Source organism: Schistocerca piceifrons, chromosome 4, assembly GCF_021461385.2.
Source record: "Schistocerca piceifrons isolate TAMUIC-IGC-003096 chromosome 4, iqSchPice1.1, whole genome shotgun sequence".
Classification (NCBI taxonomy): domain Eukaryota; kingdom Metazoa; phylum Arthropoda; class Insecta; order Orthoptera; family Acrididae; genus Schistocerca; species Schistocerca piceifrons.
The window spans coordinates 428,987,323-429,131,501 of record NC_060141.1 but is presented as its reverse complement, the minus strand read 5'-3'; the positions used below and the strand labels follow the sequence as shown (position 1 = coordinate 429,131,501).

The 144,179-nt window shown below is 41.5% G+C and overlaps 1 protein-coding gene across 4 annotated transcripts; it reads left to right on the top strand.

Moving 5' to 3' along the window:
• Positions 1–25,868: 25,868 nt before the first annotated feature.
• Positions 25,869–127,970, top strand: LOC124795078 (alpha-tubulin N-acetyltransferase 1-like). Of its 4 annotated transcripts, XM_047258894.1 has the most exons (9): positions 25,877–26,156; positions 26,240–26,524; positions 26,874–27,023; positions 49,078–49,249; positions 56,712–56,859; positions 71,854–71,917; positions 79,360–79,450; positions 94,624–94,661; positions 125,732–127,970. In XM_047258894.1, the coding sequence occupies exons 2-9, from the start codon at positions 26,421–26,423 to the stop codon at positions 125,856–125,858; spliced, it is 894 nt and encodes a 297-aa protein (XP_047114850.1). In that variant the 5' UTR covers positions 25,877–26,156; positions 26,240–26,420; the 3' UTR covers positions 125,859–127,970. The 4 variants fall into 4 exon arrangements, with proteins under 4 accessions (XP_047114851.1, XP_047114852.1, XP_047114850.1 ...); XM_047258895.1 differs by having other exon boundaries at positions 25,869–26,524; positions 127,236–127,970; XM_047258896.1 differs by lacking the exon at positions 125,732–127,970 and adding an exon at positions 95,221–95,527 and having other exon boundaries at positions 25,876–26,524.
• Positions 127,971–144,179: the final 16,209 nt, after the last annotated feature.

Here is a 144,179-nt window from a genome sequence, read left to right as displayed (position 1 = left end):
TGGTTCTTATGCAGATTCTATGGTGCACGATCCAGTTATCCGTTTAGCTCCAGGCAAAGAAGTGCGCCAGAAGACTTCACTCTGTGAAAACCCCCAATCAGCAGGAGTTTTGCAAATAGCACAATCTTTTGAAGTTTCTCGGGCGCTGGGTGACCGAAGCGTGGGGCAATGTGGCAGCAGTGCCACGAGATTTGCCACTAGGAGACAGGTATCTTGCACGAGATGGCGGCAGTTGTGGCAGTAACCATCCGAGTCCAGTGCCCAGCAGACCAAGGCCAACCCAAACAGCCGCGAACACCACTGTGCCAGCATCAGTGCTCTTTGTTTACATCTTATACTTTCTGTTTTTTTCCAGCACAAACGTTTGGCATTCCCTAAGTGCTGGGCTACTTTCAATGCTCTCCAGAAGAAAGGCCATATCGCCTCACGTATTCGCCATTGTGTCGTTCGCCGAAGGTTGATCAGCATATGGGTATGAACACAAACTGTCTTACTCGAATGCTTGTGACTTCTCCCAAGTTGTTTACCGAGTTAAGTGTTTCTCGCCAAATGCACTGGCTACAAGTTGACACAGGCGCTGCAGTGAGGTTATTGAATTCTCAAACTTATGTGAGTTTAGGCTCGCCGCCTCCGATGCCAGCACACGGAAGCTAGTCAGTTATAAGAATATGCACAGTGCTGTTGGGACGATTTAGGGCACCTGCCTCTTACAAGTCAGTGGTTTGTTCCACTACATTTTTGGTGGTTGCTGATGCAGGTGTTGAGAACTTGTTAAGGATGGGCGCATTTCAGGCATTTAGATTTTCTATCACCGACACAGTTCGCCTTGTGTCTGACAAGGTACTGTATTCTCAACTGGAAACACCGTGTGAGGAGTTTTTGGGCGCGTTTTCGGAAACTACAAGGTATAGTTCGAATTTTTCTGCTCATATTTCTTTTAAATCCACAGTTCAGCCTTGTTTCTGTCGTGCACGTCCAATTCCTTTCCCCCCAAAAGATCAAGTGAAAGCAGAATTAGACAGACTTCAATCTCTATGGGTGCTACAACCGATTATGGCTTTCTGCTAGTAATTCAGAAGGCGTCAGGGAAACTTTGCCTCTGTCGTGGCTTCTGTACTACTGTCAACGTGCAGTCAATCGTGGATGTGCATCCTCTCTCACGCCAAGAGTAGCTGTTGGTGAAAATCTCGGGTGGCCAGTACGTTTCTAAAATTGATTAGTCTGAAGCGTATCTGCAGGTTCCTGCGGACAAAGAGTCTCTGTGAGTTGTGGTTTTGAATACTCCTTTTGGTCTCTGTCAATATTTGCGCCTTCCTTTGAGTGTGGCTACCGCCCCTGTTATTTTCCAACGATTTTTAGAGCGATTGACTATGCTCATCCTGGGTTGCATTAATTATCTGGATGATATTGTTGTCACGAGCTCCTCCATGGCCGATAACTTGAAAAAATTGCACACTTTGTTTTATGTCTTACAGTCCACAGGCTTACAGTCAACAGGCTTACCTCGTGAAATCTTAGATTTTTTTTTTCAAACCTCTATCGTTTATTTGGGGTTTGATGTCTAGCAGGACGGTGTTCACCCTCTGCCAGCCCATATCTCTGCTGTTACATTTATGCCTCGCCCCTTGTCCACAAAGGAGCTTCAAGCCTTCCTAGGGAAGATAGCCTTCTACCACAAATTTCCGCCAAGGGTGGCCACATTGGCCCACATGTTGCATGTCTTGTTATGCAAGAATATAGTTTTTTGCTGGAACCCTGATTGCAAATGTGCTTTTCAAATGTTGAAATCCAAGCTACTTTCAGCCCCTTGCTTAGCTACATTCTCTCTGGACCAGCACATACACTCCTGGAAATGGAAAAAAGAACACATTGACACCGGTGTGTCAGACCCACCATACTTGCTCCGGACACTGCGAGAGGGCTGTACAAGCAATGATCACACGCACGGCACAGCGGACACACCAGGAACCGCGGTGTTGGCCGTCGAATGGCGCTAGCTGCGCAGCATTTGTGCACCGCCGCCGCCAGTGTCAGCCAGTTTGCCGTGGCATACGGAGCTCCATCGCAGTCTTTAACACTGGTAGCATGCCGCGACAGCGTGGACGTGAACCGTATGTGCAGTTGACGGACTTTGAGCGAGGGCGTATAGTGGGCATGCGGGAGGCCGGGTGGACGTACCGCCGAATTGCTCAACACGTGGGGCGTGAGGTCTCCACAGTACATCGATGTTGTCGCCAGTGGTCTGCGGAAGGTGCACGTGCCCGTCGACCTGGGACCGGACCGCAGCGACGCACGGATGCACGCCAAGACCGTAGGATCCTACGCAGTGCCGTAGGGGACCGCACCGCCACTTCCCAGCAAATTAGGGACACTGTTGCTCTTGGGGTATCGGCGAGGACCATTCGCAACCGTCTCCTTGAAGCTGGGCTACGGTCCCGCACACCGTTAGGCCGTCTTCCGCTCACGCCCCAACATCGTGCAGCCCGCCTCCAGTGGTGTTGCGACAGGCGTGAATGGAGGGACGAATGGAGACGTGTCGTCTTCAGCGATGAGAGTCGCTTCTGCCTTGGTGCCAATGATGGTCGTATGCGTGTTTGGCGCCGTGCAGGTGAGCGCCACATTCAGGACTGCATACGACCGAGGCACACAGGGCCAACACCCGGCATCATGGTGTGGGGAGCGATCTCCTACACTGACCGTACACCACTGGTGATCGTCGAGGGGACACTGAATAGTGCACGGTACATCCAAACCGTCATCGAACCCATCGTTCTACCATTCCTAGACCGGCAAGGGAACTTGCTGTTCCAACAGGACAATGCACGTCCGCATGTATCCCGTGCCACCCAACGTGCTCTAGAAGGTGTAAGTCAACTACCCTGGCCAGCAAGATCTCCGGATCTGTCCCCCATTGAGCATGTTTGGGACTGGATGAAGCGTCGTCTCACGCGGTCTGCACGTCCAGCACGAACGCTGGTCCAACTGAGGCGCCAGGTGGAAATGGCATGGCAAGCCGTCCCACAGGACTACATCCAGCATCTCTACGATCGTCTCCATGGGTGAATAGCAGCCTGCATTACTGCGAAAGGTGGATATACACTGTACTAGTGCCGACATTGTGCATGCTCTGTTGCCTGTGTCTATGTGCCTGTGGTTCTGTCAGTGTGATCATGTGATGTATCTGACCCCAGGAATGTGTCAATAAAGTTTCCCCTTCCTGGGACAATGAATTCACGGTGTTCTTATTTCAATTTCCAGGAGTGTAGTTTAGGCAAATGACGTCTCACAGTACAGCCTCATCGCGGTCCTAGTGCATTGATATGCTGACAGCTCTGAACGGACCTGTTGGTTTTGCTACGAAATCTCTCACTCTGGCCCAGCAGCGTTACCCACAGTTAAAAAGTGCTCTTGCCATAGTCTATACTCTCCAGAAATTTCATGTCTTTTTGCATGGCTCCAAGTTTCCTCTTATTACCAACCACAGACACTTGATTTCCTTGATTACGAAATCCATTCATGACCTACATCTAAACATGCCAATACGGACACCTTGTCCCGCCTTCCTGTGGCTTCTGATCCCGACTTTGATAATGAAAAATTGCTTTGCTTCCATCTTGATACTGAAATGCAGGCAGCAGTTGAGGGTTTCCCAGTTGTGAGCTCGTGCACAGCAACTGCCACTTGCGCTGACCCAGTTCTCCACCAGTGGGTTGGGTTTGATCAACAGGTCTAGCTAAATTACAGCCTGGTCAGGCTTTGAACTCCCTGCACAGCTATTTTTCATTACAGTATTGCCTCTTTGGTTTTGATGGTGTCTTGGTGTTGCTCATGGGAGATATCCCTCCCAGTGTAGTTATTCTGGCCACATTATGACGCAAGGTTCTATGCCTTCTCCACCACTGGGGAGTTTCGTGTACCGAACAATTACCTGGGAGACATGTTTATTTGGCCAGGGACTGGAGGTGAATTTGTCCATTTTGACCAGGTTGTGAGCAGTGTGCCCAACAACAGGTAGTTCCCAAGGTATCTCTGTCCCCGTGGCCTGTTCCATGTCAACCATGGGAATGCATGCATGTAAACTTTGCAGGTACCTTCTTGAATTCCTACTGACTCTTGGTTGTGGATGCATTTTCCGTTTTCTTATATTCTTCAGTGTGCATTGACATGGACTGAGGTCACAATCCAAATGCTTTTCAGGTTTCTTTTCTACTGAGTGGTTTCCGTGGCCATGTACCATAAGTTTCTGATAATGGAGCCATTTTGTTTCTCACACCTTTCAATTTTTTGTTCCCGTCGTGGCATTCATCATGTTATGGCTCTGCCATTCCATCCTCAATCAAACGTCGAGGTGGAATGACAAAGTTTGTTGCGGGTTCTTCACTGGATGATGCTCTTCTCCATTTTCTGAGTACTTATCGCTTCACGGCTATGGGGTAGCAGAACCCAGCTGAGTTGCTTCACAGCTGGGAGCCACACACACTCCTCCAACTTCTGTGATCTGTGCTCTGCTTTCTATGGTTGAATTCATCTGGCTGCATTGTGCTGGGATCCCTGGGGTGGGCGCATTGATCTGGCCACTGGCCCAAGTGGATATCGACCACTATTGTCTGCTGCTGGGGATATTGCCTTTGTGATATCCATGTGGCTGTTGGTGTGGTGGTGTGCCACTTCAATCAGTTATGCCCCACTCACCACCAGTAGCTATTGGTTCACAGGTGTGGCTCCTGTTGCCACAGTCCTCCCCACTGCCTTCTGCCTTGAGCCCACCTTTGCTGCTGTGAAATGCCTCCTTCCCATTGGCTGCCTTCTCCATGTATGGCACCCTGGGATTTCAGCTTCCCATCGCCAGGCACTGATCCTTCTCTGACCTTGGCTCCTTTTCTGCACCCTGCTGTTCTGGTTGGTCTGCCTCAGGAAGCCCCCTTGCCATTATCGTCTTAGCCTTCATCGCCAGTGGGTCCAGCCCCGTCTCCTTCACACTGGGATCTGCTTGCTTATGACGATGCACAAATGGCAATGACACTTTCCTCCATGGTGCTGTCTTTGGGCGCTGCATGGGTCCGCTGCACTCAGTTGTGCCCACGTTTCCATGTCTTCTGGTCCTATGCTCTAACGTCTGCCTGGCACATCGTCCCACCCCACCACCAGCCCTGGCTGCCACTGCTCCAGATCTGATGGATGTGTCTCACGTCAGGATACCAGCATCTCCTTCTGTCTGTGTGTCTCCTCAGTGTCGCTTCGCATGAGGGAGAGGTGTACTGTATACCAATACTAGAGTGTTTGGGTGCGAGTGTACTGAGAGTAGTGTCACTGTGCATATGTAGTTAAATCGACTGCCAACTGTATCAGCATTGGGTGGCCACAAGAGTCTGCCTGTAGGAAGTGTGCATACAGCATGGTCTCCACCACATGGAGTACTGGCGACTCGTGTCTATATATGCACAGGTGGTTACGTGGTTACATCCCACTTTGATCAGTTAGGCCCCATTCACCATCATAAGCTAGTGTGGCCCCTGTCACTGCAGCCTGCCCCACCCCTGCTCGCTCGCACTATGTTCTTTTACTTTGTACCAGTAATTTCAGTTGTTCTATGTATCGCTTATGTTGCACCTTCTGTATGATTCATTTGTCTTGTTACATGTGGAGTCACAAGAGGCTTATTTCCATTGTTCAGTGGTTTATGAATAAAACCATATTTGTGTTACTTGGATCAGTTTCATATATTAGTTGGTTTCTTGTTTATCTTAATTTCATAGAGTTTATGTTTACAATATCTCCCCTTAGCTTTACATAGAAACAAAAACATGGCTTTGCCTTGGCTTAGAAGTAACAAGGCCAAACAAAGTGAAGAGAAGGTGTGGGCAAAGAAGTGGCTAATACAAGGAAATAAATTCACCCACATTCTGTTATTTAAGCAGTAGGGAGCTGATGATTATGTAATTATTTTAGAATGGTTGAATCATGCATTTTAGGACTGCTGAACATCATCAAACCATTTTTAACTGAAAGGAATGCAGTCGTGTGGGAGACTGTAAGCTGCGAGGAGAGACTGTTGCCTACATTATGACTTTAAGCCACTGGCAGAAGTTAAGAGGACCTCAAATTCAGTGGTATCGTATCCTCACAATTATTAACTAAAATATTACATGAAACCTGCATGGGATTTATAGTTGATAGAGGAAATACAGCATGGTAAAGCAAAATAGATAAAACAAAAGATGTTCACGTTTTATTTATGTATGCCTACATACTGGTGGCATAAAAGATGACTTGCAGGTTTAAGAAATTCATTTCATATTCAAAGAAGAAAGACTACACATAGTGGTGATGGTGAGCATCATATAATAAATAAAACAACCGATACATAAGAAATGAAGCATTTAGCAACTGCTTGAACTGTAAAATAATCCTACACTTTGATCTTCATATCAGAGGCCTCGTATATGGACTGGACTTCTTTAACACTTATAACAATGATGCAAGTGTATTGTATGAATGTCGATATTTTGGTTTTTAGATTACATTTACTATAAGTATCGGTAATAAAACAAAAAAGCAGAACTACAGAAGGTTGATGGACTTTTGTTCTCTCTACTTGCCACACAAAATCATTATGGATTTGTTAAAAAACGTTTCTTGCATTTATATTGCTATATTCCTCGCATGACATGTCACACAAATACTTACAGTCTTTAAATTTCTCCAGAAACTCTGTCCTTAAAATTTGGTCCACCTCACATCCTTTCATGTACGAGTAATTAAAAGAGTATTCAATCCTGTGTGCGGTGACAAAAGACAACCTTTTGGTGGTCAGTTGGCATCTTTTATGCTAACAGTAAATACATAAATAAATTAATAACGTTTACAAGAATGCCTTTTGTTTTATTTATTTTGCTTTACTGTGATGTATTTCCTCAGTCAACTATAAATCATGATGCGAGTTTCAGGTACCATTGTAGTTAATGATTGTGAGGATACAACAGCACTAAATTTGAGGTCCTCTTAATTTCTGCCAGTACCTAGAAATAGTAATGTAGCTAACAGTCTCTCCTCACAGCTTACAGTCTCTCTCATAACTATGAAAATCATCAACTCCGAGCTGCTTAAGTAATAGAACAAGGATAAGTTTCTGTCCTTGCATTAGCCACTTCTTTCCCCACAGCTTTCTCTCGGCTTCGTTACTTCTAAAAAAGCCAAGGAAAACCTCTGTCAACAATAGAGTGGTGCTGGAAATGCTGAGTGATGTCAGTCGATAAACTGCTTCGTGTGTAGGGCCCTTTAACGTATGCAACTCAGGTGTAGATGGCCTGCCACCTAGTAGTTGCACAGATGAAACTACGATTGTAGCAGATGGTTTATCAGGCATGGAGGAACGGAAGCCATTCTGTTCTGCCATGGATCTGTGCATGCGCATTAGGGGAGGTGTCGCATATCCCCATGCTTACGATGTCATTAACCATAACATAATAGCAGAGGAAGAATTCTTTGTGAACGAAGACTCATGGTATTAAATGTGATTTCAGTGGAGGAGCATGGACGTGTGAAATACGTTTGGGTACTCGATCAACTAGAGCCAGGAGCTCATCCTCATTTGAGAAGTGGGAGTATTCGATGAACTTGGCAGGAAGTATGAGCAGTTCACCATAGATGATGTCGGCATGGGATGCTTGTAGGCCCTCATTGTGTAGGGTGCATATTCCCAGCAGGATCCATAGTACTGCTTCTGACCAGGAACCATCATGACACATTAATGCCACCTTAAGGGTGTGGTGCTAGCACTACATGAAGCCTTTGCTCTGTGGATGGTGGGCAGTAGTGTGGAACTTGTTAACACCACACAGTTTGCATACTTTTTTGAATACAAAGAATTCAAACTGGCAGCCCCGACTGGTGGTTATGGATGAGGGGCAACAAAAGTGAGAAATCCAGAAGTTTATGAAGGCATAGGCGACTGAATCAGCCATAATTTTAATTAGAGGGACAGCTTCGGCCTACCTCATGACTCAGTCAGTGATTGGGAGTATATATCGAAAGCCCTCAGAGGGCAGGAGTGGGCTGACAGTGTCAATATGTATGTGATGTAGATGTCCTTTGGAGATACTAAATTTCCCTAGAGGGGACTATGTGTGTCATCTGGCTTTATACTCTTCTGGCAAGGGATACAGGAATGCATCCAATCATGACAATCATTCTTAATTCCCAGCCAGATGAATCATTTGGTAACCAGTTTCATAGTGGTCTTGATGCCTGGGTGAGTTAGATCATGCAAGGATGCAAACACTGCTTGTTGGAGAGAAGGAGACACAAGTGATTGGAGAGTACCTGTCAAGGTACCACACACAATGGCATGGATGAACCCGGTAGTTGCGCGCATTGTCTGAGAATCTACACAGCAGCAGCCAGGCGGAAGGATCTGCAGGGCTGGGCAGCGACGACGAGGGAGAAATTGTAAAGAAAGCTCAATAAATAATTGTAAAACTCCACGCCGTCTCAGTCTTTGACGCACTCACTGTGTCTGCTGCTAACAAGTACTGCAGGAGTCGTAACAAGTAGCAAACAGCCATAACAAGTACTGCAGAAGTCGTAACAAGTGGCCATCTGACATAACAGAAGACTCATGGTGCTAAATGTGATTTCAGTGGAGGAGCATGGATGTGTGAAATACATTTAGGTACTCGATCAACTAGAGCCAGGAGCTTGTCCTCATTCAGGAAGTGGGAGTATTCTATGAACTTGGCAGGAAGTATGAGCAGTTCACCATAGATGATGTTGGTATGTGATGCTTGCAGGCCCTCACAGTGTGTGGTGCATATTCCCAGCAGGATCCATGGTACTGCCTCTGACCAGAAACCATCATGACACATACATGCCACCTTAAGGGTGTGGTGCCAACACTACATGAAGCCTTTGCTCTGCGGATGGTGAGCAGTAGTGTGGAACTTGCCAACACTGCACAGCTTGCATACTTTTTCGAATAGAGAGGATTCAAATTGGCAGCCCCGACTGGTGGTTATGGATGAGGGGCAACAAAAGCAAGAAATCCAGAATTTGATGAAGGAACGGGCAACTGAATCAGCTATAATATTGCATAGAGGGATAGCTTCGACCTACCTCATGACTCAGTTGATGATTGGGAGTATATATCAAAAGCCCTCAGAGGGCAGGAGTGGGCTGATAATGTCAATATGTATGTGATGTAGGTGCCCTTTGGAGATGCTAAATTGCCCTAGAGGGGACTATGTGTGTCATCTGGCTTTACTCTTCTGGCAAGAGATACAGGAATGCATACAGTCATGACAATCATTCTTAATTCCCAGCAAGATGAATCATTTGGTAACCAGTTTCATAGTGACCTTGATGCCTGGGTGAGTGAGATCATGCAGGGATGCAAACACTGCTTGTTGGAGAGGGAGAGACACAACTGATTGGGAGTACCTGTCAAGATGTCACACACAGTGGCATGGATGAGCTCGGTACTAGGAGTGGATCAAGAGTCAGTGCACATTTTGTGTGCTGTAGCATGTCTTCAAGTGCAGTGTTGACAGTTTGCAGATGGGGCAATTTGTCCCTGTCAATGTGGGACATGATAGTGTGCACCCAGGACAGGTAGTCAGCAATAATGTTGACAGAACTGCATTTCTAGTGTACATCTGTAGAATACTGGCTGATTAGGTCCATGTGCCACAGGCATCAGGAAGAAATGTGTATGTCAGGACTGTGTAAGGCATTTGCAAGCAGGCAGTGGTCAGCAAAGATAGTAAACTCATTACCTTCAGTATCATCATGGAAGTCTCTTCTGACTGCCTCATGGACCATGAGGAGTTCATAACCGAACACTGATGACTTGAGGTGGGCAGAGGAAAATTTTTTTGGAGAAAAATCTGAGAGGCTCAGTGGTACTGCTGATGTGCTGTTGCAAACCACATCTATTGCTGTATCACTTACATCAATGGTGATGGAGATGTGGGCATCATGTACCGGGCGTGCCACTGTGATGGCATGGGTGACGCCAGACTGGAGAGCCTCGAACCCTGTTATCATGTCATCTGTCTATGGAACTTTCTTCATGCCAGAGGAGATTTTTCTGATCAGAGCATCACTAACCATTGTCTGGATGGAGGCAGCATATGGTAGAAGTATATAATGCCCAGAAATTTCCACAATTCGTGGTCGCCCATGTGTAGTGAAAGGTTATTAATAAACATGATGTGGTCAACTGTCAGTTGGACACCCTTAGCCAACACAGTGTAGCCTAGGAGAGTTACACCATCATGAGTTATTTGTGATTTATAGTGTTGATTTTGACAATGTTGATATGGAGTGTAGCGAGGACTTCAGCCAGATGCAGTTTGTATTCCTCAATGGTGGAGGAGAAGATAAGGATGTCACCAGATAGGCATACACTGCCAGGATTGGGCATGAATTTTGACGCCATATGATATGAAACAGTACTCAAAAAGTCAAAAAGGGGTCATTAGAGCAGTCTTGGGGATAAAATCCTTGAACATGGGAATTTGATGGTAAGCTTTGCAACAGTCAAGTACACTGACAACTCGTGCACTATTGAGCAGTTGGTCAATGTCCTGAATATGTAGGATCAGATGTCTATAATAGTGTTAGAGTTCAGAGCACTATAGAACCCACAAAGACAAAATGAACCATCTTTCTTCTGAACGAGGTACATGGGCGAAGACCACTTGCTATCTGATGCATATATAGTGCCCATATCAAATAGTTCACAGGCAGCTGTTTTAGTGTGGTGCTATTTTTTGGGAAGGAGGTAGTGAGCCTTGGGTCATACGGGTGGTCCCTCCATGGTATTAATTTTGTTAGAAGTACCATTAGTAATCACAGCTAAGAGCACATTGTTCAAACCCACAAGAGAAGCTTCACTGTCAATTCATGAGGGGTGGGTGCACCAGGAGGAAGCACTGGGGAACAAAGTGTCACTGAGAGTAGAGTCCTGTGGACAAGGCAGCACCAAGAGAGCATGGACATAGCTGCTGGAGTGTCATCAGAGGGTGATGAGTGCGCATCAGTGTGCTGAGATAGCATCTGATAAGTTCATACCAGTTGCATGGGTGCTGCATCAATCACTTGGTGAAGTACAACACTGTGAGCTCATAGAGAATTGGAAGCACAGTGCTCAAGTGTAAGATCGAACAATGATGTGGTGAGTTGAGCCACTAAAGTGGAGCACTTAGAGAGAGAGTTAAGGAGGGGGTCCTTTGTCGTTAATGAAGGGGAAGAGCTGAATGAACCCAGGATTGGGGAGTCATAGGTGTGGTGGAGCAAGGAGGCTGATTGGATATTTGGTGGTGAACATTAATATTAAAAGTCTATACCAAGCGTGTGGTGCATCTGAAGATCTGTTGCACAAAGGACATTGATACTTGAGTTGCTAGCAGGACAAAAACCTAGCTTGGTCAGAAACGTGTGAGTGGGTGCTAATGCAATAGGTATGGTGCTAGCCTCTGTTGCCTGTATCAATCAGATATCTTAAGTCAAATGTGTGGTCCACTACATGGAGATGACCCCCTGAAGTGGAAGAGGCATTTGCTAACTGTTGGTTCGTAAAGCTCGATTCGAGAGCTGCACAGACTGGGGTGCCTAAACTGATCCATGAGCAGAGTTTGGAAATGCACAGGGAAGTTGACAGTTCCATGCTGCACCGCTGAATGTAGTATGGAACCAGCAGAGGGTGTCCTCTGTTGGGTTCTGAGTGGAGTCAGTTGTGTGTTCAGATGTGCCTCCTGTGGTGATTGGAAATGGTTGTGGGCTTGGTACAGCTAGTGCATGGAGGTTGCTGCCAGGTGTCTTCCTGAAGTACTGTACATGCTCTTACGTGGCCTCCAGTAGTTGAGTGAGTAGGAGGGGGTGGTAGAGTCATTGGTAATACCAATCCTGTATTCCGGGTGACCACCAGGATTGGTGAGAAGATGTCTATGCTGTAGAGTGCTGTAGACCTGATTCATGAGGCAGAGCTTAGTCTCCAAGAAATCTCAGGAATATGAAAGTAGTTGTAGTTGCAGTTCATATGGACACTTAGCAAGCCACAAAGTCCATAATGCAATGTCAGGCATTAATTCCACATCAACTAGTGCCTGTCGACAGTGCCAGATTTGGAATTGAGATCATGAACCCAGGCTTTCATCATGTACAATGTGGTGAATAGCTTTGGATGGGGGGCACAACATATGCTCAATTATCATAGCTTACGCAACAGAGTACTTGTGGTGAGTAGGTGGGCAGAGAACTAGATCAGTGGTAAGGTCCGTGTGGTCACGCAGATGGCTGATGAGGCAGATAAAATGTGAGTCATTATCTGTGATGCCGTGGAGTTGAAGAGGTCATCAACTAAGGAGAATGAGGTCTAGGGGTTTTGTTTCATCACAATGAGGGGTTTTGTTTCAGCAAGGGGCAGGGACCGTTTAGGAAACCTGTCAGTCAAGACATACAGCATATTGCTGAGTTGGGAACCAGAGGTTTTGAAAGTGACAAGGTGCTGATAGTGACAAAATCTTTACTGAGCGACGGATGTGTCACCTGTGGGCCCCATGGGCTGGGAAGTGAGATTTCACAATGCGGAAGGCATGGAAGCATGGTTGGCCAGCATGGATGATACAGCCATGGCTGTGAAAGGTAATAGCAGAATATGCGAAATATACAGAATCAGAGAACAAATGGTACCTTGAGGGGTTTGCTGAGAGCAGTAGTTCATAGTCTGGTGGCCGCTGAGTGTCAAGGGCAATGTATGTAGCACCTTGGTGCTGCATTGGATGGTAATATCAGATCTAATACGCTTGTGTTCCTCAGTCTGTGGAACTTGTGGAATGCTAAGATTAACATGACCTTGTGGAAGCACTTAAGACAATGCACTTGGTTCACACTATTGTGAACTCAGATAGGTTAGTGCTAATAATCTGAAGGCAAGGAAAAGAAACACATGATGGGAGAACATGTGGCTTGGTGTGTCATATGGTGTTTGGATCATAGTTTGTAACATGTACACACTACACAGTAAACAGTCACTGGAAGAATCACGAAGAAATGAAAATGAGTCCAGGGTCACCTATGTGGTAGATTCCATTCACTTGTTGTTTGATGAAGGAATAGAAACTGCCAACATGAGATATTCTATATAACCAATAAACAAACATGAAAAAAAACAAGCAATGTGAAATTGGCAAACAACGTAGAGCTAAGAATCTGCAAGTCAGAACTCTAAGGTGCTGTTTTTGTGGTTGACAGTCACCACACTCACAATCAAAGCCTTTAACAAGATCAAAAAATATACCAACAGAATAATTTTTCATTTTTTGTTCTGTTGGGAGTCCTTTTGTGAGATCATGTATTACTCGGACAGTGGAAAATCCTTTTTGAAAGCCAAACGGTTAACAATTAACAAAGTCTGCTCAGACATATGTGTCATTATTATATCAAAAGTCACTTTGTCATTAACTTTCAAAAACACTGGAACTATATCTCCAATTTGAGGGATGGTAGTTTGTACAGCATATTAACACCTTTCAAGAAATATCTCCAAGTCATTGATTACTTACAAAGATAGCTCAAGGATAATCCTATCCGATCAGCACAATATTTTAATATTCTGCTTAAAAAGCTATTATATCCAGCAGAATTACTACTTTTTAGTAATAAAAAGAATTTTGTAATCTCCTTGGCAGTTGTATTTTTGTATCTAATACCTGCACATTGTATGTGCAGTGCCTGCACAAGTAAATCTAATGCATTTATATTCTTTTTTTTTTTATTAGTGGTTGCAACATTTGCTATCACTGTGTGTTTACAGCAGCCTCAGTCAAGCTTAAGTGCTTCTCAATCATAGAATCTGGGATCAACATGACCATCTGACATGCTGATAACATGCAAGCCGGAACTTCATGTAAATATTATCATTTAGAAATAAGTCACTCTACATTTGACATATAAACACATTTACATGTTGTTTTCTAGGGCAGGCGAACACAGCCAAACTTCGACATTTTTCCAAAGAAAATTCCGCATTGGCTGTATCAATGATTTTTATTAAATCTACGACCTGTTTCGCACCATTTGCCGGTGCATCCTCAGGCAATCTGTACAAAAAGTAGTATAATAAGAGCTCATATAAACTATTCCATCCCCTAATTCTGAGGTATAAACTGAACTTTTAAACAACTAGTTTTTTGAATGAGGCAAGAAAGTATTCACATACGCTATTTATAACATGGTAATGTAGAGTCCGAGGGCAGTAGACATTGAGTAACCACCTTGCCTATAGTGTAGGTTGTTGGCCTATCCATATTTGATTCCTACAAAGCATTCTATCAAGACTAAAAGTAATATTACCAATTATTGCCAAAACTAAAAGTCTTATCCCAGCATACTGCTGATGCAACTTCTTTTTAAGAGGAAACGATACTAGAGTAATTTTACCTCATCCACTGTGGAAACTACAGTTGTGTTACAAATATTTTATTTGCCCTGGCCATGACACATTTAGCATTTCAAAAAAAAAAAAAAGTTCAAAATGTTCACTACTGCTACAACCACACTTGTTGCACCAACTGGTAAGTCTATAGCATACGTCCGATTGTACATGCAGCAACTGTTATTTCATCATACGTCCGATTGTACATGCAGCAGCTGTTATTTCATTCCACATATGCTATCTTGAATTACACATGTAGCTCCACAAACATAAATCACCTGGGATCTTGAAAGCCATGGATCAATGCTATTAGATGATGTAGCAGTTCTTCACTTCGTAAAAGTGAATCAGAACCACACCAATTAACAAAAGTACCAGCATATTGCTATCAAACAATATTTGTGATCATACTGAGGATATCTTGGTAGAGAGCATCCAGAATGTTATCTCCATCCACATCCATACTTTGCAAACTACTATGTAGTGTTTGCATTTTGTCATGTATTATGGTTTCTCTTCATTCCATTCACATTTAGACGGTGGGAAGAATGACTGCTTAAGTGCCTCTGTGTGTGTTGTAATTAGTTTAATCTTGCAACATTTATGGGTGTGTTAGTAGCAAGCTCTAATATATTATTAGATTCCTCACTTAATATTGATTCTTGAAACTCTGAAAGCAAGCTTTTGTGGGATTATTGGGACCTCTCTTTGTGTCTGCCAGATTTATCAGTACTTATGTGTTGCTCTACTAGGATGTGAAGGCCAAAAACAGTAGCTTAAATAAAGAATATGCCAGCAGGCTTTCATTAATTGAGTATACAGCTGCAGAACAGCATCACTCCCTAAATATGGCAAAATGGATAATCAAACAAATCTGCTACTATTCATGCTGCCTTCTTTGTATAAATTCAATATCACCTGTTAGTCCTATTTAGTATGAATCCCATACACTTAAACTACTGTACTAGGATAGGTCACTTTAGGGTTTTGTACATAATGTCTTATATAGACTAATTGCATTTTCCAATTATGATACTAATCTAATCAAGATCTGGCTGCATATTTGTGCACCTTTCTTCAGGTGTACTTCATTACAGATAAAGGCCTTGTCTGCAAAAGTCCAAGGCTTCTATGAATATTATCCAACACATCAATAATATACAGCAGGTCCCAATAAGCTCCCCTTGGACATGTCTGAAGTTATTTCTGTATCTTTCAATGACTTGCCATACAAGATAACATGCTGTGTCCACCCTACCAACAAAATATCAATCCCATCACAAGTTTTATTTGATACCACTCATGTTTGTACATTTTTTATAAGCATTGATTTGGTACTGAGTCACATGCTTTCCAGAAACAAGAAATACAGTATCCATCTGATTGCCTTGATCAATGACTTTCAGAATGTTGTGTAAGAAAAGCACAAGTTGAGCTTTGTATAACCAATATTTTCCTAATCTATGCTGGTTGAGAAGGTGGAAGTTACCTTGTTTAAGCTATCTCATTTGAGTTTGGAATACACTGTAAGATTCCGCAACAGATGGATGTCGGCGACAAAGGTTAGTAGTTTTATGGACCACTTTTATTAGCCCTGTGGGAACCCCATGCCACATAACTGCACTAACATGCAGCTTTACTTTACAGTGGGTGATCTTTCACTCAGCTGTGTACTTAGACAATGCACATGATGATTTTGAGTAGAACTGTTGTGATTATCTTAATGTGTAATAAAGAGTTACTATTGTACTGTATCTTAGTTATAACACTCCTACACCATATCAGACCACATAGGTAACCTGCAATGACCATGAATCATGGCAAATATGTACCAAACTGGATATTATGCAATGATAATGCAATGCAACCAACAGGTAGACATTGTGTGACATTCGCGTGCTTTATTTTTGGTGGTGGGTGGGGGTTGGAAGTTCAACATTGACTATTTTAAATGATGTAGCTGACACGTGCACATTTGCATTTCACAGTTCTTTACTTTCACTGTTCACAACCCCCCAATAATACACAATTATATGGCCAGTGCACTATTGTTTAACTTTCAATAAGCCTCATTAATAGTTTGCAGGCAAACATCAACATACTGCTACAATAGTTTACTGTTGAACATTTATGAGCAGTAAAAACCTAACCACACATTTCAAAGTTCTTGTAGTATAATATGGTACATAATGAACAGACCCTGTCATTGTTTCAACACATGACCTATTTCAGTTACGTTTCTTTCACAGTTAAGTTGATGCATTGTTGTTGATCTAACCAATACGGGTTCCTTCTTTGAAACTTGGCTGTGGACTGACTCTCTTGAGCCCATAAACCAGGGACTTGTAAATCATCACAATAATAGGTGCTGAAACTACACATTGTTCAATGTTTAATTTACTGAAATTAGCACTGAAACTTAACTCATTCAAGTAACTGCACATATAAAAAAAATTTGTCGTTTTAATAGTTTCTTCTACTACAGAAGTTAAGCTGTATTATTTGTTTAAATGATGAAATTAACAGATGCAGTTATGCAAACAGTACTTTTGGGTAATTACTCTGGAATTAATTAAGGGCTAGCTTTGCTAACATGTTTTTGAATAGAGCCATTAGCTAGGAATAGTCCAAATCAATTTCATAAATAAAACTAAGCACAAAATTAGATCTGGTGTTACATTCCTTAAAACTGAGGGCCAACCTTTCTCTTTTATGAAAATGCACATTATACTCACATATGTTAATGGTAATTAGTCGGAAATGAGAAAAATGATTTTTAAGGAGGCAGATAGCAAAACAAGAGGGGAAGTAAAAGTATCCCAGCTTGCTTTGTCACAATTGTGTGTCGAAATTCATAATGTTGCCGACACTGACTTCATGGCAAAGCTAGACACAAATGATTTCCAGCCACACAACCTTAGCATCAAACTGATAGGCAACTTGTTTGTCATCAAAGGCAGACACTCTGAACGTGACACTGTGAACAGATTCGTTAGGCGCCACTTCAGCTGCTCTTATGTTCTGCTTAATGACGTTGACACGGCAGCTGTCTCCTTGTGGCTATCTTTGACGGTTTTCTCACCATTACCACCAATTGAATGTCACTATCAACAATGGCATCAACGATGGAAAATATTGCAACATAACATCATCACAATGCTGCTGCTGCCGCATGCCCCACAACAGTCCCGTTATGGTCAAGCACTTCTCCCACCTGCATATCTGCAGGATTACAGTCTCCATCTGTGCCACAAGCAACTTATCACCTTTGCCCCACTGCTCCTCACTATTGGGGGGCTCAGTTATGTGTTCAGACAGTGTGTTCTATGCTTTTGTGTAGAACAGTCATGTCTGTCTTACTATGTAATATTCATGCAATAAAGAGTTATCATCATACCGTACCATTTCGTATCTTACTTATGCCACTTCAACACCATACCAGACTGGAACCTTCTTGGAGGTGTGTTTGACCTGTGTTTTCTTTGTTAATTTTTATTTGAGGAATCTGTGAATATGTAACAGATAACACTTAAAAGAGGAGCGAAGTCAGTCACCACTTATGTATAGAATCTGACAGGGATTCCTTTGAGCACTGAAGCTTTGTTTAGTTTTAATGATTACATCTGTTTCTGAACACCACTGACAATAATATCTGTTTCCTTTCATCTTTTCAGTGGTGAGACAATTAAATTGGGCAATACTCCTGGACTGTCCTTTGTGAACAAACATTCGACAATGGAGCTCAACATTTCTGCTTTTGCTTTGCTACCCTCAATTTCAGTATATGTGTCACACATGAGTGCCACTGATAGTCTTTATGTAGCACTCCGTCTTCAGGCCATGAGTGGCCTACCGGGACCATCCGACCGCCATGTCATCCTCCATGGAGGATGCGGATAGGAGGGGCGTGGGGTCAGCACACCGCTCTCCCCGTCGTTATGATGGTGTTCTTGACCAAAGCTGCTACTATTCGGTCGAGTAGCTCCTCAATTGGCATCACGAGGCTGAGTGCACCCCGAAAAATGGCAACAGCGCATGGCGGCCTCGATGGTCACCCATCCAAGTGCCGAACACACCCGACAGCCCTTAACTTTGGTGATCTCACGGGAACCGGTGTAACCACTGCGGCAGGGCTGTTGCCCTTTTTAAAGACATATGCCATTGCACAACATTATTCACAGTTGTTCCTCGTGGGACGTAAAGTTGAGCGTTGGTTTGTATAACAAGAATTTCTTAGGGTTATTTAAGATCTTTGGATAAGATTCTGCCACGGTATTCATTGAATATTTCTTGCATTGCCCTCGTGCCAGCCAAATGCATTTCATTCAGCATCTCTCTGTCTACATCTACATGGATACTTTGCAAATCACATTTAAATGCCTGACAGAAGGTTCATCGGACCACCTTCACAATTTTCTATTATTCCAATCTTATATAGCACGTGGAAAGAACAAACACCTATATCTTTCCATACGAGCTCTGGTTTCCCTTATTTTATCATGGTGATTGTTGCTCCCTATGTAGGTCGGGGTCAACAAAATATTTTTGCGTTCGGAGGAGAAAGTTGGTGACTGGAATTTCGTGAGAATATTCCGTCGCAAACGAAAAACACCTTTCTTTTAATGATGTCCATCTGGGGACCACTATATGTAGGTGGACCAGAGCCACGCTTAGTGGAAGGAAGGTAGAGGCTACCATGATGAATGAAAAGACAGTAATTAAGACCACTAGAGGCTGCCCACGAGGAGTTTTGTCTCCTCTATTGTGGAATCTAGTGGTGAACAAACTCATTGAGGAACTAAATTCCAGAAAATGCTTCTGCCAAAGATACGCAGATGACCTTGTCATAGTAATACTTGGCAAATTCACTGACAGTCAGGAACATGGCACAAGGAGGGTTGGAAATTGTGCAAAACTGGTGCATTAAACATGATCTGAGTGTTAATCCTAAGAAGACTGTTGTGGTGCCATTTACAAAGAGGCATATTCAGCATGCAAGCTGGAATCTAAAGCTCTTCGATGAAACTCTACCTGTGAAGGGGACAGTGAAATATCTAGGGGTAACCTTGGATGAGAAGCTTACTTGGACCCCTCATATTAAGAGTATCTGCTCCAAGGCAAAAAGCACTTTAGTGAGTTCTAGGAGGGCTTGTGGCAAAAACTGGGGCCTAAGCCCCAGGGTTATGCACTGGATATACACTACAGTGGTTAGACCTAGGATTTCCTATGGGGCCTTAGTGTGGTGGAAGGAGGTAGAACAGTGGGTTGCTGCTAAAGAGCTTGCTAAGGTGCAGAGATTGGCCTGCTTAGTCATAACGGGCAGAATTAGCAGCACACCAACCGCTGGAATGGAAGCCATGCTGGACATGCCTCCATTTCACCTTTGGGTTAAGATGGAGGCAGCAGCTGGGGCATACAGACTTAAAACTGGCCAAAACTGGGTCTCATTTGGATATCCAGAATCACACATTAACGTAGTAAGTGAGGTAAATATAGGTATGGCTGGGTAAATGCCCGCTGACTACATAATAACTCCTAACTGCTTCGACAATTGGAAATAGGGAGCAGTGGGAGAAAACAGTTCGACACCGTACGGGGGACATCATTTGGTTCACCAATGGGTCGAAAACAGATCAAGGCATTGGGGCAGGGTTGTACGGGGTTCAGCCAAAACTGGACAGCAGCATCTCTCTAGGGAAACTGGCCTCTGTATTCCAAGCCAAAATTACTGCAATCAGGGCAAGTGTGGAGGAGAATGTGAGTAGGTGATACAATGATCATAGCATCTACATCTATTCAGACAGCCAGGCAGCCCTGAAATCATTGGCAGCTCCTGCAACAAGATCTAAGATTGTTGCAGATTGCCACAGGGCTCTGGTGGAGTTAGGGGGAGCAATAGGGTGTACCTAGCGTGGGTCCCTGGCCACTCAGGGATCTGTGGCAATGAACAAGCTGATGGATTGGCTAGGATGGGGGCAACAACTCCATTTATTGGACCAGAACCTGTCTTTACAATCACCAAGGCTATGATCAAATTAGAACTATGGAACTGGCTTAGGAAACAGCATGTAGGATATTGGACCACAGTCCATAAACAAAAACATGGCAAGGTAATGATGCCCAAGCCATGTTTTAAAAGAAGCTCTGTAATCCTGGGATTGAACAGGAAAGAGATCAAACTCATGACTGGACTGATGACTGGCAATGGGAACTTCAAAAAACACCTACACACAATGGGTATAATGGAAGAGGACCCTAAATGTAGGATCTGTGATGAGGGTGAAGAAACTGCATCACACCTAATCTTTGAATGCATGGCATTGGAGAGTAAAAGATACAGAATCTTCGGGACAACTAGACCTGAAGAAATTGTGTCTAACAAAAAAACTGGTAGAGAGACTCCTTGCACTAATCAATGGCACTGGTTGGCTTTACTAGATATACAGGGAGAGATACTTCACAATAAACCTAGTTTCGGTGCGGGCAGCGGCGTGCTAGACCTAAGCTGTTTTAGCTCTCCTGTTAAAATCAAATCAAATCAAATCAATGGTGTCCAGCCGAAATCCTGTATCATTTCAGTGACATTCTCTCCCACATTTCCTGATAATATAAAACATGCTGCGCTATGCTTTGTGTAACACTTTTTGAGCATTAGTCAAGATTTCTTTAAAGTTTCTTTACAGAGACTATGTATCACAGAGGATCCCTCCCACCATGAACAGTTCTACGAAGTAAATATCTATTCATTGTATTGCCAATAGTAATTTTAAACTCATCAATAGTTCCATTGTATGCTCCTGCTTACAGCTGTTTCCAGTATGTTGATATGACATGACTGTCTCTTTATATGGCTTACTAAACATGTATAACTTTCTACTTGTTTTAATTGCCCTTTGTATTTTGATAAAAATTGTTGCTACAGTTGCCTCACATCCTCAAAAAGTTGAGATCTATCTGTTACCATTACATAACGGCCAACACTAGAGAGCAAGTCAAAGTGCTATAATCAAGCACTCTAATCTAATGCAGCCAGAGGCATGAAGTATATGGAGATCAGGCCAGAGCCATTCCAGGCCACCTGCAAACACTTAGCTGCCATGAAAACCTGACATCGTTACAAGGGACAGAAGAGGGTATACAGGCTGACCTAACCCATGTTGCCATGCCCTTCTGTGGCACAGAAGGCCAGTAGCTGTGGTGCCACCTCTCTAGGTTTCTCTTACATTAGTTGTTCCATGTGCAGTGAATATGGAGAATTAAATGGCCCACAAACCAAAGTCCAGGAAATTGCCCCCACCCAATGCTCTTTTTACTCACTGTTTGGCACAAATCGTTTAAATTTAGTTTTGCAGCACAACTGTTCTCGTATAATACCGGTACCAGTAAGGATTTTTTTCCCCATGCTTCATATTATTCCTCTTTTCTTCCACTGGTCTTCAAAATGTACAATTCTCGACAGTGAAATGAGGTGGAACTGTAACACTGGAATATCTGCTAATCATGAAAGCCATCCAGGGCTAATTGAGATTTTAAATGAAATAATTGACGGTCCAGTCTCTAGTGCAATAGCTACGAGAGAAGTCTGTAGTTTCCAAAATTGTGCCCTAGACTTAGACTTTGTTTTTCTTCTCTATGTTTTTCAAAGTATTTATTTGAAGACTAAATTGCTTTTCAACATTCTTCAGAAAGAAACCTAATGATGCAGAGTTTTGCAACAATGCTGTCTCAGAACACATAGCTTACACAAAAAAAAACTTTATAAATGAAGATAAATCAACTGACTTTTTAAATTCAATAAGATGCTCAACTAATATCCAGCCTGAATCTTCCTTCAATAGAATTGAAATGAGGGATGAATGCACTGGCAATCCACTGATGTCAAAATACAAACAGGTGTAGTTCAAGGTACTGGATAATACTGTAACACAGTTAGAAACAGATTTTCGCATTATGATAAACTCCTCTTCCTTAAATTAGGTGATGCAACTCAGTTTGCCAATTATGCTCACTATTTGCCTGCAGGCGGTTTGGATTCCTTATATTGCATTCTTCAATCGGTCACAGTTATATGTTCTACTGGAGGCTGAATTTCTTTTGAGAATAAAGAAACGTTTCATTCTGTCAGTTTGGGAGATGTTATGAAACGAATGATTGAGAATGAAATGGACCAAATTTTTCCAGGAGCTTTTAAACTACACTCCTGGAAATGAAAAAAAGAACACATTGACACCGGTGTGTCAGACCCACCATACTTGCTCCGGACACTGCGAGAGGGCTGTACAAGCAATGATCACACGCACGGCACAGCGGACACACCAGGAACTGCGGTGTTGGCCGTCGAATGGCGCTAGCTGCGCAGCATTTGTGCACCGCCGCCGTCAGTGTCAGCCAGTTTGCCATGGCATACGGAGCTCCATCGCAGTCTTTAACACTGGTAGCATGCCGCGACAGCGTGGACTTGAACCGTATGTGCAGTTGACGGACTTTGAGCGAGGGTGTATAGTGGGCATGCGGGAGGCCGGGTGGACGTACCGCCGAATTGCTCAACACGTGGGGCGTGAGGTCTCCACAGTACATCGATGTTGTTGCCAGTGGTCGGCGGAAGGTGCACGTGCCTGTCGACCTGGGACCGGACCGCAGCGACGCACGGATGCATGCCAAGACCGTAGGATCCTACGCAGTGCCGTAGGGGACCGCACCGCCACTTCCCAGCACATTAGGGACACTGTTGCTCCTGGGGTATCGGCGAGGACCATTCGCAACCGTCTCCATGAAGCTGGGCTACGGTCCCGCACACCGTTAGGCCGTCTTCCGCTCACGCCCCAACATCGTGCAGCCCGCCTCCAGTGGTGTCGCGACAGGCGTGAATGGAGGGACGAATGGAGACGTGTCGTCTTCAGCGATGAGCGTCGCTTCTGCCTTGGTGCCAATGATGGTCGTATGTGTGTTTGGCGCCGTGCAGGTGGGCGCCACAATCAGGACTGCATACTACCGAGGCACACAGGGCCAACACCCGGCATCATGGTGTGGGCAGCGATCTCCTACACTGGCCGTACACCACTGGTGATCGTCGAGGGGACACTGAATAGTGCACGGCACATCCAAACCGTCATCGAACCCATCGTTCTACCATTCCTAGACCGGCAAGGGAACTTGCTGTTCCAACAGGACAATGCATGTCAGCATGTATCCCGTGCCACCCAACGTGCTCTAGAAGGTGTAAGTCAACTACCCTGGCCAGCAAGATCTCCGGATCTGTCCCCCATTGAGCATGTTTGGTACTGGATGAAGCGTCGTCTCACGCTGTCTGCACGTCCAGCACGAACGCTGGTCCAACTGAGGCGCCAGGTGGAAATAGCATGGCAAGTCGTGCCACAGGACTACATCCAGCATCTCTATGATCGTCTCTATGGGAGAATAGCAGCCTGCATTGCTGCGAAAGGTGGATATACACTGTACTAGTGCCGACATTGTGCATGCTCTGTTGCCTGTGTCTATGTGCCTGTGGTTCTGCCAGTGTGATCATGTGATGTATCTGACCCCAGGAATGTGTCAATAAAGTTTCCCCTTCCTGGGACAACGAAATCACGGTGTTCTTATTTCAATTTCCAGGAGTGTATTTTGTCTAGTTGCTACCGTTTCTGCAACAAGTGTTTCAGTTAAGTAGTTCTCCTTGTCTTAAATGAGTAAAAACATAATTCATAACAGTATGGCCCAGGATCACCTGTCAACTCTTCCTTGTACCTCAGTTGAAGAACAAGTACTGCAAATACTGGAGAGCAGAGACACATCATATGACAGTATTACTGACAGATTCAGAAAGAAGAAGAATCATCGGGTTAGCCTGCTTTACAAGTAAAGTGCTCAAATTCCATATCTACCAGTTCATTAGTTAATAAAAGTGAGTTTCATTATTATTATTATTATTATTATTATTAGTGGTAGTAGTGGTTGTACTGCTAATTAGGAATGCTAGCTATGTGTACCTTAAAAGGGAAGGGCATTTTCCAATATGCTTCTCGACCCCCCCCCCCCCCCCCCAACCGGAATTTAGGCCTGTGAGCTACCATTACACCCCTGTTTGCATTTGCCTGTCCTTTTCGTGTACACTTAGATTTACACCAAAAATCTTTCTGTTGCCATTTTCAAGTTTTAGTCATCTTTCTGTACCTAATATCGCTGGCCGCGGTGGCCGAGCGGTTCTAGGTGCTTCAGTCTGGAACCGCGCGACTACTACGGTCGCAGGTTCGAATCCTGCCTCGGGCATGGATGTGTGTGATGTCCTTAGGTTAGTTAGGTTTAAGTAGTTCTAAGTTCTAGGGGACTGATGACCTCAGATGTTAAGTCCCATAGTGCTCAGAGCCATTTGAACCATTTTTTGTACCTAATATCTTGTGAGCTCCAGTGCTTTTTGGGAGTGCTTCAAAATCTGGGATTCTCTTGTGAATGCTTTGACAGTTGATCACCAGGCGATTAATGGTCTCACCTCTAGAGGCATTTCTTTGGATCTTACAACTAATGCTTTGGGACCTCCTACAGGTATCTGGACAGGATGGAGAGCTGAATAATCTAAAAAAATCTCTTGTGTGCACTCTATACATAATCAGGCCTAGGTAGCAGCCTATGCTGTGTAGTGCAGCTCTGATCCATTTAGGGGGGAAGGAATCACAACTGCTCCTACCCAGTCAGTGACGGAGGTCCTCCAAGGCGGAACAAAGGTTTTGCTTTGCAACTGAAAACGCCATTTTCCAAAGTTGCCTCTTCCAGTGTTAGTGTGCTGAGAATTTGTAGCTGTGTGCTGTTTTGGCTCAACAGCCTATAATAGAAACGTTCTGTGGTGTTGCATATCAAAATGATGGTTCAATTCCAGCTGTACGTCCGAATGATATGGCACAGTGTTAAGACGTGGGTCGCTGGTCCAGTGTGCTAACCACTGCGTCACCTCGCGCGCTCATGAAGTATGGTACTGCAAGAAAATACTTAATAGACCTACAAGGCACCAGTAAAAGTCTGTTGCAGCTTGCCGCAAATGAAAACCATATCGGTCAATTCATCACAGTAACTGTTTAGAGACTGTACTTTTTTTAGGTATGTGGAATGAAACAAGTGCAGTCATGCGTGATAACAACGATGTTCCCGTATCCCGAAAACAAAAGAGTCCTGTTATGAGTAAAAAAGGAATTCGTATGTGAGCAGATCCAATCATACTGCTTCGTTCTCTAAACGGTTACGGTTCACCCATAATATATACGGTAGCTTACTGATCGCGTTTAGTTTTCTTCTTTGATTTGATCTCTACTGGAAGAATTGTAGTCAAAGATTTTTCCTCTTCTGAGTGTCCGCCAAAAAAAACATTGCATTTCATCCACCCAAGCACTTGTTTCCGCTTGCTATGTTTTATGTTTGTTGAAGTTCATCACATGCCGGTGCAACCTTTATTGCTCTTTTCTGTGCCGTGAGTCTTAATGATAATGGCAATCTTGTATCCTCGCTTTTCACTATTCAACGAATTTTAAAAGGAATATAGCAAGGCTCTATATAGACATCTTGTGGCATCTGTTGCGAAATGTCTGCTCTTCCGCATAGGTACGCCCTTACGTAATCGCTGCTTTCCTTTTCTGCAATGTTGGCGCCGGAATATACTTTCAGTTTCGACGAAATCAGGTTCATGAGAAAGCCGTTGTAATGTTGCATGCCACTGCAATCGTCGTACGGCTGTGAGGTAGCATGATTATTTTAGTTTTCATGACAATTTCTGCTGAATATTCGCACATTCCTGTTCTACATAAACGTTTTCCACCACAGACATCACGTGGGTATTGCTGTCAGAGATTTCTTTAAATACAGCACAATCAAGTTGTATTCCGTTGGTACTCCTTGGACTAGTAACGACTTGTGACATTTGTTGTTGTTGTTGCTGTGATACGAAACTTTGGTGCATACGAAACTTTGGTGCATGCAAATCAGGTAGTGTCTTCGAATAAGAATGGAGTTCCCTTTCAGCGTAAATGAGATACTTCCAAATCAAATAACGAAAATCAGGAGCAGTCTGCTACCCGAAGGATTTGTCGGAGATCGTCGCGGTTCGCAGTAAGTACTGAATATCTTGTTAAAAGTTTTTGAATGTAGTGAGATATGCGACTATGGCATGCTCTACACATGTTATTTACGTTGCCAGAATGAATAGCTTGTAAATTATAATCATTTTTTTTCTCGTTTGTGTCATGTTTTCCCCTAATTATGTTGTCCAGTAGCTGGAGATTTCGTGTAGTGTGCTTAATTTAGTTGAACGAATTGGATTTCTTTTAGCATAATGAATTGTATGTAAGGTTGCGCCTTAATGAAATACATTTTGTACTTTAAATAATGCATTTTGTGTTACTGTGAATGATACGAAGCAATTTAAGAGTGCGTTACTACATATGTGAATTTGTTATAGGAATTGTGTTGATAAAGTGTCAGAAATACTCGATGAAATGGGCAAGGCATCTGCAAAAGCTCAAGGTCTACAGAGAGCTATAACAAGTGGAGAGAAAATGAGGAATGTTGATTACACAGTTTATATTTTTGTTGATCCTGAAGGAAATAAGTAAGTTCTGTTACTTATTTGATACATGTCACTAATTATTTATATTTTTCATCTGTTAACTGCAAATCATCAAACCTGTGCACAAATCTATGCTAGACAAACCACTGTTTTGAATAATAGGCACACCACTGAACGCACATGGTCCCTTCCTTTCTTCTGTCATATCAACCATGTATCACTGAGATCAGTCTTAGCTATTTCTGTCAATCCTTATCAGGGTGCCCTATCGTACGTAATCAAAGAGGTTCCCATTGGGCATTTTATTTATGTTTACATCTCATACCATTTTGACACTCAACAGTACTACCTGCTGCCTTAGCTGTGTTACAATTTTATGTTTGGTTCTTTATGTTTTCTAATCTTGGCCTTTCTTGTAAACTTATTTCATTATGAGCTGGAATATAAATCATTTACTGTATATAACCCCATTTCAGAATTCTTAATCATTTGTGCTTAGAGTTGTGGTATACATTTAACAGTACGATAAACCTCAAAAATATGGGATACATTAAATTTACTTTGGAACTCATTGTGTGACTTCAGATTAAAACCCATTTGCTTTCTCAATTAAAAAATTTTTTTTAACCCATCTCTCTTATTTCTAGTGTCCAAGTATCATTCTACCCCTTCTCTTTATATGCATGCTTTGCCATTGAAGATTTGTTCCGCAACTACTTGCTGTAGCAAAGCCCCGCTGCATGCGTAGGCTAAGTCATTCATTACTCTGCAGAAACCTTCAAATAAAAAATAATCTTGAACAGTACATTAGGCATAACTTCCCTAATTTAATAGTTGATGTTTCCATGTAATTCTGTAGGAAGTGATATTAAGATATTGAAATCTGTCAAAATGTTTGTCAACACAAACTTCCAAAATTCTGACAAAACAAATTGAATACCATTGTCTTTAAATGTTCTCTTAAGTTTATCACTGGTGGAAACGATTCACCTCTTAGAACCTTACAGATGGTATGTGGGTTAATCCAGTTTAAAGTAGGCCTAAGTGGCTTAACATACATAGACAACATACCACTAATACTTTGATGTATGGTAACACTCCCCAGGTTATTGGCAGTGGTGCATATATATCACCACTAAGTCTCACAAACTTTCAATATTATAGTATTCATCTTGCATTTGGCAAGATCAGTCTGTACTTAAGCATTCTTCTCACATAATACATCCAGGTATTGTGGTTTTCACTATGTTTCCCACAGTGTCAACATGTGCCAAATGCATATCCCGACTGTGGTACCCCATCCGTATACACAGTACTAGCAGATCAATTTATTTTTCAGTTATATATACACTCCACTTCTACTTCCCCCCCCCCCCCCCCCCTCCATTTTCCTATTTCATTCCTTTCCAATACAGCATCTTTGCTCCTGCGAGGAGAGCTTCTGTAAAGTTTGGAAGGTAGGAGACGAGATACTGGCAGAAGTAAAGCTGTGAGTACCGGGCGTGAGTCGTGCTTCGGTAGCTCAGATGGTAGAGCACTTGCCTGCGAAAGGCAAAGGTCCCAAGTTCGAGTCTCGGTCGGGTACACAGTTTTAATCTGCCAGGAAGTTTCATATCAGCGCGCACTCCGCTGCAGAGTAAAAATCTCACTCTGGAATCTCCATGGTCATTAGTGGTCACAGGCAGACTATCAAAAGCCATAATTGACATCCATTGACGGAGCACCTCAGAGCATTCAAACACCTCTGTGCCTGGGTCTGCCTTGTAAGAAAATGACACAAACAAGAATGTTGGGAATGGAATGTTACTGCCGTTCGACCATGTACCCACCCTTCAGGGGTTTGGGCAAAGGTTCGGTACCTATGTGGACAACAGTACCCCACAGGAGTATCTTGTATATCCCTGAATTCTGTTGTCTATACAGAGTCAGATGTTGCCGCCAAACATTTTTCTGTGCATTATGCTTGATCCTCTGTGTCTGAGAATTATTCATGTACACTTCACATCCTCAAACAGTAGGTGGAGTGAATTTAATTACATTTCACTAAATGTCAACTGGAGCCATGTAATGCCTGTTTAGTGAGTGCCCTAGCGCGTTGTCCTGTCCAGGGCTACACTGCATCCACAACCAAATGCCCAAACACCTATTGTTGAATTGATAATGTCACATCCTTGCCATTTTCAAGCATATCTGGAGTGAGGATGAGTTCCCTCTCATTGGTTAGGAAGCATGATTGTCCAGGTACTAAAACTGGGTAAACATAACCTTGAGATGGACAGTTATTACCCAAGTAGCTTCACTCTCTCTGCAAGTTGCTGGAATGTATGGTGAGCCAGTGGCTGTGTTTTTACCTTTAGTCTCAGGATCTTTCGGCTCCATACCAGGGCAGTTTTTGCCAGGGCTGTTCTACTGCTGACTATTTGGTCAGCTTTCACCTAGTGTCAACACCTTATCACTGTCTTCTTCATCTACGAAAGACACTTGACACAAAATGGTGTCATCATTTCCACATTACTGTACATTTTTGGGGACTCCACGGCCCACTCCCGGGTCTTGTCTGGAACTTCATTTTGCACTGTACTTTCTGTGTTCAAGTAGCTGCTTTCCACAGTATGCTACCACATCCAAGAGAATGGGGTTCTGCAGGGCTCTGTATTGACTGTGCCCTTTTTTTTCCTAGTGGCTATCAATGATCTAGCTGCAGCCATCAACGATCTAGCTGCCGACTGCAGGTTGCCATGAGGTGCAGTCCTGGGATTTCAACCAAGGCTTTTGGTTTTTCATCCACCAAGACATGTGTCATACTCTTCTTTTGCCACCAGATCGTCCATCCATAACCAGAACTCTATGTTGATGACAAATTGCTTAATGTGGTGGAGTCTTATCACTTTCCGGGGCTGGTCTTTGATGCCCAGTTAATGTGACTTCCCCACCTTAGCTAACTCAAGCAAATGTGCTGGTCACACCTTAAGACTCTTCGCGTTCTCACTTTACAAAGCTCTGATTTTGTCCTGTCTTGATTGTGGGAGTCTGGCATATGGCTCGGCATCGCCTTCAGCATAACGGACGCTGAACGCAGTACACCATTGTGGAGTCCAACTTGGAGCAGTTGCCTTTCAGACTAGCTCTGTGAACAGCCTACTTGTGGAGGTTGGGTTCACTCCACTGCAGATCAGGTGGCAACAACTCCTGTTTAACTATGTGATACATATTTGCTGCTCCTGTGAGCATCCAAAACCACTATTTCCTTTTTCTTGGTATGGAGATCCACCTCCCGCAACAGCAGCCCAGGACTGGTGTCACAATCGCATTTAACATACAGTGTGTCTGCTCTGAACTCCCGATGTCCCCCACTGTTGCCCCTTGTCAGGGACCAATATGTATGCCCCCATGGTCCTTGGATCTGTCTAACTTATCCATTGGAATGAAGTAGTGTGTAAACTCCCTGGTTTGCACCACCTATTCTGGCCATCCTAGGTACATTTCCAGGTTCGGAAATGGTATACACCGACAGCTGTACGATCAACCTACGCACATGCAAGGTGCAGTGAACTGTGCTGCCTGCCATACATCTGCAGTGTGTTCATTGCAGAATTGTTGGCCATCACTGAAGCCCTCAGTCACATTCATTCTTGCACTGGTGAGACATTTTAAGAAAGTTACTCCACATGTAGTCTTCAGGCTATCTACCATTGCTACCCTTGACACCCATTGGTTGACTATCCAGGATCTCCTCCTTTCTGATCTCCATCCAGGTGAACAATAGGTTGTCTTTGTCTGGATTGCAGTTCACGTTGTGATCCCAAGGAATGACCATGCTGACTGATTGGCCAAATTGGTTACCTAGAAGGGTACCAGAACTGGACTTGTGGTTGACTACGCCATCAGTTGTTGGAGGTTTGCGAAATGGATTACCGTGCCCTAGTTTCTCCAGACAGACTGGCAGCAATGAAGTGGATCATAACGAAGTGGCAGTCTTCATTTTGCGCTTCTCGCAGGAAATCTACCATTCTGTCAGTTTCACATTGGCCACGTCTTACGACATGAGGATCCACTGTGCTGTCAGTGTGGTGCCAGTCTGATTTGTATGACGTATTTTTTTCTTTTCAGACAATAGACTAAATATGGAGAATAAATAAATAAATCCTACTGGACTGCCCCATTTTGGCCACATTACAGGAAACCTTAAACTTGATGAGGGACTGTCTCTGGTGCTAGTGGATGATGCCAAAATGGCTGAACTAGTTTTATGTTTTAACTGTGAAGATGGTTGCTAATCCTCTCTGTGAGGTAGGGAACATTAACCTCGTCAGCTGCTTGAGGAGTTGGAGGGGTGCCCTGTTGCTTTTACGTCTGTTATTGGTTTACCGCCTTATCATTGTTCTCTTTCTTGAGACGTACGTACGTCCCTACAGTCTACAGTGTGCCGCCTGGACACGACCAGTCGGCACAATGTAGGGGCACTGGTGTGTGTGTGTGTGTGTGTGTGTGTGTGTGTGTGTGTGTGTGTGTGTGTGTGTGGGCACGCGCCCGCCCGCCCGCTCTCAACAAAGAATTTATTCAGGAAGCTAGCAAGTTTTCTTTCTCTCTCGTGTCTGCCAATCAACAACTCAGTGTCTCTGCTATTTGATGAGAGGTCTCCTTTACTCCTAAATATTTACAATGGTAATTGCCACACATATGCCCTACTTACTCCTGAAAAGGGTTTCCCACCAAGATATTATTTGTTATTGTTAGTCTTCTAATTTGTGTATCAGTTTCAGAACCATTTTGTTGAAGACATTTTTAGGTGGGCATTTGTTTCTCCTTGTAATTTAATCTGCTCTCTTCTGCTATTTGTGCCAGACAATGGTATCTTTCACTATTTGTCCTGTACTATTCTTTCTTTCATGACTTTTCTATTTCAGTAACTTCTATTACATTCAAGAGCAGAGGTAGTGGAGTTAAGCTATGTGCTTGTTGAAACCACACCCTGAGGAATATAGTGAGTGGGATAGCAATGTAAACAAGGTGCTGTATGTCATGGATGTGCAAGTAATTATTGCAGTTGACAGTTAATGTAATCTGGAACTTTCATACACTGTTGTTGTCATGCCTTGTCTTACTGGAAAATGCATTCTTGTTATTTTCCACTTTTTCCAGTATTCCAATATTTCAACTTTTCAAAGTGTCATTATCCCTTAATAGTTAACACAGGAAAGAAAGATGGTCAAGCCTCATTTATAAATAGCACAAAATATGTTTATACTTCAGCTGTCATATTCAATTCCAAATAGTCAAAGATTTTTCAGGTCCTCGTTTCTGTAGAATGTTTGTGCCTATTGGCTGTTCCAGATCACTGCTAAAATATCACCTGAATGGTCATGATGTTTCTTTCTGGGTAACATTAATCATATTAGATATTTGTTTTCCTTTGGTTGTTACCCATCTACTACATAAAGGAGGCCTTTCCAGACACTATTTGTGACTGACTGAAACAAATTACTGGCTCTTTATTTACTCTTCGGACTACAGTTAATGTGCCAGATGCAGTTTTTATGTGAAACAGCTGCTGCTGTCTGTCTCTCCTCATTTATTTCCTCAGGCTCCATAGGAATCTTGCACTTCGTTAGCTGTCTCATTAGATGACATATGGAATCAGGTCAGATTGCTTTGTCTCCTAAATTACTCTTCCCAGGGACACCGCGTTTTCGTAAGCCTCTTCAGTGCCATATGGGAAGGTTTGTGTGCCTCAGTGACACTGAGGGCTACATCAGCAGTAGCACAGCTGCTGGCAGGGTCACCCAGACCGGACAGGTCTCAGTGGAGAGGCCTGACGAAGAGTATCCCACAACTAGGGAAAGGAGGTATGTTTCTTCCCCGAAGTGTTTGGGTAAGAGCATGACGAACCCAGGTTTCCCGAGCAGGGGAGTGGACAGTGCCACCAGACCTCTTCTACCATAAACTCCTACAATACATCAGAGACGGTAATTAGGCATGGCAGTGGAACGTTGCGTTTCAGATAATGGAGGCCTTGGCTTCAATGCTTGGGTTGCAAGGAAGGTACACACCTCTCAACCCTTAACCTCAAGGTATGCTCCATGCTGATGGGGTGAATAACTGTTGAGGAAAATAGTCTCCACACACACACACTGCCGCCAGTTGTGTAAGGTTTGCTTTTGCTCAAGCACATGGGGTTCTGCTTGGGTTGAAATAAGTTTCCTAAGCATCTCATGAGATCCCAGTGGAGCGACCTCAATTCACATTGCTCATGATGGGGTGGGTGTACTCTCAGGTAGTACCTACACCCATCTGACAAAGACAGGTCGGTTAGTCAGTCCGCCCAATACAAAGTCTCAGAATGTAGTAACAGGAACTAGTCTGCCACAATACTTTCATTGTAATCAAGAGAGCAGTGGAAACCTTTCAGAAGGTCTCCCTTTCTACAGTCACATCTTACAGGGTATTGCTGGGTCTTTAAAGAGCATTCCATGACTTCTTAATGGAACAGTTCTTTTTCAAACTGTCACATCACACCAAGTATTTTAAGTTTCTGAAATGCAAGGCCTCAGTGACCACCTCTGTTGTGGTGGAGATACACGACACCCTTAACTTCTGTAAAGGCATTATTACTCGGTCCAGTATAATGGAGATGGAACCTGGGGAATTACCTGAAGAGTGGAAACACGTGGTTGTCACAGAAGTGCAGAACTATTTGAGGAGAGTCAATGCAAGATTGGAAAAAAAACTGCAATATTTACTTCAACCTGCAATACACTGGTATCACTTGAACGTATTCTTGCAGGTGTATCAATCTTGCCCTTCTGCTGCTACAGACGTGCTCTGAGCATTCCGTGTTGAGGCGTCTTCCATTATGACTGTACTGCACCCCATATGCTTGTGCCTGTGCTGAGGGATGACGTATTGGCTGATATGAAATATTTATCATTAGATTTTTTAAAAAGATATTAGGCGAAAAAATTTGATTTTTGCACATCTTACAGTCCAATATCTTTGCTTGATAAAGGATTGAATTTCTTTCTGTTATATGCCATAGTTACAGCGTTGCGTCAAATTAAGTAAAACATTGTGTGAACTTTTAAAGATTTTGCAGAAGGAAAAACACATTGTGTAAACTTAGCATATGATTGATTTCAGCTCATAAATTGCACTGCATGAAACATGGATAAGATATTGAAGTTTTATTTAAAACTGACAACGGAATGATACTTTCGTTATCTAGTTATTGTGTTTTATTTCAGAAGGATGGTCATGCATGACACACCCATTCTTGTCCTTGCACACCACGTATGATGTTGACATAACAATTGTCATGTCTCATAAACAATTCAAAATACCAAAACGAGATTTTTGCAAATGATAGTATGCTATGAAACATGTATGTTGTGTGATAAACACTTGAAACTTTTTTAATTCACTGACATATGGGAGTAACCCGTCCGTAGCAGTGAGAGATTAGTAGACCAGGACACGTACGGCAAAGTCCGTATCATTTCATCCAGGCTAGGAAAAAGTCTTACCTTGATAGTCTTGAATGTTATTGAATTTAGCATACGTCAAACTGAAGGACTAACTAAGGAACATTTTTTTTTTCCCAAATTAATTTCTGCTCCAAGATACAGCCGTCCAAAGATGACACTGCATATACCATTTTAAAGATGCAAATTTGGGAAAAAATGTTAAAATGCTGTATCTCTGGAACATTTCTAGATATTTTGTTGGTTTTTTTATTTAAAATATAATTGCTATATGATTACAAAAAATCCTCCATTTGGACTTATCTGTCAAAGTTCTTTTATAGCGTTCTAAACTTTTTATAATTTATGGAAAAACAAATTTTTTTTGAAAAATGCCAATCCATAAAATTTCAATTTTTTTCTGTTGATTAGTACCAATAGTTCCCCCCTGCGGGTTCGGGGGTTAGAATAGGCCCGCGGTATTCCTGCCTGTCGTAAGAGGCGACTAAAAGGAGTCTCACATGTTTCGGCCTTATGTGATGGTCCCCTCTCGGGTTTGACCTCCATCTTTCTAAATTTATCCGAAGAGCGAGCCAATTGGGGAAGGGCGCCTTACATGGTGCACTGTATCCGTCGTGCAATTAGACCTTTAGCCGGATTTCTTGTTGTTGCAATGGTGTTCCGCTCGTTTTCGATCTCTTGGGCGAGGGTACGTCCCTGGGTGCAATTACCACGCTGCCCTCTGCAGTGTTTCTTTTAACTGTGACGACGACCTTGGACATTTTTGCACCTAAGATCCAGCACGGTAGCCAGCCCGTTGTGGTGGGGCCGCCATGTACCCTCTTGGTTGTAGCCCCCTGACAACACAGGGATCGCTCTACTGATGCCTGTGCCGTTAACTCCCCACGTATGCCAAGGAGTAGATGCCTATCCTCCTGGGGTATCGGGACTCCCGGCAACGGCCATCCTGCCAGGTGGCCTTTGCTGTGGCTGGGTGGCGCCCGTGGGGAGGGCCCTTGGTCGGAGTAGGTGGCATCAGGGCGGATGACCCGCAATGAAGCGTGGTACATCATCTCTCGCTGGCGGCCAGCCGCCAGCAGTCTCTAAGCGTTCTCGGGCTCAATTTAATGCTCAGAAGTACGATCCGAAAACGTTCCCCTCCCTGGCCACGCCGTGGGAAGAGCGTAAGTCTCAGGATGGAGGTAACAGTTATTCGCCCCGCTTCTTAGTTTGTACGAGAGCTGATGGGGAGTCTTTTCTCTCCACAAAGCCTCAGTTCTTCGTCGAGCATTTAGAGGACAAGTTTGGGGAGGTGGAGGGCTTGTCTAAAATGCGCTCTGGGTCAGTACTGATACAAACGGCATCCTCCGCCCAGTCACGCAGGTTGCTTGCTTGTGACAAGTTGGGGGATGTTAACGTTACTATTACACCACATAAGAGTTTAAATATGGTCCAGGGTGTTATTTTCCATAGGGACCTCCTTTTGCAGTCTGATGACGAGCTGCGCGCCAACTTAGAACGTAGAGGTGTTCATTTCGTCCGGCGCGTTCATCGGGGTCCGAGGGACAATCAGGTTGCTACCGGTGCCTTCATCTTGGCCTTCGAGGGTGATACGTTACCGGAAAAGGTCAAGGTGATGGTCTACCGATGTGACGTCAAACCCTATATCCCTCCCCCGATGCGGTGCTTCAAGTGCTGGAAGTTCGGCCATATGTCTTCCCGCTGCACTTCCAGCCTCACATGTCGAGATTGCGGATGCCCATCTCATCCCGATACTCCATGTGCCCCGCCTCCCATCTGCGTCAACTGCGGGGAGCACCATTCACCTTGCTCGCCTGACTGCAAAGTCTTTCAGAAAGAGCGCAAAATCATGGAATATAAGACCCTGGACCGGCTGACCTATACTGAGGCGAAAAGGAAATATGACAAACTCCATCCTGTGAGAATGACATCTTCTTATGCAGCTGCTACAACACCTGTGCTAGCCCCATCAGTTTTGAGACTTCCAGCCAGCTCGATAAGCAGTAAGACTCCTCCTGCCCCCTTGCCCGTGGGGGGCTCTACCCAACCGGTTGCTCCTGCACCACCTACCTCAGGAGCAACCTCCTCCCACCCGTCGGGGACGTCCGTCCCCGCTTCTCAGCCGGAGAAGTGTCTCACTTATTCGGCTACTCTTGTCCGTAAGAGTTCCCTTGGGACCCTCCCTTCCCAGGGTTCCACCAGCGGGAAGGATGATGGCCGCCAGTGGCATACGTCCTCACCAGTGGCCGGGCGTAGGGCTTCATGATCCTCCTCTGTCCCGGAGACTGAATCGGTGAAGCCTTCCCAGCCGGTGAAACCCAAGGTTCAGCGAGAGAAGTCCAAGAAAAGACCTCTAAGGCCAAAGAACTTGAGGTGGCACCAACCCCACCGCACCTTTCGCACTCTGCGTCTGAGGATGAAGTCGAGATTCTAGCGTCCGCTGAGGACCTTGATCTCGCTGGTCCCTCAGACGCCATGGATGCCTCTCGTACAGGTACTGAATCGGTGGCAGTGAGTGAACAAGTGGCGTAAATTGCCTTCCCAGTCCTTTCAAGCCTTTCTCAGCCATGGACAATATCATACTCCAGTGGAACTGCGGCGGTTTTTTCCACCATCTAGCTGAGCTCCGCCAACTTATCAGCCTTCGCCCTTTCTTCTGCATTGCTCTGCAGGAAACTTGGTTTCCAGCAATGCGAACCCCCGCCCTCCGTGGCTATCGGGGTTATTTTAAGAACCGGGCTGCTTATGAAAGGGTGTCTGGTGGCGTCTGCATATATGTCCTTCACACTCTGCACAGCGAGTCTGTCCCTCTCCAGACGCCTTTAGAGGCTGTCGCTGTACGCGTGTGGACGCCACAGGCTGTTACCGTCTGCAGTCTTTACATTCCACCGGATGGTGATGTCTCGCAGCATGTCCTGGCTGCACTGGTCGCCCAATTGCCGCCACCTTTCTTGCTATTGGGCGACTTCAACGCCCATAACCCTCTGTGGGGTGGGTCAGTGGCCACAGGTCGAGGCACCATCGTTGAGCATTTCTTGTCGCAGCTCGATCTCTCACTGTTAAATGATGGTGCCTTCACACACTTCAGTGTGGCGCATGGCACCTACTCCGCCATTGACCTTTCCACCTGTAGCCATAGCCTCTTAACCTCTGTCCAATGGAGTGTGCATGATGACCTGTGTGGTAGTGACCACTTTCCGCTCTTTTTGTCACTACCACAGCGTCACTCTTCTGGGCGCCCTAGCAGATGGGCTATAAATAAGGCTGACTGGGATTTGTTCTCCTCCACTGCCGCTTTTGAGCCTCTCTCTACTGATGACATTGATGCAGTGGTTCAATCGGTCACCACCGGCATCGTTACTGCCGCCGCGTCTGTCATTCCCCGTTCTTCTGGGTCCCCTCGGCGGAAGGCTGTGCCTTGGTGGTCCCCTGAGATCGCTGAAGCGATTAAAGATCACCGGCGGGTGCTCCAGCGTCACAAGTGACATCCCTCCTTAGCCCACCTTATCGCCTTCAAACGGCTGCGTGCGCGGGCCCGCCTCCTCATCCGCCAAGGCAAGGAGGAGTGCTGGGAGCGGTATGTGTCCACCATTGGCCTCCATGTCACTCCCTCGCAGGTCTGGGCCAAGATTCGACGCGTCTACGGCTATCGGACCCCTGCCAGCGTCCCTGCACTCTCACTGAATAGAGCCGTTTGTACTGACTCCGATGTCATTGCAAATCGCTTAGCAGAGCATTTTGCTATGAGTTCCGCTTCTGCGAATTACCCCCAGACCTTCCGCTCCATTAAAGAGCGGATGGAACGTCGGAGCCTTTCGTTTCGCACCAACCACCCGGAATCTTACAATGCTCCATTCAGTGAGTGGGAATTTCGCAGTGCCCTAGCTGCTTGCCCTGATACCGCTCCTGGGCCAGATGGCATCCACTGTCAGATGCTGAAACACCTTTCAGTGGCTTGCCAGCGGCGCCTTCTCGATCTTTACAACCGTCTTTGGGTCGAGGGGGAGTTTCCGTCGCAATGGCAGGAAGGCGTTGTCATCCCCGTTTTGAAACCTGGAAAGACCCCTCTGGAGGTGGACAGCTACCGTCCCATTAGCCTCACCAATGTTCTTTGCAAGTTGCTTGAACGGATGGTGAGCCGGCGCTTGCATTGGGTACTGGAGTCTCGGGGCCTTCTGGCTCCGTCTCAAGGTGGGTTCCGTAGAGGCCGCTCCGCCACCGACAATCTAGTGAGCCTGGAGTCGGCCATCCGTACTGCTTTTGCCCGCCGACAGCACCTGGTCGCTGTCTTTTCCGACATGCGGAAGGCGTACGATACGACCTGGCGTCATCACATTCTTTCTACGCTTCATGGATGGGGCCTTCGGGGTCCTCTGCCGATTTTTATCCGCCATTTTCTGTCATGTCGTACCTTCCGCGTGCAAGACGCGGCCTCGTATAGTTCCTCCCACGTCCAGGAGAACGGTGTGCCACAGGGCTCTGTTTTAAGTGTCTGTCTGTTTTTAATAGCCATTAACGGGCTTGCTGCGGCCGTGGGAAATTCTGTCTCCGCTTCCCTGTATGCTGACGACTTCTGCCTTTATTACAGCTCTACTGGCATTGCAGCTGTTGAACGTCAGCTACAGGGCGCTATCTGTAAGGCGCAGTCTTGGGCTGTAGCGCATGGGTTTCAGTTTTCGGCAGCCAAGACCCGCGTTATGCATTTCTGCCGGCGCCAAACAGTCCATCCTGAGCCGCGGCTTTATCTTGCCGACGAACTCCTTGCTGTGGTGCAGACCCACAGGTTTTTGGGGGTGGTTTTCGATGCCCAGTTGACTTGGCTGCCTCATATCCGGCAGCTTAAACAGATGTGTTGGCGGCATCTAAACGCTCTGCGATGCTTGAGCCACACCTGCTGGGGCGCCGACTGCTCTACCCTTTTGCAGCTCTACCAGGCGTTAATCCAGTCCCGTCTGGATTATGGGAGCCTGGCTTATGGCTCAGCATCCCCATCTGCGTTACGGGTGCTGGACCCAATTCTCCACAGCGGGATACGCCTTGCCACTGGTGCTTTCCGCACCAGCCCTGTGGACAGCATACTAGTGGAGGCAGGTGTACCTCCACTGTGGTTCCGACGCAAACGTTTGCTGGCCGCTTATGCTGCCCATGTTCTAAGCTCGCCCGGGCATCCAAACTATCGTCTCCTGTTCCCGCGGTCGGTCGTCCGTATGCCAGAACGTCGACCCCGGTCTGGTTCTACAATAGCGGTCCGCGTCAAAGAGCTTCTCTCTGGGCTTCAGGGTTTCACTGTTCCACCTCCTTTCCGGGCTACTTTGCATACACCCCCATGGTGTGTTCGTCGCCCTTGCCTTCGGCTCGACTTGGCACAGGGCCCTAAGGACTCAGTCCCTCCAGAGGCCTTCCGCCGCCGCTTTTATTCCATCCTGGCCACGTATCAGGGCTCTGGTGTTGTTTACACTGACGGTTCGATGGTTGCTGGTCGTGTTGGATATGCACTCACTCTAGGGGACCATTCCGAACAATGTTCCTTGCCGAATGGCTGCAGCGTTTACACTGCTGAACTGGTCGCCATCCATCGTGCCCTAGAGTATATCCGCTCCTGCTCAGGTAAGTCCTTCGTTATCTGTAGCGATTCCCTGAGCGGTTTACGAGCTCTCGACCAGTGTTTCCCTCGTTCTCGTCTGGTGATGGCTATCCAAGAGTCTCTACATACTCTTGCCCGTTGCGGCCGCTCTGTGGTCTTTGTGTGGACCCCCGGTCATGTCGGTATCCCGGGTAACGAACATGTTGACCGCCTGGCGAAAGAGGCCACCAGTAAGCCATCTCTGGACGTTGGCCTCCCAGAGACTGATTTGCGGGCAGTCTTCCGCCGCAAAATCTTGGCGCTATGGGACGATGATTGGCGCGAACTGACAATGCGCAATGAACTCCGTGCTGTCAAGGAGACGACGGCTGTGTGGCAGTCATCCCTGCGAGCCACTCTCAGGGACTCAGTAGTTCTTTGCCGGCTCCGCATTGGCCACTCCCGGCTAACACACAGTTATTTACTGCGCCGGGAGGACCCTCCTCTATGTCGCTTTGGGGCGGCTTTGACAGTGGCCCACATTTTGATGGCCTGCCCCCTTTTAGCTGTGGTCAGGCAGACATTTGCGCTGCCTGCTACGCTCCCTGCCCTTTTAGCAGACGACTCCACTATGGCTGACTTAGTTTTACGTTTTATTCGGGCAGGGGGATTTTATCATTTAATCTGAGTGTTTTAGTTTTCTCTTATTGTTTTGTGTTGATTCTGGCCTTTGGCCTATGATTTTAAACTGCTTTCTTAATGTGTTTCTAAGTGGTTGGCTTTTCCTTTTTTATTTCTCTGGTCGGCCAACCACCGTCACACTCTGTGGTTTTAGTTCGTTTTGTCTTTTCTTTGTCTCAGTTTCTCTTGTTCTCTATCGTCTGTGATCTATTCTGTTCCTCGTTTTTATTCTCTGTGGGTGTTCTTTGTATTTGGAAAAGGGACCGATGACCGTAGCAGTCTGGTCCCTTTCATCCCCAGAACCAACCAACCAGTACCAATAGTTCTACGTTCCCTGGATAGGAGAGCTTCCGCTTTTTGGTTGAACACGTTTTATAAAAAATTTAAATTTTTGCCATACATGAATCCTGTTTTATTACCACATTATCATATAACAGGCTCATAAAAATCAAAACCTAGTCATATTTAACATAATTTTAGTTTTGAAAGATAAGGAAGAGACTCATTTTTCAAGTGTTTCAAATGGTTCCAAAAAGTATGTGACAGGTCCAAAGACTTAAAGGTTGCAATTTATACAACTTCTGTGCACTCTGTTTTGTACTGCAGTTATCCAGTCAATGAATTAAAAGCGTGTTCCACCACTTCAGTATCTTCCTTTGATATAGAGTGATGCTTTCCTGTTGAACTAATAGGAGCTGGAGCACTCACAATCTTCAAAACATTGTGAACAGGAAGTGAGCACTGGCGGCGTTGTTGCTGTCCTTCTGGAAAACTATGTCTAGCAGCTGGTCCATGTGGTAGCTAAAGTTCATTACTATTTCGTTTAACTAATAACCGATATCTATAATCTCTGCAATCCACCAGTCACAGTCATACACACATGCCACAAACATCCCCCTCCTCATGTTGTGATCTGAATATTATCCTGCGGTTTCTGAGCTGTTGGCCAAATAAACCAAATTTCTTTTTTCTTGCTCTTTAAAGAGCATGCAGTATGAGTTCACCCATCACTTTGAATCCGAAAATGTGTCTTGTGAATTCCTTTCACAGGAGTAGTTAGTTTGGACCATTCTTCTTTTTTCTGCTCATGGAATTCTTCGATTTTCTATTTGGACAAAAGAATGAGGGCTGTGGATGTGTAAGATTTCATGACTCTCGTAAAATCCTCTGCATTCTGAATCACAGCTGCATTTGGCCTGGAAAGATTGTTTTGTAGCATGGTGCTTCAGCAGGCCTCCTACACCATCACAAGGCCCCTTCCCGTGACCAGTAGCACTGTATACCCAGTCAGTTGGCACAAGTGACTTACTCAGTTTGAACAGCTGGTAACAATTTTTAAAATGACCAAGAGCACCATCAGAAATAATAAAGATGTTCTCTGCCTCTGTTTGCAGTTGAAGAATTTTGTGCATTGTTAGCAAAGCATGTGCTGAGTCATGTCCTGTGTCATCACTTGTAACTGCAACACTTGCGGTCTTGTTTAGAAAATATGTCACTCCTGTAAAAATTGAAACCTGGTCATTACTCCAGTGATACCTTTGTACTTCCTGTGGGGGAATTACAGTCCAGTTCTCAGCAAAATCACAGTGAAGCACCAAACATAGTTTTTCAGCCTGTACACACCGTTTCACTTCTGCAATGTGTTGTTATTGCAATTTATTCAGATGCTTGTGTGTCACTGCTTTCACTGACCCTTTACCAAGTTCATCAATGAAACTGCCACAGGCAATGGTCTTTTTTATTTTCTTCCCATCTCACATATGTAATTTCTGCAGAGTTATCTGCTACGTATTGTGGGCCAAGTGTCTATAAAGACAGTCCTCCCTTTCCAGGGCAGTCACCGCATTCTTGAAACAAACAAGTCTCTCGCTTTACATCACAGACTACTAATGACATGCCCAAACAACTTGTCATATGTCACGTCGCGTGCTCCAGTAAGTTCTTCCAAGTTACCACACAAAGTTCAAAATTTGCACAGTACACACATAGACAGACATCTTGAGGTGGGTGTGGAACTACCCACTTAGCTTGTAGTGCATAAAATTTTGATCTTCCAATATGTGAAATTGTATAGTTACTCTTATAAATTGCAAAAGTTTCTGTAATACTGCGAGTCATGTACCTCTTCACTTTCACAACTTTTTGACCTTAAACTGTTACAGTTATAGTGTCCTTTTTTTGTTGGCAGTCTGGCGAGAACAGTCTCATTTATCTTCCAGATGAAATTACTGCGCTATTTGAACTTCAGCTGCTTCTACAGGATGACCATTAAAGCATCTGGTCTTCCAAAGACTCCTTTTACTGACCCCACATTTCTTGATTTGTATACCGTGTACCTTGAAACTGATGGAACATGGTTCGAAATTGTTTTCTTTGATAATGTCTCTGGAATAATAGTTAAAACTTGCACCTTTCCACTGTAGGATGCACAATATTCAACAGCTGAATTGACATTTGTGAAAAATTCCTGACAAGAGGTGCAAAGAGTGCTTTGTCTCATTTTTTTCTGAAGATGGAATGTGTACTTTGAAGAGAATGGTCAGTTTTGCTGTAGTGTATTCATGCATAGCTTTAATAATTTCTCGGCGCTTTCTTGATGCATAGAGCTTATGACTCAATTTCACTGACCACGGTTTCTTAACAGGACTGACATCTGCCTCTGTAGTTGACTGATTCAGGGTATTTAATTCTCCCTCTATTGATGCAAAATCGGTATCATCTGCTTCATGGGAGGCTTCACCTTTGTTCAGATACTATCATACTTGTTGTTCTGTCAAAACATTTAGAACATAAAAAGTCGTCACTGGAAACATCTTCACTTTGCTACCGGGTCTTCAAAGGAGAACACTTATTCCCAACCTGAACAAAGGTGTTTTTTTAAAATATGGAAATAGTGAGCACACTTCACTCTCCTGTGGCCCCAGTCAGAAGACATTTCAAACAGTCCCTTTCACAAAACACACTGCGGCTCTGTCAACTGGCAAATTACTCACGAAAACACAGAACTCACTGGATGGTCTCAGATTTGTTAGAAGCCTCTTCAGTAAACGTATTAGCATTGAACATCTAAAATACAGTAACCTGCAATGAAGAAGCACGACAAGGAAACTGACAAGAAAACACAACAAAGAGTAAGAAATACCCGCAACAATGAAAGTGAAAAGAAATAACTGCAACAAAGACAATAGAAAGAAACATTGTAACAAAGAAATGAGTAAGAAACATCTTCAGTGGAAACATACATTACCCTTAAAAATTAAAAAAAAATTTTTTTTTAAATGAAACCTGTCCAAAAGTGGAAGCTCTCCTTTACAGAGAATATGGTACTACATGGTACTAATCAAAAGAAAAATTCTAACTTTCTTGGATTGCCATTAAAAAAAAATTCTGTACATTATAAAAAAAGATTCAAAAGGTGACAGTGAAAGAATTTTGAAAGGTATGTCCAAGTGGAGGATACCATTGTAATCATAAAGCAATTATCTTTCAAATAAAAAAACTGTAACAAAATATCTAGAACTGTTACAGAATGACAGCATTTTAAAAAATTTTCCGAAATTTTCACCTTCAACATGGTGTTCGCAGTGTCATCTTTGGAGGCCTGTATCTTGGGACAGGAATTTTTTTGGAGAAAACAAAAAAAAATGTGTTTCATAGGTACTCCTGAATTTTAACATATGCTAAATTCAATAACATCAGAGACTATGAAGATAACCCACATGTCTGAAGTGATACAGATTATGCTGTACAGACATTCATAGCAGTGTAGGAAAACCAAAGTGGCACACTTACACAGACCACAGCACCTAGCAAACAGCATAGCAGGATGTGTGTAGATGCCCACAGCAGTAAAAGGATTAATAGCTGACTATTTGTTCCCAACCCTCAGTGCATATGAGGTGTGATTAAAAAAAGGGCAGTGAATATTTTTATTAGAAACAATGTAATTAGATTACTTGGAATTTGATTTAATCTCCTTGAAAGTACTGCCTTGGCAAGCAATGCATATATCCCAACGTTGAATCCATGACTGGAAGGCTTCTTTTGGAAGGACATTAATCTACTCTGCCGTGGTCCCCACCGTGTTGGGAATGGTATTTAAAGTTTTCCTGTAAGTATGGTTTTAATTTTTGGGAAGAGCCAGAAGTTGCTTGGTGCTAAATCGGGTGAGTAAAGTGGATGTGGACAGTCAGGAGCATTTGCTGCAACCAAAAACTCAGGAATCAAATGGAAGGTGAGGCACAGCCTGGTGTCATTATGAAGAAAGAAGCAATTCTTCCATTTTGGCTTTTACAATTGTTCCTGTTGGAATGATCAGGGTCATACCTATTGACCTAGGTTTCATCTACACTTACAGTTTTAGACATGAAATCAGGATCTGAATGAAGATAATCCGTCAACTCCGTGCAAACTGACACACCATTTTCCTTGTGTTCATTACTGGAAAGTCTGGAAACAAACCTTTGCACTCTCATCTCATCTGCAAATATTTGTTTAAAATTCTTCGCGCAGATTCATACGAGCTGTTAAGTTCTTCAGTAAGCTCTTGAATTGTTATTCGCTTGTTTGAATGAACAATTTTTGCCACATTTTGTAAGTTTCCTTTTGTTTTTGCTGTTTTTGTGGTTAATGACATTCACAACATTGTTAGTCTTCTACTGAGTCATTTTTGTTTTCAAGTCACTTGTACTACTTGTAAACAGCCTTCAGAGTTATAGCATTATTGCCATACACCACTTTCAACATTTCACAAGTTTATTTAGCATTTTTTTTCTTTCTTTTCCAAACTTGGAACAAAACTTAAATGTTCATATGATATTCGAAGTTCTTGATGCATGACAGGCACAACTTCACTCTTGCATCTCTGAACTCTGACAAGTCAGAACGTATTCCATCTTGATGCTGCCAGTCCCAACGGATCAGGATGTTGGACAGATTACATCAAATGGTTGTAATGTCAGCAGTTATTACTAAAAAAAGTAATTCACTGCATTTTTTGACCGCACCTTGTGTTTTTTACCAACTGCTGAATCAGAACTAACTGTAATGGGTCAACAGAATCACAAATGAAAAAACCATGAGTGCAGTGTCTTGTGTAGCACTCTTAATGTGATGATGTCAGTGGTTTTTCCTTGTATATAGCATAGCTGAAAGCAAGGGCAAAATACAGCTATAAATTTTGGGTAGAATATTCCGGAGGTGAAATAGTCCCCCATTCGGATCTCCGGGTGGGGACTACTCTGGAGGAAGTTGTTACCAGGAGAAAGAAAACTGATGTTCTGCGGACTGGAGCATAGAATGTCAGATCCCTTAATTGGACAGGTAGGTTAAAAAATTTAAAAAGGGAAATGGATAGGTTAAAGCTATATATTGTGGGAATTGGTGAAGTTTGGTAGCAGGAGGAACAAGACTTCTGGTCAGATGACTACAGGGTTATAAATAGAAAATCAAGTAGCAGTAATACAGGTAGGTCTAATAATGAACAAAAAAGTAGGAGCGCGGGTAAGCTACTACGAACAGCATAGTGAACACATTATTGTTGCAAAGATAGACATGAGGCCCATTTGTACATCAGTAGTACAAGTTTATATGCCAACTACCTCTGCAGATGATGAAGAGACAGAAGAAATGTATGATGAGATAACAGAAATTATTCAGATGGTGAAGGGAGATGAAAATTTAATTGTTGTGGAGGACTGGAATTCGATAGTAGGAAAAGGAAGAAAAGGAAAAGTAGTAGGTGAATATGGAATGGGGGTAAGGAATGAAAGAGGAAGCTGCCTGGTAGAATTTTCCACAGAGCATAACTTAATCAAGGCTAAAACTTGGTTTAAGAATCGTGAAAGAAGTTTGTGTACGTGGAAGAGGCCTGGAGACAATGGAAGGTTTCAGATAGTTTATGTAATGGTAAGACAGATTTAGAAACCAGGTTTTAAATTGTAAGACATTTCCAGGGGCAGATGTGGACTCTGACTACAATATGCTGGTTATGAACTGTAGATTAAAACTGAAGAAACTGCATGAAGTTGGGAGTTTAAGGAGATGGCATTTGGATAAACAGAAAGAACCAGAGGTCGTAAAGTGTTTCAGAGAGCACTAGGGAATGATTTACAAGAATGGGGGAAAGAAATGCGGTAGAAGAAGAGTTGGTAGCTTTGAGAGATGAAATGGTGAAGGCAGCAGTGGATCAAGTATGTAAAAGGACAAGGGCTAGTAGAAATCCTTGGGTAACATAAGAGATTTTGAATTTAATTGATGAAAGGAGAAAATATAAAAAAATGCAGTAAATGAAGCAGGCAAAAATGAATACAAACGTCTCAAAAATGAGATCGACAGCAAGTGAAAAATGGCTAAGCAGGGATGGCTAGAGGACAAATGTAAGGATGTAGAGGCATATATCACTAGGAGTAAGATAGAAACTGCCTGCAGGAAAGTTAGAGAGACCTTTGGAGAAAAGGGAACAACTTGTATGAATATTAAGAGCGCAGATGGAAACCCAGTTCTAAGCGAAGAAGGGGAAGCAGAAAGGTGGAAGGAGTATATAGAGGGTCTATACAAGAGCAATGTACTTGAGGGCAGTATTATGGAAATGGAAGAGGACGCAATAGAAAATGAAATGGGAGATATACTACTGTGTGAAGAACTTGACAGAGCAGTGAAAGACCTAAGTCGAAACAAGGCCCTGGGAGTAGACAACATGCCATTAGAACTACAGATGGCATTGGGAGAACCAGCCCTGACAAAACTCTACCATCCGGTGAGCAAGATGTATGAGACAGGCGAAATACCCTCAGACTTCAAGAAGAATATAATAATTCCAATCCCAAAAAAGCAAGTGTTGACAGGTGGAAAATTACCAAACTATCAGTTTAATCAGTCACGCCTGCAAAATACTAACATGGATTCTTTACAGACAAATCGAAAAACTGTAGAAGCTGACCTCAGGGAAGATCAGTTGGGATTCTGTAGAAATGTTGGAACACCTGAGACATTACTGACTCTACAACTTATTTTAGAATATAGATTAAGGAAAGGCAAACCTACATTTGTAGCATTTATGGAGTTAGAGAAAGCTGGAATACTATCTTTCAAATTCCAAAGATGGCAGACATCAAATACAGGGAGCGTAATGCTATTTATATTTTGTACAAGAAACCAGATGGCAGTTATGAGTCGAGGGCCATGAAAGGGAAGAAACGGTGAGGACAGGAGTGAGACAGGGTTGTAGCTTATCTCCGATGTTACTCAATCTTTATATTGAGCAAGCACTAAAGGAAACAAAAGAAAAATTCAAAGTAGGAATTAAAATCCAATGAGAAGAAATAAAAACTTTGAGGTTTTGCCGACGACATTGTTATTTGGCCAAAGACAGCAAAAGATCTGGAAGAGCAGTTGAACAGAATGGACAGTGTCTTGAAAGGAGGATATAAGATGAACATTAGTAGAAGCAAAACGAGGGTAATGGAACGTAGTCAAATTAAATCAGGTGATGCTGAGGGAATTAGATTAGGAATGAGACACAGTAGTAGAAGAATTTTTCTATTTTGGGAGCAAAAGAACTGATGATGGTTGGAGTAGAGAGGATAAAAAATGTAGGCTGGCAAAGGCAAGGAAAACTTTTCCGGAGAAGAGAAATTTGTTAACATCGAATATAGATTTAAATGTCGGGAAGTTGTTTCTGAAAGTATTTGTATGAAGTGTAGCCATGTTTGAAAGTGAAACATGGGCGGTAATTAGTTTAGATGAGAAAAGAATAGAAGGTTTTGAGATGTGGTGCTACAGGAGAATGCTGAATTTAGATGGGTAGATCGCGTAACTAATGAGGAGGTACTGAATAGAATTGGGGAGAAGAGGAATTTGTGGCACAACTTGACTAGAAGAAGGGATCGGTTGGTAGGACATGTTCTGAGGCATCAAGGGATCATCAATTTAGTATTGGAGGAAAGTGCGGAGGGTAAAAATTGTAGAGGGAGATCAAGACATTAATACACTAAACAGATTCAGAAGGATGTAGGCTGCGGTAGTTACTTGGAGATGAAGAAGCTCGCACAGGGTACAGTAGCATGGAGAGCTGCATCAAACCAGTCTCTGGACTGAAGACCACAACAACAACATAGTACATACATTGTAATTAATCACATTTTCACATTTTGTGCTTCCTCTTTTTATATCAGTGAAGGCACTACCACTTACAAAACCTGAACAGTTCCGCTTCTGCATTTACGTTCAAGCTATAGTTGCTTCTATGCCAGTTGCTAATAAACAGACTGCCTCATTCTGTATTGTATACTTAATATTTCATTGATAAGATTTATTTTGTTTTTTCTTCGAAAGTATATTTTAATGAATGTTATTTTTACACACAATGTTTCAGTGGGAAAGGTACAGTTATTGGCCTGCTTAAAGTGGGACGGAAGAAACTGTTTGTGTTTGATGCATCTGGAGCCCATAAAGAAGTGGAGCCTCTTTGTATACTAGACTTTTACATCCATGAGTCAAAGCAACGTATGGGAATGGGAAAAATATTGTATGAGTATATGCTGCAGGTAGGTGTCACCACATTAAGACTATTTTTGACTTTTGGTAAGTATTTTACATCATACTGCATTTCACAGTGGATAGTATATTGAAGCTGAACTACTAATGTAGTAAAACGTAGCATGAAAAGGTGTGAAAAATAAATGGAAAAAATTGCACTGAGTGAATGAATTGGAGTTGCTGTTACAGCCAAGGAAGACACTTAGAAAGCTGTGTAAAATTATCAGCTTGTGTGCCGTCACAATTGTGTTAGTGTATGCAGGATGTCATAAGTCTCTGCTCTCTTACAAAATATGTAAAGGAAATAGATTTGATTGCGTGTATTGTAAGTCAACATTGGAAGAAGTCTAAATAATACAATAGTACAGAAAATTTCTGGTATGGATAGTATCTTGAAAGGATATTGTGCAGACATCCTTCTGGTTAAGTGTTCTTATTGACTGATATTATTTTGATTTCTAATTTATAAATTTAATAAAAAAAGATACTTTTTGTTTGTTGCAAAATTTCTGTAAGTCTTAACACAGTTGTGCCAATGACGATTACCCTGTGGTGCAAGGACAAGCTCAGATTCAGTTAATCATTACATGTCAGTGACAGATACTGCAAATTAAAATGTTCGATTTTCTCATATTTGCTCTGTTGCTACTTACTGATCTTCTGTGAGGACCCTTGTTTGTTACTCATTCCACGTGTGAATGACCCCAGTGACCATCGTTTGGAACATTTATTTACACACAGGCAAGGCACTTGCATACCTTGAGATGAATACCTTAATCCAGCAACTCTCCCCCACTTTTTTGCTACTTGGATTTCAATTCACAGCACCCAGTGTGGGTAAATACTAGGTCATCTGGTTGGATCATTCTAATTGAACAGCTTCTTTTTGATCTTGATCTGTGTCTCCTCAGTGACTGTACTCCTATCCACTTTAATGCCACCCATAGTGCCTTTTTGGCCGTTGATCATAAGATCTCGTCCCCTAGTCTCGTGCCTCTGCTACAGTGGTTGCTACATGATGATCTTTGTGACATGACCACTTTTTGGTGATCATGTAACTCCCTTGTCACTGCCCAATGGGCGAATTACCATGTTCGACTCTTAGATGTGCCAATTGGCAGTTGTATACCTCTACTGTCACATTCATACCCTCTTGTCAGATTGCATTGATGAGGTTGTGGGATGTGTCTGATGCGAACATCCATCCTGCCGCATAACACAATGGGAATGGTTGACCTAAATTTAAATAAGGTAAACCCAGTTATAAGCAATGAAGTGGAAGCAGAAAGGTGGAAGGAGTATATAGAGGGTCTGTACAGGGGTGATGTACTTGAGGACAACATTATGGAAATGGAAGAGGATGTAGATGAAGATGAAATGGGAGATATGATACTGCGTGAAGAGTTTGAAAGAGCACTGAAAGACCTAAGCCGAAACAAGGCCCCATGAGTAGACAACATTCCATTATAACTACTGACAGCCTTGGGAGAGCCAGCCATGACAAAACTCTACCATCTGGTGAGCAAGATGTATGAGACAGGTGAAATACCCTCAGACTTCAAGAAGAATATGACAATTCCAATCCTAAAGAAAGCAGGAGTTGACAGATGTGAAAATTACTAAACTATCAGTTTAGTAAGTCACAGCTGCAAAACACTAACGCGATTTCCTTACAGACATATGGAAAAACTGGTAGAAGCCAACCTCGGGGAAGATCAGTTGGGATTCTGTAGAAATGTTGGAACATGTGAGGCAATACTGAACCTACGACTTATCTTAGAAGATAGATTAAGGAAAGGCAAACCTACATTTCTAGCATTTGTAGACTTAGAGAAAGCTTTTGACAATGTTGACTGAAATACTCTCTTTCAAATTCTGAAGGTGGCAGGGGTAAAAATACAGGGAGCGAAAGGCTATTTACAAATTGTGCAGAAACCAAATGGCAGTCATAAGAGTCGAGGGGTATGAAAGGGAAGCAGTGCATGGGAAGGGAGTGAGACAGGGTTGTAGCTTATCCCAATGTTATTCAGTCTGTATACTGAGCAAGCAGTAAAGGAAACAAAAGAAAAATTTGGAGTAGGTATTAAAATCCATGGAGAAGACATAAAAACTTTGAGGTTCGCTGATGACATTGTAATTGTGTCAGATACTGCAAAGGACCTGGAAGAGCAGTTGAACAGAATGGACAGTGTCTTGAAAGTAGGATGTGAGATGAACATCAACAAAAGCAAAACGAGGATAATGGATTGTAGTCAAATTAAGTCGGGTGATGCTGAGGGTATCAGGTTAGGAAACGAGACACTTAAAATAGAAGAAGAGTTTTGCTATTTTGGGAGCAAAATAACTGATGATGGTCAAAGTAGAGAGGATATAAAATGTATACTGGCAATGGCAAGGAAAGCATTTCTGAAGAAGAGAAATTTGTTAACATTGAGTGTAGATTTAAGTGTCAGGAAGTCATTTCTGAAAGTATCTGTAGGAGTGTAGCCATGTGTGGAAGTGAAACATGGACAATAAATAGTTTGGACAAGAAGAAAATAGTAGCTTTCGAAATGTGGTGCTACAGAAGAATGCTGAAGATCAGATGGGTAGACCACATAACTAATGAGGATGTATTGAATAGAACTGGGGAGAAAAGAAATTCGTGGCACAACTTGACTGGAAGAAGGGATCGGTTGGTAGGACATATTCTGAGGCATTAAGGGATCACCAATTTATTATTGGAGGGCAGCGTGGAGGTAAAAATCGTAGAGGGAGACCAAGAGATGAATACACTAAGCAGATTCAGAAGGATGTAGGTTGCAATAGGTACTGGGAGATGAAGCTTGCACAGGGTGGAGTACCATGGAGAACTGCATCATCAAACCAGTCTCAGGACTGAAGACCACAACAACAACAACAACAACAAATGAGTGTGTAATAAATTGGTGACCTAATCTTGTTGTGGTGGAGTGAATAAACTGTAGTGCTTTAGTTAACTGTGATGAATTCTACGTGTGGGACTATGAGTCAAAAGAATCAAATTAAATTTACTATGTAACTCGAAAACTATAAAACAGACTCATATAATTAATCAGACATAAAAAATCCAGAATCAAGAAAATTAAACTTTATTTGCTAGCATAAAATATAGTTGCTACAAATACATAGTGCAAAAGATGTTGAATAATAAGTATGCATGCTTTCAGAAATGCTCTCAGTTACTTGAAATACACTGATGGTTCCAACTTGTGTAATAATACAAACAAAGCTGTAAAATTCGAATACCACACAGGCAGCAGTTCTTGGCCAGTCAGAACGAAGTATTGTGAAGATAGTTTTGTGTGCCTGGTGTATAATGGTGGGTTGGAAAACTGTTAATTTCTGGAAAATATTTGTTTACTGCATGAGAAATGAGTATACAAAATATGCACTGCATGACAAAAAGAGTGAAGCTCCCAGAAGACATGGTCGGACATCAATGTAACTTAGTACATGTATGCACCATTGGCAGGTACATAATTGATTAGAGTTGCAGTTCTCTGTGATTGGTAGATTGGACACTAAAGTGATGAAAGTTGTATATGTTTGGTGCTGTTATGAGGCCTTTTAAGGTATGTAAACAGCGTGAACAGTGCCAGATGTTGAGTGATCACTGTGAAGGACTTGGAGATGCAATGTACGTGTGTGAGACAGCATTATCAGCACATGACAGTGTTCGGATGGACCTCCTTCTGGCTTTCTATTTGCCTGGCTAGTCGAATCTTGTAATATCCAGATTTGTGGGGCCATTTGGATGTGACAGTGGCTTGATGTTAGATTACATGGGTACCTGAGGGACGGAGTACTCATTGTCAAGGTTCTGCTCGACCACCACTGACCACCACGAGGGAGGATTAGTGCATTGTACAAGCACATCACAACCACCTTCAGGTGAACATTTGCCATCTGAGGAGAAGTAATGGACTCCTGCAGCATTCCGACACCATTGGTCGAATACTAGCAGCAGCTGGACTCGTGAATTTCTATCCTACGCGTGGGATACCTTTAACGCCGGAACCCAAAAGGCTGCATTTGGAGTGGTGTCATGACGGGGAAGCACGGACAGCTGATAAATGTCATCAGATTATGTTCAGTGTTGAATTGTGGTTCCATACCGCTCCAGGTGACCATTGTTGACGAGTGTGATGGCAACCTGGAGAGTTCTCTATCTCATTCTTCGAATGTTTAGGAGAGGCACAGTGGTGTTACTCCCAGCGTTGTGGTGTGGGGAGCCATGATTGAGGGAACTCTGACAGCACAACAGTATGTCACAAACATCCTGTGTCCTCGCATGTTACCTCTCATAATGCAATATTGTGGCTCGATTTTTCAACAGGACAATGCTTCTTCTCTACATGGCACATCTTTATGAAGTGTCTACATGATGTTGAATTAGGCTTACAAGATCATGATATCTGTCCTCAATAGAAAATTTGTGGGACCAGCTTGGATGTCAACTATGTTGCAGTGCCGTTGTGTATGATATTGAGTACCGATTACAACAGTTGCGAGCTAGCTTGCCTCAGCAGAGTATACAATGGTTTTATGACCCCTTATCAATAAATCAATGTATGTGTCCAGACCATAGGGGATGTATTGTGATACTGATATTTTTTCGGTTCATACAGCCAAGTTACTTGTAAATGTGACTCAGTTTTGTAATCATTGCAATAACATCACAGATCATCTCAATCCATGAAGTTTCATTTTGATTTCTCCTCCTGTTTAGGTGATTCCCTTTTTTGTCAGGCAGTGTATGACTGAGAGCACATGTCACTATTATTTTTGTCAGTAGCAGATAAGTTATAGGAAAAGATGGGGAGCAAAAACATAATCTACATGTTGGTACCATTACAATGACATTGTATTGTAGATTGAAAAATTACAATATTACAACTGCATGAATATTTTATTTTAAAGAGAAAATAGTTACCATTCTCTTACATTACTTTTGAAACTGAGAACCTGTTCGCAGTTAGATCTTTTTCAAACATACTCCATTGGCTGTCCCTCACCTCATTGCAGGATTCTGAGACAGTGTGGTGAAGTTGACATGTGATGCTGGTATTTCATGATTCTACATTGAAAATAATGTCTCCAGATCACATCCGAATGTCCCATAAATGTGGATACTGCACAATTCAACCAGATCTACAAATGGAGACCCACAATCGGGCCCCTTTCAAACTCTGTCGGGTGCTGATAATGCTGTCTCAAATGAGTAAATATGTGTGTCCTTCACAATGATCACTAAACATCTGATGCTGTTCATGCCCCATATATACCCTAATGGGCCTGGTAACAACATTAACCATGAACATCTAATAAGGCTCCTGTACTGTTGCGGCTGACATCATGAGCTTGATGCCATGGGATTGCAGCTCAAAAGTGTGAAAATTTGAAATGTAGAACAGACGTATTTATGTAGAATATATTTATCCAGTACACTTTTCTGCTCGTTGCACCCGTGAAACTGTTTCAGTTCAGTGACTGATATGAAACAGTCCAAGGCTTAATCACATCAAATCACAGTTCTCAAAACACTCAAAGCTGATATTGTGCATACACATTGTTTCACTAGTGAATCAATTATTTATGTCTATTACACATGTGAAAACTGTCCTGGTTTATCCGCACATAAAGAAGAGTGCATAGTTCACAGTTTACTCAGTATTAATCGTTGTCTTTCTGCAGTTGACACAGTACAATACACTTATTGAAATAAATGTATTATCCATGTCTGCACACATGAAAACTAACACAGCAGCGATGCTGCACATCAGCAATCAGCATTCTCCAAGTCACCACCCTACCACTCGATTGTTTTGTCTTGATAGTCGAAAACAGGCTCTCTTACAACAATGATATCTACAGAACATTGAACCATGAATGTTTTTGTAATATTTCAATGTATCAGCATTTATTGTGAAAAATCATGAATAAAACAAGAAGAAAAAAATATGTATGTATTCTCCTAGAGCTATAACTTCACAGTTGGAACTGCTATACCCCTTTCTACAATCCCTCTCTGCCACCCGCTAGTTGACCAAAGACATAGCAACAACTTTCCAGGATCCTTGAAGGGCCCTGCAATGTTTTGAGTGGCATCGTTCACAGACTGCCCTCTTCACTTTTAAATGGCTTCTCACAAAGGTTCACTATCTAATTAAATTTAGTAAAAGGGAATACTGGAAGTGTTATGTTTTCTGTTAGGGAATGTATACCTTTTCATCCCAGGTGTGGGCCAGGCTTCATTGTCTTCTGGGCCACCAAAGACCAATAACTGGTCTGGGTCTTTTCCTTCATGGTGGTATTTGTTCCAATGCAGTGATTTCTGTAGAATATCATGCACTGCACTTTGGGACTGCACCGGTGTCCTCTTCTCACTTGGCTACCATTTGAACAAACAAAAGATAAGTTGGAGACATCTCTCTGTCCTTTAATACTCATCACAGCAAGTTAGACAATGAACCTTTCACTGATTTGGAATGCTTCAGGCTCTTGACTCGTCACACAGTTTGGTGCCAGGCCCCAATTAAATTCACAATCAGGTGAGCCAACATCTGAATATTACACAGAGACTCCATCTACTCAGGGTCTTCAACCGTATTTGGCTAGAAGGAGTGTTCCCTTCACAGTGACAAGATAGTATCATCGTTCTGATCCTTAAACCAGGCAAGAAACCCATGTCTATAGACAACTATGAACCAATTACTCACCAATTTGCTCTGCAAACTGCTTGAAAGGATGGTAGCCCTTTAACATAATAGGTACTAGAATAATTTGAAAGTAAGAAGGCAGGTGGTGGTGTGATGTTTTGTGCTATAGACACTGTCCCAGTTAATGCACCAGTGCAACAGTGTAATTCTGCGGCATCTGCCTTGTAATGTAAGAGTTGTGCTGCACGTTGAACATTTAGAAATGATTTTCATGTTAGTGCACGTATGGTGACAGCTATTGTCTTGTTGCAGTGTTTGTTATGGCTCACCTAAAACAAAAACAATACATATTATATTAATAATCAGCAGCAGTAATATTCCATGTATATAACTTTTTTCAAATATTGAAAGTGTGAAACATGTCTCCATTTGATGCATACCACAGTGTCACCAGTTCTTAGAGGGAAGAATACTCAGAGTATGTGTTGTGGAACAGAAACGAGAGCACACTTTTGATTTTGCAAACTACTCTCTTTTTCTTTCTGAGTCGAGTGCATCAAACAACTGTCTTCTTAGCTGCACACCAATGTAGCTGGGCCAGGTCATGATAAATGTGCACACACATCTACACACTCATCATTAATCAACCACCGTAGTATGACTTTTGCTGTACAACACAGTCATTTTTAATTTTAGGAACAGTTCAGCGGAAATAAATTTAAATTTTCTGTGTGTTTTTAAATCATTCCAATTGCTGCTTCATTGTATGATGTTGAAAACCTTGTTGCAGGAGGAGAGTGTCTTGCCCATTCATTTGGCAATTGACAGACCATCAGAGAAGTTCATGAATTTCCTTCTAAAACATTATGGTCTGAGGAATATTCTACCACAAAATAATAATTTTGTTGTGTATGATGGATTCTTTGAAAACCATCCAGGTGAAGGATTAGTGCTTTCTCTTATGCATTTATTGTTCAGTTTAATGCAAAATATCCTATTATTGTCTAGCAGTAATATTGATGATTGGATTATGTGCTGTAGCCCTACTAACTCTCAATACAATTAAAGTGTCACTGTTGATCCAGAAGAGACAACCCCCCCCCCCTCCCGTTTTCACCTTAAAAATAGTGTTAATTGTCAGATAGCCTCAGAAAATGCTTGGAGATTAGAGGCTGCTAAGAATAAATACTCTTTGCTTTGATAAGGTATGTTATCCATGTTTTTTCAAGATAACAAAAAATAGTACAAACAGTTCATAATTTTTTATAGTTATCAGTTTTGTTGTTAGCAGTTTGTAGTCTTATGCAAAGTTTACTGTTTGATGTCAGAAAGACACCATTTGGAGATTGCTTTGTAGAGCAGAATCTTTGGGAGTCTGATACAGTTTAGACATAGACAGCAGTCTCCACAGCATTGATTGTGCCACAGAAATTCATTTCAAAGCTTTGGCAATTGTTTTCAGGCACAGAAGACTACAGTCTAAGATTGGTAAGAGCTGGACCAAAGGTAATGCCAACAACTAGATTGGTAGTTAGCCTTAAATGCACAGCAAAATCCAACAGTAGGTGCATGGCATTTGCTTGTACAGCTTGTAACTTTCTCGGGAATTATAGTTTCCTGACAGACTCTGTCAGAAGTCCAAAGCAGTTGGATGTAGTATGAGATTTATGACAGTGTTTGTTTCTCAAAGCCATGCAGAGATTAACCTTTTCATTTTGGATAAAATAGTTTTGGGTATTGTACCACGTCATTGTAATTACTAAAACAGGTAAATTGCCGATGTTTTGACTGACTCGCTGTGGTCCTCTTCAGTGCGACTCGCTGCTTTGTACTGGTGAATGTCTTCCGTTATGTACTATAATTTCTGGTTATCTGATGGAACTGACGTCGTATATCTGAGATGTCATTGGACAATTTGAAGATGATGTCACAGAGTGGTGGCCATACAGTATGCTATGCCTGTGTTACCCTAGTGGCTGATTGGAAGGCAACTCGAGAAGATGATTGGTAGAAGAGAGCATGTCGGCTATCTGTTGCCTGTGCCTTTCTGGTAAGTGATTGGTGGGCAAACTCTTGTGGTTGAAAGGCAATAGCTGTAACAACACAAACAAGGAGTTACCTATGGTGGCGGACCATGTGTGTTCACTAACCAGCTGTGCCACATGATCTGGGTTTGGCTGTGCAGATGGTGGCTGCGAGAGAACTGCCGTGTGTCCTTAATGCGGTGTCACCGCCAGACACCACACTTGCTAGGTGGTAGCCTTTAAATCGGCCGCGGTCCATTAGTATACGTCGGACCCGCGTGTCGAAACTGTCAGTGATTGCAGACCGAGCGCCGCCACACGGCAGGTCTAGAGAGACTTTCTAGCACTCGCCCCAGTTGTACAGCTGACTTTGCTAGCGATGGTTCACTGACAAATTACGCTCTCATTTGCCGAGACGATAGTTAGCATAGCCTTCAGCTACGTCATTTGCTACGACCTAGCAAGGCGCCATTATCATTTGCTATTTATCTTGTGATGCATGTACCGTCAGACCGATGTTCACCAATTATGGATTAAAGTTAAGTATTCCAGAAGCTACGTACTATTTTTGCTACTATAAAGACCTTGTCCTGTTCCAGACCTCACGCCATCCTGCGTGAGCTTAAACGCGTGCCCTTCGGCCTCCCGTCCTAGTGGATTGGCTATCTTGCCAGTCCACAAAACTTAACACATTGCTACAGGAAAGCATCATCTCCTGGATACAAGCTGCTGATTTGCTATTGCCTTCCAATCACTGAGAGTTTGCCCAGCGGTCACTTACCAGAGTGACACACGCAGCAAACAGCCAATACACTACCTTCTAGAGTTGCTTTCCAATCAGCCACTAGAGTAAGACAGCAGCATACCGTACAAACATCCCTCTGTAACTCCCTCATCAATTTGTCAATGACATCTCAGATATGTGATGCTGGTAGATAGCAGATAACAAAAAATGACAGTATACAGCAGTGAACGGGTCTGAAAACCGCAGCAGATCGGTGAAAATGTTGGCAGTTTAGTTGTTTTTGCAGTTACAGTAATGTGGTTCAATACCCAAAATGACACTGGCTGTGAATACCTACAAAGTTAAACCTTTTTATTGTAGAGCCAGAAACCTCTAGATTGGACCATGAATGAATGAAGGAATGTGCTCTCAAATGGTGTATCATGTTTGTCTTCAGAATGATTCATTTGGGTGTGAAATGGTACCCATGACAATTACAGTAAAATCCTGGAAAAACAAAACCGTTGTTGTTGTTGTTGTTGTTGTTGGTGGTGGTGGTGGTGGTAAAGGCAGTCGTCATGTTGGAAGGGCATATGGTGCTTTGCATCTGTGGTGTTGATAGGAAGTATACTGACAACTTCCAGAGGGCCAAAGATGAAGTACTGCAAAAATATGGACAATTTTTCAGCTCTGATGAATGACTTAATCTTATAGAGCATCCCAGGGATTCATGGGAAGATGAATTGCAGCCTGTCAGCTGTCACCAAAGGCCCACACAGCTGCACAGTTATTTCTTACAAAGAAAACTGAACAGAGCTCTTGAAGCACATAATAAACATAACCTGTCCCTTGCCAAGCATATTTCACAATTTGGGGCATATATCCCCACTGGTTGAGATGTTCTGGTTTTGTTAGTTCTTTGAAATTGGGATATCCAATTTCAGTACCTTAAATTGTATGTTTTTTGAGTGTTAAACATCTTGTGGCTGAGCTTGCCTTGTTCTGTAACACTTCTTGCATCCTGTTCAGGAAATAACTCTCAGCACTCAGGCCGTTAAGTATAATCATATTTGGACACTGATACAGTCTGGTTTAGTTGATTCATTCCATGGAATGAATATCTCTTTCGCAGACAATTTAATATGGCTCATGTTTTAGAATTTATGGATATGTTTTATATTAAGAGTAAAGGCATTTTGTTGACCAACAGAAGTAAGTAAACAACACTTTTTCAGTACATTATTTTAAAGCATAAATGTCTCGGACACATGGAAACATTTACCAAGAAGAAACACTTTTTGTTTACTTTCAAATTTATCTTCCTGGCATTTCATTTGATGAAGTGGCCATAATGAAAGAGTTTCTCATCCATTATTGTGAACATTGTTATGCCTGCCAAAGTGCAATGGATTAATTAATACTAATTTATTACTAGAATTTGTATACTATGTTGCTGTAGTTAGAGTACCTAATAGTTTAACAATTGCGGTGACATTGGAAGAATATCGAATGCCTCTTCATTAGACTTCAACTTCACAGAACAAATAACATAAACTGAAAACCAGTGTAAAAACCCTTCACAATCTACTGCTGAAACACAATTTTGTAGATGCGGCTAATGACACAAGCATAGGGTAAGTGCAGATTGCCCTATCAAGTGTCATAAGTTCCCACTTGCATCAGTTGAATGGCATAGTGTGAAGTATTGCCAGGAAGAGTCTTGATTATGTCACCAGAATAACACTCAACAGTGGGAAAAACCCGGGAATTTTTTCATCCAGGAAAAAACTGGGAAAAACCTTGGAATTTTTCGTAATTCTGGGAATTTTTCATTGCTTTAGCTTTCAGTTAAATTTTTGTGATTTTGACTGGTAAGAAGTGATTCTCTAGCAAAGAATGTTAGTATATCCTGCTACTGGAGAATGACACTGCAGCAATAAAATATAAATGGGGGGAAAAAAAAATAAAACTTGAGTGGCAAAGGAAATGTGCCATTTACAACAACAAAACACCATGCACACACAAGCGTCTGCCAACAGCAAAAATATGTCAAAGGCCTTAGGGCGAAGACTATGTAATTCTTAGTAACAATAAAATGCTTTCTATGAGCGTGACATCACAACTGTTTACATTAGGTTCGTTTGACAAGTTGCCAGTGGGCTCATGTACATGCGCAGTTGACTCGTGTATGAGCAATATCTTCTCCTGCTTCCAACTACTTGGAGTGTTTCTGTTAGCTGGATTGGCAGTAGCAGCAAGCAGCCAGATGCTAACGAGAAAAAATTTCCTCGCACGCCCTAACCGCCAGATTCACGCATGCGAAAGAGGGGGTTAGTATCTATGTGATCCATGTTTGCGTTAAGTTTCCTCTTCGTGTACGAGCTCCCATGTCAAATGAAAACAAAACGGATTTCTGTGGCTAGGAGCTGTCAAGTGAATGAAAATACATTCACATAATTAGGGAGGGCAAAAACTTTTATTAGTTTCAGTTTTATGATTTTATTTTATTTCCAAGTAGTTAGCAGTCAAGCATTAATTGCCTTGCAGAACAATGAAGCTGTTTTTGTCAGTTTGCTAAAGAAATTTGGCTTTATTAATCTTTCCGCTGAGGCACTCAATTTATTTGAAACGAAGTGTTTCATTCCACAATATTGGCTAGTTTCAACTGTTCGCTGAATTTCAGGTGCACATTTTCATCCTCTGCCTTGTATGGCATTATGCCATAATAAAGAACCAAATACGACATAGTACAGTATTGGTACTCCAAGAAAATTTACCTCCCAAAAACCACACTGAAAAGCTTAATATCAGATGGGACCTACTTCATTGTGAATCTGGAAAAAACCAATGTGCACTTCAAGCTGAATTATGCATTTTAGTGTGGTTTACGAAATTCTGATGCTCTTGAAGTATCCTCTGAGTTAAAACCGTCTTTTGCCTGCCCAATAAAACACGGGCATTACTGGTAAGTGTGAAAGATGACCTCGGTTTGAGGAAGGCTGGCATATACCAAATTCCCTGTGAATGTGGGAAGACTTATATTGGACAAACAGTACACAACATCGAAGATCGTTGCCAAGAACATCAGAGGCACACTCGACTGAAATATCCAAATAAGTTGGCAGTAACAGAGCACTGTTTGGCCGAGAAACATGAGATGGATTATGAGCGTACCAAGATCCTGGCTCAGACCTCTAAATAGAGGGACAGCTTTATAAGGGAGGCTATCGAAATTCGCACCAGTGAAGATCTTATCAACCGAGATTGCGGGTACAGTCTCAGCGAGGCTTGGGACCCGGCATTGAATGTAATTAGGAAGACTCTCAGCAAGAAGTACGACCTGGCGTCCAGGGCGGACGTAGCAAGCACAATGACACTACGACACATTCCGACACCCACGTCTTCGCGACCACCTTTGCGCGGGCGCGGACGGCGAAGAGAGTGGCCGGGGGGGGGGGGGGGGGGGGGGGTTAAATCAGCCGCCTGCCCTCAGGAGCTCAATTCGTCAGCACACCTGACAATGGCGACATGTCTGATCGCCGAAATTTGTGCCCATTGGACACTATGAACCGTTAGTATACCCATGGACTGTTAGAGCAACAAATACGCCCGGAGAAATTGAAGAATCACAAATAAACTTAACCCAACTCTAGAAGTATACAACGCAGGATTCAGCGACCACCAAGCTGTCATTCTAAAGGTTGATGTTAGCAAAGATGCCTCAAACCCAGTCCTACCTAAAACTTTATGAAGGTTTTTCACTCAAGATAACTTGAACAAGCTAAATGCCTTCCTTTGTAAAGAAAAGTGGACAGAGATGTACGCAGCCAATGATGTCAACATGAAATTCAACATATTTCTTGAGAAAATGATCCACCACTTTGAACAGGCTTTTCTACAAAAACCACTAAGAATAAATGATAGTAATAGAAACAAGACTTGGATTACACCAGCTATAAAAATCTCATGCAAACATAAAAGAATACTCCATATGATATGTAAACGAAGTATTGACTCCTACCAACTAACCGAATACTATAAAAACTACACATGTATCCTAAGAAGAGTGATAAGACAAGCAAAAAGGATGCAAAATGATGAGTACATTGACAAATCCAGAAATAAAGTAAAAGAAATGTGGAATATCATAAAAAGGTAAAGAGGGGAAATGAAAGCTACACACATGAACATAGAAATCAAACTCAATAATGAATTTATATCTAATCGCAAAGTTGTGGTGAACTCTTTCAACAATTTCTTTACAGGCACAGCTGAAAAATTGGTCAAAAATAATCCTAACACAAACTACCAACCAGGAAACCAAAAATATCACACACATGCAGAGTCAATTTTCATTACCAAAGTCACTGAAAATGATGTTGAAAAAGCCCTCAGAGAGTTAAAAAATTCATATTCAGCTGGAATTGATGGTATCCCAGTAGCTGTAATCAAAAATTGTGTACACACAATTGCTGAACCATTAACTCACCTCTGTGACTGTTCTTTCCAGGCAGGTGCTTTCCCTGAAGCTCTGAAACTTTCTAAAGTAATTCCTGCCTTCAAAAAAGGTGATAATAAAGATATGAATAACTGCAGGCCTATCTCAATCTCATCCGGCTTTTCTAAAGTATTTGAAAAAATAATGTACAAAAAACTGATGGACTTCATTGAAAAAAAAAGAGGAAAAAAAGATTTACTAAGTTTAGCTTAACATGGGTTCAGAAGCAACAAATCTACTGAAACTGCAGTATACGGTTGCTTAAATACACTATTAGATCTGTTAGATAAAAACAACCCATAACAGGCATATTTCTGGATCTGTCAAAGGCTTTCGACACTGTTGACCACAAAATATTGCTGGAAAAAATAGAACACTATGGTATCAGAGGAATTGCAAAACTATAGAGCAAGGTGTACCACAGGGCTCAGTGTTGGGACCTCTGCTTTTCCTCCTGTATATTAATGACTTGAGCCTGAATGTAGATGCACACAAAACAATAATATTTGCTAATGACACAACTGTACTCCTAAAAGGGGAGAATACAGAGGCTGTGCAGAAAGCTGTGAACACTGTGAACTTGACCACTGAACAACTCATCAACTGGGCTAAAATCAACAGATTAACCTTCAACACCAAAAAGAGAGCTTCCATGATCTTTCACACAACACAAAATGCAAATTCCTCTCAGCCACTTGTCACTGTAAATAATCAGCCAATAGATACTGACACTGTTTTCAAGTCCCTGGGTCTGTGGGTTCAAGATAACCTGAAATGGAATACACATACAAGAAAGGTAAATGCAAGAATTAATACTGGCTGTTATGCATTGAGTGTACTAAAATCATGTGCTGGGCTGAAAACATTAACCAGTGCGTACTACGCTTACATACAAGCCCACCTAAAATATGGTGTGATATTCTGGGGAAATTCTCCAAAAACCCTGAGCACATTCAAAATCCAGAAGAGAGCAATGAGGATTATTACTGGGAGCAAACCCAGAGACTCCTGCAAACCCATAATCAGAAGGTTGGAAATCCTTACACTGCCTTGCCTATACATTCTCGAGACTTTAAAATTTTTCAGAAACCACTCATCAGTCGACGTGCAGGCAGAGAAATCAGGACGTGCTCAGTGTAAAGACACTTCAGCTATCAAGATGTTAGCAGTAAATTTTCAGTGTGTTCGGAATAAAGTTCCTGAATTTACTGCCCTCCAGGAAGCGTGTGGCACGGGACTGAGACCTGGCTGAACCCTGAGATAGGAAGTTCTGAAATGTTTAGTGAGGGTTGGAACATGTATCAGAAAAACAGATTGAACACTGTAGGAGGTGGTGTCTTCATTGCAGTTGATAAAAATATTGTGTCTACTGAGGTCGAAGCAGAGTGTGATTGTGAAGTTATCTGGACACGTTTAACAGGGCTAGGAGAAATAGTTATTGTTGGGTGTTATTACCGGCCACCAGGTTCCACCGTTACAGTTCTAGCATCATTCAAAGGGAGTCTACATTCTGTATCGCAGAAGTACCCGGATCATGCTATAGTAGTCAGAAGTGACTTCAACCTACCTAGTATAGGCTGGGATGTCTATGGATTCATTACAGGTGGTACAGACAAGCCATCGTGTGAATTACTTTTGAACACATTATCCAAAAACTGTCGAGCAGCTAAATCGACAGCCAACGCGTAATGGAAATATTTTGGATCTGGTAGCCACGAACAGACGAGACCTCATCGACGGTGTCAGTGTTGAGAAGGTATTAGTGATCATGATGTTGTCATTACGACTATGGTTACGAAAGTTAAAAAGTCGGTCAAGAAGGCTAGGAGAGTATTCTTACTAGAAAGAGCAGATAAGCAGTTGTTAGCATCCTACTTAGTAAATGAATTGACTTCATTTACTTCCGGTATGATGGACGTGGAAGAATTATGGGCAAATTTTAAACACATTGTAAATTACGCATTGGACAAGTATGTGCCGAAAAAGTGGGTTACGGACGGAAAACACCCACCGTGGTTTAACAGCACAATTCGGAGAATGCTCAGGAAGCAAAAGCAGTTGCACTCGCGATACAAGAAAGATCGGGAGAATGAGGACAGGCAAAAGTTAGTAGAGATTCATGCTGCTGTAAAAAGAGCGATGCACGAAACATTCAACCACTACCACCGTCATACCTTAGCAAAAGATCTTGCTTTAAACCCAAGAAAATTCTGGTCTGTCGTAAAATCGGTAGGCAGGTCGAAGGCTTCCATCCAGTCACTCATTTATCAGTCTGGCCTGGCAACAGAAGACAGTAAAACGAAAGCTGAAATTTTAAATTTAGCATTTGAGAAATCTTTCACGCAGGAGGATCGTACAAACATACCGCCATTTGAGTCTCGTACAGATTCCCATATGGAGGACATAGTGATAGACATCCCTGGGGTTGTGAAGCAGCTGAATGGGTTGAAAATAAATAAATCGCCAGGTCCTGATGGGATTCCAATTCAGTTTTACAGAGAGTACTCTACTGCATTGGCTCCTTACTTAGCTTGCATTTATCGCGAATCTCTTGCCCAACGTAAAGTCCCGAGCGACTGGAAAAAAGTTCAGGTGACACCTGTATATAAGAAGGGTAGAAGGACAGATCCTCAAAATTACAGACCAATATCCTTAACATCGGTTTGTTGCAGGATTCTCGAACATATTCTCAGTTCGAATATAATGAATGTCCTTGAGACAGAGAAGTTGCTGTCCATGCATCAGCACGGTTTTAGAAAGCATCACTCCTGCGAAATGCAACTCGCCCTTTTTCACATGATATCTTGTGAATCATGGATGAAGGGTATCAGACGGTTGCCATATTCCTTGATTTCCAGAAAGCGTTTGACTCGGTGCTCCACTGCAGACTCCTAACTAAGGTACGAGCATATGGGATTGGTTCCCAAGTATGTGAGTGGCTTGAAGACTTCTTAAGTAATAGATCCCAGTACGTTGTCCTTGATGGTGAGTGTTCATCGGAGGTGAGGGTATCATCTGGAGTGCCCCAGGGAAGTGTGGAAGGTCCACTGTTGTTTTGTATCTACATAAATGATCTTTTGGATAGGGTGGATAGCTATGTGTGGCTGTTTGCTGATGATGCTGTGGTGTACGGGAAGGTGTCGTCGTTGAGTGACTGTAGGAGGATATAAGATGACTTGGACAGGATTTGTGATTGGTGTAAAGAATGGCAGCTAACTCTAAATATAGATAAATGTAAATTAATGCAGATGAATAGGAAAAAGAATACTGTAATATTTTAATACTCCATTAGCAGTGTAGCACTTGACACAGTCACTTCGATTAAATATTTGGGCATAACATTGCAGAGCGATATGAAGTGGGACAAGCATGTAATGGCAGTTGTGAGGAAGGCGAATAGTTGTCGTCGGTTCATTGGTAGAATTTTGGGAAGATGTGGTTCATCTGTAAAGGAGACCACTTATAAAATGCTAATACGACCTATCAGGTCGAATTGAGGGAGGACGTAGAAGCAATTCAGAGGCGGGCTGCTAGATTTGTTACTGGTAGGTTTGATCATCAAGTGAGTGTTACGGAAATGCTTCAGGAACTCGGGTGGGAGTCTCTAGAGGAAAGGAGGCGTTCTTTTCGTGAATCGCTGCTGAGGAAATTTAGAGAACCAGCATTTGAGGCTGACTGCGGTACAGTTTTACTGCTGCCAACTTGCATTTCGTGGAAAGACCACAAAGATAAGATAAGAGAGATTAGGGCTCGTACAGAGGCTTATAGGCAGTCATTTTTCCCTCGTTCTTTTTGGGTGTGGAACAGGGAGAGAAGATGCTAATTGTGGTACGAGGTACCCTCAGCCACGTACCGTATGGTGGATTGCGGAGTATGTATGTAGATGTAGTGGCTACTGACTCCAGAGTTGTACAAAATAATGAAATACATAAACACAACACCAGGAAAAACTCAAATGTGCATGTTTTATGTACAAACACTCAACTGTGTGTGGGGAGGAGGGGGGGGGGGGGAGGAGAGCTTTCCATATGGGCCTCCAACTGTTCAGCAATCCTGCCACTAGTATTAAGTCCATCGATGACAACATAAAATTTAGCAAAGCCGTGAAGTCATACATGTTGTGTCACTGGTTTTACTCTATAAATGAATATTTATTATAGTAATCTTGCTATTTGTGTTAAATTGAAAACATTGAGCAATTGGAGTGAAGTAAGCTTAACCAACATTTGCAATATAATACATTAGGGTACTATATGTTAATGTATGAAAACAATGTTAACTGATATTTTCCGACATCTGCAACACACTTTGTACCAACAGATCACATGGAATAATAAATAAATAGATACTTCATTCTCAACACACTATGGACAAATGCGCGTTCAGCAGGTTAATTTAACTGTAGAAAGACATCCCTAGCAAAGAGGTTGAAAGCAGTCAGGTAGATTGGGTTAGAATAAAATATCAAAGAAGTTGTGCTGGTGAGACTCATACATGTGCAGTGCTAACCCAAAAATAAATGTACATTAAATATAATCTGTCCCAGAAACCATTCGGTATAGAGCATTTTTTTCCATATGAAGTTTTTTGCTTCAAGTGAGCATCTCACTCATGTCCCTGAAGATTGATCATTCTTCATGGGATTCTCTGTAGGTGTCTGGTTGTAAATTTAATGTGTTGTGGTAATTACTGACATCAGCAGCTTTCATATGGCACATCATAAGTGCATGTTGTATGATTGGTTCATTTGTTATTAATTTTTATAAACTGTTATAATTCAGACATTTATAACTTTGAAAGTATAAACTTGAGGATCAGAATTAAAGTTTCAATGAGCTTCTCTCATCACCTCAGTATCTTTGGTGTATCTGTTTTTTTGAACATATCTGTAAGGCTTGTTACGGCTGTGGTCAGTCACAGCTTCCAAGCACACCTGTGCTTTCCCACACGACTGGCTAGCAGGCTCCACTTTGGCCAGCCAGCCACACCATCAGGTATACTCATCTCTGCCTTTCGTCTCACCATCAGCCACTTGTAATATCACATTGTGTGGGTTCTTACAGACATATAAGTGGGAGCAAAATGAGAAAGAGGCAGAGGGGAAAATTAAGAAAACTCTTCGTTATTTCAAAAGTAATCGTGACAACTTCATGGAAAAATGTTTGCAGCTGCCTATGGAACCACGATTGTACCCAGGGATGCACCCTTCTTCCAAAGCAAATCAACAGCCATGGATGTCTTTCTTCAGGGCTGTAAATAAGTGAAAATCGCATGGAGAGGGATCAGGATTGTGTGGAGGAAGAGTAAGGGACCTCCCAGTGAAATTTTTGTAGCGGAGTTGAAACAATCTTGGCTGTGTGTTGGCATGCATTATCCTGCAACAGAATCATGACTTCAATCGACATTCTTGGTTGCTTGGACGTGATGCACTTCAGTTTTTTCAAAGTTTCCATGTACCATTGTGTGTTAATTGTGGCACTGTGTTCTAGAAAGCCAAAAACAACAGGGCCTTGCAGTTGAAGAAAAACTTTGTGTTTCCCTGAGCTGGGGTGCACGGCTTTGGATTTTTTCAGTAGGGGTGTACCCATCTTCTTCCATTCTTGGCTCTGACACTCACCAGCTCTAAATGATGACACCGTGTTTCATTTCCCATGGTAATATGGGACAGGAAACAATATTCTTCATTATGATACTGTTCCAGGAGCTGCAGTGATATCAACATCCTGTTCAACTTCTGGTCCTCCTTCAAGCTGTGGGAAACCCACTATGATCAGATTTTACAGAACTTCAGATGCTTTGTCATGATGTTATGAGCAGTACTGACTGATGCTCTACATGAGCCACAAGTCTTCTACTACCCATCATCGATCATTTCTGATGGCAGCATCCACCAGAGCAGTGAGAGAAGGGCTAATAATTTTTTGATAATGCGGAGCCACAGTCATAATATATTTCTTTAAAGTCAGTACTGCCATTAGACTGTTGTTTATTTACAATGTTACAGTTACATTTACACTTACACACTCATGATTTCAGCTACAAAGTGCCATTATCAAGTGTTTTAAGTGTTATAAACTGCCTAAGATGGCTTACTGTCGTATTAAAATACACTATTAGACACATTGTCTAAGAGTCGATATTTCTGGCAGAGCCTACTGCTTTGTTTCATTACTGAGTACACCATCTTGACTTTAAAGAGAAGGGTTAATGACACAGTGAGCCTCTCCTGGCCGACTGCTGTGTTCCAGTGACACCCGCCCTTGTCAAAACAATTCATCCCATGCAAACATACATGCTCATGGCATACTGTGTTCACTATACAAAGCAGGCATTCGGGTATAAATTTCACTTCCTTACACTCCATCTACAGTTAAAAATGGCTCTATTCCTTGATGTTCCTCTTTCCCAGCCCCACAGTGAAGTTGAAAGCATGATGAGCATGTCTAATAGACACGTGGCATAGCAGTTAACATTCATACTGTACCTGTGTTACCAACATCCACCACATGCTCATTAAATAGTCTGTCTCATTTTCATTTGACTGCCTTTATTCATAAAGTTCCTTGTGAGTGGAGTTTTCTTTCTACAGAATTCCGAGTCCACATATCTTCATGAATTTCAGAGTACAGAATATGATGGATAGTCAATCTAATTAGATTTTGAGTTTTTGGAGTGGAACACCTAAAAAGCTTAAGCAACTCCTGAAAATACTACAAAACTGTTTTCAGAATGTATTTGCACCACAAAATACCCTACCATACTAAAATTTTACTTGTACTACTTGAATGACTTGACTGTATCTTGTGAATTTAGAGAGAATTTGAATAGTATAACATATCTACAAATTGGTATCCAAAATTATTAGGTTGGTGCAAAAGTTTGTAGCATTTTTGTTTTGCATGTTATTCCAGTTGCAATGGCTGATTGCGACGGATTGTCAGTTTTTATTTATAATTCACTGTTGCTGTTTAAGTTTCCATGTTGTCATTTGGAGATAGTGAGTGGAGCAGTGGATGCTAGAAAATGGAGTGACAAGTGTAGAAATCAGAGCATTACCAACATATTCTTCTGTTAGAGTTCAGTAGAACAGTGACAGTAGTGGAGGTAACCAAAAACACTTGCACCGTCTATGGGTATAATGCCATTGGACAGCATAACAAGAAAATGAATTTCTCGTTTTAAGGAGGATTGTTTTGACATTACTGACTCTCCACATTCAGGAAGACCTTCAAGGTTTCATGAAGATTGTTTAAATGCATTAATCTATAATGATCCATGTCAGTGTACCCAAGAACTGGCTGGACTGGCAAGATGCTGGAGTTGGTGGTTGTGTGTGTGTGAGGTGTGCTTGCTTGTGCACATGCACATCTTTCTTTACTGACAGAGGCTGTGGCTACATGTGAGCTATATGTGAGTGTCTTTTAATCATGCCTGTCTGCAACTTGACACGTCGTCTTTATGGGAAGTAGCAATCTATCTTTTCCTACATTGTCTATATCGAACAGCTTTCAAGGAACTTCCTGTCTGGCTGAAAATGTGCTCTGAACTTGGCTGAATGACTTCTTCACCTCAACTCTGTGATTTCTACAGTTGTGGAATAGAAAAGTTACCCCAGCATTGGCAGGCTGTTATAAATAGTCAAATAGAGTAGATTATTGATGACTAAAGTCTCTGTTATGTTTCTGTTGTGTTTATTAAACTTCTGGAAAAATGCTATGAACTTATGAACCAACCTAACGTATGGGTCTTGCTATGGTTAAGTGTGAGGGATTATCAAATTACACAGTGTGATATGAGGAGAGCTACAAGTTAGCATGCACATGCACAGAGTATGGAGAATTCCCTAACCATTGATGTCAGGAATTTCATGATAGCTTCCCAACAAGCTGAATAGCAATAGACATGTAAAATGGTAAGTAAATACACTAGAGGACTATAGCATGTGTTTTACTAACAAACTGAAAAATAGCAAAGATAACCTGCTTACATTCCAAAATAAATTTTACATCTGTGTTGGAGTGTGTGCTGATTTGAAACTTCCTGGCAGATTAATACTGGAACCTGGGAAAGACAAAAGTCTCAGGTTTGAGTCCTGGCCCAGCATGCAGTTTTATTCTATCAAGAAGTTTACATATATTGTTGTTGTAAAAATCTAGAATTATTTTTAAGTGGTTATGTTATTGTTTGATACAAATTTTAAGCATTGTATATTTTAATAAGTTAAAATTAAGTTTTATTTCTGGTTACCAGTATTTATTTTACATATATGTTTGTTCTGTGCACATTGCTGTAATCAGCAATTTTTTTTAATGTCTCTGTTGCTGCATTTATGCACACAATGCATTTCTGTGGCACTGGAGCTTAATTTCTGTGCCATATTTAGTCTGCCATTCTCTGTTTTAGATAACCCATGTTACACTATGTTTTGACCATTCTTCGATGTTAGCCTGCACCATTGCAATGTTCACATTCTCAACAGTGGTTTGCGTACAGTGCGGAAAAATTGTTTTAAGGCCAGGCACACATTCCTTGTAATTTTTTATACGTGTTTCTGTGTGTATCGAAATAATACTGCAAAAATTTTATGACATCTGTTCTTTTCGTGCAATTGTTGTTTGTAGTAAATAAATCTGTTCTCATCTTACATTTATACTATATTAATTGGGTGATAACTATTTGTTGACAGATGTTATTCACACGTCAGGAAAAGGACATCTTCAAGACAATAAGTCTATAGCAGGCATGAACGCGTAAGTATGTAAAATTGCGGAGAGACAGGCCAGTACTTTACAGAAGGCACAGTTCATAATGTTACTGATTGAAACACTAAAAGTAGAAAATAATAATCCTTCTAGTTTTTAGAACTATATGTTCCTTTTTCAATGAAAAAAGGTATGTTTGTTGGAGGAAAGTCAGAGCCCTATCCTCCCACCCTCAGTTCACATGTTCTCTTGGTTGAGAAAGATTCGCACCTGCCTGATTCAAGGAGAGGGAGGCAAATATGAAGGGAAAAGCATCAGATTGAGTAAGTCCATTGCTAAGCACTATGCCAGTTTCAGTGGGGAGATAATGGAAGGGACAAATGAAAAATATTGAATTAAAGACGGAGATGAAAAGAAGGGAGAATTTTGCAAGTAAAGTTAAAAAAACAGGGAATCAAAGGGAGACTGGCTGTACATCAGCCGTTTGCGTACCTGTACCTCCCGTGTTCACCTGGCTGCTGCCCTCTCCCCCCTCTGGCAGGCACATAAGATGGAACATCCTGTTCTAAATTACGTTCTGGTGACCCCACTGCACACTTTCTGTGCTGACACGGGCTGCTTGATCAGCACCTGCCTGTGTGAGATTGACCAGTGGGGTACGTATCCATTGGAGGAAAAGAAAGGAGGATAGATTGGAAATGTGAAAATGTGTGCCATAGGTAGGGAAAGATGCTGCACCTGCTTTCTTTTACACTGTGCACCCCCCAATTCTGTGTTTGGAGTAATTTTTCTGCCTTTGTAGACATGCATACATTTCCTATTCATTTTTATTTCATCCTTACCCCTTCTGCTATTAAATGAATTTACTGGTAGACTTTAAACTGAAAGTTGGAATTCCATTTCTTCACTCAAGTATCTGCAAGCCCTTCTTCAGTATGTATTGTTTCAGTAACTTTTTTCTTCTGTTCCAGTATTTTTATGTGCTTTTCTCTTTCACCTCTGGCTCCATATTTGCATTAGGCTGTGTGTCTCCTTTCTAACTCTGACTTGTTATCTACCTTGTACACCATTTCGAACTTCTCAAGCCTCATTTGTTACAGGAATTTCAGTGGTAATTTTCATATTTTTTTCCTGTATTATCTCCCTTAGTGCATTTTCATGAACAACATTATCATTAGTTTCACTAAACTTCTAATTTTTGTTGTATATATGTCCCATAACTCTGACGCGAGAGCATTTCCACTCAAGTTAGAGAGGGTTCTTGATTCACTTCATAGGAAGTACCAGAAATTAGTTATATGTGGTGACTTCAGTATTAATTTTGTGTGTGATTGTGCAGGAAAAAGGATGTTGGCAGATCATCCTAAATTCATGTGATCTGATACAGACTGTTTTTTTTCCAACTAGGGTGCAGGGGAACAGTAGCACAGCCATAGACAATATTTTTATTCATTCTTCATTACTAGACAGGCATTCTGTTCGTAAAAGGGTGAATGGCATTTCAGACCATGATGCACAAATTTTAAGACTAAAAGGCTTTTGTACTCAAATAAATGTCACATATATTTACAAATTATGTAGGAATGACAGTGGAGAGTTTCTTAAACCTCGTCAAGAACAGGAGTGGCAGGATGTTTATAGTGCTGATAAGATAATGACAAATGTAATGTGTTCCTTAACACATTTCTCATGCTCTGTGAGAGTTGCTTTCCATTAGAATGTTCTAAACGAGGTACTAGCAGTAAAAGGCAGCCTGTGTAGCTGACAAGTGGGATAAGGTTATCATGTAGAACAAAGCGGGAATTATATCAGAACATTAGAAGTAGTCAAAATCGAGCTACAGTAGCCCATTACGTACAGTATGATAAGGTACTTAAAAATGTTATGAGGAAGACAGAGTATGTAGTATGCAAATAGAGTAGCTAATTCATAGGATAAAATTAAAACCATGTGATTAGTTGTGAAGGAAGTGGCTGGTCAGCAGCCAGCACATGGCCGACGATATAAAGTCAGTTTGTAGTAAAAATACTTCTGTTACTGATAAATCAGATAGATGGATAGTATTTAATAATAATTTTCTGAGTATTGCTGGTGAATTAAACAAAAATTTAATTTCTGCAGGGAATCATATAACTCTCTTGGCAAATACCTTTCCAAGAATGATGTCTGAAATACTCTTCTGTAATACAAAGGGGAGATTGACTCAGTAATTAAATCACTCAAGACTAAGGAATCTCATGGATATGATGGAGTGCCTAGCAAAATATTAAAGTACTGTGCTGCACATATTAGCCCTGTACTTAGTTATATTTGTAATTTTTCCTTTAGGAATGTTCAGTTTCCTGAACGATTAACATACTCAGTAGCAAAACTGCTTTATAAAAAGGGAGAAAGGGATAATATAGACCATTTTAGACATATTTCTATAGTGTCAGTGTTTGCAAAGTTGTTGAAAGGGATGTCTATATAAGGATAATTGACCATTTTATATCACATAATTTGCTATCAAATGTACAGTTCAGCTTTAGAAGTCGTTTAAAAACTGAAAATGCTGTGTTCTCTTTTCTCTGTGAGTTATTGGATGGGTTAAACAAAAGGTTTCGAATGCTAGACATATTTTTTTATTTAACTAAGGTGCTTGATTGTGTTGATCTCGAAATATTGCTCCAGGAACTGGACCGTTATGGAATACGGGGAGCAGCTTACAATTGGTTCACCTCTTACTTTAGCAACAGACAGCAAAAGGTATTATTCACAGTGTTGAGAATGGCTGTGATGTGGGGTCTGAGTGGTGTATAGTCAAGTGCAAGTGGGGGGTGCCCTAGGGATCAGTGTTGGGGCCACTCCTGTTCCTTATGTATATACATGATACGCCCTCTAGTATTAAGGTGATTCTAAAATATTTCTGTTTGCTGATGACACTAGCTTGGTAGTAAAGGATGTTGTGTGCAGTAGTGCTCAGTTTCAAATAGTGCAGTTCATGACATAAGTTCATGGCTTGTAGAAAATAAACTAATGCTAAATCACAGTAAGACTCAGTTTTTACAGTTTCTAACACACAATTCAACAAAACCTGATGGTTTAATTTCAACAGAATGGGCATATGATTAGTGAAACTGAACAGTTCAAATGTCTGGGTGTTCAGATAGATAGTAAACTGTCATGGAAAGCCCACTTGCAGGATCTTGTTCAAAGACTTAATGCTGTCATTTTACTATTGGAACAGTATCTGAAGAAAGTGATCATTCGACATGAAAATTGGTCTACTTCGCTTATTTTCATTCACTTATGTCGTATGGTATTATATTTTGGGGCAATTCCTCTCATTCTAAAAGGATATTTTTGGCTCAGAAACTGGTGGTTTGGGCAATAAGTTGTGTAAGTTCGCAAACCGCTTGTCGACCGCTGTTCACTATTCTGGGTATTTTGATGTTGGCCTCTCAATATATATATTCTTTAGTGTTGTTTTTTGTTAACAATATCAGCTTATTCCCAAGAATAAGCAGCTTTCACTCAGTTAATACTCGGCAGAAATCCAACCTGCATTTGGATCGGACTTCCTTAATGCTTGTGCAGAAAGGTGTGCAGTGTACTGCTGGATCCATTTTCAGTAACCTACCACAAGAATTCAAAAATCTTAGCAATAGTCCACGCATTTTCAAATCGAAACTGAAGAGTTTCCTCCTGGGTCATTCCTCCTATTCTGTAGAGGAGTTTTGAAAAATTAAGCTGATTTTAATGTTATATTGTTGATTGCATTTACTTAAACTTATGGCTTGACATTTTATTTTTATCTGTTACTACTTTTATGTTGTAATTTAATGTACTGACATGTTCCACAACTTTGAGGATTTGCTCCTCGGTTTGGTCCTACAGGACTGGATGTGTAAGTAAATAATTTAAAAAAAATAATAAGTCCCCTTTTTCCTCTCCCTTTCCAGGCAAAGAAGTTCCAAAGTTTGAGTCTTTCCCCTTTCGTGTGTTTCTTTGCAGCTTCTGAACATGCATTTTCCAGTTTTATATTGTTGTACATTAACTTTTGACTACATGTTGCCACTGTGTATGGAAATTTGTGCCACAGACACACGAAGGAGAAAGGAGGCTGGGACGGGAAGGAGGTTTGAGGAAGGGTGGCTGATGGTTGAGGTGAAGGGACTTCAGATATCCAGGATAGGATTGTGGCATGGGCAGTGACACCATTGAGCAGCAGGCAGGGTTAGTTGTGTACAGTTCACTCTGCAATGACAAGGAGGGTGGATTGGGAGGGGGGGACACAATTGAAGAGGGGAGACTTCAGGGGAGAGGGTGCAGGTTGAGTGAAGTTAGTGTCCTCGACCAGGGGTGGAGTTAGGGATTGGTCAGGGGGCTAGCTGAGATTGAGGCCAGGAGGACTGTGGGACTGGAGATTTTATTGGAAGGACAACTCCCATTTACACATTTCAGAAAAGCAGTTTTTGGAGAAGGGGAATAATTATCCAGATGATAGGGATTGTGAAACACACTGAAATAGAGCATGTGCTGAGCAGCATATTCTGCCACTGGATGGTCAACTCCGGTCTAGTCCACAGTTTGAAAGTGGCCATTCATTTGAGTAGTTGTCTTATTGTTGGACATGCCCATATGAAATGCCTTGCGGAAATAGAAAACAGAAGCCATATATGATAAGTGTGCTTTCACTGTTCCTCATTTCTGGACACAAAGATAACTAATTGATGCCCTGGCAAAGGATTTGGTTCAGTTGTTCCAGTGTAGGATGATATTGGGTGTTGAGGGGTTACGTCTTTGCTGATAGTTCTTGGGGATGTTTGAAGATTAGGCATGTGTGTGTCTGTGGCGAGGAAAATCTGTCCGCAGAGAAGGTGTGATGGGCGTGCCTGTCTATGAAGGCCTTAGTAAGACTGTCAGCATACTTGGCAAGAGGTTTTGTTGTCACTGTAAATGAGCCATCCATCAGTGACGAAGCTATATGGAGGTGATGATTTTTTTTGGTGGGAATGACAGTTAGTGAGCTTGATGTGGATAGATGTTTGAATGGTAAGAGGTCAACGGCCAGTAAGGTGGCAGGTTGGGCTGAGGAGGACGAGGTGAATTGGATGGGAGAGATGGTGTTTCAGTCCTGTGTAAAAGTGTAACCTCAGACCAAGACAGTTCCATCATTTTGGACTTATCAAAGAGTTACTCTCCTTCTCTCAGTTCCTACAGTGGGAGCACTTTTTAGACACCAATTCCTCCAACCAAATTCCAACATTGAACCTTACGTCTCCTAGTTCATACCACTAACCAAACATGACCCTGGCCAGCTCCTGCCTAACCTATCCCTGGGTAGCATCCCGGAATGCTTTATTTACAATTTCTCTGTGACCAACTCTTTAGGTCCCTTCCCAGACTCCTTACAGACTTCTCAGTGGAGGAAAGAAGAGCTGTCTACAAACTCAAGATAGAGCCAGATTTAATCTTCCTTTTTACAAAAAGGTTCTGCCACTATTGTGATGAAGCACACTTACTGCCCGACAGAAGGCATCTGTCACCTGTCTGACTGCTCTATTTACAAGCCCTGCCGTAATGATCTCTGCCCAGAAGTCAAATGTAACATCCAAATCATTAGCCCCATCACAATATATCTCACCCAAATCCATCTCCTCATCTCTTTGCACCCCATATTCTACATGCTTTCCAAAATCCTGAAAACCAACAATCCTCAATGCCCTATTGTAGTAGGGTATTTGACTAACACTTCCAATCAATTGTCATCCCTCCACACAAAACACTAATTCCCATATAGCCTGGCCACCAGTGGAAGGTGCATCTGCAGTGATGAGAAATCCCTTTCCCGCTGTACTGAAGATCTTGCTAGGGCCTTCACAGATAGGCACATCCTCCAGACCTAATCCTCCATAGACAGATTTTGTGCATAATATTCTGATACATCTCAAAACTTCCAACCAACCCCAAGTACCAGTGGCAAAGCAACACTCCCCCTCATCACCCAGCATCAGCCCAAACTAGGACAATTCAGCCATATCTTTCTCCACGATTTCCTGTATTTATCAAAGTGCCCAGAAATGAGGAACATCTTACCCCCCAAGTCTTTATGCCACATTCTCTCCCAAGCTCTTGTCATATGGGTCACTCCCCTGTGAAAGACCCAGGTGCAAGACCTGTCCTATACACCCATCGAGCAAATCCTGTTCCAGTTAGTCCTATTGTAGGCTTATCCTGACGGATGCAGGCCCACCTGTTAAAGCAGTCATGTCGTATATCAATTCTGCTGCAATTTCTGCACAGTGTTTTTTGTGTATGCATGACAACCAACCAGTGTCCACCCAGGAGTGGCCACTGTGGCATTTACTACCCAGTGCTCGAACATACTACTGAATAAATGTTAGATTTCAATGGATGGTACATCGCTACAATCCGGTGAGTCGTTACCTTTACTCCTTCAATTTCCACCAGAAAGTTCTGTTCCCGTGTTTATACCTAATGATAGACACTTGCTGCACTTGGCAGTATTTATGAATGGTTGCATTCTCCACTACTCCCATAAAAAAGTAGAAAAATATCTTCCCCCCCCACAGTTTCGCAGTTTGTCTCGAAGTGTGGTATTTGAAACATTTCGTATCAATGTCAGTTTTATACTGTTTGTAATCAGATTCAGTCAGAGCTATTGATTGAACAATCCTCAGCGGCAGAAATGAGATAATGCAAAGTCTTGAATGAGAAATACACTCTTAAACCCCCCCCCCCCCCCCCCCCCCCCCCCACACACACACACACACACACACACACACACAAAGATTTGGGTGGGGGTGGGGGTGGGGGGGCGATCCTATGTCTGACAAAGGACTTTGATAGCTTAGTCTACTTTGAAATGTACTTTAAATATAGAAGTGACATTATTTATGAAACACCTTAAGGTGCTGTTCGGTTTATTCTTTATGGTGCATGTCTGCTGCTCAGTGACTCCTGTATGTGGTGATCAGCAACCTATCCTAATTCATTGTTGTCATTCCATCTCAGATTTTCCATTGTTCAATAGTTAAAAGGTGAGATGAAAAACAAAATTTAGCTATTTCAGCAGATGTCTCCACTCAGTCTTTCTCTGTTCAGAAAATATATTAAACATAAGTAATGTTCTGTCCTCATAACAACTGTCCAAATTGTATTTTAATTTAGCAGGTTTTTCTCGGGGTATCAAGGTAAACAGAATATTGAATCATTAAAATGTCAAAATGTAGTATGATATTTGTCTCTCTTCATTTTTAGACTAATAATAAATAGTTTAGTCCAATCATAATTATTTAAAATAGTTGCGTGCCTTTTAATAAACTTGTGCTACGATTATTTTGGACACAGTTTTAGTATGTATCAAGGTTGTTATGCTCTTGTGTTTCGTAGAAGTATCTGGATTATTATACAAGAGTTTCTTATGACTAATACGGATGACACTTCCAAATTTCTGTGTCCAGTTAATCTCAATTAAAATGTTGCAGCACTCGGGTAATAGAGGCAGCAGGAAGTGCTAACTCATCGCCTCATTTTGGTAGATATGCTGCTCACAAACCAGAGTCTACTGTTGGAAAGGTACAAACCTGCTTTAATATTAGTCTAACAGTAGACTTTAATATAACACCCAGCAGAATTTTATTCAAAATATACACACACATTTGTAAAAATTGGAATACTAAGAAATATACAAGTGACTGAATCAAGCTTACTCTGCCATTAAATTATGTAACAGTACTGAAATTATTCATATTACGGAACTATACATAATATTTGAATTTTATAATTTAGTATAATATGAAGCCTCCATTCATTGCAGTGAAAGTATCAGTACACTGTGACATGGAATCAGATTGTGTCTAGAAATGTTCCTGGGGAATCTCTCTTTACATAGTTTGTATGAGAGTCAACAAATGACCATCAGTGGTCACTGGAGGACTTTGATGGACAAATTGCCAACCAACCATATCCCAGATATGTTCAGTGGGTGTTGTTGGGCAAATGTGCCAGCCAGTGCAGCAGTGATATAAATTTCTTTTTGCTGAAATGTGGTATATGGAACATTTTGTACCTGATAGTGATTCAGAATCCCTGCCTAGCATGGATGTGGACATTCAAAGATACTAAAGCTGTGAGCAGCAACTGTGGGCCGCTATTTGATATGGAACCACCACCGAGATACACGTCATGTGGCACCACACAGTGGCGCTTGTTTGCTGCTGAGCCTGTGGCCCAGGCTCGCTGTGTGGTTCATTCCTTGCTGTACTTTGTAGCCATTCATATCATACTACTGCACAGCCAAGTTGACTTAGTTTGTCGTCACTGACTTGAAACTGTTACATTGCTAAGCCGACTTCACCATGTCCCAGACTTGTTAGTTCTTCATTCAGTTCATGTCAGCTGCGGACTTACAGGAACACTTACTCATTCTCTGTTATTCAGTATATTCACCAAAGCAAGTGACAATAAACAGTTTTTACCCTCGCAACACAGGATAGAAAACTGGCGATGAGCACTTTCTTACCATGCCATTTAAAGTAGAACCATGGATCCTGAGTTTGTCATGGCAGCCACTGTTTCCACACATCTCCCTCTGCCACTCACTTCCTTCAGTAAGGCAAGAAAGAGTTGGAAGGTCTATTTACGGCATTTCAAACTGCACTGCAAGGCATGTCAAACTGATGTTCCTGAGTGCCATTGTGTGCTGTTACTGTCATCTAGTAGTAAGTTGTACGAAGTGGTGCAAAAATTACTTCCACTCTTGGACCCCTATGCTTTGCTGACTGAATACTAAAGTCACCAAATGCACACCGTTGCATCTAGGCTCAAGTTCAATCTGCATATTAAGCAAAGTAAACAGTCCTACGCAGTATAGGCTGCTGATTTACAAGGCTTATATCACAAGTGTGATTTTTACCTGTCAAAAGTGTGGTATGTCATAACCAGATCCTTTAATTCAGGAGGTTACAGTCTACCTGGCTTTTGGATCATGAGGTGTGCAAAGGCTTTAGAAACATCAAATCCTTCATTGCAAGATGTGTTAAAAATTGCTAAGGCATATAAAGTGATTGCCTCAGCGCAAGCTCTCTTTGATGATTCTTCTGGTTTTGCTGTTGTTAGAAGTATTAGTCATTATCATACTTTTTGATCAACTGATGACTCTCAATCAAGGTTATCATCTGATTTACTGAGCTCTTGTGCGTCTGGTAGTCTGCCATAGGATTCAGTAGTTAATGCTTCTTCACACTATGAATTGGCAGGTGCTCAAAGATGAAAGCACTTGCTTCACTGTTGAAGTGTCTCGAAGCGAGCAGTGGCTCCTGAAGAATTTCCCTCCCCATCATTATATGAGGACCCCAATGCAAGTCATGCCATCAAATCATGTCCAGTGTGTGGCCCTCATCATCACTGCCTGTACCATTACATTACCCATTTTGCTTGCTGCAAGCCAGGACACCTCACGAGTGACTGCTTTGGCTGGTGGGTGTCAACTTCCATCATTAGCTTGCTGCACACCATCCTGCCACTGCCAGGAACATCATCAGACAGGGTGCGGTGTATCATGCTGCTATTGAACATCAAGGAGGTGACGGCAGAATTCCAGTTGAACACCGAAGCGGCCATGTTCTTAATTAATGGGGATACTTACTGGCACATTGGCTCCCTGCACTGCGTCCACTGTGGCACAAAGTGGTGATGTGCAATGGCCACTTGATGGCACTGCGGGATCAAATCATGGTGCAAGCTAAGTACAAAAAGATAGCTCGGAAACTAACCTTGCTTGTAGCTAATTCTTAGACGATTACTAACATTTTTAGTCTTGATACTTTTGCACTTTTCTGGTTCCATATTCAGTATCAGGGGAATCTAATTTCTAGGGTGACTCCATTCATGGAACTGGATGTGTTGTGCAAAACTTCCAAACAGGTGTTTGAACCTTCTTTAAGTTGTGCTGTGAATTTTCAGGCGCACATCTCTTTGAAGCATTTGGCAGTGCCAAAGTTCTGAAGAGCCCATCAGATACCCTTTACCATGCGCAATCAAGTTAAGGCAGAACTAGACAGATTGCAGAATACTTGTGTAATCTCCACAGTCTTGTGTAATTAGTGGATAAAGCCTGTGGTGTTGTACAAAAGCGTAATGGGTTACATTGGATCAGTGGTGCTTTTAAATCTCTCATTAATGCCTGAGCATGTCGATTTGTACCCAGTTCCTAGGCAAGAGGAATTGTTAGCTAAATTGGCTGGAAGTCAGTGTTTTTCAAAAGTTGATCTCGCTGACGCATATTTTCATTTACCTGTTAATAAGATCACAAAACAGTTTCTGTTGATTAATATGCCATTCAACATGTACAGTTATAATAAGTTTGCCGTTTGGGGCTGCAAATGCTCCCACAATTTTTCAGAGGTATCGAGACATTTCGTTGAAGGCATCCTTAATTGTGTCATGTATTTGGATGATTCGTTAGGTATGGAGGCCACGCGGGAACAACACTCGCATTATGTACAACTGTTGTTTGATCAGCTGTAAGCCAAAGGTCTATGTTGTCATCTTATCAAGTGTAGTTTTTTTTTCAGCCCAGGGTCAAGTATTTTGGTCAAAGTTCGAGTGAACATGAGTTTACACCCACCCAAGATCATGTAATTACTATTATTAATTTACTGGTGCCTCAGAATCATAAAAAATTGCAATTTTTTTCTGGGTGGAATCAATTATTATGCCAAGTTCATTCCAAATGCTGTTTGTATTTCCCACCCACTTAACCAGTTACATAAAATGGGTGCTCTATTTGTGTGGTCAGAGGCGTGTGAATGGGAATTTGTACAGCTTTGCTCCTGAGGCTGGCTTCTTGTTTGGAAATGTTCCAGCTGGGCGAATGGTTAACATTAGCCACAGATGCATCCGATTGTGATGTTGGTGCCTTCCTATTGCATAAATTTGCCGATGGCATGGGACAGCCTATTGCATTTGTGTCTAAGACGAGATGTTGAACTAAGCACAGCAAGATTATTCACAGATTGAAAAAGAGGCATGGGCCATCATTTTTGCTGTCTGGAAGTTCCATGTCTACCTCTGTGGTACAAAGTTTCAGCTGATGATGGGCCACAGGCCCATGTTATCTTTGTTGGACCCCATGCAAAACTTCCGGACAACATGTTGCAATAGCTGCAGTAGTGGGCATTGTTTCTTAGTTATTATATGCACTACAGAACTACCATGCCGATTTCTACAGATTTGAAACACTGTTTTTGCCTTGAACATGAACCAGCTGCACACCCTTCATGAGTTTTCCAATATGGTGGGTGGTGTAGCACCAGACAAGATTGGACCTGCTCCTTCGGAGGGCATTATCTGCAGTGCAGTGGGGCTGACCTGAACATTTGCATAAAGATGCGGACCCAGAGTGGCTCACTTATTTTTTCCCCAGGCCCAGACTCGGTGTTACTGAAGGGGTCATTTTGTTAGCCTCGGACGATACAGAATGTTGGATGATTGTCCCTCCCACTCTCTTCCCCCACATATTGCAGTTCTTCCACACTGCACATTGGGGAATGTGCCAAATGCAAGCAGTAGCATGGTGTCGTGTACTGGCAGAGCGTAGATCCCAAAACTGAATGTACAGGGTGTATACGCTCAGGGACAACTGGGAAATCTGGGAAAAACCCGGGAATTTTTTTATTCGGCAGAAAACCAGAAAAAAACCAGGATGTTCATAGAATTCCGGGAATTTTTCATTGTTTCAGTCTTGAGTTAAATTTTTGTAATTTTGACTGATAGTCTTAACAAAGAATTTTACTGTATCCTGCTACTGCAGAATAATGCTGCAGCAATAAAATGTCAACAAGAAAATAAAACTTACGTTCCAAAGGAAATGCGCCATTTACAACAACAAAACACAGTGCACACACAAGCGCCTTCCAAAAGCAAGATGTGTCAGAGGCTTTAGGACGAGGGCTACGGAATACTTCGTAACAGCAAACTGCTTCCGATGAGCATGGCGTCGCAACTGTTTACATGAAGTTCGTTTTGAGCAGTTGCCAACGGAATCATGCGCATGCGCAGTTGAGTTGCGTATGAGGAGTACCACTTCCGCTCCTGGATACTTGAAATGTGGCTGCAGCAGTAGCAAGAAGCAGTCATGCTACCCAGAAAATGTTTTCTGGTGCGCTCAAGGTACGAGATTTGCGCATACGCAGAGCAGTATGGTTTGTAGTGGGAAGAAGGATAGTGACCTGTGTTTTCATGTAGTGCGTTTGCTGTTTCCTCTTCGTTTACAGTTCACTTCTCAAATGAAAATAAAATGGATTTCTGTGGCTGGGAGCTAACAAATGAATTAAAATACATTCACATAATTATGGAATGTTAAATATGTTACTAGTTTCAGTTTTCTGATTTTATTTTATTTCACTGTTTCTGGCAGTCTAGCAGTAATAGTCTTGCACAGCAATGAAATTATTTTTGGTGGTTTGATAAATATATGTAGCTTTTATTAATCTTTTCTGCAGATGCAGCCAATTTATAAGAAACAAAGTGTTTCATTCCACACTATTGACTAGTTTCAACTGTTCACTGGATTTCAAGTGCACATTTTCATCTTCTGGCATATATGGCATTATGCCATAATAAAGAACCAAACATGAGGCATTACAGTACTGATGATCCAAGAAAATTTGCATCCCAAAACGTGGCCTACTTCATTGTGGATATGCACATATGAATGTGTCCTTTAAGTCGAATTATGCGTTTAAGTATGGTTTACAAAATTCCTATGCTCTTGGAGTATCCTCTGATGTCATATTCCTTTTATGACATCATGTAACATCTCTTAATGCTATATGTGTATGAACATAGGAGCTTCCTACGTCATTGTAGCTTCCGATGCCCAGTCATGGTTGTTTTCTGGCCCTCTCTGGCAACTGCTGAAATGAACCCATGTCTAAGAGGTTGCAGGAAAATATTGTGGATGGTTCTTTGAAAAACATTACTTTCAAAGGAAATTTCCTTTTACGCAAAATGAATTATGTTAGTGAGAGTAGGTGTAATGAATTTCTTAAATCACAGGGTGCTTGACTCTCATTTAAAACTTAACTCTTTGAGGACTAGTCACTTAGAATAATTTTGAGCGTGGAAGACTAGACATTAATGCCATTGTTTAAAATTGTACTGGCACATATGTGTAATTTATCTTAAAGTGGAACACATGCAAAAAAGGCCAACATTATATATGAAATCTCAGCTTTTCTTGTAGCTACACTGCATATGTTAATTTAAACCGTTAACTTTTCCTATTTGTGTATTCACACTACTTATTGGCTGACTACATCATGTGTCTTATGCTCTGAATATCTGCTGTCAGTGGCCACCGAGAGCATGTGACATGTGCTATGATTGGCTGACAAAACAAGTACACTGTAATCTCTAATTCAATGCTTCAGAAACTAATGTGCCGTGTTTGATGGAATTTGAATTTATTCGTTTGTAATATGAAAATATGCAGTGTACATGTTACTGCACATCAAAGATCTTTCCAAAGCGCATTTTTTTTCTCTTGTCAAGTTTCGTTTTCTAAAGTGTCGAAGTTCTGTGCTGGTGTATAAAACCTTTATCATTCAAAGTACTGATATTTTTACAGCTATGCAGGAAAATACACTGGTGCTTATCACAGGAAAAGAGTACTTTCACCTTGGAAGAAGTGTATTTTCATGTGGGGGAGAAAAAGTGCGTTTTTAACCGGGAGATCCGGGAAAAATCCAGGAATTTCTTTTTTTTCTTGTCTGCGTATACAGCTGTGCCTGTAACCAGTCAGCCCCAGCACAGTGTTTCAGCTCGTGGCTCCAGCCTGACTATCCATGGTAAAGAATACACGTAGATTTTGCCAAAGAATACACACAGATTTTGCCGGCCCTTTCCAGGGAGCAATGTGGTTGTCGTTCATTAATGTTCTTTCAGATTTGCCACATATAGTGTGGATGTCAACATCATCAGGGTGTACATGCCCCAGGACAACCGGGAAATCCAGGAAAAACTCGGGAGTTTTTTTTCATCCAGCAGAAACCTGGAAATTATTAGAATTCTGGGAAGTTTTCATTGTTTTAGTTTTCAGTTAAATTATTGTAGTTTTGACTGGTACAAACTGATATTCTAACAGAGAATTTCACTTTAGCCTGCTACTGCAGAAAACTACTGCAACAATAAAACATAAACGAGGGCAAAAAACCATGCCACTCGCCATTTACAACAACAAAACACGCGTACACAAGTGTCTGCCAATAGCATAATGTGTTAAAGGACAAAGACTATCCAATAGTTCATAACAATGAACTGCTTTTAATGAGTGTGATATCCCAATGGTTTACATTAAGTTTGTTTGAGCAGTTGCCAGTGGACTCATGCACATGCGCAGTTGAGTCATGTGTGAATAGTACCTTTTCTCCCGCTTCTGGGTAATTGAAGTGCAGCTGTTACCTGGATCAACAGTAGCAACAAGCAGCCAAATCCAACTCGGAAAAATTTGTCTAACGCGCTGAAGGTGCCAGATTCGATCATGTGCAGAGCGGTCTGAGTTATAGTGGGGAGAGGGGTAGTTTCCACTTGACCCATGTTGGCAGTTAGTGATTTTGCTGTTTCCTCTTTGCTTACATCTCTTAAGTCAAATGAAAACAAAATGAATTTCTGTGGCTAGTAGCTATCAAGGGAATTAAAATACATTCACATAATTATGTGAGGGTAAAATATGTTATTAGTTTCATATTTTTGGCAGTCGGGCATTAATTGCCTTGCAGAACAATTAAGTTACTTTTGTCAGTTTGCTAAAGAAATTTGGCTTTTATTAATCTTTTCGCAAAGGCAGTCAATTTATTTGAAACACTATTGACAGTTTGCGGAATTTCAGGTGTATGTTTTTATCTTCTGGCGTGTTTGGCATTATGCTATAGTAAATAACTAAACATAAGACAATACAGTACTGGTAATCCAAGAAAATTTGTATCCCAAAAACCACACTGAAAAGCTTTATATCAGGTTGTGGCCTACTTCTTTGTGAATCCGGACTAAGAATGTGCGCTTTAAGCTGAATGATGTGTTTTAGTATGGTTAACAAAATTCTGATGCTCTTGGAGTATCCTCTGATGTCCTGTTTCATTTATGACGGAATGTAAGATCTCTTAATGCTATATACATATGGGCTTCCTATGTCATCGTAGCTGCTCATGCACAGTAACGCCATTTTCTGGCGCTCTCTTAACTGCTGAAACGAATTCTAGTAGGTTACAGGTAAATATTGTGAATGGTGCTTTCAAAAGCATTACTTTCAAAGTAAATTTCATTTTACTCACAATGAATTATGTTATGTGTATGGATGTGATTTCTTAAATCACAGAGTGTTTGATTCTCGTTTAGAGCTTAACACTTTGTTGCAAGAATTTTGAACCCAGAAGTGCAGATGCTTAGGTCATTACTTAAAATTTTACTGACACATTTGTGTGGTGTGTCTTAAAATGTAACACACACAAGAAAAGACCAATATTATATGTGAAAGCTTAGCTTTTCTTGTAGCTACACTAGTATTAAAATTGAAATCTTTAACTTTTCGTATTTGTGTATTTGCGCTACCTAAGAGTGATGTTCCTATTGGCAGGCTACATCAGGTGTCTTAAACTCTGAATATCTGCTGTCATCTGCTAGCAAGTCCACTGACAGGAGCTATGATTGGCTTACAAAAGTGTATCGCAATTTCGATTTCAGTGCTTTGGAAACTAAAGTTCTGTGTTCGGTTGAATTTGAATATATACTTTCGTAATAAGAAAATATGCAGTGTACATGTTGCTACACATCAAAGATTTTTTCAAAACACCTTTCCTTTCTCTTCCTGGGTTTGTTTTCTAAAGTGTTGGGAAGTTATACGCCCATGTGGAAAATCTTAACTACTCAAGGAATTTATAAGTTTTACGGTTCTGAGGGAAAGTATACTATCACTTTACACAGAAAAAGTGTATTTTCACCCAAGAAAAAATGTACTTTTAACCCGGAAATCTGGGAATTTTTTCCTTGTCTTCGTATACACCCTGAACATCCTCTGGGGCCACAGTTTGGGCTTTATCTCCTTTCTTTGCTATAGAAGGGGCTGCAGCTGCAGTGGTTCCCAGCAGCGGCCCACATTTTTTGGTTCAGCATTTAGAGTTTTTTGTAGACGTTATGGTATCGAGCACCTGACCACCACACCATTTCACTTGTCTGGCACCCAATTCCAAAGCCTCGCAATTAATCAGAATGTTAAGTCACAGATGAAAAAATCTTGATGTTGGCAAATTCAAGGGCCACATATGAGGGCTATGCCGAAAGTTTTTAGCAGCCAGTAAACCGTAAGGCGGAGGACAATGGGGTTGTTTTCATTCGAAAGAGCGATGTTTTTCGACCTTGGGATGTGCACGCACAGCCGCTGGCTGGCTGTGATCCCCCCACACCGCGGTAAGAATGCACAGGCAGTGCTGAGTCAGAGACGGTGCAGGATGGAGCTGTTGTGCGGCGACTTTTGCACCATGATTTTTTATGATCATAAAAAGGGTTTAAGTGCCGAAGAATGCCATTCTCCTGTGCTGCGTGTTTTTGGTGAAGCTCCCCTTCTAGGGCCACAGTTAGAATTTGGTTTCCCGAGTTTTCGAGGGGTTGGCAGTCAATTGAAGATGAACCTCGTCCCGGTCGGCCAGCAACAGCTGTGACTCCTGAAAGCATTGATGCTGTGAGGAAAATGATCAAAGAAGATCCACATCTTACATTTTGCGACATTGAAGGGACCCTAAATATTGGATCAACAGCAGCACAGACCATAGTTCATAGTCACTTAGGCCTTACTAAGAGATGTGCCCGTTGGGTGCCACATTCCCTGACAAAGCCAAAAGGTGGTGAGAGTGGACTGGTGTCGTTTCATGCTTGAAAAGTTCAATGGTGGGAAGTCCCAAGACACCTACAATATCGTCACAGGTGATGAAACGTGGGTCTACCATTATGACCCTGACACGAAGAGACAGTCTTCTGTGTGGTGTTTTCCAGGGGAGGAACCACCCAGATGGTGGCAACTTTTTTCACAAAGATCGGGCATCTCACTTCTGTGACCTTGGACACACGTCGTACAGTCAATGCTGAGTGGTACGTGAAAGATTGTCTTCCAAAAGTCATCGCCACATGGAAGTCACAGCATCCAAAGTCCAAGAATGGGCACCTTCTGCTGCATCACGACAATGCATCTGCGCACAAGGCTGCCAGAACGATGGACTTTCTGGAGAAGGAAAAAGTGCGAGTGTTACCCCATCCCCCCTATTCACCTGACCTGGCCACCTGTGACTTCTTTCTGTTCCCTAAGACTAAGGAAAAAATTCGAGGGCAGTGGTTTTCATCAGATGAAGAGGAAGCTTGGACTGACACATTTTCTAAGTGGTTTCAGAGAATGGAAAAATGTATACATGCTAATGGAGAGTATTTTGAAAAGTCGTAAACGTTTTTTTGCAAATACATTTTTTTCACACATTCTGCTAAAAACTTTCGACATAGCCCTCGTACTGGTCTACACCCTGCCAGTGGACAAAGCCCACCTGAGATTTTGCATGGCTGGCGACCACATATCCTATTTGACCTCCTGCATCCAGCAGTGCAGGCAGCGCACCTCTGCCTTCAACTGTGTTATTGTACTGGCTCTCAGGTGTGGGCCCGCACTTTCGGCCAAAATCCCAAGTGGACCCAGTGCATCATGGATGGCAACATGGGGTGATGTTCGAGGTGGTGGTTGACCAGGAGCAGCTGGTCTGTCACGGCAATAAACTATGCCCACAGCATGACATGCTGTCCTCATATCCTCCCCAATCACCGATGAGGCAACGCCTCTGGACTTGTCCCAGATCTGAGCCAGCCTCTGAGCCTGCTCCTCCCCCTTCCACTCTCCGCCCTAGTGCAAGACATTGACGGGAAGTAGATACTGACAATCTATGGGAACAAGTTGAGGTGGCTCCCCTTGCTCACACCGTGCTATGCACGGCTCCTGACTATACCTCTGGTGCCGACCACTCTGAACGGTTGTAGACTGTGCGTGTCACGGAATGAGATGCCAATGGAGGACAACCCTTTGGCACCACCCTCTTTGCACGCAGTGGCCACTTCGCAATGAGCTGACCCAAGTTGCACCACAGAGGTCATTGATTGGGCTGTAATCCATGCAGATGGCACCCTCTTATTGTCTGGCCATAGAGAAAGTTTCACTTGAGCCATTGCTGGAGGTTCTGGTTTTGTCCTCTCCCCGTCCTTGTTGCAATTGGCATAGGTCGGGCCATTTCCAACCCTACATGCTGATTAAGGGAGGAGGAGCTGTGTATCGGACAGTGATGCAGATTCCCTTCCTAGTACAGATGTGGACATGTCAGAGGTACTAAGCCTGTGAGTGGCAGCTGCGGGCCGCCATTGTGAGCAGAGCCACCACTGAGATATGCACGTCATGGGGCACCACCCAGTGGCGACTATTTGCTGCTGAGCCTGTGGCCTGGGGTCACGGCATTCTTTGTAGCAGTTCGTATCTCGCCACTGCACAACCAATTTGACTTAGTTTTTTTCCGGTCTTGAGTGGTTACTGATTTGGAACAGTTTTATTGTTTTGCTGTCTTCACTACGTTCTGGACTTGTTAGTGCTTCATTCCCTTCTATTATGAACTTGTAGGAATGTGTGGTCATTCCTTGTAGTTTGGAGTAGCCACTGGAACAAGTGACGATAAACCATTTCTACCATTGCTGCATGGAATAGAAAAGAGTTGACTGAAGATAGGGCAATACCTGGAGCTGTATAACTCCTCTTACAAAGTGAAACATGATGATAATCTCAGCTATAACCACAGTCAAATGCCACATATCACCAGTCCCAATTCAGTTCTAAACCTCTCATCCAGATCCCTCTCTCCTCCAGAGACATCTGTTCTATCAAAAGACTTAACCTTTAGCTCCACGCCTAAATTCAACCACACTGCTCAGGTTAAAGATCTCCTCTCATTCACCCGGAACCTCAACTGGAAATATCACTTCACCACCCAAACACAGCCCCAAAATACTAAACCCAGTGTTGAACCCTGTCTAGAACAGTTCCGACCGCCTTCCCAAAGGGATCCTCCTCCCCTCCCCCAAAACCATCCCTTGCAGACATTTCAGGAATTCCTCACATCCAGTGTTGCCTCCCAGTCCTTCTTGAAGAACATCCCGACAACCCCCAACATCACCCCAGCTGAATCCCGTGCCATTAAGGAGCTGAAAACAGACCGCTCTATTGTCATCCTCCCGGCGGATAAAGGCTCCACAACTGTGGTACTTGACCGTGTGGAGTATGTGGCAGAAGGACTGCGTCAACTCTCAGACACCTCAACCTACAAAGCTGTTACCCAGGATCCCATTCCCTCCATCCAGACTGAGCTGCAGAAAATCCTAAAAATCCAAGGTCCCTCACAAGGCCTCACAACGGCTTCCATAGACCTACTCACTCCACCTGAGCCCTGTACCCCTACCTTCTACCTATTACCCAAAATCCACAAAGAGAACCATCCTGGCCGTCCAATTGTGGCAGGCTTCAAGGCCCCAACAGAACGTATCTCAGCTCTGGTAGACCAACACCTCCAACCTATCACCTGCAGACTCCCATCCTACATCAAAGACACAAACCACTTCCTAGAATGCCTCAAATCCATTCCCACTCCCCTCCCACCTGAAACCTTTGTCACCATGGATGCTACATCCCTTTACACAATCATCCCACATACCCATGGTCTCTCTGCCCTTGAACACTACTTCTCCCAACAGCCACCCAAAGATCTTCCAAAAACCTCATTCCTTATCACACTTACCAACTTCTTCCTCACCCATAATTACTTCACTTTTGAAGGCCAGACCTACAAACAAATCGGGGGAACAGCCATGGGAACCAGGATGGCTCCGTCCTATGCCAACCTCTTCATGGGCCACGTGGAGGAGGCTTTCCTTGAAGACCCAACAGCTGCTTCCCCTGGCCTGGTATAGATTTATAGATGACATCTTTGTGGTCTGGACTCATGGTGAAGAAACACTCCTTAATTTCCTCCATAGCTTCAACTCCTTTTCGAATCTGAATTTCACCTGGTCCTTCTCCAAAACCCAAGCCACCTTCCTGGATGTTGACCTTCATCTTGTTGAAGCTCACATCCACACCTCTGTCCACATCAAACCCACAAACAAACAACAGTACCTTACTTTGATAGCTGCCATCCATTTCACATCAAACGTTCCCTTCCCTACAGCCTAGGTATTCGTGGCAAACGTATCTGCTCCATCCCTACAGCCTAGGTATTCGTGGCAAACGTATCTGCTCCAGTGATGAATCCCTCAACAATTACACCAATAACCTGACCAGTGCTTTCCTCTCCCGCAACTATCCTGCAGACCTTGTTCACAAACAGATCTCCCGAGCAATACATTCCTCCCTGTCCAACAACAATGTTCCTACCCCCAGACCACACAGAAGCATCCCCCTTGTCACCCAGTATTATCCTGGCCTCGAATACATCAACAAATTACTCCGCCAGGGATATGACTTTCTAAAGTCAAGCCCTGAAATGAGATCATCCCTTGACAATATTCTCCCCACACCACCCAGAGTTGCCTTTCGTGCCCCCCCCCCCCCCCCCCCCCTATTACAATCAGTATGAAACCTGAGTGCGTGTGAAGATTATGAGGTTATAAACTTTACAAATTGAGAATAGACTCATAGCATACAACACTTAATTCAAAGAGATTTCAGTATCAGTATTAATTCTTATAGAGGTAAAGAAGAATAGCAAAAAATCTTGAAATGTGAAATGAATACAGCTGTGTATGTGCGAGCGTGCGTGCGCGCGCGTGAATGGGTGGGGGGGTCTTCAGTTTGTGTCTAATGTTGTCGTCTTTGTGATGTGTATTTGTTGCTTTTGCTCCCTCTCTCTGGAAAAAAGACGGCATTTACAGTGGCCCAAATTTATTTAAAAGGTTGATATTCACTATACATGTTGAAGTATTATACTGATTACTTTTGTCAACAAAATTGAAATCAGCGACAAAATTCATGAACCTCACACAGACAGAACATCTAGTGAATTTTACACTCTCACTGTAATGTAAAAAGGAGGAGACTGAAAGAAAATGCTGTGTGTGTATCTTTTGGCATAGGAATGGAAGGTACAACCACATGTTCACGTTTATTAGTTGGCTCCCACCTTCTATCTTTGTTTGTTTTCATTTGGAGATTCTGTATCTGCATGTTCCATGTTAAACATTTTCATCCTTGTTGGGCAGGTTTACAAAACAGGTGTGTCTATTATATGTTTACCACTACTTGGTAAAAATTGTGTCCTCAGAACAATCACTTCAAACAGTTACACAGACAGCAGTGGGCATTTGTGACCTGACACCTTGTCCTAAAGAGCAACCTTGTTGGTTGCCCCCCTTTGATTTTTTTCATATCTGTAGGATTTGAAGATCAGTGACGAGACATCATTTTCCTAAAACAGTGTGAGGTACTTTTTGAAAACACCAGAAAAAATTGACTTTGATGATTTGGGGATCCAGGTATCACCAAATATAAAGAAATCTGAACTTTTTATCAGAGCTGACTGTACTTGTGTGCATAGTATTTTAGTTTTATAATCACAAAGTTGCTGGTTCATTTCTTGCTGGTTGCATTTTTGTACTTTTGTTTGAATTTGTTATTTACTGTTGAATTGAAATGAAAATTAATAGTTGTTGACTCCTACTTTTCTAGTAAAAATCACAGATTCATTAATTTAAAGTAAAGGAAAGTAAACAAAATCAATAATCACATGAAATAAGTGTCTATATTAAATTAAAATTTGATTCAATAATGCAAAACATAAAATAGAAATTAAAATACTTTTAATTCCAGTGATTATGAAAAATACTTTTAATTCCAGTGATTATGAATAAATGTAAACATAATAGCAGTCATAGTATATAATATTTAATTTAACAATAAGACTGTTCACATTTTTTACCAATTTTAATTCATGAATAGTCATATTTTCAAGTGATCAGTAATTAAAATTTACAATTGTAAACAAATTAACAAATTGTGATTCATTATTTGTTAATTAACATTTCATTGTAATAAAAAATGTAGAATTTTAGTAAAAGTGAAAAAAAGAAAGAAAAAGTTTGAAATAGCAAAAATTGACCCAGTGGTTTGAAGATTACAAGAGTGCTAAACCTGGAACCACAGATGTTCATGTCAATAGCAGAATGTTTTTTGGACTTTAACAACGCTTGTAAGTCTTCAAATCCCTTCCCCCTTCCTCATCAGACTGTTCTTTGGCTAGTGCATCATACTGCTATACAAAATTTATGTCCAAGCACTGACCTTTAAATCTTGAAAGTGTGAAGAAAATCAAAGAGGGCTAGCCTGTAAGATCCACTTGTTACATCAGCAGAATCTGAATGGTGCCACTCCAAATCCCAGTGAATAAGTCTGTCCTGCAACTCCACAAGTATGACAGATTAAAAGCCTGTATGATACAAAGAAAAGGGCATGTGGGGAATAATCTAACATTAGTATATTAAAATAGTTGAGCAATAAGCAAGACATGTGAATAATAATAAAACTGTGATGTTGTAAAAAGTGTGGTTTTTATTTTACTGTAGTACACTAGAATGCGTCTGCTAATATTATTACCCTATTGATTGTTTTGTTTTGTTACTTTTGACAGATCATCCAAAATGTTTTTCCATGCGGTGAACTTAAGAGGTAAGTACTTCAGTATACATTATTCTAACCTATACAAATTTTTTAAGTTCTTTCAGATTTATTCAGTTGGAAGAAACATAGTTAGTAAATTAATTTATTAGCAATTTAAGGAAGTTGTAGGTACCTTCTATCCATTTTCTGCAATAAATTTTTGTTAGTAACTGTAAAGATCGGTGTCTGAAAATTAAACTGAGATAGTGAAGAGGCCAACACTAAGCTGATACATGGACTGTGATAGGGAAGTAACAATATGAAAACAAGAATATTAAACCTGAAGCTTTTGATATTAGACACTTTTTTTTGGGAAAAATGGGGGTGAGGGAGTATAAGGAAGAAAAGGAGCAGGTAGAGATTTGCAATGATACCAGAATCGATTAAAGAACATCTGAGTAACTGAGACTCAAGTGCTGAGGAAAAGAGAAGTACAGAAAGAATGCTTGAGTAGGATGTGATTTGGTAATGTGCATAATGAAGAAGTCTTCCAGTTTCAGCTTACTAGTAAACACTTTCCAGTTTTAGATCACTGAAATAATTTTTTTTTCCTGTTTTCTCTTTTTAGGTAAGATTTTCCCATGTACAAACAGAAGAATGCTTTTTAGGCACTCCAAATTTTCCACAGTGAGGGTGAACAGGGAAGATCTGAGACATGCATAATATTATATGTTCTGAATCTCGCTTGAAATGGAGATATAGTTGACATATGTGCCCATTTGCCACTTCTTTTATATTTCTTTTTATTTTTCTCTCTCATTATCCTCAAAACCAAGGTTCAGTCTATTTCAAAAGCTTAAGATTTGATATGCACACTGTCACAGTCCTCGCATTTTGTTAATGTGTTGTTGGAATTATAGTAACTTGATATAGTCGAACAGTCTTTCATTTCTTTGTGTGTAAAACTTCTTATTTATTATTTTATCTACTGTGAAATAACTGTTGAAAGCTTTAAGTTGTAAAACAATGGTTTCTAAAAAAAAAAAAAATCAAAAAGCTGTTTTTACAGATCATGTTTTTTATTTAGTGAAGCTATCTCCCATACATTAAAAAAAAAAAAAGAAAACTGTTTACCAAATGTGTCGTCCTCTTCACCACCACCCCTCCCGAGATTGTATACTTAAAACCTTTAAACACGATGCTTCTTATATGTATGGTGCTTCATCATTTTGATAACTTTAAATGTTTTAAATGTTCTCACCTATTACCATCAGTTAAAGTCCCATCACTCGCCCCCCTCCCCAAGAATACTTTGCCAACATTATTGCTCAGAATGCATTGTGTAAGATATACATAAATTATAAAATATTGTGGCTGGCAATAAAAATTTTTTTTTGATGTTGAAGAAAAAACAAAAGACAATTTAAAGCATGTTCATTGCCATTCTGAGGTAAAAGATAGACTAAAGTACTGTTTCTGACTGCACTATAAATTTTTGTCCTCAAAACTAGTTATACTTCTTTAGAAAGACAGTTTTTGTTGTAGGTATCATGTGAAATTAAATTATCTTCTCAAATAAAAAAAAAAATTAAATGGCATGAAAAGATAGAACTAATAGAGTACTTTAATAACTGGGACATGGAACAGTTTCTAAACATTAGAGGAATTCATATGCAGCATGGTGTAGAAGTTATTGAATTTATAAAGGTTGATCAAGACTGAGGTTGACACATCTCCTGAACTTCCTTGATAGTTACATTCCTTATTGACGAAGAACTGGGTTTTGTATCAGCTGGTGCCCACTTGTCATACATTTTGGTTAACATGCTGTTTATTATATGCGCTGCTTCCATTTTGATCACGGAAAGTTCAGTTGCTGTGACAAGAGCATTATTGGGTAGTAAAATTGTTTTCTATACAGCACAAATCATCAGTATTTTTATCTGCACTGTCACAAAAATCAACATCAGTACAAAAGCTATGTTTTTCAATGATGATAAATGGTTAGCTTTATACTCATTCACTTACATATTAGAGAAACACTTTGCCTTCCTAGTTATGCATGCTCATCTTCATCAGTTTCTCATTGAGCACCACATTTCCCAATGCTAAATGATAATGATTGATGGCTGCATATTGATATCTTGAAAGAATAAGGGAATGATTTACCAACATGCTGTTTCCTCTCCGTACAGGAGTGCTACCAGATATTTGTTCACATCATTTAGGAATAACACTACAGATAAACGAGCTCTATTTTCTCTGGGTTCATGTAATTTAGCTATCATAGTGCATGGTATTTCTTCACAAATCAATCCGGCGAGAGGGGGGTGTTATGTTTGGATGTTTGGCCACATTCATCTATCATCTACCATACAGTGCCACTCTGCTCCCAGTTCCTTCCTTTCTATTCTCATCACCAATGATACTCCTCTTGGGAATTTGATTTAAGAAGTAGGGAACAATGCTAAAGATTAGACATTTCTCAGAGATTCTACAAAGACTGGCTTCAATCATATACTCAAGAACTAGCAGAAATGCCAAAAACGTGCATTGAGGTGAAATGAGACTACTTTAAAAGTGATGAGGTAAATACTGGGGCACAGTAGTAAATATCAATGAAAGTAAAACAATATTAATTCTTAATCAGCTTTTTTTGTTTATATAAAAACTGGGTATAAATGCATGACAATCAGAAAAAGACAGTATAGTAGGTTTTGATTTTATTAATGCATTTTAAATGCATCGTGCGAAGGATGAATTGATGCATGTTTGCTTGCTTATTGTATCATTTTTAGTGTGCTGTTATGTATTTTTTTTTAAATAAATAGACCATAACAATAAAACAAACACAATGTTCATTGCTGGTGTCATCAACTTCGCAGAGAGGCTCCTTTAGCAGTTGTGATCAGTTGGGTTCAAAAAATATATTTTTAATAATAATAATAATAATAATAATAATAATAATAATGAAAGAAGCTATGTAAGTAATTAATATTTGCTGGAAACAGTGGTAACATTAACCAGATCACAGATCGTGTACTCCAGGCTGAGAGAGAAACAGAAAAGAAACAAATATGTGCCTAAATTTTAAAGGAGAGTAGGGCTCACACAATTTGATTTGATAATTGAAGTAGGCATTTAGGATGAGATGTGATGCAAATAAAGCAAATGTTGATGGGACAAGTGTAAGTTTGTTAGTGTGTGAATAACTGAGATGGTGCAGTCATAAACAAGAAGTCGTATTCAGGAAATATCTGGTTCAAGTACTGTTGCATTCATCTTGATTTAGATTTTCTGCAGTTTGCAGAGATTGCTTAAGAAAAATGCCAGTCTTCTTCCTCCAGAAAACTTATGACCAATACCCTCCACTACACTTTGTGTCCAGCCATGTTCATGTTGATGATAGTAAACAACAACAACAACAACAACAACAATAATAATAATAATAATAATAATAATAATAATGTGAAAAGGACATATTGCTACCCACCAAGTAGAGGAGATGTTGAGTCATACAGAGGCACAACAAACAGACTACAATGAGGTTTTGGGATTTCAACCGGATCATGTTAATTTCTTGGCACAATATTTCTGTTGACAACCATTCAGCGATCTTCAGGTGTCTGCCACTGGAGACTACTAGTTCAGTGTTGGCTTTGTAGCAAAAATTGTCACGGAGACTAATGAGCATCATCTATCAAAGTCCACACCCTTTGCAAGTACTGTTTCAGCTGTGGCACATAGATGTGTGCGTAAAGATGAAAATACATGTCTGCCCTCTGTAGTAATGTGCACACATGGTGCTAAAAGCAAAGGTCAGGTGTCTCTCAGAAGAAATTGCAGAGATAAATGTATCCCAGGCCTTGTCCAGTTGAAAGCCATCACGATTACCAGTATCTCATACTACACGTGTTTCCACAGATTGTTTAATTATTGGACCCCAAAAGGATTTTGTTGGGGGCCAAGATTTTTGTGATGGAATAATCCAAAGAGTGTCCTGTGGTAATACAATGATCAGCTATGGCTGACTTACTGGGCTGCGAAAGGCGGATGTGGTGCTCGTGTTCAGTGCAGCTTTCGTGCACCGTGTGTATCATCTGATCTCTGTAAGCTTTTCCACACTGGCAAGAAATTTTGTTAATTCCGGCCTTCTGCAGTCCCAGATAATCCTTTACCGAACTGTGAAGAGCACTAATCTTCACCAGTGGTGGAAGATTACTCTAACTTGGTGTTTCCTTAACATCCTGCCAGTTCCTTATCTTCTTGATGTTGTGGGTGGTCATGTTTCTTCCTCCTTAGCACTGTATTAATCTGATGTTGAGAGTAACCATTATCTTTGAACACTGCCAGTAGATGTTCTAGCTCTTTGTAAGGCTGTCTCCATCAGAAACAACATGTGACCGGTTAAACCAATGTTCTAAGGATGCCGGTAGTTTGTGAAAGGTGACGACAACTCGACACTTGCAGATAGAGCACCGTATTGTGGGATTACGGTAGACAGAATGCCCTAACGACCCATCCGGTTCCTACCAACAGAGACATCCAAAAAAGGTAAGCAACCATCCTTCTCTATTTCCATCGTAAATTGGATGTCCTTGTGGACTGAATACAGATGTTGCAAGAAACATGGCAGTTATTCTTCACAGTGAGGCCACACTACAAATGTGTCACTTACATATCAACAGAAGACTCTCGGTTTATGTTCTGCCAAATCAAGTGCCCTTTCCTTGAAGTCTTCCGTAAAAACATTTGCTGCCAGAGGGGAGAGAGGACTATCTATGGCAACACTGTCTCTTTGTTCAAATTTTCATTTTTAAATGAAAAATAGATTGAGGAAAGGACATTATGAAAAAGTGCTGTTGTATTGGCCATGAACTCTGTCACTCTGATGAGTGACAAAGGGATTAAGAGGAACCTTAGTGAAAAGTGAGATGACATCGAAGCTCACTAATAAGTCAATTTCATTGAGTTGAAGTGACTTCAGTTTACTGATAAAGTCAGCAGAATTGCAGACATGGTGCGCACAGTTCCCCCACAGAATGTCTCATTAGAGAGGCAAGATGTATAGCCAAATCATATGTGGGGGCATTGATGTTACTGAGGATTGGTCGTAATGGAATCTCCTATTTATGAGCCTTTGGAAGACTACAATGGCTACTCTCCGTATCAGATTAATACAGCACTAAGGAGGAAGAAACGTGACCACCCACAATGTCAAGAGGATAAGGAGCTATTCGAGTCCAGAATATTCCTTCCACATTTCGCCAACCTTTCATCTAAAGTACACAGGATTCCGAGGAAACATAAAGTTAAAGTAATCTTCTGGCAACCGGTGAAGATCAGTGCTCTTCGCGGTTCAGTAAAGGATGATCTGGGGCTGTTGAAAGCTGGAATTAATAAAATTCCTTGCCAGTGTGGCATACGTTGGTCAGACAGTACATGCAAGGTGTATTGAACAAGAGCACCACACTCGCCTTTTGCACCCCAGTAAGTTGGCTGTAGCTGAGTATTGTATTTCCATAGGACACTCTATTGATTATTATGCCACAGAAATCTTGGCCCCGACAAGATCCTTTAGGGATTCAGTAATTAAAGAATCTGTGGAAATATTCTAGCACAAGATCTTAATAAAGCGTGATGGTGACTTCCAACTGGACAAGGCTTGGGACCTGTTGATCTCTGTAATTTCTTCTGAGAGAAAACATTTCACTCATTATGACATGTCTGATGACATCTGACATCTGACATTTGCTTTTAGTGCCAGGTGCATGCATTCTGACAGAGTGGGCATGTAGTTTCACCTTTACGCATGTGCCTGCATGCCACAGAAGGAACAGTATTTGCAGAGGGCGTGGACTTTGATAGAGAATACTCCACTGATGGCCACCAATGTGCATGCATCTCCTTGCCAATTTTTGCTATAGAGGGACATCGTGAACTAGAGATTTCCAATGGTGGACACCTGAAAATGGTGGACACCTGAAAATGGTGGACGCCTGAAAATGGTGGACGCCTGAAAATGGTGGACGCCTGAAAATGGTGGACGCCTGAAAATGGTGGACGCCTGAAAATGGTGGACGCCTGAAAATGGTGGACGCCTGAAAATGGTGGACGCCTGAAAATGGTGGACGCCTGAAAATGGTGGACGCCTGAAAATGGTGGACGCCTGAAAATGGTGGACGCCTGAAAATGGTGGACGCCTGAAAATGGTGGACGCCTGAAAATGGTGGACGCCTGAAAATGGTGGACGCCTGAAAATGGTGGACGCCTGAAAATGGTGGACGCCTGAAAATGGTGGAACCAACATATTGTGGCAAGAAGTCCAGCTGCAATCCCGAAACCTCATAGAATATTCAGTATACTGGGAAAACTTCGAGATTCACAAAAAGACTGCTATACTTTAAAGCTTTCAGCTAAAAGGTCTTCTTCCAGAGTAGATGTAGTACAGACATTTACACAAGCACAACTCTCACAAGTGGCCAGCGATAGTAGGGGAGGGGGGTGGGGGAGGGGAGGGAGCTCTCGCTTTGTGCTTGTGTGAATATGCATATGTTTTCTACTGTGGAAGGAGGTCTTGTGGCTGAAAGAAGAAATGTATAGCAGTCTTTTCATTGTGCCTCTCTGAATCGACATCTCCTCTACATGGTGGGTAGCAATCTGTCATAATAATAACAGACCAAATCAATGGAGGACATTGGGTCTGCAACAAATATTGAAGTAGGAGGCAACGAGGAAGCAAGCGAGTGTGAGCTGAAAATAAATAAGCCAAAGGATATAAGAGGAAGGGGGAAGAATTAAAATGAATGGAAACCATCTGACAGATGTTAATGAACCGCTACTGTAACATGGAAAGAAAATATGCCCAGGAACCACAAGAAGAACCGAAAGTTGATGTTACACTAAGTTGAGAAATATTACTGAGTTTATTTGTGGGGACTCTTTTTATAAAGACACTTACCACAATAGTATAGGTACTGGACTATTATTCAGGAAAAGTAGGCATCAAATCCCCATCGGGCCCCACAAATTGTCATTCAAGTTCACTTAGAACATGGTTCACTTAGAAGATAGTCTCGTAAATGTAATAGTATGGGATCAGAAAGAGAGATGGAGTTTACCTACATCATTTATTGTTTTTGCTGATGATCGAGTAGTCGTAACACAAGATGGGAAGGAGGCTAACTATATGTGCAGTCAACTAGGAGTAGCTTACAAAACTTGTGGTTTGAAGATTAATTGCCAAAAACAGAATACTTGACTAATGATTCAGATGAGCTATACTTCGAAGGAAAGAAAATCAAAAAGATAAACACTTTCTTTTATTTGGGATCAATTTTAGAAATCGAGGGAAAATCAGAGTCAGAAATAAATAAAAGAATTAGTAGCGGACGGAAGGTCATTGGGATGCTTAACTCAGTCTTATGGAGCAGAAATGTAATGAGCAGAACTAAAAAATGAATATAGAAATCCATATTAGAGTGTTTGGTTCTGTATGGAATGGAGACCTGGACAATTAACCTGAAGCACATTAAAAAATTACAAGCTCTAGAGATAGACTTCTGGAGAAGATCGGCAAGAGTCTCCAGGAAAGAAAAGATAAGGCAGACTGAAATAATAAGGAGAATGGAAATAAAAGAAAGAATATATGTCGTAATGGATAGGAAGAAATTACAGTGGTACGGGCATGTACGACGAATGGAGAAAGCCAGAATACCAAAATTGATACTGGAGTAGGAACCAGAAGGGAGAAGAAGAAAACGATGACTTATGACCATCTGGCTCCAAAATGTAGAGCACACAATTAGGAGAATTGGCACAGAGGAAGAGGACACACAAGATTGAAACACCTGAAGTAATATTTTGAAAATATAGCTTAAGAATATTTATTCATTGTATTGTAATTTCCGAGTAAATTATTATGTTGGAGATAAGCCTCTGTAATGAGGAAAAGTTCAAAATATAAAAAGCCTCTTTAATGAGGAAAAGCTCAAAATAAAAAAATAAAATAAAAAAAAAACTTCACTTTTAATCATATAAGGCGACTGATATCATGGTTCTTTTGCACTAGTTGTGGCTGATTTTTCTGATCCCATCCTTGACCAGTCTGAACTCGTGCTCTGTGGCTAATAACTCAGTTATCAAAAAATCTTGATCCATAATCTTCCTTTAGTGGTAATGGAAAGGAGAGGAAATGTGTAAGGGAGGGGGGAGGGCGTGATTGGTGGTGATGTTTGGGTAATGGTAGCAGTTGTGGTATTATTGGCAGATGAATGAATGCATGAAATAGGTTGCACTGCAGAATTCTTTATAAAAGTGCAGTGATTAGAATGAAAGATGATTAATTTAATAGTTAAAACGTCTTAGTGGACTGTACAGTTAGCTGCACTGTAATATGATGGACTCGGATAGATCAGAAACCATATTTGATTCTATATCCATAAGATTATTCTACTACAAAAGCTACAATGGATCATGGCAGTAGCTGCTAATTTACTAGTGTCATGTATCATGATTTTGCAGTGTCGGGAGAAAAAAAGTAAAAAAAAACTGTAAAAAACAATATATTAACTGAACTGAAGGCACATAGTCAAGGAGTGCTTCATGTGTAAAGTAAAATGCTCTGGCAACAACTTTGCAGAGCCACCTCTGCATTAGCTGAGTTAAGAGCAAACATGAAGTTGTTTGCAGTGTACACTTGACAGCACAAAACTTGATTGGCGGAAATCTCAGCCAAGGTTAAAGTTTGGTACAGTACTGACACAAATGAAGTGCAACAGAACATATCTTTTCATTTATGTTGAGAATATACAGATGAGGAAATATTACTTCAAAGATTACGGGAAATTGACCTTGTCAGTTTTCAAGATCTGTTACATATGGCACAACATCTTTCTGCAAATAGAATATGCTGGTATTATCAATAGATAATAGATAACTGAATAGATATAAGTTTTTTAGTAGACCCGCCAGTTTAGCCGAGGGTGCTAATGCGCTGCTATCTAGACTCGGTAGGTGCACCGGCCTTGGATCGAATCTGCCCAGTGGATTAACGACGGGGCCCGTTGTGCTGGCCAGCCTGGATGTGGTTTTTAGGCAGTTTTCCACATCCCACTAGGTGAATACTGGGCTGGTCCCCATGTCCCGCCTCAGTTACACAACTTGCAGAAATTTGAAAATGTTCACACTGTTTCATGGTTTACACTAGACACAGACAGTTGGGGTACACTAATTCCATCCCAGTGGGTACGGGGTGGCGACAGGAAGGGCATCTGGCCACCCTCTGACACTAACATCGCCAAATCCTTAGTAACAAGGCCGACTCTGCATTGTAGTGGGACAAAGGCCCTAGGAAATGATCATGATGAAATAAGTTCTTTAGCGGTTACTGTAGCTGAATAAAACAATTTGCAAGCTTTATATGTAAAGTGTCTTGTGTACGAATCATCACATCCACCATAAGAGAGACATTCTTCTGTGTATTGTTTGTGAAATCCTCAATTGTATTATTTGAAACACATTTCAGTGATGCACAGCTAATTTCCCACAGAAAATGCCCTGGAATTTTGTGTATGAAACAATGGGAGTCACTTCTGGTGGAGAATGACCTCCCTAGAGTCAAAAACTGAAAATTTACTGTCTCTGTTTGACATAATGCATGAGAATTATTCACACAGTTCCATCAGTATTACACAGCTCCTGAGAGCACTGCACAATGATAGATAAAATGTTATTGAACTACAGAAGAATCAAGTAGGCATGTAGGAACTGAACTTTGGCTTGTAACAACACCTGTTCAGGATGATAATCTTGTCAACACATCACAGCAAAATCCTTTTTTTAAATGGTGCAGTTCAAATGTACCACTGCATTTCCCAGATCGGTTGATATGGCTTGGTGCTGGCTTTGAGAGGCTGGACTACACAAAAGTGACCATCAAGAAGTGGATCTATGGTGATCAACAACTACAGATTACGATATGCTGAAAACAATGTCAACTGTGACTGATGGAACACATTATCTGACAAATCAGTATTCTCACCAGCGAATGATGGTCTAGTATGAGTACATAGGCCTCAGTGTTCCTATTTTGTTTCCAAATGCATCCATAAGTCATCTCACAGTGGGCGTATATCTGTGGCAGTTGGGGGTGGGTGTGGTCCTGTGGACCTCGAATGATTTATAGGGTAGGTGATCGTCTTCATGCTGCTCAGTATACCAATGTTATGAATAATATTATGCTACCTTCAGTACAGCAATTATATTATGAGAGAATAATCTGTTTCCAGTTGAACCAGTCTCCTATACACATGTCAGTGATGGTGCAGGACTGGTTTGCAGAACGGAATGAAATTTCTCTACTCGTTTGGCCTGAACCTTATTGAAAATAGATTTGCAGAGACAAAAGGAACCATGTAAGAAAACTGGTCTCACTCCACACCGATAAACTGTGATGACCTTTGGAATGTCACTCTAGCTGCCTGGCAGGTGGTGGCAGCAAATGAGACATATATTATACACACCTGATAGGCTCCCTTTTTGCATATTACAGTCAGTGAGTGAAGTTGAAGGCCTTTGGACTAGATATTAAGTGGTAAACAGCTTGCTGTGCTCTTTTAAGATCCATAAATATCTTATAAAGAACTGTGAATGGTTCTGTCTATCAATTTTGTAATTTGTGATATGAACTAATAGATGGAAACATTCCACATGGGAAAAATATATCTAAAAACAAAGATGATGTGACTTACCAAACGAAAGCGCTGGCATGTCGATAGACACACAAACAAACACAAACATGCACACAAAATTCAAGCTTTCGCAACAAACTGTTGCCTCATTAGGAAAGAGGGAAGGAGAGGGAAAGACGAAAGGAAGTGGGTTTTAAGGGAGAGGGTAAGGAGTCATTCCAATCCCGGGAGCGGAAAGACTTACCTTAGGGGGAAAAAAGGACGGGTATACACTCGCGCGCACACACACACATATCCATCCACACATATACAGACACAAGCAGACATATTTAAAGACAAAGAGTTTGGGCAGAGATGTCAGTCGAGGCGGAAGTGCAGAGGCAAAGATTATGTTGAATGACAGGTGAGGTGTGAGTGGCGGCAACTTGAAATTAGCGGAGATTGAGGCCTGGTGGGTAACGGGAAGAGAGGATATATTGAAGAGCAAGTTCCCATCTCCGGAGTTCGGATAGGTTGGTGTTGGTGGGAAGTATCCAGATAACCCGGATGGTGTAACACTTTGCCAAGATGTGCTGGCCGTGCACCAAGGCATGTTTAGCCACAGGGTGATCCTCATTACCAACAAACACTGTCTGCCTGTGTCCATTCATGCGAATGGACAGTTTGTTACTGGTCATTCCCACATAGAATGCATCACAGTGTAGGCAGGTCAGTTGGTAAATCATGTGGGTGCTTTAACACATGGCCTGCCCTGAAATGAGATCCATCCTTCATGAAATCCTCCCCACTCCACCAAGAGTGTCTTTCCGCCGTCCACCTAACCTTCGTAACCTGTTAGTTCATCCCTATGAAATCCCCAAACCACCTTCCCTACCCTCTGGCTCCTATCCTTGTAACCGCCCCCGGTGTAAAACCTGTCCCATGCACCCTCCTACCACCACCTACTCCAGTCCTGTAACCCGGAAGGTGTACACAATCAAAGGCAGAGCCACGTGTGAAAGCACCCACGTGATTTACCAACTGACCTGCCCACACTGTGATGCGTTCTATGTGGGAATGACCAGCAACAAACTGTCCATTCGCATGAATGGACACAGGCAGACAGTGTTTGTTGGTAATGAGGATCACCCTGTGGCTAAACATGCCTTGGTGCACGGCCAGCACATCTTGGCACAGTGTTACACCGTCCGGGTTATCTGGATACTTCCCACCAACACCAACCTATCCTAACTCCGGAGATGGGAACTTGCTCTTCAGTATATCCTCTCTTCCCGTTACCCACCAGGCCTCAATCTCCGCTAATTTCAAGTTGCCGCCACTCACACCTCACCTGTCATTCAACATCATCTTTGCCTCTGCACTTCCGCCTTGACTGACATCTCTGCCCAAACTCTTTGTCTTTAAATATGTCTGCTTGTGTCTGTATATGTGTGGATGGATATATGTGTGTGTGTGTGTGTGTGAGTGTATACCCGTCCTTTTTTCCCCCTAAGGTAAGCTTTTCCGCTCCCGGGATTGGAATGACTCCTTACCCTCTCCCTTAAAACCTACTTCCTTTCGTCTTTCCCTCTCCTTCCCTCTTTCCTGATGAGGCAACAGTTTGTTGCGAAAGCTTGAATTTTGTGTGTATGTTTGTGTTTGTTTGTGTGTCTATCGACGTGCCAGCGCTTTCGTTTGGTAAGTCACATCATCTTTGTTTTTAGATATAATTTTGTAATTTGAACAGATTAAAAAATTAATGTAGTAGTACAAAAATTTTTTACTTTTGATATCTCTTTTTCATTTAGGGTAACACTTAAATATTCCAAATCACTTCTGCGACATAAAATCATCATCTTGAAATAAAAATAAGGTTACATAAACTGAAGACATTTAAAATTCAAAATATGAACAGTCTGTATGGGTGGTGTAGCGTGTAACTAAGAATACTTATCTTGAGATCTGCTTGTTATCCTGGCATTCTTACTGAGAACTGGATTCTCATTTTAGTTCCATTCAGTGCGCTGTATGAATTACAAAAAAGGTACGCCTTTTTTATTTTTTTGTTGCGTATTTAAAGCACAGAGTGACATGATTTGTCACAGAAACTCTGATCAACATAGAACACCAGTTAGCTGGCTTTAACAATGTTTTCGTTATTGCTATTACGGATTTTGAATATTACAGTTAAAAATAATGACATCCAGTTGTACTGACTTGCATACATTATAGTTCCAAATACTCTAATCAGTTTTAGATATCAGATTTAACCAAATTACAGTATTACTAAAGGAATTTACATCAGTTATGTAAAATGAATAATAAACTTATTGTTTTCTGTAATTCCATTAGATGAAATTAAGCATGACTCTCCTGCCATGTTTCTATATATATTTGAATAGAGATTTCTAATAGTATTAACAGCAGCACTCTCTTTTACACAAAGTATCTTTCGATGATTTGTTGACGTGTTTTGGTGGACATAATACCTCAAATTGACTCAATTACTTTGAAAATTAGTGACTTCAGTTGCATACACTTTTTATACAGATGGATAACAACAGTTTATGATTTGATTTGTTCCAGATGTTTTTGAATAAAAGATGAAAAGAACAGTGTATTACATTATTTCATTGCAAGTTTGTTATAACAGAATATGATTATTTCTGACATTCCTACCAATGAATCAAATTCTTCAAATTAAATGTATCGATGTTTCATAGTTATTCACATTTTATATCATGTATAAGTCAGAGATTACTGGTTCAGACATTGTTATGACATTATAATTAGTCTGTTAATTGAAATCTGGACGATTACTTGCCCTAAATGAAATGATAGTCATGGTATTGAGCAGTGCAATGGGCTTCCCAAAGTGGTTTGTTATTTATCACACCAAGCCAGATATGGACAAACCTTGTTGCCTGGCAGTTTTCTGCTAGACCGCTGGATGTACCACTGAGCTATGAATGCGTTATGCCTCAGCCACTGACTTCTTACTGCCCTTGAGTCGACATTACAAAATAAAGTGCCTTTACTAGGTCGACAACGCTATGAATGATGCATCACAGTTTTCTTGTTTGTCTGCTAAGTGTCAGAGAGGTGTTAGTCGTTCTACTACAGTCACAATTACAAGTGTTCTGTACTTTTATGAGCAGATCTGTACACCCTGTAATGTGAGTGGCTCCTGCAGATTAGATTAGATTAGTATTTGTTCCATAGATCATGAATACGACACTTCGTAATGATGTGGAATGTGTCGGGTAAATTTTACATTTAAGGTGGGTTTTGAACTCACAACCCCCCATGCAACAGTCTAGTATCATAACCATAACATGGCGCATAATTCACATTTCAACCACAGCCATTTTTTGTTCTGTCAAGAGACTACTAGACTCCACTGTCATAGTTAGCTCTTCCAGTATTTTGTGTGAGGGTGAAGGGTTTTAAGACTGCCTCATATGTCACATATGTGTCATTCCGCCCATTACTGGGTGATCTTGCAATCTGTCTATTTATTAATCAGTTTGATAAAAAAAATTAGGCTGGCTCTGTGTGTATGCCTCATTTTAGCCACAAAATGCCTGTCTATGAATTATTGTACACCTGAAATCGGAGGCTGTGGCCAACAAGTGTAGAACATCTGCTAGTGTTCTATAAGCTGGATATATGAGGGTACACATTGGATAATTACACTGAGGCACATTACTATGAATATGTCGTAGATGGAAGACTACAGTACATACCATGAGAATGGTCGAACTAGGTATAGAAGAAGAATATGTAGATAAGGAAAATGATAGTTGTCCTTATTCATGTAAAGCGATGCTATAAAGTGTAAAATAAGTGATTTATAATAGCTGCCTTAATGAATGACAATGAGTTTACATGCAAGAGATACAATGTTTCTGAAATAATAAAGTTTGTGATTTAGAGAGAGATGTTACATGCAATTGAGGATGATGTCTAAGCAACGTGCTAAAGTGGAACAGCCTGTCATTGCGTTACATGTCAGTGCCAAGACTGAACTGATGGTGCTGGTGAGTAACCTTTTCAGATGAGCCACTTTTTGTGCTTTAAAGGATGGTTAGGCATTGATGTATTCTGACTCACCAGGGTAGCCGAGAGCACTAATGCGCTGCTTCCTGGTCTTGGGTAGGGGTACCAGCCCTGGATTGAATCCGCCCGGCGGATTGACGTCGTGCGCTGGTGTGCCGGCCAGCCTGGATGTGATTTTTGGGCAGTTTTCCACATCCCACTAGGTGAATACTGGGCTAGTCCACATGTTCCACTTCAGTTCCACAGCTCGCAGACATCTGAACATGTTCACACTATTTTATGGATTCCACTAGACACAGACAGTTGGGGTACACTAATTGCGTCCTGGGCGGGGTTACAGAGTGGCTGCGGGAAGGGGATCTGGCCACCCCTTACCGTTAACATGCCAAATCCGATTAACCATAGCCAACCCTGCGTAACCGTGGGATAAGGCGCAAGCAATAGAATAGATAGATAGGCATTGATGTATTCTGTCATAGAGCATGCATGGTGAATGTTGCTGATAAAATGTAAGGCTGTAAGGGGAGAAAGTAGAGTTATGGTCTGGCATTCTCTATGATCATTACACAGTGTCAGAGAACTAAAGAAAAATCAAGACATGGTCATTGGAGCTGTTGACGTAGAAAAAGCATTCAACCATGTAAAATGGTGCAAGATGTTAAAAATTCTGTAGGCTGTAGGGAAAGGTGGATAATTTACAACACATACAGGAAGTAAGAGTCAGCAGTAAGAATGGAAGATGAAGAATGAAGTTCTTGGATTAGAAGGGTGTAGGGTAGTGATGCAATCTTTCACATTCACTGTTCAATCTGTACATCAGAGAAGCAGTGATAGACACAAAGGAAAGGTTCAAAGATCGGAGTTAAAATTAAAGCTGAAAGGATATCAGTGATATTTGCTGATGACATTGGTATCCTTAGTGAAAGTGAAGTAGAACAGGATAGTCAGTGACACAATACGGATTGAGACTAAACCAAAGAAAGACAAAAGTAATGAGGTTTAGCAAAATTGAGATCAGCAATAAACTTCACACCAGAACTAGTGACCACAAAATAGATGAAGTGAAGGAATTCTGCCAGCAAAGTAACACATGGCGGGCAAAGCAAAGAGGACATTAAAAGCAGACTAGCACAGGCAAAGAGGGCATCCCTGGCTGAAAGAAGTGTACTAGTATCAAACATATACCTTAATTTGTGGAAGAAATTTGTGCGAATGTACACCTCCTGTTGTGTCAACAGATAGATCGCTACATAATGACCCATGTCTCAACAAATAATTGTTTTTGGATATAGTTCTTACTATCAATAAGAACTAGATATGTCTGCCATGCCTTACATTATTAGTGAGCACGGCATAGTTTGTTTTGACATATATGGTGTGATTTTTAAGTACTGAAGCTCATGGATCACAGGTCACCTATTTGAATGAATGCACCGAATTTGATTTTAGTTTTAACCTCTTGACTATGCTTAAATGCTTATGTCGTTATTGAGTTTTGTGCTTTGAATTATATCCATATTGTAAAGAGTGCGTTGGTAGCATGGCAAATCTTAAATTCCGGAAGAAAGAAGCAGTGATAAATTGTTAACATGCAGCAGGTGAAATTGCAGTAGAGATGTACTATCATATATGGGGGCTTACAGTAGTGATTGTGTTTGTCAAAACTAGATTTCCTGATACTCAGATAATTGAAGATTATTCAATCTCCATAAATTTCAGCTATGTTCTAGGGCTCTGTTCACTCAGACATGTTATAGTATTGAGTAAGGTATTGAGACTGTTTCCTATGACAGATGAATAGCTTCTAAATTTATTGGTAAAGCAATAACTGTGTCACTCCTAATAGGAAAGGCTTTCAACAGAGGACAACTTGTTCCCTGACTGCAAACTATTCATTGAAGACAAGGAAGAGGAACAAGTTAATATTACAGGATTCAGTTGGTAAAAATTGTGGTTTATTGCAAAGGATTACTTCTGAGCTTGAGAGTTGAGGAATGATGCAGAATGTCGTTATCTGGGCAGATTGACATCAGCATTCATCAGCTGAGTAAAAATACCATGCCACTTGGTTTCTCTTCAAATACTGAAGCAGTTCATGAAGATTTCGTTTCTGAAGGCAATATTATGACAGATTAAAAATTGATAAAGCTTTATGAAAGCACCTTGCCATAATTAAAGACCACTTCCCTTCAACCAATGCCTGTGTGAATGTAAAATTGTCATTGTTCCCTACTCTCATTTAAAATTCCAGTAACCATCAAAGAATATTCTACCTCAACTGTTACTTTGTTGTTCTTCCCCTCATGTCTTGATGATACTAACATAATATATAGTAAAGACTGATCCCATTACTGCCATCTACCTCATTCTTTCTGTAGGTAAAAGGTCATTCAATATGCTGAAGGGCCACAGTGACTACCTGCCAGAAGGTGTCTGCTGACTGTGAGTCACTTGCATCAGCCACCTCATAACAGTGGTTCCATCCTAGAGCTCCAGCATGGTCTCAAATGCCTAGTTAAATCCTGCAGCTCATGACAAATCCTTCATCTGACACCTTCATTCTTACTAATTCCTATTTCCATCTTTCGTTAATTGGCCACATGTAGTCACTCTATATTATAAACTCCGATTAGTATTTTATTGCATCCCCCAAGCTTTATCATATTGCCACAAGGTTTGTTGTCTTTATGGATGATATCTGTTTATGCGCATACAACCCTCATGCTGTTGATCTTGCTGATGACTTTGCTTACTACTGTTCCCAGTGTTTAGATGCCTTGCCAGATAGTACCACCTTCCTTCCCCCCTGTGGGTTAGAATACACTCAAGGTATTCCTGCCTGTCGTACAAGGCGACTAAAAGGAGTTTCACACATTTCGGCCTTTATGTGATGGTCCCCTGTAGGGTTTGACCTCCATTCTTCAAAATTTTTCCGAAGAGCGAGCCAATTGGGGAAGGGCACCTGCATTGTGTCCATCGTGCATTGAGATCTTTAGCCCACTTTCTCGTTGTCGCATTGCAGTCCTGCCCATTCTCCATCTCTTGGGCAAGGACACTTTCATGGGTGTGTTTTCCACCATGCACTATGCAGTGTAGATTTCTGTGTCGATGATGGCCATGGACTTCTTTGCACCTGACATCCAGCACGGTAGCCAGTCCGTTGTGGTGGGGCTGCCATGTACCCTGTTGGTCTTAGCCCCCTGACCACACAGGGATCGCTCTGCTGATGCCTGTGCCGTTAACTCCCCACATATGCCAAGGAGTAGATGCCCATCCCCCTGGGACATTGGGACTCCCGGCAATGGCCATCCCACCAGGTGGCCTTTGCTGCGGCTGGGTGGTGCCCGTGGGGAGGGACCCTGGTAGGAGAGGGTGGCATCAGGGCGGATGACACGCGATGAAGCATAGTCCATCATCTCTTGCTGGTGGTGAAACTCCAGCAGTCTCTAAGCAATCAAGAGCTCTATTCAATGCACAGATGTACGACGCCAAATCGCTCCCCTCCCTGGCCACACCATGGGAGGAACGTCAGGCTAAGGATGGCAGCGGATCTTATTTGCCCCGGTACCTTGTATGTTCGAGAGCTGATGGGGAATCTTTCATGGCAATGAAGCCTCAGTTTTTTGTTGAGCACTTATAGGACAAGTTTGGGGAGGTGGAGGGCTTGCCCAAAATGAGATCTGGGTCAGTCTTGATCAAAACAGCATCCTCTGCCCAGTCACGGGAGTTACTCGCTTGCGAAAGGCTCGGGGCTGTTTCTGTAACCATCACGCCCCATAAGAGCTTAAATATGGTCCAGCGAATCATATTTCACAGAGACCTTCTTTTGCAGTCCGTCAATGAGCTGCACACCAATTTAGAGCGGCAAGGTGTACATTACATCCGGCGTGTCCACCGGGGTCTGAAGGATAATCGGGTTGCCACCGGTGCCTTCATCTTGGAGGGTGATACATCGCCCAAGGAGGTCAAGATGACAGTCTACCAGTGTGATGTAAAGCCATATATCCCTCCCCCGATGCGGTGCTTTAAGTGCTGGAAGTTCGGCCATATGTCTTCCCGCTGTACTTCCAGTGTCACATACTGAGATTGCAGACGCCCATCACATCCCAATACTCCTTGTGCCGCACCTCCCATCTGTGTCAACTGCGGAGAGCACCATTCGCCTTGCTCGCCTGACTGCAGGATTCTCCAGAAAGAAAGGAAAATCATGGAGTACAAGACCCTGGACAGACTGACCTACACTGAGGCTAAGAGAAAATTTGAACGCTTGCATCCTGTGCATATGACATCGTCTTATGCTGCCGCTACAACAGGTCTGGCGCCATCAGCTCCGCCAAACCAGGTCGCCTCTCAGAGCCGGAAGACTACACCTATCCCGTTAATGGTGGGGGTCATTTCCCTCCCTGTTGCTCTTGCACCACCTACTTTGGGAGCAACAACCCCCCAACCATCGGGGATGTCCATCCCCACTTTTAAGCTGGAGAAGTGTAAGTCTTCTTCGGCTTCTCTCACTAGGAAGGGGACCCTTGGGTCACTCCCTTCCCAGGTTTCTTCTAGTGGGAAAGGTGGCGCCCACCAGTGGCTGGTTGTAGGGCTTCACGCTCATCCTCAGTCCCAGAGACTGAAGCAGTGAAGTCCTCCCAGCCAGAGAAACCCAAGGAGCAGCAAGAGAAATCCAAAAAGAAAACCCCTAAGACCAAGGAAATTGTGGTGGCACCCACACCACCGCTACCTACAAGCTCTGTGGCCAAGGATGGGGTGGAGATTTTGGTGTCCGCTGAGGACCTAGATCTCGTCAGAACCTCAGACACAATGGATATAGACTGCTCAGGCAATGAATTGGTGGCAGCAGGTGACTCTGAGGTGTAAACTGTCTCATTGAATGTTCGATACCTTTCCAGTGTCTCAATATGATCCTCCAGTGGAATTGTGGTGGTTTTTTACACCTGCTGTCTGCATTGCCCTCCAGGAAACCTGGTTCCCAGCAATGTGGACCCCTGCCTTCCGCAGCTATAAGGGGTGTTACAGGAACCGCAGCGACTATAATCGAGTGTCAGGTGGAGTTTGTGTTTATGTCCTAAACTCGGTCTGTAGTGAAAATGTGCCCCTTCAAACCCCTCTTGAAGCTGTGGCTGTCAGAATAAGGACGATGCAGGAAATAACTGTCTGCAATGTGTATCTCCCTCCAGATGGTGCAGTACCCCTGAATGTATTAGCTGCACTGATTGATCAATCCCTAAACCTTTCCTACTTCTGTGAGATTTTAATGCCCGTAACCCCTTACGGGGTGGTACCATGCTTACTGGCCGAAGCAGACATGTCGAAACTTTACTGTCGCAATTCGACCTCTGCCTCTTAAATACTGGGGCTGCCACACATTTCAGTGTGGCTAATGGTAGTTACTTGGCCATTGATTTCTCAATTTGCAGCCCAGGACTTCTCCCACCTATCCACTGGAGAGCACATGACAACCTGTGTGGTAGTGACCACTTCCCCATCTTCCTGTCACTGGCCCAGCATTAGGCACATGGACGCCTGCCCAAATGGGCTTTAAACAAGGTGGACTGGGGAACTTTCACCTCTGCTGTCACCGCTGAATCTCCCCCACATGGTAATGTCGATGTGATGGTTGAGCAGGTGACTAGCACAATTGTTTCTGCGACAGAAAACGAGATCCCTCGCTCTTTAGGGTGCCCGAAACATAAGTCAGTCCCTTGGTGGTCACCAGAAGTTCCTGAAGCAATTAAGGAGCTTCGGCGAGCTCTACAGCTCCCTGGAGCACCTCATAGCCTTGAAACAGCTCCGCGCCCTTGTTCGCTACCTTATCAAACAATGGGAGAAGGAGTGTTGGGAGAGATACGTCTCCACCATTGGGTGCCCCACATCTGGGCAAAGATCAAATGTCTCTTCGGGTACCAGGCCCCAACAGCTGTCCCACGTGTTACCACAAATGGCAAGTTAGGTACCGACACAAACGCGATTGCCGAGCACTTTGCTCGAGCCTCTGCGTCAGAGAATTACCCCCAGCCTTTCGCACACTCAAACGGCAGCTGGAAGGGAACGTCCTCTCATTCACTACACACTGCAGTGAATCCTATAACACCCCATTTACAGAGTGGGAGCTCCTCAGTGCCCTTGCACATTGCCCTGACACAGCTCCTGGGCCTGATTGCATCCACAGCCATATGATTTAAACATATCTCATCTGACTACAAGCGACATCTTCTTGTCATCTTCAACCGGATCTGTTGCGATGGCGTCTTTCCTTCACAGTGGCTGGAGAGCACCATCATTCCAGTGCTCAAACCCGGTAAAAACCCGCTTAATGTGGATAGCTATCGGTCCATAAGCCTCACCAACATCCTTTGTAAGCTGCTGGAATGTATGGTATCTCGGCAGTTGGGTTGCGTCCTGGAGTCACGTGACTTGCTGGCTCCATGTCAGGGCGGCTTCTGCCAGGGTCGCTCTACCACTGATGATCTTGTGTCCATCGAGTCTGCCATCGGAACAGCCTTTTCCGGATGGCAACACCTGATTGCCGTCTTTTTTTACTTATATAAAGCATATGACACAACTTGGTGACATAATATCCTTGCCACATTGAATGAGTGGAGTCTCCGGGGACCACTCCCGAGTTTTATCCAAAGCTTCCTGTCACTCCGTACTTTCCGTGTCCAAGTTGGTGACTCTCATAGTTCCATCCAAATCCAGGAGAATGGAGTCCCGCAGGGCTCTGTATCAAGTGTCTCTCTATTTTTAGTGGCCATTAACAGTCTAGCAGCAGCTGTCGGGTGCTCCGTCTCACCTTCTCTGTATGGAGACGACTTCTGCATTTCGTACTGCTGCTCCAGGACTTGTTGCTGAGTGGCGCCTCCAGGGAGCCATCCACAAGGCATAGTCATAGGCTGTATCCCACAGCTTCCAGTTTTCAGCCGCAAAGTCACGTGTCATGCACTTCTGTTGGCGTCATACCGTTCATCCTGAACCCGCACTTTACCTTAATGATGATCCACTCATTGTAGTGGAGACATATTAATTCCTAGGACTGGTTTTCGATGCTCGATTGACTTGGCTCACTCATTTTCATCAGCTTAAGCAGAAGTGCTGGCAGCACCTCAATGCCCTTCATTGGCTGAGCAACACCAATTGGGGTGCAGATCGCTCTACGCTGCTGCAGCTCTACAGAGCCCTTGTCCAATCCCGAATTGACTATGGGAGTGTGGTTTATGGTTTGGCAGCGCCTTCAGCATTTGTGGGGTTCAATTAGCAACAGGAGCTCTACTTGTGGTCCGTTCACATATGCCTCCATCGTGTACGCCTCGGCCACAGCTTTGTCTGGACCTTTTGCATGGCCCTAAAGACTCCGTTAACCTCGCCACTCTCCACTGTCACTTCCTCTCGATTCTTGACGTGGTCCGGGGCTCTGAAGTGGTTTAAACCAATGGCTCAATGGCTGATGCTCACATAGGCTTTGCATATGTTCATGGAGGACATATTGAGTAGCACTCCTTGCCAGTTGGCTGCAGTGTTTCCACTGCAGAGCTGGTGGCCATATCTTGTGTGCTTGAGTACATTCGCTCATGCCTGGCGAGTCATTTCTCCTGTGTACTGACTCATTGAGTAGCCTACAAGCTATCGACCACTGCTACCCTCGGCACCCTCTGTTAGTGTCCATTCAGGAGTCCATCTATGCCCTGGAACAGTCCCGCCGTTCTGTGGTGTTTGTGTGGACCCCAGGACACGTCGGAATCCCTGGCAATGAACTTGCCGACAGGCTGGCCAAACAGGCAATGCGGAAATCGCTTCTGGAGATAGGCATCTCCAATGCTGACTTGTGTTCTGTCTTACACCACAGGGTTTTCCAGCTTGGGAGATGGAATGGCATAACAGCACGTACAACAAACTGCGTGTCATTAAGGAGATGATGAATGTGTGGAAGTTTTCCATGCAGGCCTCATGCTGGGAAACAGTTGTCCTCTGCCGGCTCCGCATTGGCCCTACATGGCTAACGCATGATTACCTACTCCGTCGCGAGAACCAACCTGTGTCGCTGTGGCTCCCAAGTGACAGTTGTCCACCTCTTGCTGGACTGCCAACTTTTAGCCACTCTGCGGCAGACTTTTAACTTACCCAGTTCCCTGCCTTTGGTGTTGGGCAGCAATGCTTCCGCAGCAGCTTTAGTTTTACGTTTTATCCGTGAGAATGGATTTCATACTTCTATGTAGGTTTTAGCGCATGTCCTTTGCCCCTCTGTGTCCTCCACCCTAGTGCTTTTAGGGTGTAAGTTTTAATGTATTGCAGAGTGACTAGCTTTCCCTTTTTATTGTAGTGGTTGGCCGGCCTCTGTAATCTGCTTTCATGTTGTACTCTCTTCTGTTTCTAGCATCTCTCTGTTGTTTTCTTGTCCTCTTTTGTTCCTTTTAGTGTTAGTTGCCTTCCATTTGTTCTTGTGGCTTTTCCTTTCTTTCTGTTTTGTGTTATATGTTTTGTCCATTTTATTCTCACACTTGTGGCATTGTTTTATTAGGGACAAGGGACCGAGACCTCGTAGTTTGGTCCCTTCTCCTGCCTCTAAACCAACCAGCCAACCAAGCAACCAACCAACCACCTTCCGTAGGAATAACTTTTCCTTTGATGGTCGGGTAGATAAACAAATCTATCACATATTGATGTGCACATTCTTGGTACACTCTTCTGATGATCTGGTGCTGTGCAAAAAAAATCATCTCTTTCTATAATAAATTTTGAACTCTACGTTTGGTTAGGGATATGTTGCTGACAGCTTTATGTTGTGATCTTGTGGCCAAGACACGTGCTGAGCAAGTCACAATGTTGAATATAAATTTCCAATTACCTTGTGGTTCTGTAAATATCACCGTCCGTATTATACCCATCAGCCAACAGTAATATAATTTCTAAAGTTGCTTCATACAGCTTTTGTACTCTTAAATGTTTGATTTATGTTGATGTGCAATCCTTGTAGCAATATCCATCTCTCTTCCAAGGCTCTCAGGTAAACACAGCCCTATCTGTTTGCTCTGCAGATAGTTCTCATGTGTTATATCCTATGCTTTTGATTCCCCTAAAGTATTTACTAACCAGAAATAAAAGTAAGTGCACTTCACATTCAGTAATAACTCAGATGAAAAATACTAAGCCACACCATCTGTCGGCACTACCCCAACTTCTTCATGGTCGCCATCAGACTGAGGACAACTTGTGTGTACTGGATAAGGAATTAGACTTCTACTTAGGAAAAGCAGTGTTTAAAACTTGTTGTGGCCATGCTTTTTTCCTAAATCATTTTGAGTTTTTGCTAGGATGGTTTACTGTTGAAATCCTGAGAGAGTACTTTCTGGGAAAAGTCGGAAAACAATCTGCTGCCTCCCATATATGTCTTGTGAAATGACCACAGTGAGAAAATTCAAGAAATTAGATCTAATAGAGAGGCTTACTGACATTCATTCTTCCCAAGCGCCATTTGCAAATGGAACAGGCAAGGGGGAATCAGTTAGTGGTACCTAAAAAAAACTTTCCACCACATTGACAGATGGCTTAAAGAGTATTGATGTAGATGTAAATGTAAAGTTGCCTGTTGTGCCATCTGATTTTTGGTTTTTCTTGAAGTCTCACAGTAGATTACTGATTTAAGGAAGCATCTCAGACGCTGTTCACTGCAGTTTACCGTATTCAGATGCAGCAAAGAATTTCATGGGAGGTAAGTTGATCATTCCATGAAGAAGTGTTGCTGTAATATAGAACCTAATACAGAAAGAATAGTAGGTGTATCATACCATGAGACAGGAGAATCATATGTCTGTCTACTCTACACTTAATGATATGCAGATAATGCACCATGTCACATGATGCTAAAGATGATTTTTTTAAAAAAGATCAATCCACTAAATGGATAGTGTGTAACAAATGTGTAGTTCAAGTTGGAGACGCCCTTACAATTGTCTATTCAAGATTGAGACATGTCACTTTGTTCTTTAGTGATTAATAAAATCTAATGCATTGCCAAATAATTTGTACTAAACAACTGCGGCAGGCTTCAAAGTTTCTGAGAACCCTTCCTACAGTTATCATTACAGTTATCATCTTGCATGATGTGAATTTGTCTTGTTTCTTCACATTGAGCGTGAAAACAAAACCTACTTCCAAAAAGTAAAATCGTAGAGACTGTGGTAAACTTTCTGTAAAAAGTGTCAGGTGAGGACTCCTCCTATACAACACAAAACAGTGCGATAAAGCTATGGGTGAGGCTTTATAGCTTATGTCTGAACAACTTCAACAGTAAGAAACTTTAGACATGGAGTTTCAGCTAGTGACTTATTAATAGCATTTACTGAGACCATTTGGTTACTTACTCATTTAGAATTGCGTAAGCTTTTAGATTAAAAGGACTGTAAGTAGGATGCTCACATTAGCAACAAGAATTACAATTTGTAATATTTTTCACATGTCCTTCACACATTGTTTCATACATGAAAGAACATGTGCAGACATATTCTTAAACCTCGAAGAACATCAAATGCTAAAATACTGTTTTTAATCTGAAATTAGTCCAGGACAACTGGGACATTACTTATGTTTTTAGGTAGATGAGGATTAAACATTGGAATGAGTAGTAGCTCTCAAAATAGACAAAATTAAATGCTTCCATTGTAAAGTAGTATCAGAAAAAGTTCTACAAAAATAAGGCAGGTAATAGACCATATTTAATGATTTTAATAAAAGTCTAACTTGGACCCCACACATTTTGCTTTGTAGCACCTGTGATATAATAAATGCTTGAGGAGGTCCAGTCTTGTGCAGCGAGCTACCTTAATTTAAGTATTAACTGTATTTTTCTTACTTGTCACTTGTTCTTCCGTGTGTATTTGCTTTTAGAAAGCTTTAATTGTCGAGTGCTATTAATAGTTCCATAGATTTCGTGTTTGTTTTGAATAGTCAGAGAGAGTCCCTTTAGTCAACCATAGTGCCAATAGTGCTAGTGTTTGTTTGCAATACAGTCCAGAGACAGGTAGTGCTATTTTCATTGTTTTCTACAAGAAGTTCCTAGCAACCACAGTTTAGTGAATAAACAGCCGCCTTTAGTGAATTAGCAGTCTAGTTAAAGGTTGATTAACTCTCTTCAGTAAATTGATTCCTTAGGATGGATAGGATGTGTGGCTGCTGTGTACGGACGCAGGAGGAGCTGGCCACTGTTCGCGAACAGCTGAGCGTGTTGATGGCTGCGGTCAGCTGTCTTCAGGCTGCTGCCTCGGAGTATAGCGGCAGTGGGGAGTCTGGTGCATCGCAAGGTACACCCCAGGTGTTACATGCTTCACCCACTGTCCCTGCTGTCGAGACATCTTCGCGTGTACTGGGTGCGGTTGGGCCACCCTCTCCCCAAGGGGAGTGGCGGGTTCAGCGGCGTTCGCGGCGCACGAGGCGGAGGGTCAATGTGGAGGCTGGCCGTGTGGCATCGCCCGCTCTGCCTGTGAGTGGACATGTGGCTGCTCCTTCAGCAAGGTCCGAGCAGGCACACGGGGGGAGGGGTTTATTAGTTATTGGGAGCTCCAACGTTAGGCGGGTGATGGAGCCCCTTAGGGAAATAGCGGGAAGGTCGGGGAAGAAGGCCAGTTTTCACTCTGTCTGCTTGCCGGGGGGTCTCATCCGAGATATGGAGGAGGCCCTACCGGCGGCGATAGAGAGCACTGGGTGCACCCGACTGCAAATTGTTGCTCATGTCGGCACCAATGACTCCTGCCATCTGGGTTCAGAGGTCATCCTCAGTTCGTACAGGCGGTTGGCGGAATTGGTGAAGGCGCAAAGCCTCGCTCGCGGGGTGAAATCAGAGCTAACTATTTGTAGTATCGTTCCCAGAACCGATCGCGGTCCTCTGGTTTGGAGCTGAGTGGAAGGCTTAAACCAGAGGCTCAGACGATTCTGCGGAGATCTGGGGTGCAAATTTCTCGACCTCCGCTATCAGGTGGAGAAATGTAGGGTCCCCCTGAATAGGTCAGGCGTGCACTACACGCCGGAAGCGGCTACAAGGGTAGCGGAGTACGTGTGGAGTGCACATGGGGGTTTTTTAGGTTAGAGAATCCCCTCCCTAGGCCCGACAAGATGCCTCCTGAGACGCAGCAAGGTAGGAGTAGGCAAAATGCAACAGGGAATAACAATATTAATGTGCTAATAGTAAACTGCAGGAGCGTCTACAGAAAGGTCCCAGAACTGCTCTCATTAATAAACGGTCACAACGCTCATATAGTACAAGGGACAGAAAGTTGGCTGAAACCAGATGTAAATAGTAATGAAATCCTAAACTCAGATTGGAATGTATACTGCAGAGACAGGCTGGACATTGAAGGGGGAGGCGTGTTTATAGCGATAAGAAGTGCAATAGTATCGAAGGAAATTGACGGAGATCCGAAATGTGAAATGATTTGGGTGAAGGTCACGGTTAAAGCAGGCTCAGACATGGTAATTGGATGTCTCTATAGGCCCCCTGGCTCAGCAGCTGTTGTGGCTGAGCACTTGAAGGATAATTTGGAAAATATTTCGAGTAGATTTCCCCACCATGTTATAGTTCTGGGTGGAGATTTTAATTTGCCGGATATAGACTGGGAGACTCAGACGTTCATAACGGGTGGCAGGGACAAAGAATCCAGTGAATTTTGTTTAAGTGCTTTATCTGAAAACTACCTTGAGCAGTTAAACAGAGAACCGACTCGTGGCGATAACATATTAGACCTTCTGGTGACAAACAGACCCGAACTATTTGAAAAAGTTAACGCAGAACAGGGAATCAGCGATCATAAAGCGGTTACGGCATCGATGATTTCAGCCGTAAATAGGAATATTAAAAAGGGTAGGAAGATTTTTCTGTTTAGAAAAAGTGACAAAAAGCAGATTTCAGAGTACCTGTTGGCTCAACACAAAAGTTTTGTCTCAAGTACAGATAGTGTTGAGGATCAGTGGACAAAGTTCAAAACCGTCATACATAATGCGTTAGATGAGTATGTGCCAAGCAAGATCGTAAGAGATGGAAAAGAGCCACCGTGGTACAACAACCGAGTTAGAAAACTGCTGCGGAAGCAAAGGGAACTTCACAGCAAACATAAACATAGCTAAAGCCTTGCAGACAAACAAAAATTACGTGAAGCGAAATGTAGTGTGAGGAGGGCTATGCGAGAGGCGTTCAATGAATTCGAAAGTAAAGTTCTATGTACTGACTTGGCAGAAAATCCTAAGAAATTTTGGTCTTATGTCAAAGCGGTAGGTGGATCAAAACAAAATGTCCAGACACTCTGTGACCAAAATGGTACTGAAACAGAGGATGACAGACTAAAGGCCGAAATACTAAATGTCTTTTTCCAAAGTTGTTTCACAGAGGAAGATTGCACTGTAGTTCCTTCTCTAGATTGTCGCACAGATGACAAAATGGTAGATATCGAAATAGACGACAGAGGGATAAAGAAACAATTAAAATCGCTCAAAAGAGGAAAGGCCTCTGGACCTGATGGGATACCAGTTCAATTTTACACAGAGTACGCGAAGGAACTTGCCCCCCTTCTTGCAGCGGTGTACCGTAGGTCTCTAGAAGAGCGTAGCGTTCCAAAGGATTGGAAAAGGGCACAGGTCATCCCCGTTTTCAAGAAGGGACGTCGAGCAGATGTGCAGAACTATAGACCTATATCTCTAACATCGATCAGTTGTAGAATTTTGGAACACGTATTGTGTTCGAGTATAATGACTTTTCTGGAGACTAGAAATCTACTCTGTAGGAATCAGCATGGGTTTCGAAAAAGACGGTCATGTGAAACCCAGCTCGCGCTATTCGTCCACGAGACTCAGAGGGCCATAGACACGGGTTCACAGGTAGATGCCGTGTTTCTTGACTTCCGCAAGGCGTTCGATACAGTTCCCCACAGTCGTTCAATGAACAAAGTAAGAGCATATGGACTATCAGACCAATTGTGTGATTGGATTGAGGAGTTCCTAGATAACAGGACGCAGCATGACATTCTCAATGGAGAGAAGTCTTCCGAAGTAAGACTGATTTCAGGTGTGCCGCAGGGGAGTGTCATAGGACCGTTGCTATTCACAATATACATAAATGACCTTGTGGATGACATCGGAAGTTCACTGAGGCTTTTTGCAGATGATGCTGTGGTGTATCGAGAGGTTGTAACAATGGAAAATTGTACTGAAATGCAGGAGGATCTGCAGCGAATTGACACATGGTGCAGGGAATGGCAATTGAATCTCAATGTAGACAAGTGTAATGTGCTGCGAATACACAGAAAGATAGATCCTTTATCATTTAGCTACAAAATAGCAGGTCAGCAACTGGAAGCAGTTAATACCATAAATTATCTGGGAGTACGCATTAGGAGTGATTTAAAATGGAATGATCATATAATGTTGATCGTCGGTAAAGCAGATGCCAGACTGAGATTCATTGGAAGAATCCTAAGGAAATGCAATCCGAAAACAAAGGAAGTAGGTTACAGTACGCTTGTTCGCCCACTGCTTGAATACTGCTCACCAGTGTGGGATCCGTACCACATAGGGTTGATAGAAGATATAGAGAAGATCCAACGGAGAGCAGCGCGCTTCGTTACAGGATCATTTAGTAATCGCGAAAGCCTTACGGAGATGATAGATAAACTCCAGTGGAAGACTCTGCAGGAGAGACGCTCAGTAGCTCGGTACGGGCTTTTGTCAAAGTTTCGAGAACATACCTTCACCGAAGAGTCAAGCAGTATATTGCTCCCTCCTACGTATATCTCGCGAAGAGACCATGAGGATAAAATTAGAGAGATTAGAGCCCACACAGAGGCATACCGACGATCCTTCTTTCCACGAACAATACGAGACTGGAATAGAAGGGAGAACCGATAGAGGTACTCAAGGTACCCTCCGCCACACACCGTCAGGTGGCTTGCGGAGTATGGATGTAGATGTAGATGTTGTGGAGCCTTGAAGGAAACTGTTACAGTGCATAATGAAATTAAGAGAGAAGACAGAGTGTGATTAATCCAGAAGGAACCTGCTGTTTGGCTACTTCTTCCAGTAACTCCGCAGATAAATCAGGCCTTACCTGTGAAACTGCCTGTCACCATGACCATGCAAACTAAAGCATGTTTCAGTTGCAACATTGTTGGAAAATAGCACACTGAAACTGCAATTGCTATCCTATTGTGCATTATCGAGAAATGCATCGGGTTCTGTTCACATCTTTACTGAACACATGTACCTACAAAGTAATGATATCCAGAACCTCTTGCTACTAGGATGGCTGTGCTGACTTTCATGCCAACCTTTGTGTAAACAGTAGCTTACCAATGGTGACTGGAAGCTGCTTCAAAGTGGACTCCACTGTGTGCATCTCCCTATTTTATCGCCTCAGGGTGATTCACTAGCACTGCTACACTAGAGGAACAGTAGTCCTATACTGTCAACCTGATGTCATCACACTCTGCAACATCAAAACAAAGTATAAGTCGACCTACACAGCAGGAAAACAAAAATGTATTCCATGTCAGTGAACTTCAATGCACTAAAAACCAAATACCTATGTGTAGAAGAATACTGGGGAGGGGGCAACATCTGATCACTGAAGGTGCTTTGAAATAAAACCAAACATCTGTGGTCAAAGTAAGACTTTTATTACGGCTACAAAAGATTGTGCATAATCTATATTACTTTTATGGCTGTGGAAAAGGGACCTAAACCTAAAAAAAAGTTATGTTCTACAGAGCAACAGGAAATAATGAAGTGATTTTCATAAATTTTATGCTATTTGTGCAAAAATAGGTTGTAAACGGAATGAACAATTGTTGAAAAAACCAAACAAATTAATAGCTGAAAAAAGCAATAATTACGAAAGCTACAAAAAATTATAAGGCCAAAATTTCAGTCTTCACTGTTATGGTTGAAACACTTTATAGTTCCAGACATATAATGTAAAAAATAAGAACCCATTATTGAGGTACAAATGTGCTGAAACATTTGGGCTAGAGAACTGAAAAGAATTTGCGTGCTTTTGGTGGAAGAAATGGGACCTGCCCCTTTTTTACAAAACTTGTCAGTTCGTCCATGTGTACTGTTTTTCCATTGAAACACTCTTACTTGTAGACAGTTCTGTAAACATCATTGTGTAGATTTAAAACACAGAAATCTTAAGTACTTCCAAATGCAATATCTTTCTCTTCTCAAATAATTTTCTTCTAATAACTTTCATATTTCATCTAAGATTTTGGCCTTTGTGGGATAACTGTCAGAAGTAATTCCTGTTAAAAAGTAGTTTATAAATCTCTGTTATCACAATTATAGGGAGACATAATGTTTTGATTGCATCAAAGGTGAGCCACTGCATGATCTTCATTGCTTGCATGTGAACATATTTCATTGCAGAGTGGCAAGTGATGGAATTGATCCAGCTAATCTTCATTGTGGTGAGATGGCTTGTCTCTCAGGATCTGCACCTGATCTCCAGATGGCTCCACCACACAATGAGCAACATCATTCGCAGCTGTGGTAGACTACACCATATATTTACTGCACCAAACAGCACATTAATTCCTTTCTGTTGTTTTTCTCTGTCAGCTTTAGAGTACAGTGACAGTAGTGTATTCTGCAAAGTTCATTATATACAGAGGCAGCAAATCAAAACAAAACAAACAAAAAATTATTTTTTAAACTTTTGAGATGGAAAAAGCTTTCACACTATTTTTAAAACACACACATTAAAACATTATTGGTACTTATTTAGTTTTCATTAATAGATACAGAACATTCATTTCTACAGAGACCATATTAATTGTAGTACAAAATTCATTCTGTAAGCATACCAATATTATGGCAAACTAAATGCCCATTGCTTGTGAAAATTAATCTACCTGTGACTGTGGGCAGCTAAACAGGAACATCCTGTTAGTGGGCACATTCGTAATAATGCTTTTTTTTGCAGTATTAGAGATGGCTTTAATAATATTGTAAATAAAACCATGTATAAAGTATAGAATCGGAATGTAAGTGTCTCAAATGAAAGTAAACAGATGTTCATTGCACTATGGATTTGAAGCAGTTTTGTTAAATGAATATATTTTATAATTGTTTTCAGTAAAATCTGAATCTCATTCAGAACAATGTTAAATGAAAATTTATAATTATTGTATTTGTTGCTTATATAGTAGTTGGGTGCTTAATCATCTTTGCACTGTTCTACTTGATTTGTCAAGTAGTAAAAAGTAAAATGCTAATCATTAGTAGTATCTTTCTTGTCATTTAACATTCCTGTTTGGACAGTGCTATTTATTTGGTCATTGTTAGTTGACTTGAGAAAAGAGGAATAGGATAATTAAGCATTAGTAAACTTTAAGCATCAGGTTAACAATACTTGAACTGCACAGCTAATGTCAAATAAAATTAACAATACCAGATCTATGGAGCAGTTTACTTTACCTACATATAACACACAGTTCAGTAAAATTTAAATTCTGTCATCATACTGAGTGGTTAAATGGAATGAGATGAAAAGTGCCTTATTCTGTAATTTTCTTTTAATTTCTGTTATGCTAGAAAATCATTTTTTATTTTCATGAAAAGGTTGTATTTGGAATTGTTCCAGATTCATTTAACAAGTGTATATTAATTGTTGTTAACCATAGAAATATAAAGCAGTTAACTTCAATTAAGCTGGCACATCAGTCAAGATATATGCAGTTGTTGAAATTAATGGTTTTAAATTGTCAAGTATATTTACATTAGTTTGCTGACAGTTACTGTAGTATTTATTAATTTTACAATTTCGATTCATGTTAAATGAAAATATTACTGTAAGACTGAAAATTGTATGTTTCATGTAAAGAGAAAAGTGTACTGTAAAAATATTTATACCTTTGCTCTTAATTTTCAGAAATATGTTTCTTCACAGACTGTCTTTCCTAGAAAATATGGACTAAGCAGACAATGCAGTACAGTTATCTAAAACGGTAGTTTGAGTAGACAGATATATTCATAAAAGGGAGTTTTTTTTTTTCGTGTTATGTTGATAATCATTGCGTTATATTTTGATGAAATTTCATAATAGCCATGACTACAGTTGGAATAAGGAAAAAAATACCATCTGAATTATGTGATTTGTAGTGTTCTGCTGAGTTGTTTACATTTTATGCACAATATTTCAGTGGCAACCCTGTCATCAAAATATTGTGCATCAAGTGCAAGCAACTCAGCTGAACTCTTGGAAGCACACTGCACTGCACTGAAAAAACTTCAGAAGTCAGATGTGGACTATATTGTTTTTTATTGTTATGATGAAATATTGTTTGATATTGTTTTTATACTTCCATTTTTATACTGTGCTGTATCACTGATTTGCATTTTAAAATGGTTCTTGTGGAGAGATAAGTAAAATGAAATCCTTAGTAATCGTCATTATGGTTCTAAAACTCTTTAACAGTGGCAATATTTGTAAATTACGGGAATTTTGATCAAGATGACTGATATATTTTATTGCTAAAAATGTTTTAGCACATATGTGCTTGAATAAAAGTAACAATTGATGGTAGCACAAATGTTCCAAAATAGGTTTGGGCAGTAAAATTGTTAATTAAAAAGTGGAAACGTCCCCCCCCCCCCCCCCCCTCCACCCCCCACCCCCCGCCATTGCCCCCTCCAGAAAAATGCGTTTTCAGTGCAGTTGTGTTCTCGGTACTCTATTGAATGTTCTTATACTTAATCCAGGTGCCAAACCATGGAGAAAGTCTTTCAACCATGCTTAGTAGTTGGTACATGGTCTTTACGTCAAGCTGTGCTTCTGTCTGGAGTTCCAAAATTTAAATAATATAAGAAATAGTTTTTGTTGACTACAGTTCTACTAATTAGAAACCGGATGCTGTACTTCTGTACTTGTATTATTACAAATAAAATATCATGCCTCAGTATGAATGCACTCCTGCTGTTTTGTCAAAGACTGAGACCAAGGCTGTGTACAAAATACAAGTTGATTCTTGCAAGGAAGAAAACAACCAGCCACTGTCAATAATGGCATTTATTTACCCAAATAGTGCAATTACCAGTTTCAAACTGACGGGTTCATGGCTGTTCACATTTATATTAAATTTTCTGTTCTTGACATTAGCTTTGAACAACAACAAAAAATCAGTCAATTCCATGGTATGGCACTTAGAACATTCCTAGTAAAGTATTTATCTTCTGGTTTATCTTGTTTCTTTTTTTTGTGTGTGTGTGATGATGCAGTGAGCAGCTGAACCCTGTGGTATCAAATACCATCTAGATTTTTTTGGATGCAAATGTCAGGTCTGGTACTTGAATGTTTTCCATTTCCACTCTTCAGTTGTTTGTATAACAGACAGACCTAAATTACATGACATGCTTAATTTTGACTCTCTAATAAGAGCACTTCCAAAAATAAATAGAACTATGTAGGAGAAAATGATGTAATGTAAATAAAAGAGAAGAAATTGGAAAATGAGCCATAAGAACATAGATTGAAATCTTTTTAATTTAGAAGACAAAAATATAGACAGTGAATGAGGGGAGGGGGAGCCGGAAAAAAATACGAAAAAAAAGTTATAGTTGGCAAAATGTCCACAAAGTTATGACTGAAGGCTAGTGATATTGTATCAGTCTGAAAATTACTTCTAAAGCCATGCAGACTTAAAAAAAGAAACAAATGTGACTCATTTTGTTGTTTTTTCCCAGAAACTTAACCTTTTAAATTACAGTGTTGTTTTACCTACCATAAAGACCTACAGATTTGTGAATATACCTATATTAATGTACTATTTGAATAAAATGTTTGGTTTCACATTTACATATAATGTAACTGATTTGCAGTGGAAGAAACCTGTATACAATGTTTAGGATTTTATGGCAAATACTTTGCTAGAAACTCAAGGATCACAAAATGTAAGTAGACTGCAAAAAATTAAATTTTATTCGTATAATTTTTGTTTGTTTGTTTGTGCGTGTGGGGGGGATTACAATAAAGTCTCTAATTACTGTTTTAGAGTGAAAGCGAGGGTACAGTATTCTGTAAGGTATCTACTTTGTTGTAAACAGTGAGAGCAAGAAAAAAGTCCACGACCTACCCCCAACATGTTTGATGTTTTGTTACTGTCTGTGTTAAACTTGTCTGATCTACCCAGAGGTCCACCAGTTTTCCATTCTTCTGCAAGGAATTCATGCCAGTATTGTTCGCTGGTGTTAATACTCGGTATGATCTACCCTGAGGTCCTCCAGTTTTTCCATTCTTCTGCAAAGAATTCATGCTAGGATTGTTCGCTGATGTTACATAAATACTCAATATGGAAATTGAAATAATGTCAGGAGTAAAGGTGACCACTCACTGTGTAGCTGGGGTGATGAGCAGCTGACAGCCACATAAATAAGACTGTAATCAATTAATTGTGTTCCATTATGTTTGTAGTTACTGTCTTCAGCCAAAAGACTGATTTGATATAGCTGTCCATGGTACTCTCTCCTGTGCAAGCCTCATTTCTGAATAGCTACTGCTTACATCCTCCTGAATCTGCTTACTGTATTCATATCTTAGTCTCCCTGTACAATTTTATCCCCTCCACACTTACCTTCACCACTAAGTTGGTGATCCCTTGATATCTCAGAAAGTGTGCTATGAACCGAACCCTTACTTTACTCAAATTGTACAACAATTTTTTTTTCTCCTCAATTCTGTTCAAAACCTCCCCTTTAGTCACATGATCTACCCATCTAATCTTCAACATTCTTCTGTAGCACCACATTTCAAAAGCTTATATTCTCTTCTTATCCAAACTGTTTATCATCCATGTTTTACTTCCATACAAGACTACACTTCAGACAAATACCTTCAGAAAAGACTTCCTAACAGTTATATATCCAGTGTTTAGAAATTTCTCTTCTTCAGAAAAGCTTTTCTTGCCACTGCCTGTCTACATTTTATATCCTCTGTACTTCAACCATTGTCAGTTATTTTGCTGCCCACATATCATAACTCATCTACTACTTTACTAATCTGATCCTTGTTTTCCTTTTGTTGATATTCACAGAGGAAGACTGCACTGTAGTTCCTTCTCTAGATTGTCGCACAGATGACAAAATGGTAGATATCGAAATAGATGACAGAGGGATGGAGAAACAATTAAAATCGATCAAAAGAGGAAAGGCCGCTGGACCTGATGGGATACCAGTTCGATTTTACACAGAGTACGCGAAGGAACTTGCGCCCCTTCCTGCAGCGGTGTACCGTAGGTCTCTACCAAAGGATTGGAAAAGGGCACAGGTCATCCCTGTTTTCAAGAAGGGACATCGAACTGATGTGCAGAACTATAGACCTATATCTCTAATGTCAATCAGTTGTAGAATTTTGGAACACGTATTATGTTTGAGTATAATGACTTTTCTGGAGACTAGAAATCTACTCTGTAGGAATCAGCATGGGTTTCAAAAAAGACGATCGTTTGAAACCCAGCTCTCGCTATTCGTCCATGAGACTCAGAGGGCCATAGACACGGGTTTGCAGGTAGATGCTGTGTTTCTTGACTTCCACAAGGCGTTCAATACAGTTCCCCACAGTCGTTTAATGAACGAAGTAAGACCATATGGACTATCAGACCAATTGTGTGATTAGATTGAAGAGTTCCTAGATAACAAAGCGCAGCATGTCATTCTCAATGGAGAGAAGTCTTCCGAAGTAAGAGTGATTTCAGGTGTGCTTGCAGGGGAGTGTCGTAGGACCGTTGCTATTCACAATACACATAAATGACCTTGTGGATGACATCGGAAGTTCACTGAGGCTTTTTGCGGATGATGCTGTGGTATATTGAGAGGTTGTAACAATGGAAAATTGTACCGAAATGCAGGAGGATCTGCAGCGAATTGACACATGGTGCAGGGAATGGCAATTGGGATGCCTTATCATTTAGCTACAATATAGCAGGTCAGCAACTGGAAGCAGTTAATACCATAAATTATCTGGGAGTACACATTAGGAGTGATTTAAAATGGAATCATATAATGTTGATTGTCGGTAAAGCAGATGCCAGACTGAGATTCATTGGAAGAATCCTAAGCAAATGCAATCCGAAAACAAAGTAAGTAGGTTACAGTACGCTTGTTCACCCACTGCTTGAATGCTGCTCAGTAGTGTGGGATCCGTACCAGATAGGGTTGATAGAAGAGATAGAGAAGATCCAACAGAGAGCAGCGCACATCGTTACAGGATCATTTAGCAATCGCGAAAGCATTACGGAGATGATAGATAAACTCCAGTGGAAGACTATGCAGGAGAGACGCTCAGTAGCTCGGTATGGGCTTTTGTTGAAGTTTCGAGAACATACCTTCACTGAGGAGTCAAGCAGTATATTGCTCCCTCCTACGTATATCTTGCAAAGAGACCATGAGGAAAAAATCAGAGAGATTAGAGCCCACACGGAGGCATACCGACAATCTTTCTTTCCACGAACAATACGAGACTGGAATAGAAGGGAGAACCGATAGAGGTACTCAAGGTACCTTCTGCCACACACCGTCAGGTGGCTTGCGGAGTATGGATGTAGATGTAGATATCCTTGTTTCAAAACACTGTCCATTCTGTTCAGTTGCTCTTCCTAGTCATTTGCTGCCTCTGACAGAATTACCTCAGATTTTTTTATTTCTTCTCCTTGAACTTTAATTCTTTCTCAAAAATTTTATTTTCTTTCCTTTATTTCTTGGTCAGTGTACAGATTGAATAACATCACTTCTTTCTCAACCATTGGTTCCATTTCAAGCCTCTTGACTCTTATAAATGCTGTCTGGTTTCTGTAACAGTTGTAAGTAGCATCTCACACCATGTATTTTATCCCTGCTGTCTTCAGAATTTCAAAGAGCTTATCCCAGTCAGCATTATCAAAAGCCTTCCCCAAGTCCACAAATCATATAAACATAGTGTTGCCTTTCCTTAACCTATCTTGGAAGAGAATTCATAGAGTCAGTATTACCTTGCGCATTCCTCCATTTCTCTGGAAGCTTCCCCAACGCCTGCTTCTATTAGTTTTTGCATTCTTCCTAAAATAATTCATGTTAGTATTTTGCAAACATGGCATATTAAACTGATAGTTCAGTAATATTCACTCCTGTCTACACCTGATTTCTTTGGAATTTGTTTTATTACATTCTTCCTGAACTCTTCAGTTGTGGGAGGAATACTAAATAGGAGGTGATTTCACTGCATAAACAATTTTCCTTTCATATCAGATACATAAGGCAGTTCATTGCTTGAGTGCCACACTACAAATTCAAAGGGTTGAGGTTTGATCTCCAGTTGAACCAAAACATGTTTGCTATCTGTCTGCCATTGTTGTTGTTGTTTTCAGTCCATAGACTGGTTTGATACACCTCTCCACTGTAGTTTTATCTTGTGTAAGTCCCTTCATCCCTGCGTAATCACTGCTATTCACATCCATTAGAACCTTGTTATAAAAATACATCCCTTGGTCTCCCTCTGCAGTTTTTACACACTTCCCCCCCATTTACCAAATTGACGATTTTGTAATGTAACACTGTGTCAACTGAACTCCTCTTTTACTCAGTCTGTGCCATAAATTTCTTTTTTCCTCAATTCTGTTCAGTACCTCCTCATTAGTCATTCAATCTACCTATCTAATCATCAGCATTCTTCTACAGCACTAAATTTTGAAAGTGTGTGTTTTTATCCGAACTTTTTGTTGTTCACATTTCACTCCAGACAAATGACTTCAGAAAAACTTTCCTAACAGTTAAATTTTTATTCAGTGTTAACTGATTTCTCTTTTCCAGAAATACTATTATTGCTATTGCATCTGCATTTTATATAATGTCTACTTCAGCCATCATCAGTTATTTTGTTGCCCAAATTGCAAAACTCATCTACAACATTTAGTGTATCATTACCTAATTTAATCACCTCGGTCTACATTCCGTTACCCTTGTTAAACATTTGTTGATTTTCAGCTTGTACCATCCTTTCAAGATGCTACTGACAATGTTCAAATGCTCTTCCAAGTCTTTTGCTGTCTTTTGGTGGGATTACAGTGTCATAAGCAAACCCCAGAGTTTCTATTTCTTCTCTTTGCAAATATCTCCTTGGTTTCCTTCACACCTTGCACAAAGTACAGACTGAATAACATCAGGCGTAGGCTACAACCTAGTCTCACTGTCTTCTCAACAGCTGTTTCCCTTTCATGTCCTTCAACTCTTGTAACTGCAGTCTGATTTTTGTGCAAGCTATAAATAACATTTCACTCACTGTATTTTTATCTCTGTTGCCTTCACAATTAGAAGTATTCCAGTCGACATTGTCAAAGTCCTTTTCTAAATCTACAGATGTTATAAACATAGGATTATATTTCTCAGGAAGCCAAACTGATCTTCCCAGAGGTTGGGCTTGAGCATTTTTTTTCCATTCTTGTGCAAATAATTTGTGTCAGTATTTTGTAGCTATAACTTATTAAACTAATGGTTCAGTAATATTACACATTTGAAAACTTGATCTGTTTGGAAAAGGAATTAGTACAGTCTTCTTGGAGTCTGATGGTATTTTGTCTGTCTCTCATATCCAGATGTAATAGTTTTGTTGTGGCTGGCTCTCCCAAGGATCTCAGTAATTGCAAGGGGATGTTAAGTACTCCATTGTTGTCCCACTCCCAATACTTCAAGACCTAACAATATCATATCTCTAATCTCATTGCATGTACTTCCTTCTGTAATATTGCCTTCCCCTTGTATAGCCCCTCCATATATTCCTTACACCATTACATTATTTCAATAGCACTCGCTTTTTATTTGAGCTCTTGATGTTCATACAGCTGCTTATCTGTTCTCCAAAGGTCTCTCTAATTTTCTTATTGGCAGCCTCTACTTTCCCATAGTCATATGTAGTTCTGCGGCCTTTCATTTGTTTTCCAGTAATATGCGCTTAGTCATTTTGTACTTTTTATGAGTCTCATTTTTTAAATGTCTGTATTCTCTATTGGTTATTTAATTTGCTGCATCATTGTATTGCCTCTTTTGATGAATTAAATTCAATATGTTGTCTTCTGAAAAGATTTCTACTGGAAATTTTCTGATGACTTCATTATTTCATATCTCAAAGCTACACATTCATCTTCTATTGTATTACTTTTCCTTGTTTTTGTCAATTGTTGCCTAATGGTGCCTTCGAAACTCTCAAAAGCCTCTGGTTCTTTTGATTTATCTAGTTCCTACGTACTTAATTACCCACCTTCCTGAAACTTCTCCAGTTTTAATGTGGAGCTCATGATCAGTGAATTATGGTCAGAATCCACATCTGCCCCTGGAAATGCTTTGCAGTGTGAAATCTCTGTCTTATGATTATATAATCAATCTGAAGCCCTCCAGTGGCTCCAAGTCTCCTCCCTGTATACAGTGTCCCTATGATTCTTAAACCACATGTTATATATGATTAAATTATGCCCTGTGCAAAATTCTACTTAGCGGGTTTGTCTTGCATTCCTTTCTCCCATTCCATGTTCTCGTCCTATTCTTCCTTTCCCATTATTGAATTCCAGTCCCATATTACAGTTGAAATTTTTGTCTCCCTTAAATATTAGAGTAATTCCTTTTATCTCCTCAGACATTGTTTCAAGCTCTAATCTGCGTATCTAGTAGGCATATAATCTTGTACTATTGTTGGAGTGTTGGCATCATGTCTGTCGTGGCTGTGATAATGCTTTCACTATGTTTTTCTTAGTTGTATACTTTCCTTATTCATTATTGCACCTACTTCTGCATTACTCCTATATAATTTTGTATTTATGACCTGTACTCGTATGACCGAAAGTCTTGTTCAGAGTAGTCCCTGTCTGGAGATCTGAATGAGGGACCATTTTACCTATGTAATATCTTGACCAGAAGGATGCCACCATCTTTGAGCCATACAGTAGAATTGCTCACCCTTGGGAAAAATAATTGATGTAGTTTGCCCTTGCTTACAGCAGTTCACAGCAAGGCCTGTTGGCTAATGTTACAAGGTCAGATCAGTCAACCTTCCAGACTGTTGGTCTCACAACTACTGTAAAAGCTGTGCCACTCTTCAATAATCACAGGTTTGTCTGGCATCTTCACAGATATCCCTTCATTGTGGATGCATCTATGGTATTGCTATCTGTATCCACCTTGGCAAGGTCCTTGGTTAATGAGAGGTTCTGTCAGTTATTGCTTCTTTATTTCACGCAATGATGTAATGTGAAAAGTGCCTAGTTGCACCATGATGTGAAGTCAGTATTAAGCTGTAGATCTCTGTATAAATGGCGGGGCAGCTCAGGCAAAGGTAATAGGAGGGCAAGAACGCACCTCTCCAATAGGAACATGTCTGATCAAGCACTATGATCTTAAAAAAAATATATTTGCTCAACTTTTTGGTAAATTGTGATAAACCATTTCTGTGCTTGTAGTAAAACTGCTGTACAGGATTACAGAAGGGGAATGTTGTGTGAGACAAACGACAGAAATACCAAAAATAGATCACTGGCTTTTTTTATGACGTATAGACCATGAATATTTTGCATTAGTTGATGTATTTTTTATGTGAATGGGCTCATAGAATAGAATTAATCAATAAAATATATCACCAAAAATAATAAAATATGTTGAATGAAACACAAACAAAAATTGGTTTTATAATGGACTGTTAAGTAATGTCCATCTGGCATAATCCGTCAGCAGCGTTTTCTCAAACTAAAGATGCATGATAAAAACTGAGGATGTGGTAAGCATTTTGTTCACCACACACACACACACACACACACACACACACACACACACACACACACACACAGAGAGAGAGAGAGAGAGAGAGAGAGAGAGAGAGAGAGAGAGGGGGGGGGGGCTATAAAGAGATCTCATCTTGTTTAGTTGTTCATAGCCATTTCAACGTTTCTATGTAGTCTGTTTTCTGAGATTTATATATTTTAGGGTCCAGTCAGAAAAGAACTACCAAGAATTGTGCCACGTAAACATTAGGAAGACTGTGATGAAGTAGTATATAACAATTAAAATGCCACAGTTTACTCTTGTGAAGGCCACCAGCAACTGTAACTGAAAAGTCAACTTTTGATGTACATTGTGACAGTCAAACTTTAGAGAAAAATTTTTGTATATCTTAATGTGGAAGTTGAACTGGACAGTTTTCTTCAAGCACTGGGAAATTTCATTGAAGCACTCATCCTATGTCAGCCACTTCGAAAAAATATATTAGAAAACTGTCTTCTAGTCCTCTTTATTCTAGTAAAACGCAATTGATGTGCACTGATCAGCAGCCCTGGAAGAACTAAAGTGCTAAAGCAAATACAAATATGCATTCACATTGCAATATTAACTTAACCAGAAAAAATGCTCCAGTCAGAGCACAAAAAAGGTGAATATACTCTTGTTTAAAAGACACTGGAAAGTGGGGTACCATTCTACGTTCTTCAGCACCTTTAAAAATTTTCCCGAAAATTTATGCATGCCTACATCTTTGTGCTCTTTTTAACATGCAAGTCACCTCTCACTCCCCCAAGCTTCCCTAATTGTGACTCGCTCCCTCCCTCCCAATTCCTCTCACTGGCAGGGTCTCCTTCACTTTTTCCTAGCACTGTTTGTCACTTTCGGCTATGTTCCATGGCCATTGTGTGTCTTTCTCTCACACTGCCACTGTCCCATTAACACTTTCTGTGTCACAACCACTATATACTCTCTTCCAGTATTTATTACTTTTCCATCTCTGTCCCACTGCCTCCATCTCCTCCTCTCTCAGCATAAAAGAAGCACAAACTTTTTTGCATACCAAAATTTTTGGGAAAAATGAGGCAGCGAGAATCCCAATTTTTAATAAGACTTTTAAACAGGAGCATATTCACCTTTTTTGTGCTCTGATAGGAGCATTTTTCCACTGGTTCACTAACAGGAAAGAAGTTTGTGGGTCAGTAAAATTTTGATACTGTACTTAAATGAAACTGAAATAACACAAAATTAATTAATTTAACACTTCAGGCTGGATTTTACATGCACAGACATTTTTTGCATGCTTCAGTACTGCAAAAAGAGGTTCCCAGAACCCTTCTGATGACAAAGGAGACATGTTACAGCATATTTATCAGTGCTGTGTGACTTCATAAACTACATTTTCACCTCACACAATATTTTACATGTACAGTAGAGTAACTTTCCTCTATATCTCAGAAATGGATAAAGATGTCAAGAGAATTTTCAAGGTTGTTTGAGATTGAGATCTTTGGAATATATTGCAAAAACTTCAGCCATTTGCTGTGCATAGCTGTCTTAGAAATCACAGCTTGGTTTTAGTTAAAAAAAAATGGTAAAAGAAAACTCTTTTTGAGGTATTCTAGGGAACCAACCATGATAGAAGGTGCTTCCATAAGTCCCTTAAGACCCACTGTAGACCAAATCAAATGCAAAAAAACTACCCAGTTTGTTTCACTTGTTTAAGCAGGAAGAAGTGTGTAATATTCATATTTTGATCCTGATCTGTAGGATAGTGACTCTAAGATGACCCTTCTGTTGGGTATAAAAAGGGTCCCTAGCTGAAGGGCAGTCCAAAACACTTAACCCCTAACTTTCTGTCACCGGTATAACCCAAAGTATGAGCCCCAGAAGAAAGCTGTTCTTATGCACAGCATTTTGGAACATAATAGGTAGCATATGCTGCCTCGTGTATACCATTACCTCATGTAAGATAAAAACCTAAAATATTTTTTGTTGCTCATTCTGAAGATGGAACCAAAATAATATGCAAAGTATTGATCATTTGCTCATGCATGTGTCATATTATGTGGCTCACACAATCACAAAGTGACACTCGTAACAAAATTATAGACTTACAAAATTTAAGGTTATGGTGCACATAGTGTTCCAGGTGCAGGTAGCAGGCATTAAGATTTAGCATATGTTGTTAACCAAATTATTGGCTGCAGTTAAGGATATAGGTAGTTACACATACACTGTCATCACACAACAAATATTCTGCATTATAATAATATTTACTTTTGAGATATTTTTGTCTGCTTCAGTAAATATTGTATTTTTATGCAGTAGTACAAAATGAAAATTATTTTATTTGAATGTTAAAAGTATAAATACAATTTGCAAATTATAAAGTAAAGTTCAGGATAAATCCACTACTAATAATTTTAACACAAGCAGCATTTTAGTTTCCCCATTAAATTCTTGCGTGGACAAATGGAGAGTCTCTCTCTCTCTCTCTCTGTGTGTGTGTGTGTGTGTGTGTGTGTGTGTGTGTGTGTGTGTGTGTTGAGGGGGCGCATGAGAAAACAGTGAATTCAAAGCTAAAATTGGTAGTTTTTGATCATATCATCTCCTCCTCACCTTTAGAGAACCTAGTGGTGTCTTAGCCTTAAAATGGTTGAAATTGATTCAGGTATCCCAGAGTTTTTTCGCTTGTCATACAGTTTCAGTCTGTGGGTGGCTATGTAATGTTTAACTTGATCGTGTTTAGTCCGATATTAATGGTAAAAGGAGTTGCACCTGAGAAATTGTAATTTGTGAAATTGAGTTACAAGATGTAGTGCTTGTCAGATCTGGAAGGAAAAATAAGGATTCTGTAAACATTTGACTGGAAAAAAATGCTTTGTTGAGATATAGACCATTTTCATGTGTCGAGAATAGTCGGTATTCAGTGGTGCAGTATGAACATGTGAGAACTGGTACACACTGTGAAATAGCTCAAGTAACTGCTGCTCCAAAATTGACCATACAAGAATGTGGTTTATGCCTTCAGCAGCTCCATTTCTTTGCATACTTGTTTCAGGATCTTCGCTACTCCATATCTAACATGTGAACTGTGCAATGTCTTCCATTATAATTTGTCATTTCTGTGAATGAACCTGTGTGTGAAAGACACACAGGAACAATCTTGTGAAAATTTTTTCGCTTGTCATTTAGTTTACATGACACTTTCTTGCTGATTAACACTGTTAAAAACAATTGCAAAATAATAGGACTCCATTTCATCCTAAACCAATGAGTACTGAGCATTGTCAACACATACGAAATGATCTTAATCTCAATGAGTATTTGTTTCTGGACATACATTTACAGGACTTTTTTCTAGGTTTGATTATTAATATAACTTGCAAGTGTCACACAAAAACTACGTTGTCCTGGCACCTTGCCCTGACTGAGGTTTTGGGTTGAGAGGGTGGAAGAAAGGAGGAGATAGGAAGGAGTGGAGGAGGGTTTGTAAGTTAAGTGTGATGTCCTGAGAGGTGTGAGCACATCCCCCACAAGAGGCTGCTATAAATTGCATTGGAGTTGATATATGACTGCTATCACAGATGGCTGTTAATGTGATGTGGTAGGATGTGTAGGTGATGGGAATAGCATATGCTGGATTGGTGGTGGAACAAGCCTGGCACATGAGACTTTCACAGGGATGTGACCTATGTGGTAAGGGAATGGGGTAGTGTAGCATAAGAATATACAGGATATTATGTAGATTTGGTGGGCGGCAGAGTACAACTTTTGGAGAAGTGGGAAGGATGTTGATCTTTTCATGTCAAAAATGATAGTGGATGCCGTGGCAGAGGATGAGCTGAAAATGTTTGAGTGTACTTTGTTATTGAGTATTAATGAAAAAAATTGTGGTGGTGGGGGGATGGTAGCCCTTTGCAGCTGGCTAGTGGTGGTGTCTATGAGAAGGGTCTACATAGGTACTAGTACTTTTCCTATAACATGAATAGTGACTATTGAGCAGTAGCAGTCTATTTTCTGGGACACCCATGAAATATTGCAAGCCTTCAGTAAGCACTAAAAGTATGGTATTTATTAAAACTAAATAAATGTCTTTTTCACACATTTATTCAAGTCTTTCAAAATGTTGTCATTTTGGTAACTTTTGTGTGAATTCCTCTCATTTTTCCAAGCAGCTTCTCATTAGGTCTTCATCTTGGTATGGCATATGATATTCAACTCCTTGATGACTATCAGTGACACAGATTAATATTAAATTCAAATCATTGGCTACTAAATTCAATAGCAGCAGCTGAAAACACAGACAAAAGAGAATGGTCCTTTAGACATAATTAGACAGACATTGCATACTCAATCTTCAGACATCAGTTCTGCAATATCATCTGCTAGGAAGATCACAAAAATAATTTGGTAACTGAGGGAGCAGTAACTCTTCTCGCTGTGATGATAAGCTCACAGGACAAAATATTATTAACATCCCTTAAGACAGCTACTAATCATTTTGTAGATCTGCAGATGGTGAGAATTGGCGGCAGTCAGTCATGTGACCGTCTATCACTAAGGTAAGTCGTGGCAGTAAAGTGATATGTATGCGCCATTCACCTTCTGGAATTGTGGCAGTATGATGGGCCAGTATGAAGACATGACAGAATTGCAGCAAAGAAGCAGTCATCATGGCCACACTGTGAATGAAGTTGCCTGTTTTGTTGGTTTATCAATACAAACTGTCCAACCTACCCTTAAGGAGTGGTGTACCACTCGCATCTGTCTAATACGACACAACAGAACTTAAAATGATCCTAACTGAAAGGAATGAGTGTTGTTTCTTGTCAGTGATAATCTGTTTCTAACACAGCAGGAAATTGTTACTGTCAGAGAATGTAGGTGCATCTCAACAAGTGTCAGATGAGAGAACTTTTGGAGTTGGGTACCTAGCAAAAGCCATTGCTCACAGCGACTCACAAAGTTGCACACATTCAGCAGAAAAAAAAAAAAAAAAAAAACACACACACACACACACACACACACACACACACACACACACACACAAACTGGATAGCAGATGATTGGAAGTGTGTAATGTGGTCTGATAATTATCAGAATATTTGGACATAGGGATGAAACGACCGTATAATTGTAGTGTTTAGGAGGAGGAGGAGGAGGAGATTAGTGTTTAACGTCCCGTCGACAACGAGGTCATTAGAGACGGATCGCAAGCTCGGGTGAGGGAAGGATGGAGAAGGAAATCGGCCGTGTCCTTTCAAAGGAACCATCCCGGCATTTGCCTGAAGTGATTTAGGGAAATCACGGAAAACCTAAATCAGGATGGCCGGAGACGGGATTGAACCGTCGTCCTCCCGAATGCGAGTCCAGTGTGCTACCACTGCGCCACCTCGCTCGGTGTGTAGTGTTTACATTTACATTAAACATATTCTGACTATGCCAATATAAAGACAGCTGTGTATATTACATAAATTCTTTGTTTGCAAGATTAGATAAAAATAACTGCTGACTAGTGCTGTGGTGTAACAAAAGGAACTGTATGTGTGAAACTCTGGTCTTATACAGGGAAGGGCCTGATGGTCCTAATCATATCAGGTTAAATAAATAGATAAATACACAAATGAAACAATTAAGAGGTTTCTTTCAAAGTTGCTGTTTTTTCTCACAATATGTGTTAACATGCATGAAGGATTTTCCACAGTTATCTGTATGATTACTACCAGTCATAATTTGTTACTAGTGTATTACTGCTACATTTCTCAACCTTTTTTTCCCTTTGTGGCACACCAAAGTACATTTCAAATTGTGCAGAACCCCTACTTGTGATTTTTTTTTTTTTCCTGGCGTATTCATGACACACCAATATGTCACAACACGGTGGTTGAGAAAAGCTGTACTGTACAGAAGTAACCTGCAGTGGCTGCTTCTGTACATTAATGTATAACCTGACTTATTCCAGATCCCTGAAGGCTCATGAGAGAATTTACAGAACATGATATTTCAGTCAGCGAACGAACACTGGTGAGTGAACTCAATTCCACAATTTCCTACAAGAAAAAAACTCTTAGGTTAGCAGAAGTAACCATAGCAACAACTTCTGCACTAATAATCAGTGATACAGATCACTAGACTGTGGTAATGACTTCTCAACATAGCACTGGGTCAATAAATGGTGCACACCTTTGTCGTCAGACGGCAAAACAACTCAGTGCGAAAACGCTCAGATAGGCAGGTTTCATAGACTACCAGCAGTGAAGAGGGATTCAGTAACAAAGGTGCACTGGAGCTGTGTATAGGGTCAGACTGTCTCCTCCAGTAAGTTGCCGGCCGTGCTCCTTGGAGTCCGAGGTGCATTGCTGTTGGGCTGCCTATGGAATCCAAAGAAGCTTTCACATAGCCACCACTGGCTGTGTTAAGTGCCGTCGTTCTGGCCTGCAAGAATGCTGTGCTAGGTTCGACTGCTGCCTCGTAGCAGTGTGCATAACATTTAGGGATGCTGCTACACTGACATGAAGACACCGTGGATCGATGCCAGGCTGCGACACTACATTACGTTAATACTTGCTCCATAGATTATGGATATGATATTTTCTAATGATGTGAACATGCCAGTTTAACGTAATGTTTCTTTACATGATAATACAAGAGGGTGTTTCCATAAGAGCGTACAAAAATGTAACAGGACATAAAGAATGCTTCACTGAACAATTTGAGGTAGGGAACGTGGGGTCAGAGAAGCCAGCTTAAGATGATGTGGAAGTAAACTTGTTGACCACTTTGTCTAGCATTACTGTTTTCCAGCTTGCTTACAACTAACATGTGTACAAGTTTACGTGTACTGTGCTTTTTATTTACAAGTGCTTTCTTTATTTCCCTCAAGGAAACAAGGAGGAAGAGCCTGATTACTAGGAAGTCATGATGCAGGTCTTGTTTACTTTACCTGTCCATAAGGTGGACTCTGTTGTATCGTATTTACATAGTCCCATGACAGAACATGCTATGAATCAATAACAGACCCATCATTACTCAGTGCTGTTCAGAGACATACAGTACAATATGATGGAGCAGTACTGATACAGTTTCGCAGAACCCACTGACATACACCTTGTGTAGTACATTGCAATGCTCTTGCTGCTGAAAGGCTGTACAGGGTATGATTTCCTAACAAGCATCATCCATCATTTCTCATGCTCAATGAATGTGGGAGACTGGTTCATTGGAAAGAAGAAATGAGGGACCTGGCAATATGAGGATCACTCGCTCACCCGACTTGAAAGAGGAGGTGCTGTAACGTGTTGCAGCAGACCCCGCTAAAAGGACTCATCGTATTGTATGTGAAATAGGCACTGCACGTAATAGTGTGTGGCAAGTACTTCATGAACATACCCATATCACCCGCAAGTCCATGCAATGCTTGTGACTTGAGTTTGCACAAAGGGCCCACATGTGTCAGTGGTTGCTCCAACAATGGATTGATCAACCAGATTTCCTACAAATTGTGTTGCTTACTGGCTGGGCCTCACTAGATCATGATTCTATTTCAAACAGCGGGAATAGCCATGTATGGGATGAGGAAATCCCTCACACTGTAATAGATTCACACCATCAAGTATGTTTTACTGTGAATATCTGGGCTGGCATTGTAGGCAACAATCTCATTGGGCCATATCATCTACCTGGCTGTTTGAATGGTCACCTGTACTTGAGGCTTGTGCAAAATGTTCTGCCTTAGTTGTTGGAGAATGTACCCTTGGCTGTTCATCAGAGGATGTTGATACAACACGACAGTGCACCGCCTGAGTTCATTGAGGATGTCTGCAACCTCTCAATGCTGTATTTCCTGGTCACTGGATTGGAAGGGGATGTCCTATTCCATGTCCTGAGTGTTTAATTTGACCTGAATCCCCTTGATTATTTCCTATGGAGATACTGAAAGTCACTTGTTTATGATACGGAGATGGAATTGGTTTCCAGAATTGTAGCTGCCTGCCATATGATTTGAAACATACCAGGGATATTTGTCAGGGTGAGTCAGAAACTTATTCGCTGATGTCATGTTTGCATTGAGTTGATGGCCGTCAGT

Bases quoted from the DNA above. Each gene is read 5' to 3' on its own strand.
- LOC124795078 (XM_047258894.1), top strand. From the start codon at position 26,421: ATGGAGTTCCCTTTCAGCGTAAATGAGATACTTCCAAATCAAATAACG. The intron at 49,250-56,711 runs GTAGGTGTCACC...ACCTTGTTGCAG, and splicing joins TGTATGAGTATATGCTGCAG to GAGGAGAGTGTCTTGCCCAT. The intron at 71,918-79,359 runs GTAAGTATGTAA...AAAATGTTGCAG, and splicing joins TCTATAGCAGGCATGAACGC to CACTCGGGTAATAGAGGCAG.